Source organism: Staurois parvus, unplaced genomic scaffold (genome assembly GCF_062004578.1).
Source record: "Staurois parvus isolate SC_StPar_1 unplaced genomic scaffold, SC_StPar_1.0 ptg002113l, whole genome shotgun sequence".
Taxonomy (NCBI): Eukaryota; Metazoa; Chordata; class Amphibia; order Anura; family Ranidae; genus Staurois; species Staurois parvus.
The window spans coordinates 859,825-1,004,003 of record NW_028319909.1 but is presented as its reverse complement, the minus strand read 5'-3'; the positions used below and the strand labels follow the sequence as shown (position 1 = coordinate 1,004,003).

The following is a 144,179-nucleotide window of genomic DNA, read 5'->3' as shown; positions in this document are numbered from 1 at the left end:
TTATAATTCTACACCCACAGTTGATCCAGAGAAAGGCAAAAAACTCAGCAAAGCATAATACAATTTGCTCCTGCAGGGAAAAAAAATTCCTTCCTGATCCCCCCGAGAGGCAAGCGTATCAAAAAATGCGATTGAGACCACCTCCAGGTCCACAGTACTCAACTGATGACATAGGAAGACCTCATAGTATCCAAAACAGATGTCTAAAGAACTATGAGGTCTTCCCATGCCACTGTGGACCTGGAAGTGGTCGCATTTTCTGATACGCTTGTGCATGTCATGCGTTAATGAGCATTCACTTGTTTTACATATACTTAATAAAAGTTATAATCCTATACCCACAGGTGATCCAGAGAAAGGCAAAAACCCCAGCGAAGCATAATACAATTTGCTCCTGCATGGGGAAAAAAATTCCTTCCTGATCCCCCGAGAGGCAAGCGTATCAAAAAATGCGAATGAGACCACCTCCAGGTCCACAGTGCTCAACTGATGACATAGGGAGGCCTCATAGTATCCAAAAACAGGCGTCTAAAGAACTATGAGGTCTTCCCATGCCACTGTGGACCTGGAAGTGGTCGCATTTTTTGATACGCTTGTGCATGTCATGGATTTATGAGCCTTCACTTGTTTTACATATACTTAACAAAAGTTATAATCCTATACCCACAGTGGATCCAGAGGAAGGCAAAAAACCCAGCAAAGCATAATACAATTTGCTCCTGCATGGGGAAAAAAATTCCTTCCTGATCCCACGAGAGGCAAGCGTATCAAAAAATGTGAATAATACCACCTCCAGGTCCACAGTGCTCAACTGATGACATAGGGAGGCCTCATAGTATCCAAATCAGACATCTAAAGAACTATGAGGTCTTCCTTGTCACTGTGGACCTGGAAGTGGTCGCTTTTTTTGATATGCTTGTGCATGTCATGGATTTATGAGCATTTACTTGTTTTACATATACTTAACAAAAGTTATAATCCTATACCCACAGTTGATCCAGAGAAAGGCAAAAAACCCAGCGAAGCATAATACAATTTGCTCCTGCATGGGGAAAAAAATTCCTTCCTGATCCCCTAAGAGGCAAGCGTATCAAAAAATGCAAATGAGACCACCTCCAGGTCCACAGTGCTCAACTGATGGCATAGGAAGACGTCATAGTATCCAAAAACAGGTGTCTAAAGCACTAGGAGGTCTTCCCATGCCATCAGTTGAGCACTGTGGACCTGGAAATAGTCGCATTTTTTGATACAATTGTGCATGTAATGCATTTATGAGCATTCACTTGTTTTACATATACTTAATAAAAGTTATAATCCTACACCCACAGTTGATCCAGAGGAAGGCAAAAAAAACCCCAGCAAAGCATGATCCAATTTGCTCCTGCAGGGAAAAAAATTCCTTCCTGATCCCCCGAGAGGCAATCGGATATTCCCTGGATCAACTTTACCTATAAATGTTAGTAACCAGTTATATCCTGTGTATACAAGAAAGAATCCAGGCCTGAATGTGCATTTATTATTGCAGCCTTTAAAGATGTGATTAGGGGATCCCGGGGCTCCTGCACATTCTTCATCCAGCTCTTTCAATTAGGAGGAAGTGTCCATTGACTACGAGTGCGGTGATCATTGCATTTGTGTTCCATTGAGAACTACAAGTTGGGCTGCCAGTCTAGAGGACTCTATAAATGAAAGGTAGGGTTGTGCATGGGGCAAAATTCGAACGTGACCGCTGCTGTTGGGGGGGGAAGTTACACTGAGCATCATGTTACATGTTACACCCTAAACACACGTGTCCCATGTGACATGATGAAAAATATGGAGTTAGGTGGTTCTAAAGCCTAAACATTTTTTACCTTAAAGAGGAACTTCACCTAAAAAGGGAAGTTCCACTTTCCTAGCTCCTCCCCCCATCCTCTAACTCTTTTGCACACTATTGCTTTTAGGAGGGGGAGCAACTTAGTTTTGACAGATACCCACTCCCAGGCAATCTATGCAAAAGTTTGCAACCCCCCCCCAATTTCCTTTGCCCACAGCTTTCTGGGGCACTAATGTGATATCTGATATCACTAGAGTGAAACCAAAGGTAACATTTATTTTTTAAATACTAAACATGTCACACTTACCTGCTCTGTGTAATGAGCAGCCCTGATTCTCATCTTCTTGGGCTGCCAGAACTCTTGGCTCCTCCCCCTGCTGTGTGCCCTATAGTAAGCTGCTTGCTCTGGGGGCGCATATGCAGTCTTGATCCTGAGCCATAGACACACAGAGCATGGCTCAGCCCTGCTCCCTCCCCACTGGCTGTTATTGACAGCAACAGGAGCCAATGGTTCCCGCTGTTGCCTCTAAGCCAATGAGGAGGGAGGGAGCCGGGGGAGCAGGAGCTGGATCGAGATCAGGCTCAGATAATGATTGGTGGGGCCGGGGGGGTGAGCTGCACACAGAAGGTTTTATCTTCATGCAAAGAGTACATGAAGGTAAAATACCTTCAGCTTTCAGAACCATTTTAGTGTAATATTGAACCCTCATTTTTTCAGCACTTTCAGCAGCTGATTTAATCACTTACTGAGAATGCAGCTTATTCATCCTTAAATCCTTGCCTATGTCCCTGTTTAGGCTGATGCCATGACTGCTGTTCCAGGTTTCCTGGTTCTGAGTGGCTCCTTTCGCTTGCAGCATCCTAAGGAGCCACCCTTGCTGTGCCCCCCTTATATTGTGTGCATCAATGGAAACACACAGCTCCATAGTCTAGGATGGCAAGGTTCACCCCTACTCCTCCCTAATAAACTGACTCAAGACTGCTCTTTTCACTGTTAACTCTTTCCTGTGGAGACTAGAAGTTCAGGGAAGCGGCACTGGTAGTTGTAAACTGCATGCTTTCGGGTAAGACTTTTAACATTTAATTTACTGGGGTGTGTTTATTTTATTGTACTCAATGTTAATGCTAAAAAATGCTGGGGGCAGGGGCGGACTGACAACTCATGGGGCCCCCGGGCAATAGGGGATCATGGGGCCCCTGTGTCCTTGCCCAAACTCAAAAAATCCTATGAAAAAGGTACCAGGGGTATCTCATGGGGCCCCCTACTGACCTCGGGCCCTTGGGCAGTGCCCGAGTTTCCAAATGGTCAGTCCGCCCCTGGCTGGGGGTTTAATACTACATTAAACATTTTTCACATGCTTTGAAGACCAAGTTCAACAGTTTCTAAGCCAACATCTTCACCACTCCGGAGTTCGCACCTATCAGAAAAGACAGTCTCCATCCTAGCTGGGATGGACTTAAAAAAGTTGTCCTTAAAGTCTTGAGAAAACAACACATAAAGAACAGGGTTGATGCAACTGTTGAAGTAAGCCAGGCATATAGCAATTTCATTTATCAGGTTATCTAACTGGGAGTTCTCATGACCAATGTAGATGAACGGCCAAGTATAATACGGAAACCAACAGATGAAGAAACAGATCACTACAGTGATGACCATCCGATAAGACTGGCAAGATCTTCTTTTTATCAGTTTTTTCAGCTTATAAAAAATGAGGCCGTAAGAAATCATTATAACGGCGAAAGGTATCACAAACATTAAAGCCAATCTGATAAATCGTAAACTTTTTACGAGGTGATCAGCGGTGAAAGCCATTTGAGCATTCTTCGGAGCACAGTCTGAAAAATCAATTTCAAAATAATAAGTGCCAATAAGAGCGCTCAAGAGCAAAGAAACCACCCAAGTAATAATTGATACCGCACGGGCCATGTTGAGTGTTCGGTGTATTCTTGTCCACATCGGCCACATGGCAGACACACAACGATCAACACTGATGACTGTTAGGAAGTAGACACTGCTGCACATGCTAAAAACCAATACGATGGAGCTAACAAGACACAGCTCTTGGGGATAATGAAATAAGCTGAACAAAGCCCATTCTGCTATCCGAACAGGTAGGAAAGCAGAACATATCAAGTCAGCTATTGCCAGGTTCAAGAACCACAACGCATTGACAGTCCTCATCTTGAATCCAGCAATCCAGATGACTAAGCAATTTCCTACTATTCCGACAATACATGTGATACTGTAGCAAAGTATACAGAAGGCTTTAAGAAATGGAAAAAGATTTGGTGGAACATAGAATAAAGTGTGATGGTTCCATGCAGTGTCATTATCAGTGGGTTGACTGAAATAATTGTTCCATGTGGTATTGTTGTCCAAAGATCGATTAAATGTTGCCACTTCCATGTTTTTCTGTAAAAAAAAAAAACCTAAAATTAATAAGGAGAGACTAATATAAGGGGGCCAGTCAAGTCTCTAAAAAATGACAATGGAAGGTCTCTGCAGTAGAGGAGCGCTTACTGTATGCTCACCTCTCTGGTGACCAAAGTCTCCTACGTTCCCCCGATCCAATTCTGGAGCCTCTTTCAAAAGCTTTAAAAACAACACGTGTAAATGGCGTGACAATGAGCACCATCACATAAAAATGCAATATCAATCAGCATCAATTACAAGTCTATAGAGTCCATAGAACGAGCACTATATTGTGGAAGCTCCCCATAGAGTGAAGAGAAACTCTGTGGAAATGAGAAAAGGAACAGAAGGGGGCGCCAGCCTAAGTGCAGTATTAAAAAACATTTATTAAAAATTGCCAAATCACTACTCACAACTGTGGTAAGTATAGAGCATTTTCCAGAGGTCTGAAGAAAAAGCAGAAGCTTTGAAATGCGTCACCTGACTTATCCTCGCGTTCCCATTGGATGTTGCTTCTGGTCCGGTCTTCACGGTGGTTATGGCATCCTTGGCTGAAGGCCCACAATTTCACCTGATTCTCTGTGCCTGAGCTCCAATGGACTCACACTGGCTGCTCTATTACATCCTCCTGGGTATCACATACCTGGTGTTAGAGGCCAATGGAGAGAAGGCTTTACTTGCAGGCAAGTTCCAGACTTCCCTAGGTATGGGACAGAAGCAGTCAGACCCAAAGCAGCACGGGTCACCTGTAGGACTGCTTGTCAGAGGTACACCCAGGAACACAGCTGATGCACTGGAATGGTGTCTGCAGACAGGTGGTGTCCATGAGAGGTATGCAAGCCTTCAGGGTACCAGAGGTCCACAGAGTAGTTGGTTCAAAGCCAAGGTCAGATGCCAGGTCGACATTGGAGCAGACATAGTCAATAAGATAGCTGGGGTCATGCACAGGAGAACAAGTGAGAATATCTATTAGTCAAACCGAGGTCAGATCAGGAAAGCAGGTGAGAACACCTATTAGCCAAGGTCAGATCAGGAGAGCAGGTGAGAACATCTATTAGCCAAGGTCAGATCAGGAGAGCAGGTGAGAACATCTATTAGCCAAGGTCAGATCAGGAGAGCAGGTGAGAACATCTATTAGCCAAGCCAAGGTCAGATCAGGAGAGCAGATGAGAATATACGTTAGCCAAGCCAGGGTCAGATCAGGAGTCAGGCAGAGAAGACAGGTCCAGGAACAAGCCAAATCGGTAACAGGAGATCACAGTAGCAAGCAGGGGTGGACTGACCATTTGGAAACTCAGGCACTGCTCGAGGGCCTGGGGTCAGTAGGGGGCCCCATGAGATGCCCCTGGTACCTTTTTCAAAGGCTTTTTTGAGTTTGGGCAAGGACAAAGGGGCCCTATGATCTCCTATTGCCCGGGGGCCCCATGAATTGTCAGTCTGCCCCCTGGTAGCAAGGGAACATGGACAAAGGTACTGGGGAGCCAGAGATCAACCAGCAATTGGAGGGAGTGATGGGTTTCCTTATAAAGGCCATCTGACGCCAAACTGGGATAATGCGTGTGTAACTATGTGCTAGTACGCATGCATGTTCTGGCTTGTGTCCGTGTGCCAATGAGCATAGATTTTCACCAGGGTGCATTTCTGCTGCCATGCAAGGTACTGGCAGGAATGGCAGGTCTCTCAGTACCTCTGCTGTGGACAGAGCCCTGACACCAGGACGCCCATATACTTACAGCAGTTGTGAGTAGGGATTTGGCTATTTTTAATGCCCCCTTCTGTTCCTTTTCTCATTTCAAAATCTTTAGCAATCCGGTGTGTCAGCCTCTGGCTAAAACAAAATTTTATCTCTGGCAGCACTTTAATGCTTCCATCTTAGAGAAAACAAGTCAATTTCATAGTGAAGAACATGCTCAAGGGAATCCAAAAGAGGAAAATGATTACTCTGTCTCAAAAAGGAGGAAAAAAACATAACAGCATCCTGAAATGAATTATAGATAATATGTCAATGCAAGACATGGGAAAAAAATGCACATACCCCAATTATATCGAGGTATGTTATAAAAGTGTGAAAATATTTGTAATTGGGGTTGAGCAGTCTAAAAAGGAAAAAAAAATTTTTAATTATGTCATTAACACATCCCATGCATTTTGTAGTCATAAAACGACACTTTTTGATTAAAAAAAAATCACACCAATTAGAAACCAATACTATTAATTTTTTTTTTCTTGTATTAATTTATAAATGATTGATTCTCACTTTTTCTATAATTCTTTGAAACTGAACCAGGTACTAGTATCCTTTGCATCTACTATACTGTATATATATATATATATATATACAGTATATATATATATATATATATATACAGTATATATATATACTGTATATATATATATATTTATATATATATAAATTATATATATGCATTATATACGGTATATATATATATATATATATATATATATGTATGTATATATATACAGTATGTATGTATGTATAATGCATATATATAATTTTTTAATATATATAAATATAATATATATAAAATATATATTTATATATATATACATACATATATATATACAGTTGCAAGAAAAAGTATGTGAACCCCTTGGGATTACGTGGAGTTTTGCATGAATTGGGCATAAAATGTGCTCTGAACGTCATCTAAGTCACAACAATAGAAGAACACAGTCTGCTGAACATAATACTACACAAACATTAGATGTTGCCATGGTTTAATTGCACATAACATGTAAACATTCACAGTGCAGGGAGGAAAAAGTATGTGAGGCCCTAGCTTAATGACTTCTCCCTGAGCTAATTGGAGCCAGGAGTGAGCCAACCTTGACTCCAATCAGTGTGATGATATTGGATGTGTTGCTGACAGCTGTCCTGCTCTTAAAAAACACACACCTGTTTTGGGTTTACTGGTTTCAAGAAGCACTGTCTGATGTGAACCATGCCTGGCAGGAAAGAGCTCTCAGAAGACCTACGATCAAGAATTGTTGACTTGTATGAAGCTGGAAAGGGTTACAAAAGTATCTCCAAAAGCCTTGATGTTCATGTGTCCACGGTAAGACAGACTGTCTACAAATGGAGAAAGTTTAGCACTGTTGCTACTCTCCCTAGGCGTGGTCGTCCTGTAAAAATGACTGCAAGAGCACAGCGCAGAATGCTGCATGAGGTAAAGAAGAATCCCAGAGTGTCAGTTAAAGACCTACAGAAATCTCTGGTACATGCTAACATTTTTGTTGACACATCTACAATAAGGAAAACATTAAACAAGAATGGAGTACATGGGAGGACACCACGGAGGAAGCCATTGCTGTCCAAAAAGAATATTGCAGCACGTTTGAAGTTTGCAAACGAGCACCTGGATGTTCCACAGCACTACTGGCAAAATATACTGTGGACAGATGAAACCAAGATTGAGTTGTTTGGGAAGAAAATACAACACTATGTGTGGAGAAAAAAAGGCACAGCACACCAACATCAAAACCTCATCCCCACTGTGAAACATGGCGGAGGGAGCATCATGGTTTGGGGCTGCTTTGCTGCCTCAGGGCCTGGACGGATTGTTGTCATTGATGGCAAAATGAATTCCAGGAGTTTATCAAGACATTTTGCAGGAAAACATATGACCATCTGTCTGCCAACTGAAGCTCCACAGAGGATGGGTGATGCAACAGGACAATGACCCAAAGCATACAAGTAATTCAGCAAAACATTGGCTGCAACAGCACAGAATACGCCTTCTGGAGTGGCCCAGTCAGAGTCCTGACCTCAACCCGATTGAAATGCTGTGGCATGACCTTAAGAGAGCGATTCACACCAGACATCCCAAGAATATTGCTACACTGAAACAGTTTTGTGAAGAGGAGTGGTCCAAAATGACTCCAGATCGTTGTGCAGGTCTGATCTGCAACTACAGGAAACGTTTGGTTGAGGTTATTGCTGCCAAAGGAGGGTCAACCAGTTATTAAGTCCAAAGGTTCACATACTTTTTCCTCCCTGCACTGTGAATGTTTACATGTTATGTGCAATTAAACCATGGCAACATCTAATGTTTGTGTAGTATTATGTTCAGCAGACTGTGTTCTTCTATTGTTGGGACTTAGATGACGTTCAGAGCACATTTTATGCCCAATTCATGCAAAACTCCACGTAATCCCAAGGGGTTCACATACTTTTTCTTGCAACTGTATATATATATATATATATGTATATAATGCATATATATAATTTATATATATACATATATATATATATATATATATATATATATATATAAACTGCACAAGATTTTACACTCCAGTTTTAATAAATAGACCCGACAGAGTGTACTACCACAGCAGATAACCACATATATGTTAATTTATTAAATAATACTGTTATATTATTATTATTTCCCTCTCTCTAATATATATATATATATATATATATATATATATATATAAAACATATCTGAAAAAATGTATATATATATATATATATATATATATATATATTAGTGAGAGAGGGAAATAATAATAATATAAAAGTATTATTTAATAAATTAACATATATGTAGTTATCTGCTGTAGTAGTACACTCTGTGGGGTTTATTTATTAAAACTGGAGAGTGTAAAATCTGGTGCAGTTCTGCCTAGAAAACCAATCAGCTTCCAGGTTTTATTATAAAAACCTAATTGAACAAGATGAAGTTAGAAGCTGATTGGCTGCCATGCACAGCTGCACTAGACATAGAGTGCACTAGCTTTAGTAAATCTCCCCCCATATGTGTCTACAGCCCCTCAACAAAAACGTGAAAACATTATCATTTGCTCTCAGGTATTATAAGGGCAAAGCACTTTGCAAAGTTTAAATTGTGTTCCCCGCAGGGGCGGACTGACAACTCATGGGGCCTCCGGGCAATAGGGGATCATGGGGCCCCTGTGTCCTTGCCCAAACTGAAAAAAGCCTATAAAAAAGGTACCAGGGGCATTTCATGGGGCCCCCTACTGACCCCGGCCCTCGGGCAGTGCCCGAGTTTCCAAATGGTCAGTCTGCCCCTGGTTCCCCATATCACACATTGAAGTCCTGCAAAAAGTTTCCTTTAACTTTTCTCCACCACACTACTAAAATAGCAGTTACAACCAATATGATGTTATATCCAATTAAATCTTTTATAACCATATTCATTTTATGATTTTGCATCCCTTACCTGAAATCAGTTTATTTTGGGAAATGTTCTCTGCCTGTTAAGCTCCAGAACCGTTCAGCAGCTCTCCTGTAATAGTTATGTTGCTCCCCTTTTTGGGGCTGAGAGTTGACTGTGACTCTTTGAAAAATTATTTCTCATGAAGATAAACTGATAAGAATGAGACTTCTAAAACTGTTCATTTGAAAAATGAAATACGGTCAGAACTTTGTATGTTGAGATATGGATTAGATATGGCATCTGCTTTCCACAGAGCTTTTAGAGTTATTGGAAATGTTTTATTTTCAGTTCTGAAGGATGTGCTTATTGTTTTATAAACTTTTATTATCTGTGGATTTAAGAAAAAAAATTAAATTTTTTTTTTCATTTCTCTCAGCCCAAGTTTTTTTTAAGGGGAAATTACTGTGATTCTGTCATTAAAATAAATTTTTCAAATATTTAATGGCTACATAGAAAATAAATTGTGATATAGAATGTAGATTTAATATGTAGTATATAATATTGTATATTAAAGAATATGTTACCCCCAAAGCTTCATATTCCTGATATATGCCTGCAGAACTATGCACTTGTATGAAAAAGTATCCTGTTCTCTCTGTGTGAAATATCTGGTGATCCTGCAGCCCCCCCCCCCCCTTTCCTGGCAGCCCCCCCCTTCCTGGCCACCCCCCCCCCTCCTGCGGTCCTGTTTCAAACTGACCACACTAAGCATGAGAGCACATCCGTATAAGCATGGTCAGTTTCCTGGCTGTGCTGGGATCTCAGCCTGCCTGTCCTCCAGTGATCAGACTTGTGCTGACACGCCCCCTGCTCAGCCATTCATTGGGAAGATCAGTGTCCTGCTGTTTCTCCAAGCTGTTTCTCTTTTATGCCGCTGAGAACAGAGATTACGTGATCACTTATAAAAAAAAAAGAGAAAAAGCATTTATTGTTTTTTCTATTTGAAAAAAAAATGGGTTGTTTTACAAGGTGAGGGTTCACCTATGCCTTAAAGACTGTAACTGTAAAGTCTGTAAAGACTTATACTAAAAAATAAAGACCAATATACTAAAGACTATATTTCTATTCTTTAACAAATACGTTATACTTTCAGTATATCACAATTATTATTAATTTTTAAATGCTATATCTCAACTCCACTTATTTATTTATTTTTTCCTGGTTTGGTTTTTAACAGTACAGAAAAGGGTTAGAATCTCTTCCTTTTATTGCTGTCTGTGTCCCCATTAGGGGATTTTTCCTCATTTCCTGTTGCAATGAGGAGAGCAGGACAGGAAGTTAATCAAAATCTTTCCAATCAATCGAGAAACGACAACAAAAACATATTTCTAGCACAGCAAAATGTTAGAACTTCTGTAAGATTGCAGTTATGTCCCAGAGACCCCCAGATTCCCATTTGTGTCCTGAGGTGTCATTGATAAAAGAGTCTATATTCCCCTATTGAAGTTACAAAGAACAATACATTTCTGCCAAAAAGTTCTAACCTCTCCAATTCTCGTCCCACTGGATCCAAAACTTTTTTTTTTAAAATGTTGGAAATGAGCTTCAAATAATACCAAAATGCTATTTTATTGATAAAACAATTACATTTTTATTTCTGAAAAAAATTGTTACAAAGAACGCGTTTATTGTGTTCATTTCTCTGGATACACATGTCTAATAAATGCATTTATAAAACTTATAGGATGGCACCTTGGACAATGATGATGATTTATTTTTAGCAGTTTTTGTTACACTCAATGCACATATTGTAATTAGTTATATTTTATATCCAATATTTTATTAAAAAAAAAAAAGACAAAAAAACGCCAACATCTTTCAGCTAATACTAAAGTCTATATTTCTATTGTTTAACAAATATGTTATACTTTCAGTATATCACAATTATTAATCATTTTTAAATGATATTTCCCAACTCCATTTGTTTATTTATTTTTTTCATGTTTAGTTTTTGATAGAACAGAAAAGGGTTAGAATCTCTACCTTTTATTGCTGTCTGTGTGCCCATTGGGGGATTTTTCCTCATTTCCTGTTGCAATGACAGAGGAGAGCAGGACGGGAAGTTAATCAAAATCTTTCCAATCAATCCAGAAACGGCAACAAAAACATATTTCTAGCACAGCAAAATGTTAGAACTTCTGTAAGATTGCAGTTATGTCCCAGAGACCCCCAGATTCCCATTTGTGTCCTGAGGTGTCATTGATAAAAGAGTCTATATTCCCCTATTGAAGTTACAGAGAACAATACATTTCTGCCAAACGTTCTAACCTCTTCAATTCTCATCCCACTGGATTCAAAATGTTTTTTTTTAAATGTTGGAGTTGAGCTTCAAATAATACTAACATGCAAATTTATTAATAAAACAATTAAATTTTTATTTCTGAAAAAAATTGTTACGAAGAACGCGTTTATTGTGTTCATTTCTCTGGATACACATGTCTAATAAATGCATTTATGAAACTTATAGGATGGCACCTTTGACAATGATGATGATTTATTTTTAGCAGTTTTTGTTACACTCAATGAACATATTGTAATTATTTATATTTTATATCCAATATTTTAATAAAAAAAAAAAAAACAAGACAAAAAAAAGCCAACATCTTTCAGCTAATACTAAAGTCTATATTTCTATTGTTTAACAAATATGTTATACTTTCAGTATATCACAATTATTAATCATTTTTGAATGCTATTTCCCAACTCCATTTATTTAATTATTTTTTTCTTGTTTGGTTTTTAATAGAACAGAAAAGGGTTAGAATCTCTTCCTTTTATTGCTGTCTGTGTCCCCATTAGGGGATTGTTCCTCATTTCCTGTTGCAATGACAGAGGAGAGCAGGACAGGGAGTTAAGCAAAATCTTTCCAATCAATCCAGAAACGACAACAAAAACATATTTCTAGCACAGCAAAATGTTAGAACTTCTGTAAAATCGTAATTGTAATATTGTAATTAGTTATATTTTATATCCAATATTTTAGTAAAAAAAAAAAAACAAGGCAAAAAAACTCCAACTAATACTCCAGCTAATACTAAAGTCTATATTTCTATTGTTTAACAAATATGTTATACTTTTAGTATATTTTATTGATAAAACAATTAAATTTTTATTGATAAAACAATTACATTTTTATTTCTGAAAAAAATTGTTACAAAGAACACGTTCATTTCTCTGGATACACATGTCTAATAAATGCATTTATAAAACTTTTAGGATGGCACCTTGGACCAGGGACGGACTGACCATTTGGAAACTCGGGCACTGCCCGAGGGCCCGGGGTCAGTAGGGGGCCCCATGAGATGCCCCTGATACCTTTTTCATAGGCTTTTTTGAGTTTGGGCAAGGACACAGGGGTCCCATTATCCCCTATTGCCCGGGGGCCCCATGAGTTGTCAGTCCGCCCCTGCCTTGGACAATGATGATGATTTATTTTTAACAGTTTTTGTTACACTCAATGAACATATTATGTCATTATTAAAAATGACATTACATTTGTGTCACGCTACACTAATATATATTAATTATATTGTATAATGAAATAACAAGAATTATTTTCATGTACCAAATTCATGAAAAAACTTAAATCATTAATTAAAGTACAATATGTGCTCTGATGTAAAAAATATAAAAAAATCTCTCATTAATTAAATAAAATAAAATGGTGATCAAAATTCAATTAAATATATAAATTCAGAAAAGACCACTCTGTGATTATTTTCAAAATAGTATTCCTTCTCCTCTACGCGCTCACCTTATTTTTTGGCCAAACCGTTAAAAAAGGCTAAAACAGCTTTTGTCCTTTATATGGACTAGTGGGTAATTTCCAGGATCATGGGTAGATGAAAATAGTTTTATACTTTTTTTCACAGGGGGTCTCATCAGCTTATTTAATTGAATTTTGATCACCATTTTATTTTATTTAATTAATGAGAGATTTTTATATTTTATATATTTTTTACATCAGAGCACTTATTGCACTTTAATTAATGATTTAAGTTTTTTAATGAATTTGGTATATTAAAATTATTGTTGTTTCATTATACAATATAATTAATATATATTAGTGGAGCGCGACACAAATGTAATATAATTTTTAATAATTGTAATCACACATTTATATGGGTATGTGTATAAGTGTAAGCGAACCACAGGAATAATACACATTGGTTCACAAAATAAATCTATTTAAATACACCATAGTAGCTCACAAGCACTGCAATTTTATATAATTAAATTTTTCTGATACTCTAACCCTAATGGGCTGAGTAATGTATTTTTGGCCACAAGAACATGGCCGCGGAATATCCTGTAGAGCGGGCATAGACCCGCCTTTGGGGAGGTACACTTGATTAGGTAAGGTATTTATAGGAAGTCCTCCACTACGCATGTCAGCCCTGAGGAAGTCACATGGTACTGTGACGCAACGCGTAGGCCCGACGTAGTGACGTATTTCCGGTGTGGCGGCCATCTTGGTACACCTTTTCTTATCCTGTACACCCATGCAGATAACATCCAAAAGCATGTGGTAGGAGCCTTGTTTTTCACTCATGTAAGTGTGCATTCTATTGTACCACACTTTGGCAATAAACATATTACGCTATGGGAGCTTTTGTGTTTATGTTACATGTGAGTGGTTAGCGCAGTATGTGATCCTGCCTGGAGAAGGAGCTATTATTGGAGTCCTGATCCCTAGAGGGAGATCCGCATATATTGGGAGCAGTCATTTGGAGTGATATCAACCTGGAGGATCTGTGAGAGGGATCCTATATAAAAACGTTTTGACTCGCAAGGGTCGAGTCTGGAAGGTGAGAGGCTCATTCAGCCGGTGATCGGATGATTTTCTATACAGCCACTAATTCACGTTTTGTTCACACGGATATCAGCACGAGTTATTTTGTTCACTGAAGTGTGATTATTGAAAGTCGGACTTTAAAAACGCATGAAAATTTATTATTGTGTATATTTTTGCACTAATTTGAGTTCACTTTTGCACGTGTTTTTATTCACTTTATGAGATTCGTGGTGTGTGTATATATACATATGTATATATATTAAGTGCATCTTATATATCTATGTATGTTTGGTAAAACACGCACTATTATCAGTCATTAGGACCTTTTTTCACCATCACTATAGGAGTTTTTGTGTGTTTATAAACACAAGGTTATTGAATAGATATGTTTATTCACTTATAATTGAGGGGATATATATATTTTTTATATATTTTTTCATATTGTTGTATTATTATGTAATTAGTTTTTTTTTTATGTCCAATAATTTAGTAAAAAAAAAAAAAAACAAGACAAAAATACCCCAACGTCTTTCAGCTGTTAATAATAGCTCATACAGTATAAAAGCAAAGTACATTAGTAAATAGTTCATATTTGCATTTTTATATATAAATGACATGTTACATTATACAGCAACAGTACCATGAAAAAAGTTACACCTTTCATCAATAAATGCAATGCCACCACCAGTGATCAGACTTGGAACAATGTCAATTAATGCAATGCCACCACCAGTGATAGACTTGGAACAATGTCAATGACCGCATTGCCACCACCAGTGATCAGACTTGGAACAATGTCAATGACCGCAATTCCACCACCAGTGATCAGACTTGGAACAATGTCAATGACCGCAATGCCACCACCAGTGATCAGACTTGGAAAGATGTCAATGACCGCAATGCCACCACCAGTGATCAGACTTGGAACAATGTCAATGACCGCAATGCCACCACCAGTGATCAGACTTGGAACAATGTCAATGACCGCAATGCCACCACCAGTGATTAGACTTGGAACAATGTCAATGACCGCAATGCCACCACCAGTGATCAGACTTGGAACAATGTCAATGACCGCAATGCCACCACCAGTGATCAGACTTGGAACAATGTCAATGACCGCAATGCCACCACCAGTGATCAGACTTGGAACAATGTCAATGACCGCAATGCCACCACCAGTGATCAGACTTGGAACGATGTCAATGACCGCAATGCCACCACCAGTGATCAGACTTGGAACAATGCAACTTTATCAAACTTTGTTGAAAGTCACAAGCTGAGAATCTGCAACAGGGACTGATTTGTGTCAGATATTTGTGAACACAGTGGAGAACTGTACAGATACCAGGATTTACATCTGTGTATCTATGGAATGATATCTCAGTCCAGAAAATAGATTGAGTGGTGAAGAGTCAGATCCTCATTCCGTTATTATTCCTCACATTGACCTCATTGGGTAATTTTCCTTTCACTGGTAGATGGAGGTTGCCCAGCTTTTAACGATAGCATTCCAGGTTATCAGTGCAACTGAATTAAATTTTCCTGCTCTGATCCATCTCAGTACAAGTTAAAGTGATATTAAACACACACTGTTTAATTAACATGATCCCTTCTCTTTCTGTATGTGGATGATGACACTGTGGTTATTCCATTAATAAAAATAGTTTAAGTCATGTGACAGCTGTACCTTTAAGTACAGCTGTCACATGACCCAGATCTTTCCCAGCCTGTCTGCAGGGAAACAGTGGCAGGAGGAGCTTCTAGTCCTCTGCTGCTGGTCACATGTTAAAAAAACAGCCTTTGGGATACAGAGTAAAAATAAATAATTGATATCCATAAACTGTTATAAAACATCATACAAATACTGTATATATTTGAAATCAAATCTTTATTATCTTTTGGCAATAGCATGTTGTGGGTGGATTTCTGCCAATCACAGGCCATGTCATGCCCCGCCAGCCTGTGTCTTAGAATAACAGAGGTGAAGCCTCCCTCGATCAAGATGTAATATCTCACCACCCCATTGTGTTTAGCTGGTTAGAGGCATAAAGGAGGAGAGAGGGAGTGGGCTGCCATTTACCACTGTGTATACGCCCACTTGTGGGACTCTATAGTAACAAAAGCTAATATATTACAGGTTCTCACTTCAATTTGACTATTCTGATCTGTATACTTTCTGAAGTCTTAGAAAGCCTTGAAGCCAGATTGCCAGTCAACTAGAATTCTAATTAGACAGCCTGCATATCCTTTAAATTCAAGTATTTCAAAAAGTTTTTCAAGTATTTTCAAAAATTATAAGTATTTAAAAAAGAGTAAACTCAGATCAAATTGAATGTTGTACTTCTAATTGAATGTAGTAAATCTGTGAGCCCTTGTAGATACTCAACTTGGGGTTCCCCAGGGCGCGGAGTCTAAGCCCCAGCCTGCTTCTTCACCAGAGCCCCTGATGGTGGGGATGGACTTGCAGCAAACTGGGACCAGGTCGCGGCCCCCAGGTACGCCCAGCTGAGGATGAGGAGACTGCACGAGGTAGCAGAGTACAATTGGAGGAGACAAACGGAAATCCGATAGACTAGCCGAGGTCAGGACAGGCGGAAAACAAACACAGTCAGAGAACGAAGCCGGGGCCGGTACACAAGTAGTCAATGCAGGATACAGGCAATAGCAATACACAGGAGCTCCGACAACTAGGAAGTTGCTCAGGCAAAGCGGCCTGGGCAGCACAGTGGCTAAATGATTAGCCCTTCCACCTGGCAATACTAGGGTCATTGGTTCAAATCCCAACCATAGCACCACCTGCCTGGAGTTCGCATGTTCTCCCTATGCCCATGTGGGCTTCCTCTGGGTACTCCGGTTTCCTCCCACACTCCAAAGACGTGCTGGTAGTTTAATTGACACCTGTGTAAATTGGCCCTAGTATATGAATGGGGGTTAGGGACCTTAGATTGTACACCTCTTGAGGGTTAGGGACTGATACGAATGTATAATATATATGTAAAGCGCTGCATAAAATGACGGCGCTACAAAAGTATCTATAATAAGTAATAGTCTGAGCATGTCTTATATAGGCAGGCAAACAAGGAGGTGGGAAGCGAAACAAAAACGAGAAGCGAACCAAAATGTATTAAATACAAAATGATACTCACAAACAGCGAAGTAATTCAAGCATGTAAGTCCTCAAGGGGACTTGAAAGTTTGCCCGAGTCCCATCATAGGGGTAGACACTCAGAGTACAGCTGATGCTTTTCGAAGGGCATCCCTTCTTCATCAGAGCTACAAACAACTTCGCTGTTTGTGAGTAGAGATGAGCGAAGTATTGAAAAATTCGATTCGACTGATTCGGCGAATTCGTGGACAATATTCGATTCGAGTCGAATATATTCGCTGTGAATTTAACTTAAAAAAGGGTGTTTCTAGGCTTCAGAGAGACTTAATATTAGTGCAGAACACTGTACCTTTAATTTAAATGCCCTTGGAGTCTGCTGGGGAAGAGAAATAATACTGTCAGTCAGTATGACATGCAGATGAGTGCCGTCGATCTTAGAATCACTGCACACTTCACTCATTTGGCCAGTCACGGAGCCAAAACCAGTGTTTGGAGCCACAGTGTGGTGGTGGAGGCAGCAGCAATGGGAGGCCATACAGCAACCTATGTCAAAATGGAAAACCACAGGAGTGTGAGGAGACCTCAAAGTGGCACATGGCAGAGTGGAAGCAATGGGAGGCCGTACAGGGACCCAGGTCACACTGTGGGCTCAGCAGCAGCGTGACCAGGCGGTACGGGGGCCCATGGCCGATTTGGGGCCTGGCGGCACCTATGGAAGGCCTGTAATCTGCCAGCAACCTATGTCAAAATGGAAAACCACAGGAGTGTGAGGAGACCTCAAAGTGGCACATGGCAGAGTGGAAGCAATGGGAGGCCGTACAGGGACCCAGGTCACACTGTGGGCTCAGCAGCAGCGTGACCAGGCGGTACGGGGGCCCATGGCCGATTTGGGGCCTGGCGGCACCTATGGGAGGCCTGTAATCTGCCAGCAACCTATGTCAAAATGGAAAAGCACAGGAGTGTGAGGAGACCTCAAAGTGGCACATGGCAGAGTGGAAGCAATGGGAGGCCGTACAGGGACCCAGGTCACACTGTGGGCTCAGCAGCAGTGTGACCAGGCGGTACGGGGACCCATGGCCGATTTGGGGCCTGGCGGCACCTATGGGAGGCCTGTAATCTGCCAGCACCCTATGACAAAATGGAACCCTGGGCTGGGGCAGGCAGAACCGCCGTATCTTTATCACGGTTTTCCCAGGCCACCGAATGGCGATGCTGCATATGCTGACGCAACGCTGTAGTCCCAACATGGGCCCCCTGGCCACGCTTGACTTTCTGCCCACATAGTCGACATACGGCTATGTTTACTTGCTCGGGCGGCTTGACGAAAAATTGCCACACCGCCGAGTAGGAAACTTTGCCCCCGCTACTCCTCACTGGCTGACTGCTACTTCCTCCGTGCACACCGGCACCACTACTGGCCGTGGTGGTAGGCTGCAGTGGAGCTGGTGCTCTACTCCGTGGCCGTTTGCCGCCACTGACACTGCTGCGACCCTGCTGCCTCCTGGCAGCAGCAATGGGAGGCCGTACAGGGACCCATGAGAGACTCTGGACTTGGCAGCAGCATGAGGAGGCGGTATATAGGGGCCCATGGCAGATTAGGGGCCTGGCAGCAGCTATGGGAGGCCCGTAATCTGCCAGCACCCTATGTCAAAAAATTCAACACAACAGCAGTGTGTGAGGAGAACTGAAAGTGGCACATGGCAGAGTGTGGCGATGGAGACAGCAGCAATGGGAGGCTGTACAGGGACCCATGAGAGACTCTGGACTTGGCAGCAGCATGAGGAGGCGGTATATAGGGGCCCATGGCAGATTAGGGGCCTGGCAGCAGCTATGGGAGGCCCGTAATCTGCCAGCACCCTATGTCAAAAAATTCAACACACCAGCAGTGTGAGGAGACCGGAAAGTGGCACATGGCATGAGAGACTGTGGACCTGGCAGCAGCATGAGGAGGCGGTACAGGGGCCCATGGCAGATTAGGGGCCTGGCAGCAGCTATGGGAGGCCCGTAATCTGCCAGCACCCTATGTCAAAAAATTCAACACACCAGCAGTGTGAAGAGACCTGAATGTGGCACATGGCAGAGTGTGGCGATGGAGACAGCAGCAATGGGAGGCCGTACAGGGACCCATGACAGACTCTGGACTTGGCAGCAGCATGAGGAGGCGGAATAGGGGCCCATGGCAGATTAGGGGCCTGGCAGCAGCTATGGGAGGCCCCTAATCTGCCAGCACCCTATGTCAAAAAAATTCAACACACCAGCAGTGTGAAGAGACCTGAATGTGGCACATGGCAGAGTGTGGCGATGGAGACAGCAGCAATGGGAGGCCGTACAGGGACCCATGACAGACTCTGGACTTGGCAGCAGCATGAGGAGGCGGTATAGGGGCCCATGGCAGATTAGGGGCCTGGCAACAGCTATGGGAGGCCCGTAATCTGCCAGCACCCTATGTCAAAAAATTCAACACACCAGCAGTGTGAAGAGACCTGAATGTGGCACATGGCAGAGTGTGGCGATGGAGACAGCAGCAATGGGAGGCCGTACAGGGACCCATGACAGACTCTGGACTTGGCAGCAGCATGAGGAGGCGGTATAGGGGCCCATGGCAGATTAGGGGCCTGGCAGCAGCTATGGGAGGCCCCTAATCTGCCAGCACCCTATGTCAAAAAATTCAACACACCAGCAGTGTGAAGAGACCTGAATGTGGCACATGGCAGAGTGTGGCGATGGAGACAGCAGCAATGGGAGGCCGTACAGGGACCCATGACAGACTCTGGACTTGGCAGCAGCATGAGGAGGCGGTATAGGGGCCCATGGCAGATTAGGGGCCTGGCAGCAGCTATGGGAGGCCCGTAATCTGCCAGCACCCTATGTCAAAAAATTCAACACAACAGCAGTGTGAAGAGACCTGAATGTGGCACATGGCAGAGTGTGGCGATGGAGACAGCAGCAATGGGAGGCCCGTAATCTGCCAGCACCCTATGACAAAAAATGGAACACACCAGCAGTGTGTGAGGAGACCTGAAAGTGGCACATGGCAGGGGCATGATTCATGGCGGATTTAGTCAGTTGTGTCAGGAACTGGTGGTTTGAAATCCAGACTAATCCACGCCTGATTCATTTTCACAAACGTGAGTCTCTCCACACTTTGGGTGGACAGTCGTGTCCTCCGCGGAGTTACAATACCTCCTGCCGCACTAAACACGCGCTCCGATGCCACGCTACTGGCCGGGCATGACAGCCTTTCAAGGGCAAATTCAGCTAGTTGGGGCCAAAGGTCCAGTTTCGTTGCCCAGTAGTCAAGGGGATTGTCTACCTCGGTTGGCAGGGTGCTGTCAAAGTAGGCCCAAGCCTGTTGTTTGAGCTCCTGCTCCAGGTCCACCTGATGCTGCTGCTGCTGCTGCGGCTGGTTAGTAGTTTCCTCACTGCGCTGGTGAAGAAAGCTACTCATCATCGACTGCAGACTGAGGCAGCCGCTGCTGGTAGAGCTGCCACTGCTCCTACCACCCCACCCCTCCCCTGCTGCCATGGCAGCGGAACGTGAGCGCACAGGGCCCACAGTGTCTGAGGATGGACGTTGGCGCACAAAGGCAGAGACCAACTGACTACATAGGTGGTTTTCATAGTACGTAATTTTGGCCTCCCTCTCAGGAGGTGTGAAAAAGGCCACCATTTTGGAACGGTAGCGAGGGTCCAACAAGGTGGACAGCCAAAAGTCATCCCTCTGTCTGATGGTTATTATTCGGCTGTCGCTACGCAAGCAACCGAGCATGCTATGGGCCATTTGCGCCAAGGAATGCGAGGGACTCCCTGCCTCCATCTCCACAGCATACTGCCACGGTGCGTCTGGGTCCTCTGTCTCCTCCTCCTCCTCCTCTCCCAGATGCTCCTGCTCCTCCACTCCTGTCCGCTGAGTGGAAAAACCACCCATTTCACTCAATAATTCCTGAGCACAAATGTCCTCCTCTACCTCCTCCTCTTCTTCCTGTCCTGGCCCCACAGGGGTCATGTGGCGTTGAGATCTGTGCGCCACGTCTACCGCACCCTGACCAGCCATTGTTAACAGCATTTGTTCCAGGACGTGCAACAGAGGAATGACGTCGTTCATCCCATAGTCCTGCCGACTCACGAATAGCGTGGCCTCCTCAAAGGGCCTGAGCAAGCGGCAGGTGTCACGCATGAGCTGCCAATGGCTGACATCGAAGTTACACAGGGGAGTACCTTTATCCGCTTGTAACATCAGGAAATCGGTGATGGCCTTTCGCTGCTCGTAAAGGCGGTCTAACATGTGTAGGGTTGAATTCCACCTTGTTGCAACGTCGCAGATCAGGCGATGCTGTGGAATTCCGTTCTGCCGCTGCAGCTCAATGAGGGTGTTCTTTGCGGTGTAGGAATGGCTGAAATGCATGCACAGTTTACGTGACATTTTAAGGATGTCTTGCAGTGGGATGGTGGATTTTAGGAACCGCTTGACAACCAGATTGAACACGTGAGCCATGCATGGCACATGGCACAACCTTCCTTGACGCAGAGCAGACACCATGTTCTTTCCGTTGTCGGTCAACATGGTTCCGATTTTCAGTTTGCGCGGAGACAGCCATCTGTCGATTTCTCTGTTCATTACACTCAGAAGTTCCTCCCCTGTGTGACTACGTTCGCCAAGGCATACCAGGTGCAGCACAGCGTGACACCGTTGCGCCCTGCACATGTGATATGCCGGTCGGGTAATGGGACTTGGCACGGGGGTGGCGGCTGAGGACACGGCGGAAAAAGAGGTGGTAGAGGCGGACATGTTTGCTGGACCAAGGACGTGCAAACGTGGAGGCAAAAGCGTCGTGACCTGTCCAAGTTGCTGGTGCGGCTGTGCCGGCACCACGTTCACCCAGTGGGCCATAAATGACATGTACTGTCCCTGACCGTAGTTACAGCTCCACACGTCGGCGCTGCCGTGCACTTTAGCAGAGACCGACATGCTCAAAGACTGGCCCACCATCTCTTCTACATGTGAATGCAGGGCTGGCACTGCCTTTTTGGCGAAGAAATGACGGCTTGGCACTCTCCACCGTGGCGCGGCACAAGCCATCATTTCTCGGAAAGGTGCTGAGTCCACCAGTTGGAAAGGGAGGGACTGCAGCACCAGCAACTTGGACAGGAGGACGTTCAGCTTTTGCACCGTCGGGTGCGTGCTCGCAAACTGTTGTCTCTTGGAAACGGATTCCAAGAAAGACTGTTGACGGAATCCGAGAAGAGGAGTAGCAGGAGAAGGAGCATCTGAACGAGCGGAAGATGCCAACGAGCAACAACTCCCCTCAGCAGAGGTGTTGGAGCCTTGACTGGCTGATAGAGGGCGATTGACGACGTCGGGTGACGGAGCAAGTAACGGAGCGGGTGATGGAGTGGGGGCTGGGGCAGGCAGAACCGCCGTATCTTTATCACGGTTTTCCCAGGCCACCGAATGGTGATGCTGCATATGCTGATGCAACGCTGTAGTCCCAACATGGGCCCCCTGGCCACGCTTGCATTTCTGGCCACATAGTCGACATACGGCTACGTTTACTTCCTCGGGCGGCTTGACGAAAAATTGCCACACCACCGAGTAGGAAACTTTGCCCCCGCTACTCCTCACTGGCTGACTGCTATTTCCTCCGTGCGCACCGGCACCACTACTGGCCGTGGTGGTAGGCTGCAGTGGAGCTGGTGCTCTACTCCGTGGCCGTTTGGCTCCACTGACACTGATGCGACCCTGCTGCCTCCTGGGCAACCCACCGACTGTTTCGCTCGCTGCCAAGCTGGCACCCTCTTCTCCTGATGATGCGGAAGAAATTGCCTGATGACGACGAGGCAGCCAAGTGCGATCAACCTCCTCATCATCAAGTAGGGTCTCCGCCTCACTACTAGCCCCCTCGGCTGCGTCTGGGTCAGGAGACAGACCTGCCTCTAGACCGGCTACCGAGCCACTCTCCTCGCCAGTACTTCTTCGCCTGGCTGCTGAAAAGGCGGATGTCTCCCCCCGTTCCTGACCGCCCTCTGTTAGCTCTTCCTCACTGTACAGTGGGGCTGAGCCCACAGCATGCGATACTTCGCTTGGTGAGGGAACAGCAAAGGACAGGGGCAGGTAGAGGACATGTGATTTCAGTGGGCTTGCTCCCGGGCCATGCCAACTAACGGTTGTGTCTGACGTACCCACCGACCGTTGGCTGTAGGTGTCAGAGGTGACCTGGGAAGAGAAAGACGACCGAGCCAACCAATTGATGACGGCAGGGTTGTCGGTGGAGACACGACCGCTGGATGACAACGGGAGCACTGGCCTCTGGCTGCGAATAGTGCTGCCTCGACCCCTTCCTCTGCTGCCACGTCTGCTCGCTCCTGAAACATTGCCTCCTCTGCCACTCCTCTGCGTGTTGTCTGACATACTCTTTAATTCAACGATTCTGTGTCCCTGAGTAACAATTCTGTGTCCCTGAGTAACAATTCTGTGTCTGTCCGAGTAACAATTCTGTGGCCCTAAGTAACAGTTCTGTGGCCCTCAGTAACAATTCTGTGTCCCTGAGTAACAATTCTGTGGCCCTAAGTAACGGTTCTGTGGCCCTCAGTAACAATTCTGTGTCCCTGATTAACGTTTATGTGGCCCTAAGTAACGGTTCTGTGGCCCTCAGTAACAATTCTGTGTCCCTGAGTAACAATTCTGTGTCTGTGCGAGTAACAATTCTGTGGCCCTAAGTAACAGTTCTGTGGCCCTCAGTAACAATTCTGTGTCCCTGAGTAACAATTCTGTGGCCCTAAGTAACGGTTCTGTGGCCCTCAGTAACAATTCTGTGTCTGTCCCTGAGTAACAATTCTGTGGCCCTAAGTAACGGTTCTGTGGCCCTCAGTAACAATTCTGTGTCCCTCAGAAACAATTCTGTGTCTGTCCCTGAGTAACAATTCTGTGGCCCTAAGTAACGGTTATGTGGCCCTCAGTAACAATTCTGTGTCCCTGATTAACGTTTCTGTGGCCCTAAGTAACGGTTCTGTGGCCCTCAGTAACAATTCTGTGTCCCTGATTAACGTTTCTGTGGCCCTAAGTAACGGTTCTGTGGCCCTCAGTAACAATTCTGTGTCCCTCAAGAAACAATTCTGTGTCTGTCCCTGAGTAACAATTCTGTGGCCCTAAGTAACGGTTCTGTGGCCCTCAGTAACAATTCTGTGTCCCTGATTAACGTTTCTGTGGCCCTAAGTAACTGTTCTTTGGCCCTCAGTAACAATTCTGTGTCCCTGAGTAACAATTCTGTGTCTGTCCGAGTAACAATTCTGTGGCCCTAAGTAACAGTTCTGTTGACCTCAGTAACAATTCTGTGTCCCTGAGTAACAATTCTGTGGCCCTAAGTAATGGTTCTGTGGCCCTCAGTAACAATTCTGTGTCCCTGAGTAACAATTCTGTGGCCCTAAGTAACGGTTCTGTGGCCCTCAGTAACAATTCTGTGTCCCTCAGTAACAATTCTGTGTCTGTCCCTGAGTAACAATTCTGTGGCCCTAAGTAACGGTTCTGTGGCCCTCAGTAACAATTCTGTGTCCCTGATTAACGTTTCTGTGGCCCTAAGTAACGGTTCTGTGGCCCTCAGTAACAATTCTGTGTCCCTCAAGAAACAATTCTGTGTCTGTCCCTGAGTAACAATTCTGTGGCCCTAAGTAACGGTTCTGTGGCCCTCAGTAACAATTCTGTGTCCCTGATTAACGTTTATGTGGCCCTAAGTAACGGTTCTGTGGCCCTCAGTAACAATTCTGTGTCCCTGATTAACGTTTCTGTGGCCCTAAGTAACGGTTCTGTGGCCCTCAGTAACAATTCTGTGTCCCTCAAGAAACAATTCTGTGTCTGTCCCTGAGTAACAATTCTGTGGCCCTAAGTAACGGTTCTGTGGCCCTCAGTAACAATTCTGTGTCCCTGATTAACGTTTATGTGGCCCTAAGTAACGGTTCTGTGGCCCTCAGTAACAATTCTGTGTCCCTGATTAACGTTTATGTGGCCCTAAGTAACGGTTCTGTGGCTCTCAGTAACAATTCTGTGTCCCTGATTAACGTTTCTGTGGCCCTAAGTAACGGTTCTGTGGCCCTCAGTAACAATTCTGTGTCCCTCAAGAAACAATTCTGTGTCTGTCCCTGAGTAACAATTCTGTGGCCCTAAGTAACGGTTCTGTGGCCCTCAGTAACAATTCTGTGTCCCTGATTAACGTTTATGTGGCCCTAAGTAACGGTTCTGTGGCCCTCAGTAACAATTCTGTGTCCCTGAGTAACAATTCTGTGTCTGTCCAAGTAACAATTCTGTGGCCCTAAGTAACAGTTCTGTGGCCCTCAGTAACAATTCTGTGTCCCTGAGTAACAATTCTGTGGCCCTAAGTAACGGTTCTGTGGCCCTCAGTAACAATTCTGTGTCTGTCCCTGAGTAACAATTCTGTGGCCCTAAGTAACGGTTATGTGGCCCTCAGTAACAATTCTGTGTCACTGAGTAACGTTTCTGTGGCCCTAAGTAACGGTTATGTGGCCCTCAGTAACAATTCTGTGTCCCTGAGTAACGTTTCTGTGGCCCTAAGTAACGGTTCTGTGGCCCTCAGTAACAATTATGTGTCTGTCCCTGAGTAACAATTCTGTGGCCCTAAGTAACGGTTATGTGGCCCTCAGTAACAATTCTGTGTCCCTGAGTAACGTTTCTGTGGCCCTAAGTAACGGTTCTGTGGCCCTCAGTAACAATTCTGTGTCCCTGAGTAACGTTTCTGTGGCCCTAAGTAACGGTTCTGTGGCCCTCAGTAACAATTCTGTGTCCCTGAGTAAGAATTCTGTGTCTGTCCCTGAGTAACAATTCTGTGGCCCTAAGTAACGGTTCTGTGGCCCTCAGTAACAATTCTGTGTCCCTGAGTAACGTTTCTGTGGCCCTAAGTAACAATTCTGTGGCCCTCAGTAACAATTCTGTGTCTGTCCCTGAGTAACAATTCTGTGGCCCTAACTAACGTTTCTGTGGCCCTAAGTAACAGTTCTGTGTCCCTCAGTAACAATTCTGTGTCTGTCCCTGAGTAACAATTCTGTGGCCCTAACTAACGTTTCTGTGGCCCTAAGTAACAGTTCTGTGGCCCTCAGTAACAATTCTGTGTCTGTCCCTGATTAACAATTCTGTGGCCCTAACTAAAGTTTCTGTGGCCCTAAGTAACAATTCTCTGGCACTCAGTAACAATTCTGTCTGTCCCTGAGTAACAATTCTGTGGCCCTAATAACGTTTCTGTGGCCCTAAGTAACAGTTCTGTGGCCCTCAGTAACAATTCTGTGTCTGTCCCTGAGTAACAATTCTGTGGCCCTAACTAACGTTTCTGTGGCCCTAAGTAACAGTTCTGTGGCCCTCAGTAACAATTCTGTGTCTGTCCCTGAGTAACAATTCTGTGGCCCTAACTAAAGTTTCTGTGGCCCTAAGTAACAATTCTCTGGCACTCAGTAACAATTCTGTCTGTCCCTGAGTAACAATTCTGTGGCCCTAATAACGTTTCTGTGGCCCTAAGTAACAGTTCTGTGGCCCTCAGTAACAATTCTGTGTCTGTCCCTGAGTAACAATTCTGTGGCCCTAACTAACGTTTCTGTGGCCCTAAGTAAGAGTTCTGTGGCTCTCAGTAACAATTCTGTGTCTGTCCCTGAGTAACAATTCTGTGGCCCTAACTAAAGTTTCTGTGGCCCTAAGTAACAATTCTCTGGCACTCAGTAACAATTCTGTCTGTCCCTGAGTAACAATTCTGTTGCCCTAATAACGTTTCTGTGGCCCTAAGTAACAATTCTCTGGCACTCAGTAACAATTCTGTCTGTCCCTGAGTAACAATTCTGTGGCCCTAACTAGCGTTTCTTTGGCCCTAAGTAACGATTCTGTGGCCCTCATTAACAATTCTGTGTCCCTGAGTAATGGTTCTCTGTCCCTAAGTAACGTTTCTCTGTCCCCAAGTAACATTTCTGTGGCCCTAACTCTGTCCCTAATGCAGAGCGGTCTGCCTCTGTTCAGTGACTGGAGGCAAATGAAGAATTCTAAAATGGCCGCTATTTATAGCTCGACCATTACACAGTGCTGGCTGGCTGGCTGCTGATTGGCTAATGCGATCACATGTCATTAAGGAATGCATTATGGGTCAGCGCGCCTTGTCTGCGCGCCTTCCCAGACATCCCCGCTCCGTCGCCGCACATGTCCGCCGCCATTTTAGGAAAAATTTCCAATATTTGACTCGAATTCCACTTCGCCTACTTCGATTCGCTCATCTCTATTTGTGAGTATCATTTTATATTTAATACATTTTGGTTACTGAGGTAATGCGCAAGGTTGGTGCGCTTCTCATTTTTGTTTAGCTTTGCAGTACTGGTCGGGCTTCCCCAGCCTTGTTTGGAGCTGCACAACCCCATATGCACTGGTGGTCGTATCTTCCAGTTTTGGTTCCATCTATTCGCCACCCACCTGGGTCTCAGAGCGCAGGAGAGTTCGTTTCTGGTTTATAAACAAGGAGGTGGGACAGGAAGTGATGGAAGGGAAGGAAATAAAATCCAGAGAACAGCAGATGACGCCCATAGGTGAGCACAGACAAACACACATGTGAAAGGGATCAGGAACAGCACTGCAGCAAGGAGGTAAGAACACAAACAAGAAACTGCTGGCTAACTTGTGACAACATCGTTTTCATAACTGGCTTACTGCACAAGTAGCTGAAGATGTGTAGTCATCTGTATTTCTATTTGTCTTGGCTCGGGTGGCCTCCTCACTGAATGCTCTCTCAAGTGTAGCCGGGATGGACCTCCAGAACGTCTTCTTGAAGTCTCGGCCCATGAAGACATAGACAACTGGATTGACACAACTGTTTGCATAAGCCAAGCAGGTAGATATCACTGTGCCAACATGGAGCTTCGTATGGAGTTCAAGATTGCTCGGAGCTACGAGCATCCATATGGAAAAGAGGTGATAAGGAAACCAACAAATAAAGAAGGAAGTAATGACAGCTGCAATCACTTTGAAGGGCTTAGTAGACGTGGTCGTACGATTTCTGTGGATGCGCCAAAAGATCACAGCGTAACACAAAAGAATGATCACAAAAGGTATAACAAAAAAGCCAATAAATCTCACAATGACTTGACCTTTGTATATAAAACTTGCACCACTTTTAGGTACGTAGCAAATGAAAAATGAAGTTAGGCCTGCTGAGTTGGTGTCTATGCTGTAAGGTATGCTAAATATAAGAGACAGAATCCAAACGGCAACAACGATTTTCACCGCCAGCTTCACCGTGCGACGGTTCTGGCACCAAACGGGGAAAACCGTGATGATGCAGCGATCAATGCTGATGACGGTGAGTTGTAGGACACTGGCAGACAGATTGAGGAATAAAACGAGATGGTTTAGGTGACACATGAAGGTTCCAAATGGCCACTGATAGTAAAGGGCCAAATATGTGATGGTTAAGGGTAGGAATAAGCTGAAGGTAAAATCGGCTACAGCTAAACTCAAAAGCCAGATTGAGTTGACCGTCTTCTTCATCTTGAAGGCAGCAAACCAGATGACCAGACCATTTCCAACAGTTCCCAAAAGAGATATCAAAGAAAGAGCCACCATGTGAAAAATATAACTGACGTAAATGGAATCATTCCAAGACATGTTATCGGGGATGAGATAACTTCAGACGCCCTGAAAAAAAAAAAAAAAAAAGCTTATACATGTAATGTGCAAAAAAAATTGTTTTGTAAAATAAATGTGATAATGTGATCAACATCTATTATATCGCGCTATTTGCAACTCAAATGTATAAAAGCTGCTATTATTTATAAAACAAAAAACTTTTTGAAATGAAAAACACCAATAAATACAGTGTTAAAAGTGGTGCTGAGTAAATATACTGTACAAAACCATATAATACACATGAAATTCAATCATAATAACACAAATGTGTGAAAAGTCCGTGTTTACTGTAAAAAATAATTACAAACTAAAAAGTAATGGAAAGTCCATGAAAAAAGTGTGATAAAGTAATTAGAGATGAGCGAATCGAAGTAGGCGAAGTGGAATTCGTTTCGAATATTGGAAAATTTTCGATTCGCGCCGAATCCGAAAAATAGCCTACTTCGGACGCGCGAATCGAAATTTTTCCTAAAATGGCGGCGACATGTGCGGCGACGGAGCGGGGATGTCTGGGAAGGCGCGCAGACAAGGCGCGCTGACCCATAATGCATTCATTAATGACATGTGATCGCATTAGCCAATCAGCAGCCAGCCAGCCAGCATTGTGTAATGGTCGAGTTATAAATGGCGGCCATTTTAGAATTCTTCATTTGCCTCCAGTCATTCAAGAGAGGCAGACCGCTCTGTATTAGGGACAGAGTTAGGGCCACAGAAACGTTACTAGGGGACAGAGAAACGTTACTTAGGGACAGAGAAACGTTACTCAGGGACACAGAATTGTTACTGAGGGCCACAGAATCGTTACTTAGGGCCAAACAAACGCTAGTTAGGGCCACAGAATTGTTACTCAGGGACAGACACAGAATTGTTACTGAGGGCCAGAGAATTGTTACTTAGGGCCACAGAAACGTTAGTTAGGGCCACAGAATTGTTACTCAGGGACAGACACAGAATTGTTACTGAGGGCCACAGAACTGTTACTTAGGGCCACAGAAACGTTAGTTAGGGCCACAGAATTGTTACTCAGGGACAGACACAGAATTGTTACTGAGGGCCACAGAATTGTTACTTAGGGCCACAGAAACGTTACTCAGGGACACAGAATTGTTACTGAGGGCCACAGAACTGTTACTTAGGGCCACAGAAACGTTAGTTAGGGCCACAGAATTGTTACTCAGGGACAGACACAAAATTGTTACTGAGGGCCACAGAACTGTTACTCAGGGCCACAGAACCGTTACTTAGGGCCACAGAATTGTTACTCAGGAACACAGAATTGTTACTGAGGGCCACAGAACCGTTACTTAGGGCCACAGAATTGTTACTCAGGGACAGACACAGAATTGTTACTCAGGGACACAGAATTGTTACTGAGGGCCACAGAACCGTTACTTAGCGCCACAGAATTGTTACTCAGGGACACAGAATTGATACTGAGGGCCACAGAACCGTTACTTAGGGCCACAGAATTGTTACTCAGGGACAGACACAGAATTGTTACTGAGGGCCACAGAATTGTTACTTAGGGCCACAGAAACGTTACTCAGGGACACAGAATTGTCACTGAGGGCCACAGAACTGTTACTTAGGGCCACAGAAACGTTAGTTAGGGCCACAGAATTGTTACTCAGGGACAGACACAGAATTGTTACTGAGGGCCACAGAATTGTTACTTAGGGCCACAGAAACGTTACACAGGGACACAGAATTGTTACTGAGGGCCACAGAACCGTTACTTAGGGCCACAGAATTGTCACTCAGGGACAGACACAGAATTGTTACTGAGGGACACAGAATTGTTACTGAGGGCCACAGAACCGTTACTTAGGGCCACAGAATTGTTACTCAGGGACACAGAATTGTTACTGAGGGCCATAGAACCGTTACTTAGGGCCACAGAATTGTTACTCAGGGACAGACACAGAATTGTTACTGAGGGACACAGAATTGTTACTGAGGGCCACAGAACCGTTACTTAGGGCCACAGAATTGTTACTCAGGGACACATAATTGTTACTGAGGGCCACAGAACCGTTACTTAGGGCCACAGAATTGTTACTCAGGGACACAGAATTGTTACTGAGGGCCACAGAACTGTTACTTAGGGCCACAGAATTGTTACTCGGACAGACACAGAATTGTTACTCAGGGACACAGAATTGTTACTGAGGGCCACAGAACCGTTACTTAGGGCCACAGAATTGTTACTCAGGGACACAGAATTGTTACTGAGGGCCACAGAACCGTTACTTAGGGCCACAGAATTGTTACTCAGGGACACAGAATTGTTACTGAGGGCCACAGAACTGTTACTTAGGGCCACAGAATTGTTACTCGGACAGACACAGAATTGTTACTCAGGGACACAGAATTGTTACTGAGGGCCACAGAACCGTTACTTAGGGCCACAGAAACGTTACTCAGGGACACAGAATTGTTACTGAGGGCCACATAACCGTTACTTAGGGCCACAGAATTGTTACTCAGGGACAGACACAGAATTGTTACTGAGGGACACAGAATTGTTACTGAGGGCCACAGAACCGTTACTTAGGGCCACAGAATTGTTACTCAGGGACACAGAATTGTTACTGAAGGCCACAGAACCGTTACTTAATGCCACAGAATTGTTACTCAGGGACAGACACAGAATTGTTACTCAGGGACACAGAATTGTTACTGAGGGCCACAGAACCGTTACTTAGGGCCACAGAAACGTTACTCAGGGACACAGAATTGTTACTGAGGGCCACAGAACCGTTACTTAGGGCCACAGAATTGTTACTCAGGGACACAGAATTGTTACTGAGGGCCACAGAACTGTTACTTAGGGCCACAGAATTGTTACTCGGACAGACACAGAATTGTTACTCAGGGACACAGAATTGTTACTGAGGGCCACAGAACCGTTACTTAGGGCCACAGAAACGTTACTCAGGGACACAGAATTGTTACTGAGGGCCACAGAACCGTTACTTAGGGCCACAGAATTGTTACTCAGGGACACAGAATTGTTACTGAGGGCCACAGAACTGTTACTTAGGGCCACAGAATTGTTACTCGGACAGACACAGAATTGTTACTCAGGGACACAGAATTGTTACTGAGGGCCACAGAACCGTTACTTAGGGCCACAGAAACATTACTCAGGGACACAGAATTGTTACTGAGGGCCACAGAACCGTTACTTAGGGCCACAGAATTGATACTCAGGGACAGACACAGAATTGTTACTGAGGGACACAGAATTGTTACTGAGGGCCACAGAACCTTTACTTAGGGCCACAGAAACGTTACTCAGGGACACAGAATTGTTACTGAGGGCCACAGAACCGTTACTTAGGGCCACAGAATTGTTACTCAGGGACACAGAATTGTTACTGAGGACCACAGAACCGTTACTTAGGGCCACAGAATTGTTACTCAGGGACAGACACAGAATTGTTACTTAGGGACACAGAATTGTTACTGAGGGCCACAGAACCGTTACTTAGGGCCACAGAAACGTTACTCAGGGACACAGAATTGTTACTGAGGGCCACATAACCGTTACTTAGGGCCACAGAATTGTTACTCAGGGACAGACATAGAATTGTTACTGAGGGACACAGAATTGTTACTGAGGGCCACAGAACCGTTACTTAGGGCCACAGAATTGTTACTCAGGGACACAGAATTGTTACTGAGGGCCACAGAACCGTTACTTAGGGCCACAGAATTGTTACTCAGGGACAGACACAGAATTGTTACTCAGGGACACATAATTGTTACTGAGGGCCACAGAACCGTTACTTAGGGCCACAGAAACGTTACTCAGGGACACAGAATTGTTACTGAGGGCCACAGAACCGTTACTTAGGGCCACAGAATTGTTACTCAGGGACAGACACAGAATTGTTACTCAGGGACACAGAATTGTTACTCAGGGACACAGAATCGTTGAATTAAAGAGTATGTCAGACAACATGCAGAGGAGTGGCAGAGGAGGCAATGTTTTAGGAGCGAGCAGACGTGGCAGCAGAGGAAGGGGTCGAGGCAGCACTATTCGCAGCCAGAGGCCAGTGCTCCCGGTGTCACCCAGCGGTCGTGTCTCCACCGACAACCCTGCCGTCATCGATTGGTTGGCTCGGTCATCTTCCTCTTCCCAGGTCACCTCTGACACCTACAGCCAACGGTCGGTGGGTACGTCAGACACAACCGTTAGTTGGCATGGCCCGGGAGCAAGCCCACTGAAATCACATGTCCTCTACCTGCCCCTGTCCTTTGCTGTTCCCTCACCAAGCGAAGTATCGCATGCTGTGGGCTCAGCCCCACTGTACAGTGAGGAAGAGCTAACAGAGGGCGGTCAGGAACGGGGGGAGACATCCGCCTTTTCAGCAGCCAGGCGAAGAAGTACTGGCGAGGAGAGTGGCTTGGTAGCCGGTCTAGAGACAGGTCTGTCTCCTGACCCAGACGCAGCCGAGGGGGCTAGTAGTGAGGCGGAGACCCTACTTGATGATGAGGAGGTTGATCGCACTTGGCAGCCTCGTCGTCATCAGGTAATTTCTTCCGCATCATCAGGAGAAGAGGGTGGCAGCTTGGCAGCGAGCGAAACAGTCGGTGGGTTGCCCAGGAGGCAGCAGGGTCGCAGCAGTGTCAGTGGAGCCAAACGGCCACAGAGCACCAGCTCCACTGCAGCCTACCACCACGGCCAGTAGTGGTGCCGGTGCGCATGGAGGAAGTAGCAGTCAGCCAGTGAGGAGTAGCGGGGACAAAGTTTCCTACTCGGTGGTGTGGCAATTTTTCGTCAAGCCGTCCGAGGAAGTAAACGTAGCCGTATGTCGACTATGTGGCCAGAAAGTCAAGCGTGGCCAGGGGGCCCATGTTGGGACTACAGCGTTGCGTCAGCATATGCAGCGTCGCCATTCGGTGGCCTGGGAAAACCGTGATAAAGATACGGCGGTTCTGCCTGCCCCAGCCCCTGCTCCATCACCCGCTCCGTTACTTGCTCCGTCACCCGACGTCGTCAATCGCCCTCTATCAGCCAGTCAAGGCTCCAACACCTCTGCTGAGGGGAGTTGTCGCTCGTTGGCATCTTCCGCTCGTTCAGATGCTCCTTCTCCTGCTACTCCTCTTCTCGGATTCCGTCAGCAGTCTTTCTTGGAATCCGTTTCCAAGAGACAACAGTTTGCGAGCAGGCACCCGACGGTGCAAAAGCTGAACGTCCTCCTGTCCAAGTTGCTGGTGCTGCAGTCCCTCCCTTTCCAACTGGTGGACTCAGCACCTTTCCGAGAAATGATGGCTTGTGCCGCGCCGCGGTGGAGAGTGCCAAGCCGTCATTTCTTCGCCAAAAAGGCAGTGCCAGCCCTGCATTCACATGTAGAAGAGATGGTGGGCCAGTCTTTGAGCATGTCGGTCTCTGCCAAAGTGCACGGCAGCGCCGACGTGTGGAGCTGTAACTACGGTCAGGGACAGTACATGTAATTTACGGCCCACTGGGTGAACGTGGTGCCGTCACAGCCGCACCAGCAACTTGGACAGGTCACGCCGCTTTTGCCTCCACGTTTGCACGTCCTTGGTCCAGCAAACATGTCCGCCTGTACCACCTCTTCTTCCGCCGTGTCCTCAGCCGCCACCCCCGTGCCAAGTCCCATTACCCGACCGGCATATCACATGTGCAGGGCGCAACGGTGTCACGCTGTGCTGCACCTGGTATGCCTTGGCGAACGTAGTCACACAGGGGAGGAACTTCTGAGTGTAATGAACAGAGAAATCGACAGATGGCTGTCTCCGCGCAAACTGAAAATCGGAACCATGTTGACCGACAACGGAAAGAACATGGTGTCTGCTCTGCGTCAAGGAAGGTTGTGCCATGCGCCATGCATGGCTCACGTGTTCAATCTGGTTGTCAAGCGGTTCCTAAAATCCACCATCCCACTGCAAGACATCCTTAAAATGTCACGTAAACTTTGCATGCATTTCAGCCATTCCTACACCGCAAAGCACACCCTCATTGAGCTGCAGCGGCAGAACGGAATTCCACAGCATCGCCTGATCTGCGACGTTGCAACAAGGTGGAATTCAACCCTACACATGTTAGACCGCCTTTACGAGCAGCGAAAGGCCATCACCGATTTCCTGATGTTACAAGCGGATAAAGGTACTCCCCTGTGTAACTTCGATGTCAGCCATTGGCAGCTCATGCGTGACACCTGCCGCTTGCTCAGGCCCTTTGAGGAGGCCACGCTATTCGTGAGTCGGCAGGACTATGGGATGAACGACGTCATTCCTCTGTTGCACGTCCTGGAACAAATGCTTTTAACAATGGCTGGTCAGGGTGCGGTAGACGTGGCGCACAGATCTCAACGCCACATGACCCCTGTGGGGGCAGGACAGGAAGAAGAGGAGGAGGTAGAGGAGGACATTTGTGCTCAGGAATTATTGAGTGAAATGGGTGGTTTTTCCACTCAGCGGACAGGAGTGGAGGAGCAGGAGCATCTGGTAGAGGAGGAGGAGACAGAGGACCCAGACGCACCGTGGCAGTATGCTGTGGAGATGGAGGCAGGGAGTCCCTCGCATTCCTTGGCGCAAATGGCCCATAGCATGCTCGGTTGCTTGCGTAGCGACAGCCGAATAATAACCATCAGACAGAGGGATGACTTTTGGCTGTCCACCTTGTTGGACCCTCGCTACCGTTCCAAAATGGTGGCCTTTTTCACACCTGCTGAGAGGGAGGCCAAAATTACGTACTATAAAAACCACCTATGTAGTCAGTTGGTCTCTGCCTTTCTGCGCCAACGTCCATCCTCAGACACTGTGGGCCCTGTGCGCTCGCGTTCCGCTGCCATGGCAGCAGGGGAGGGGTGGGGTGGTAGGAGCAGTGGCAGCTCCACCAGCAGCGGCTGCCTCAGTCTGCAGTCGATGATGAGTAGCTTTCTTCACCAGCGCAGTGAGGAAACTACTAACCAGCCGCAGCAGCAGCAGCAGCAGCAGCATCAGGTGGACCTGGAGCAGGAGCTCAAACAACAGGCTTGGGCCTACTTGGACAGCACCCTGCCAACCGAGGTAGACAATCCCCTTGACTACTGGGCAACGAAACTTGACCTTTGGCCCCAACTAGCTGAATTTGCCCTTGAAAGGCTGTCATGCCCGGCCAGTAGCGTGGCATCGGAGCGCGTGTTTACTGCGGCAGGAGGTATTGTAACTCCGCGGAGGACACGACTGTCCACCCAAAGTGTGGAGAGACTCACGTTTGTGAAAATGAATCAGGCGTGGATTAGTCTGGATTTCAAACCACCAGTTCCTGACACAACTGACTAAATCCGCCATGAATCATGCCCCTGCCATGTGCCACTTTCAGGTCTCCTCACACACTGCTGGTGTGTTCCATTTTTTGTCATAGGGTGCTGGCAGATTACGGGCCTCCCATAGCTGCTGCCAGGCCCCTAATCTGCCATGGGCCCCTATACCGCCTCCTCATGCTGCTGCCAGGTCCACAGTCTCTCATGGGTCCCTGTACGGCCTCCCATTGCTGCTGTCTCCATCGCCACACTCTGCCATGTGCCACTTTCAGGTCTCCTCACACTGCTGGTGTGTTACATTTTTTGTGATAGGGTGCTGGCAGATTACGGGCCTCACATAGCTGCTGCCAGGCCCCTAATCTGCCATGGGCCCCTATACCGCCTCCTCATGCTGCTGCCAGGTCCAGAGTCTCTTATGCCATGTGCCACTTTCAGGTCTCCTCACACTGCTGGTGTGTTCAATTTTTTGACATAGGGTGCTGGCAGATTACGGGCCTCCCATAGCTGCTGCCAGGCCCCTAATCTGCCATGGGCCCCTGTACCGCCTCCTCATGCTGCTGCCAGGTCCAGAGTCTCTCATGGGTCCCTGTACGGCCTCCCATTGCTGCTGTCTCCATCGCCACACTCTGCCATGTGCCACTTTCAGGTCTCCTCAGACACTGCTGGTGTGTTCAATTTTTTGACATAGGGTGCTGGCAGATTACGGGCCTCCCATAGCTGCTGCCAGGCCCCTAATCTGCCATGGGCCCCTATACCGCCTCCTCATGCTGCTGCCAGGTCCACAGTCTCTCATGGGTCCCTGTACGGCCTCCCATTGCTGCTGTCTCCATCGCCACACTCTGCCATGTGCCACTTTCAGGTCTCCTCACACTGCTGGTGTGTTACATTTTTTGTCATAGGGTGCTGGCAGATTACGGGCCTCACATAGCTGCTGCCAGGCCCCTAATCTGCCATGGGCCCCTATACCGCCTCCTCATGCTGCTGCCAGGTCCAGAGTCTCTCATGCCATGTGCCACTTTCAGGTCTCCTCACACTGCTGGTGTGTTCAATTTTTTGACATAGGGTGCTGGCAGATTACGGGCCTCCCATAGCTGCTGCCAGGCCCCTAATCTGCCATGGGCCCCTATACCGCCTCCTCATGCTGCTGCCAGGTCCAGAGTCTCTCATGGGTCCCTGTACGGCCTCCCATTGCTGCTGTCTCCATCGCCACACTCTGCCATGTGCCACTTTCAGGTCTCCTCACACACTGCTGGTGTGTTCAATTTTTTGACATAGGGTGCTGGCAGATTACGGGCCTCCCATAGCTGCTGCCAGGCCCCTAATCTGCCATGGGCCCCTATACCGCCTCCTCATGCTGCTGCCAGGTCCAGAGTCTCTCATGCCATGTGCCACTTTCAGGTCTCCTCACACTGCTGGTGTGTTCAATTTTTTGACATAGGGTGCTGGCAGATTACGGGCCTCCCATTGCTGCTGCCAGGCACGTAATCTGCCATGGGCCCCCGTACCGACTCCTCATGCTGTGACGTTGCAACAAGGTGGAATTCAACCCTACATATGTTAGACCGCCTTTACGAACAGCGAAAGGCCATCACAGATTTCCTGATGTTAAAAGCGGATAAAGGTACTCCCTGTGTAACTTAGATATCAGCCATTGGCAGCTCATGCGTGACACCTGCACTTGCTCAGACCCTTTGAGGAGGCCACGCTATTCGTGAGTCGGCAGGACTATGGGATGAACGACGTCATTCCTCTGTTGCACGTCCTGGAACAAATGCTGTTAACAATGGCTGGTCAGGGTGCGGTAGACGTGGCACACAGATCTCAACGCCACATGACCCCTGTGGGGGCAGGACAGGAAGAAGAGGAGGAGGTAGAGGAGGACATTGGTGCTCAGGAATTATTGAGTGAAATGGGTGGTTTTTCCACTCAGCGGACAGGAGTGGAGGAGCAGGAGCATCTGGTAGAGGAGGAGGAGACAGAGGACCCAGACGCACCGTGGCAGTATGCTGTGGAGATGGAGGCAGGGAGTCCCTCGCATTCCTTGGCACAAATGGCCCATAGCATGCTCGCTTGCTTGCGTAGCGACAGCCGAATAATAACCATCAGACAGAGGGATGACTTTTGGCTGTCCACCTTGTTGGACCCTCGCTACCGTTCCAAAATGGTGGCCTTTTTCACACCTCCTGAGAGGGAGGCCAAAATAACGTACTATAAAAACCACCTATGTAGTCAGCTGGTCTCTGCCTTTCTGCGCCAACGTCCATCCTCAGACACTGTGGGCCCTGTGCGCTCGCGTTCCGCTGCCATGGCAGCAGGGGAGGGGTGGGGTGGTAGAAGCAGTGGCAGCTCCACCAGCAGCGGCTGCCTCAGTCTGCAGTCGATGATGAGTAGCTTTCTTCACCAGCGCAGTGAGGAAACTACTAACCAGCCGCAGCAGCAGCAGCAGCATCAGGTGGACCTGGAGCAGGAGCTCAAACAACAGGCTTGGGCCTACTTGGACAGCACCCTGCCAACCGAGGTAGACAATCCCCTTGACTACTGGGCAACGAAACTTGACCTTTGGCCCCAACTAGCTGAATTTGCCCTTGAAAGGCTGTCATGCCCGGCCAGTAGCGTGGCATCGGAGTGCGTGTTTAGTGCGGCAGGAGGTATTGTAACTCCGCGGAGGACACGACTGTCCACCCAAAGTGTGGAGAGACTCACGTTTGTGAAAATGAATCAGGCGTGGATTAGTCTGGATTTCAAACCACCAGTTCCTGACACAACTGACTAAATCCGCCATGAATCATGCCCCAAACATGTGCCACTTTCAGGTCTCCGCACACTGCTGCTGGTGTGTTAAATTTTTTGTCATAGGGTGCTGGCAGATTACGGGCCTCCCATAGCTGCTGCCAGGCCCCTAATCTGCCATGGGCCCCTGTACCGCCTCCTCACGCTGCTGCAAGGTCCACAGTGTGTCATGCCATGTGCCACTTTCAGGTCTCCTCACACTGCTGGTGTGTTTCATTTTGTCATAGGGTGCTGGCAGATTACGGGCCTCACATTGCTGCGGCCAGGCCCCTAATCTGCCATGGGCCCCTGTACCGCCTCCTCACGCTGCTGCAAGGTCCACAGTGTGTCATGCCATGTGCCACTTTCAGGTCTCCTCACACTGCTGGTGTGTTTCATTTTGTCATAGGGTGCTGGCAGATTACGGGCCTCACATTGCTGCGGCCAGGCCCCTAATCTGCCATGGGCCCCCGTACCGCCTCCTCACGCTGCTGCAAGGTCCACAGTGTGTCATGCCATGTGCCACTTTCAGGTCTCCTCACACTGCTGGTGTGTTTCATTTTGTCATAGGGTGCTGGCAGATTACGGGCCTCACATTGCTGCGGCCAGGCCCCTAATCTGCCATGGGCCCCTGTACCGCCTCCTCACGCTGCTGCCAGGTCCACAGTGTGTAATGGGTCCCTGTACCGCCTCCCATTGCTGCTATCTCCAACACCACACTCTGCCATGTGCCACTATCAGGTCTCCTCACACTGCTGCTGGGTTCCATTTTGTCATAGGATGCTGGCAGATTACGGGCCTCACATTGCTGCTGCCAGGCCCCAAATCGGCCATGGGCCCCCGTACCGCCTGGTCACGCTGCTGCTGGTCCCACAGTGTGACCTGGGTTCCTGTACCGCCTCCCATTGCTCCCACTCTGCCATGTGCCACTTTGAGGTCTCCTCACACTCCTGCGGTTTTCCATTTGGTCATAGGTTGCTGGCAGATTACAGGCCTCCCATAGGTGCCGCCAGGCCCCAAATCGGCCATGGGCCCCCGTACCGCCTGGTCACGCTGCTGCTGGTCCCACAGTGTGACCTGGGTCCCTGTACCGCCTCCCATTGCTCCCACTCTGCCATGTGCCACTTTGAGGTCTCCTCACACTCCTGCGGTTTTCCATTTTGTCATAGGTTGCTGGCAGATTACAGGCCTCCCATAGGTGCCGCCAGGCCCCAAATCGGCCATGGGCCCCCGTACCGCCTGGTCACGCTGCTGCTGGTCCCACAGTGTGACCTGGGTCCCTGTACCGCCTCCCATTGCTCCCACTCTGCCATGTGCCACTTTGAGGTCTCCTCACACTCCTGCGGTTTTCCATTTGGTCATAGGTTGCTGGCAGATTACAGGCCTCCCATAGGTGCCTCCAGGCCCCAAATCGGCCATGGGCCCCCGTACCGCCTGGTCACGCTGCTGCTGGTCCCACAGTGTGACCTGGGTCCCTGTACCGCCTCCCATTGCTCCCACTCTGCCATGTGCCACTTTGAGGTCTCCTCACACTCCTGCGGTTTTCCATTTGGTCATAGGTTGCTGGCAGATTACAGGCCTCCCATAGGTGCCGCCAGGCCCCAAATCGGCCATGGGCCACCGTACCGCCTGGTCACGCTGCTGCTGGTCCCACAGTGTGACCTGGGTCCCTGTACCGCCTCCCATTGCTCCCACTCTGCCATGTGCCACTTTGAGGTCTCCTCACACTCCTGCGGTTTTCCATTTGGTCATAGGTTGCTGGCCGATTACAGGCCTCCCATAGGTGCCGCCAGGCCCCAAATCGGCCATGGGCCCCCGTACCGCCTGGTCACGCTGCTGCTGGTCCCACAGTGTGACCTGGGTCCCTGTACCGCCTCCCATTGCTCCCACTCTGCCATGTGCCACTTTGAGGTCTCCTCACACTCCTGCGGTTTTCCATTTTGTCATAGGTTGCTGGCAGATTACAGGTCTCCCATAGGTGCCGCCAGGCCCCAAATCGGCCATGGGCCCCCGTACCGCCTGGTCACGCTGCTGCTGAGCCCACAGTGTGACCTGGGTCCCTGTACCGCCTCCCATTGCTCCCACTCTGCCATGTGCCACTTTGAGGTCTCCTCACACTCCTGCGGTTTTCCATTTTGTCATAGGTTGCTGGCAGATTACAGGTCTCCCATAGTTGCCGCCAGGCCCCAAATCGGCCATGGGCCCCCGTACCGCCTGGTCACGCTGCTGCTGGTCCCACAGTGTGACCTGGGTCCCTGTACCGCCTCCCATTGCTCCCAAACTGCCATGTGCCACTTTGAGGTCTCCTCACACTCCTGCGGTTTTCCATTTTGTCATAGGTTGCTGGCAGATTACAGGCCTCCCATAGGTGCCGCCAGGCCCCAAATCGGCCATGGGCCCCCGTACCGCCTGGTCACGCTGCTGCTGAGCCCACAGTGTGACCTGGGTCCCTGTACCGCCTCCCATTGCTCCCACTCTGCCATGTGCCACTTTGAGGTCTCCTCACACTCCTGCGGTTTTCCATTTTGTCATAGGTTGCTGGCCGATTACAGGCCTCCCATAGGTGCTGCAAGGGCCCCAAATCGGCCATGGGCCCCCGTACCGCCTGGTCACGCTGCTGCTGAGCCCACAGTGTGACCTGGGTCCCTGTACCGCCTCCCATTGCTCCCACTCTGCCATGTGCCACTTTGAGGTATCCTCACACTCCTGCGGTTTTCCATTTTGTCATAGGTTGCTGGCAGATTACAGGCCTCCCATAGGTGCCGCCAGGCCCCAAATCGGCCATGGGCCCCCGTACCGCCTGGTCACGCTGCTGCTGGTCCCACAGTGTGACCTGGGTCCCTGTACCGCCTCCCATTGCTCCCACTCTGCCATGTGCCACTTTGAGGTCTCCTCACACTCCTGCGGTTTTCCATTTTGTCATAGGTTGCTGGCAGATTACAGGCCTCCCATAGGTGCTGCAAGGGCCCCAAATCTGCCATGGGCCCCCGTACCGCCTGGTCACGCTGCTGCTGAGCCCACAGTGTGACCTGGGTCCCTGTACCGCCTCCCATTGCTCCCACTCTGCCATGTGCCACTTTGAGGTCTCCTCACACTCCTGCGGTTTTCCATTTTGTCATAGGTTGCTGGCCGATTACAGGCCTCCCATAGGTGCCGCCAGGCCCCAAATCGGCCATGGGCCCCCGTACCGCCTGGTCACGCTGCTGCTGAGCCCACAGTGTGACCTGGGTCCCTGTACCGCCTCCCATTGCTCCCACTCTGCCATGTGCCACTTTGAGGTATCCTCACACTCCTGCGGTTTTCCATTTTGTCATAGGTTGCTGGCAGATTACAGGCCTCCCATAGGTGCCGCCAGGCCCCAAATCGGCCATGGGCCCCCGTACCGCCTGGTCACGCTGCTGCTGGTCCCACAGTGTGACCTGGGTCCCTGTACCGCCTCCCATTGCTCCCACTCTGCCATGTGCCACTTTGAGGTCTCCTCACACTCCTGCGGTTTTCCATTTTGTCATAGGTTGCTGGCAGATTACAGGCCTCCCATAGGTGCTGCAAGGGCCCCAAATCTGCCATGGGCCCCCGTACCGCCTGGTCACGCTGCTGCTGAGCCCACAGTGTGACCTGGGTCCCTGTACCGCCTCCCATTGCTCCCACTCTGCCATGTGCCACTTTCAGGTCTCCTCACACTCCTGCTGGTTTCCATTTTGTCATAGGTTGCTGTATGGCCTCCCATTGCTGCTGCCTCCACCGCCACACTGTGGCTCCAAACACTGGTTTTGGCCCCGTGACTGGCCAAATGAGTGAAGTGTGCGGTGATTCTAAGATCGACGGCACTCATCTGCATGTCATACTGACTGACAGTATTATTTCTCTTCCCCAGCAGACTCCAAGGGCATTTAAATTAAAGGTACAGTGTTCTGCACTAATATTAAGTCTCTCTGAAGCCTAGAAACACCCTTTTTTAAGTTAAATTCACAGCGAATATATTCGACTCGAATCGAATATTTTCCACAAATTTGCCGAATCAGTCGAATCGAATTTTTGAATACTTCGCTCATCTCTAAAAGTAATCCAAAAAGTCCATGAAAATGAATCTTCTAATTACAGTGAAGGAAATAAGTATTTGACCTCTGCTGATCCTCACGTGTAGTTCTGGGATGATTCCTCATTGTTCTCATGACCACTGACACTCCCCGAGGTGAGATCTTGCATGGTGCACCAGACCTAGGGAGACTGACAGTTGTTTTGTGTTTCTTCCATTTGCGAATGATTGCGCCAACTCTTGTCACCTTCTCACCAAGCTGCTTGGCGATAGTGTGGTAGCCCAGTCCAGCCTTGTGTAGGTCTACAATCTTGTCCCTGACATCCTTGGATGTTTTGGAGATGTCCCAGAAGAAATGTAGACACCTCCCTTATTCCTCACCAGGGCCTTTACAAGGGGGGGGGCAGGAGGAGCAGCAGCCCTGGGTGCAGCCATTGGGGAAGTCCAGCCTTGTGTCGGTCTACAATCTTGTCCCTGACATCCTTGGATGTTTTGAAGATGTCCCAGAAGAAATGTAGAGACCTCCCTTATTCCTCACCAGGGCCTTTACAAGGGGTGGGCAGGAGGAGCAGCAGCCCTGGGTGCAGCCATTGGGAAAGTCCAGCCATGTGTAGGTCTACAATCTTGTCCCTGACATCCTTGGACAGCTCTTTGGCCTTTGCCATGGTGGAGAGTTTGGAATCTGATTGTTTGATTGCTCCTGTGGACAGGTGTCTTATACAGGTAACACAATGAGATTAGCAGCACTCCCTTTAAAAGACTGCTTCTAATCTCCGCTTGTTACCTGTATGAAAACACCTGGTAGCCAGAAATCCTGCTGATTGATAGGGGATCAAATACTTATTTCGCTCATGAACATGCAGATCAGTCATCATTTGTTAGACGCATTTCTGCTGAATTTTTTGTTGCTATTCTGTCTCTCAGTGTTACAATACACCGAACATTCGATTTGTGGGCAAACATTCAAAATCAGCAGGGGATCAAATACGCATTTCCTTCACTGTAAATATAGTGGTAAAAGTGGCGCTAAGTAAATATAAGTACAAAACCTTATAATCAGGGGCGGACTGACAACTCATGGGGCCCCTGGGCAATAGGGAATCATGGGGCCCCTGTGTCCTTGCCCAAACTCAAAAAAGCCTATGAAAAAGGTACCAGGGGCATCTCATGGGGCCGAGTTTCCAAATGGTCAGCTCGCCCCTGCTCCAGGATAACTCCAGGACATCTATCTTCTTCCTAAAGATTCTGTATGTTCGAGTTGAACGTTAGTACGCATGCGCGACGAACACACAAAGGGCAAGGGCGTTCGGCGGGCTGCCTGCCCACCGTGCCCCACAATGCACTGACAGTACACTGTGATTGGCCAAAGCAATGCACCTGCTTCGGCAAACCATAGCGCATGATGACATCACAAGGGGGCAGGTGTAACTCCGCCCCCTTGCAACATCATCACAGTATTTAAGAACTGTCTTCCCAGTGCAGCCGTCAGACGGCCAGGAGCCAGTGTCGAGAGCGGAGTGGTTTTTTTTTTTTGGGGGGGGGGGGGTCGGCAGTGGCAGCAGGCATCGTGATTGACCTTGGATCTACTTCGGGGGACATTTTTTAAATTTTTGTTTTTAATAAAGGACCTGTCAAAGATTGTCTCTTGGGTAGTGATACCATGTACCTCATTCACGTAGGGGGAGTGTCTATGATCTGTGGGCCCCCTTGTTAAAGGGGCTTACAGATTCAGATGAGCCCACCGTCCACAGGCCCCCACATCCACTGGCCACGGTTGAGGGGAAGAGGCTCTTGTCCTCATCAACATGAGGACAAGGTACTTTGGGGGGGAGCCCCCTGCTCCAAAGCACCCCCCCATGTTGAGAGCTTGTGGCCTGGTATGGTTCAGGAGGTGGGCCCGCTTGTCCCTTCTCCTTTCCTGATCTGCCGGGCTGCATGCTCATATAAGGGTCCGGTATGGATTTCGATGAGGACCCCCACAACATTTAAAAAAAAATTGGCATGGGGGCTCCCCTCAAAATCCATACCAGACCCAAAGGGGGGGGGCATGAGGTTTTTTTTTAATTTTAAATGTATATTGCAATGCTGGCAATTCCTTTCACATTCAGCTGTCAGTGGGGACAGCTGAAACAATAAATGTTTTTAGTAGCTGTGCGGTATCTTACCATATACTCAGATGGGGTAAAATACCACTTAGTGAATTGTCCCCTCTGTTCGACGTTACTGGTCGAACTTTCATTATGTTTAAATGTTTGACCGCAAACCGAACATTGGGGTGTTCGACCCATCACTACTGGTTTGTACTCACTAATGGCCTTGGATAATTGGACGCCTCTTTTTAATATCTTCCAGACACCTCTCCTGTGATTTCTCCAAACCAGATCCCACCTCAAAAAGTCCATCTGACAGCTCTAGTAGAGTTCAGTAGAATCGCCCCTCCCCCCCAGCTAGCAAAGTTAGGACCTCAGTGAACAGTTGAAAACACAGCTGGACTGCCCAGAAGGGCAAAAGCCCTTCAGGCTGGGATCTCCTCCTCCTGGACAAGAACACCTCTGTTCCAGGCCCCAAACTATTTATGCTCCCTCCCAGCCACTATCTGGGCACTCTTCCCCAGGGATTGGCTGGGATTGCATAAATATTCAGCTGCTGATTTGACTCTTCCAGCCCAATACCATCCAGAACCGTCCAAAAGGAAGGGGGAAGCAGTCAATCCTGCAACCAGTGAGACACAGAACAGCCCAAAGTATTCAAAAGCAGCTCAACTGATTACAGCGAAGCTAATAATTAAATGTACCTGACCGAGCACCTATCAGGGAAGGGGCTACTTTTCTTTTTATGGTGGTGAAAGAAGTGCTAACCAATGCTTGGTGGTCCTCCGCCTCTTTATTAACACAAGTGAAGAATAACATGGCAGGGTACCCTTGAATAAAAAGTTATCTCTGACACTTAAGGGCAAGTTACATTCATTTATGTAGGTTTGGAACCCATTATTTACCCAGGAACTTTGACCTTGCTCTTGATCATGTGACTGCTTTTTTAAGCTAGTTTGGTGACTTTGCCTGGTTAAAGAGCAATCTACAGTATGTCCACCCTAGTGGATTTATCATTTAGAATTGTCTATCTTTTACCTAGAATTGTCTATTTTTTACCTAGAATTGTCTATCTTTTACCTAGAATTGTCTATTTTTTACCTAGAATTGTCTATCTTGTACCGAGAATTGTCTATCTTTTACCTAGAATTGTCTATCTTTTACCTAGAATGTTCTATCTTTTACCTAGAATTGTCTATCTTGTACCTAGAATTGTCTATCTTTTACCTAGAAATGTCTATCTTTTACCTAGAATTGTCTATCTTGTACCTAGAATTGTCTATCTTTTACCTAGAATTGTCTATCTTTTACCTAGAATTGTCTATCTTGTACCTAGAATTTTCAATCCTTTACCTAGACTTGTCTATCTTGTACCTAGAATTTTCTCTTTGACCTAGAATTGTCTATCTTTCACCTAGAATTTTGTATCTTTTACCTTGCATTTTCTATCTTTACCTAGAATTTTCTCTTTTACCTAGAATTGTCTATCTTTTACCTAGAATTGTCTATGTTTTACCTAGAATTGTCTATGTTTTACCTAGAATTGTCTATCTTTTACCTAGAATTTTCTATCTTTTTCCTAGAATTGTCTATCTTGTACCTAGAATTGTCTATCTTTTACCTAGAATGTTCTATCTTGTACCTAGAATTGTCTATCTTGTACCTAGAATTTTCTATCTTTTACCTTGAATGTTCTATCTTTTACCTAGAATTGGCTATCTTTTACCTAGAATGTTCTATCTTGTTCCTAGAATTGTCTATCTTTTACCTAGAATTTTCTGTATTTTCTATCCCAGAAAAAAAAACTTATGAAAACAGTAAAGAAAAAAAAACAAGGGTTAAAGTATATCTGAATCCCAAACTTTTTTTTTTTTTACATTGGATAAAGCATGTAATGGTTTACACCCCTGTCCATTTTTTTGGGTTATCTGTGCCCCATTGGGAAGATTTTCCTTAACTTCAAGTCCTTGGATTTATCATTTAGAATTGTCTATCTTTTACCTAGAATTGTCTATTTTTTACCTAGAATTGTCTATCTTTTACCTAGAATTGTCTATTTTTTACCTAGAATTGTCTATCTTGTACCGAGAATTGTCTATCTTTTACCTAGAATTGTCTATCTTTTACCTAGAATGTTCTATCTTTTACCTAGAATTGTCTATCTTGTACCTAGAATTGTCTATCTTTTACCTAGAAATGTCTATCTTTTACCTAGAATTGTCTATATTGTACCTAGAATTGTCTATCTTTTACCTAGAATTGTCTATCTTTTACCTAGAATTGTCTATCTTGTACCTAGAATTTTCAATCCTTTACCTAGACTTGTCTATCTTGTACCTAGAATTTTCTCTTTTACCTAGAATTGTCTATCTTTCACCTAGAATTTTGTATCTTTTACCTTGCATTTTCTATCTTTACCTAGAATTTTCTCTTTTACCTAGAATTGTCTATCTTTTACCTAGAATTGTCTATCTTTTACCTAGAATTGTCTATGTTTTACCTAGATTTGTCTATCTTTTTCCTAGAATTGTCTATCTTGTACCTAGAATTGTCTATCTTGTACCTAGAATTTTCTATCTTTTACCTTGAATGTTCTATCTTTTACCTAGAATGTTCTATCTTGTTCCTAGAATTGTCTATCTTTTACCTAGAATTTTCTGTATTTTCTATCCCAAAAAAAAAAACTTATGAAAACAGTAAAGAAAAAAAAACAAGGGTTAAAGTATATCTGAATCCCAAACTTTTTTTTTTTTTACATTGGATAAAGCATGTAATGGTTTACACCCCTGTCCATTTTTTTGGGTTATCTGTGCCCCATTGGGAAGATTTTCCTTAACTTCAAGTCCTCTAGCCTCCCTGGAGGTATTCCCGAGTGTAGCTTGGGATAAAGTTTCAGCACCACAAGCGGTAACCCCGAGCTACACTTGGGCTTACCATGCGGCGTTGCTCAGGGATTCCCTGCAGCGCTTACCTTGTCCTGCGCTCCCGCGATGTCCCCCCTGCAGCGTCCCCGGCCATCTCCTCCGGCTGATGCCGGCATCCGGCTTCCGTGTTCCGGTCCCTGCGAGCGTCGGGACGTACAGGGGACTGGAACGGCGGCAAATGTAAAGATTTTTTGAAACTGTCATTTTCTTAGAAATGAATTTGACATAGTATAACATTCCTGTATCAAACCATTTCACATACATTTTGTCCCTACTGCTTTGTCCGGCGCCCTGCCTGCATTTTTACTGTTCCTTCTGCCTGGAAACTGAGAAACGTCCATGGCATCCAAAAAGCGTCCCTTTAGGTCAAAAGCGGTTTTAGACCGGCTAGAGAACAGCGATAGTAAATCAGAACCACTTGCAGAATTGAGTGATAATGATTCGTGGGGGAAATTCCTCATCAGACACTGAAAACGATTCTGCGACTTTGCTCAGCGATGTGCGAACTTGGCGCTATATTTCACATTTCAGTGTTTTTGGTTTGATTATATTATTCAATTAAATTTATTATTATATTATTATTTTTATGATTATTTATTAAATTATAATTTATGATTTTGTGTTTCAAGTTTTATCATACCCGGGATGTTTACTAGACTCTTGTACGGACAGATTTCAGTGAGTTATTCCTAAAAATTACAGGCCTGCAATAAAAAAACAACATATTTCCATGCAAAAAAATGTACCGCTTTCAGCACAGAAATACTGACATAATCAGACCGCTAGGGAGGTTAAATACAACGAGAAAAGGGAACCAGTTCTATCCTTGTTTTTTTAAGACAACTCAAAATGTTGTTTTTTTCTTTCATGCTTTCCCATATGGAAGAAAAATATATTTGAAATATATTTTAAAAATATTCTTCCCATATATATTGACATATATTTGAAATGCTACAATTTTGGCCATATGCAATATATTTCAAAATATATTTTTTTAAAATATATCCTTCAGATTTGTTTTAACATATAAACAAGTAATTTTAACATATATTTGTAAATGCATTCCAAAAATATAGATTTGTACTTTTAAAGACATACAGTATATTTGAAATGTATTATTTAAAATATTCTTCATATATTTTGTAATAAAAACTCATTTCAACATGCAGTATATATATATATATATATATATATATATATATATATATATATATATATTTATTGAAATCTATTTTGAAATATATTGTATACGGCCAAAATTGTAGTATTTTAAAATATATGTCAATATATTTGAGAAGAATATTTTTTAAATATATTTAAAATATATTTTTCTTCTATGTGGGCTGTCCTGTTAATAATGGTCACCAGGACAAATACAGAGGGTGAATCTGCCCATTGGTGGCACAGACAGCAATAGAAACTCTAACATGGGATTCAAACCCCTCCTCACTCTATTAAAAACTAAATAGAAGTAATAGTTTGATAAGTGTCAGACTTTGGACATGCCATGCATACCCAAATATACTTAATCTAAACACTTAAATACTTTTGGGTGTCTATGCAGGGGCGGACTGACCATTCGAGCACTCGGGCACTGCCCGAGGGCCCGGGGTCAGTAGGGGGCCACATGAAATTCCCTTGGTACCTTTTTATAGGCTTTTTTGGGTGTTTTTTGAGTGTGGGCAAGGACACAGGGGCCCCATAATCCCCTATTGCCCGTGGACCCCATGAGTTGTCAGTCCACCCCTGTGTCTATGGTATGTCCAGCCCCTTCTCTTCTTCTGAAGATTTATAGTCACATTTACTGGCAAATCCCAGCTTTCATTTTGACAGCCAAGACTTGTTTACTATCACAAAAGCAGAATTTTTGTTAATTGACATCTGCAATGTAGAAAGATTTACAATGGAGTAATGTTATTTTGCAATATATATTTATATATATATATATATATATATATATATATATCCATATATATTATTTTTTTCATATATATATATATATATATTTATGTATACACACACACACACATATATATATATATATATATATATATATATGTGTGTGTGTATATATATATATATATATATATGAAAAAATAATATATATATGTATATATATATATATATATATATATATATATATATATATTCATTCACAATATATAGTACATGCATTTGTACATGTCAATCACTTACTTGTTTACTTTGTTGTCCTTATTCCTTCTTCACTTCAGTGCTACTGTGCAGTCAGTTGGCAAGATTTCTAGTTTACAAGTCACAAGTTTTGCTGATATTGCTGATATTGCAAGGCATGATGGGTTTCCTGTAAGACGCCAATCTTGATATATCTTGTTTGACAACATTAGATAAAAGATAAAATGAATTCTTGCGTCTCCAAAGATATTTCCATTTTTCAGCCAACCTATATTGAAAGGCACTACATTTTTTTTTTCTTTTTTAGTTTTCCTTTGTACATGATTGAGTATTCAAAATGAACACCGCCTTACCTTATTTACTAACATCAGCATTTTTTTTTCGTTTTGTTTATCTAACGCTTCCCCCAAAGAGGCCACTGGTTCTTTAAAAATAGCGTGGAGGTTGCCCATCACCACAAGCACCAGTCCATACACTCCGGCTCCAATAACTCTAGGGGATAACGTTTTGATATTTATTGTTTGAAAAACTTTAACCACTTGCCATCCACCCTATAGTGAATTTACTGCTACAGAGTGGACGTTCTGTGCAAAATCACCTACAGTTGCAAGAAAAAGTATGTGAACCCCTTGGGATTACGTGGAGTTTTGCATGAATTGGGCATAAAATGTGCTCTGAACATCATCTAAGTCACAACAATAGAAGAACACTGTCTGCTGAACATAATACTACACAAACATTAGATGTTGCCATGGTTTAATTGCACATAACATGTAAACATTCACAGTGCAGGGAGGAAAAAGTATGTGAACCTTTGGACTTAATAACTGGTTGACCCTCCTTTGGCAGCAATAACCTCAACCAAACGTTTCCTGTAGTTGCAGATCAGACCTGCACAACGATCTGGAGTCATTTTGGACCACTCCTCTTCACAAAACTGTTTCAGTGTAGCAATACTCTTGGGATGTCTGGTGTGAATCGCTCTCTTAAGGTCATGCCACAGCATTTCAATCGGGTTGAGGTCAGGACTCTGACTGGGCCACTCCAGAAGGCGTATTCTGTGCTGTTGCAGCCATTGGTTTGTTGAATTACTTGTATGCTTTGGGTCATTGTCCTGTTGCCTCACCCATCCTCTGCAGAGCTTCAGTTGGCGGACAGATGGTCGTACGTTTTCCTGCAAAATGTCTTGATAAACTCTGGAAATCATTTTCCCATCAATGACAACAATCCATCCAGGCCCTGAGGCAGCAAAGCAGCCCCAAACCATGATGCTCCCTCCGCCATGTTTTACAGTGGGGATGAGGTTTTGATGTTGGTGTGCTGTGCCTTTTTTTCTCCACACATAGTGTTGTGTGTTCTTCCCAAACAACTCAATCTTGGTTTCATCTGTCCACAGTATATTTTGCCAGTAGTGCTGTGGAACATCCAGGTGCTCTTTTGCAAACTTCAAACGTACTGCAATATTCTTTTTGGACAGCAATGGCTTCCTCCGTGGTGTCCTCCCATGTACTCCATTCTTGTTTAATGTTTTCCTTATTGTAGATGTGTCAACAAAAATGTTAGTATGTGCCAGAGATTTCTGTAGGTCTTTAGCTGACACTCTGGGATTCTTCTTTACCTCATGCAGCATTCTGCGCTGTGCTCTTGCAGTAATTTTTACAGGACGACCAAGCCTAGGGAGAGTAGCAACAGTGCTAAACTTTCTCCATTTGTAGACAGTCTGTCTTACCGTGGACACATGAACATCAAGGCTTTTGGAGATACTTTTGTAACCCTTTCCAGCTTCATGCAAGTCAGCAATTCTTGATCGTAGGTCTTCTGATAGCTCTTTTCTGCGAGGCATGGTTCACATCAGACAGTGCTTCTTGAAACCAGTAAACCCAAAACAGGTGTGTGTTTTTTAAGGGCAGGACAGCTGTCAGCAACACATCCAATATCATCACACTGATTGGAGTCAAAGTTGGCTCACTCCTGGCTCCAATTATCTCTGGGAGAAGTCATTAAGCTAGGGCTTCACATACTTTTTCCTCCCTGCACTGTGAATGTTTACATGTTATGTGCAATTAAACCATGGCAACATCTAATGTTTGTGTAGTATTATGTTCAGCAGACTGTGTTCTTCTATTGTTGTGACTTAGATGCCGTTCAGAGCACATTTTATGCCCAATTCATGCAAAACTCCACGTAATCCCAAGGGGTTCACATACTTTTTCTTGCAACTGTATATAAGCACTTGCCACCTGAATGCCGCTTCTGCTGTGATTGGGCACAGCAGAAGCCAATGGATGAGTGCCGGCCAGGGGCGGACTGACCATTTGGAAACTCGGGCACTGCCTGAGGGCCCGGGGTCAGTAGTTGGCCCCATGAGATGCCCCTGGTACCTTTTTCATAGGCTTTTTTGAGTTTGGGCAAGGACACAGGGGCCCCATGATCCCCTACTGCCCAGGGGCCCCATCAGTTGTCAGTCCGCCCCTGGTGCCGACACCTATTGATCGCCGAGGAGACTGACAGAACATAGCTCTGCGTATGTAAACAAGGCGGCGCTGTAGTATGTCAATGGCGATCTGCTAGATTTTATTCAGGGAATAAAATCTAGCAGTTTGCCTAGCACAAACAGCATGTAGTAAACACATGAAGCTGATCAATAGGTGCCAGCCAATGGATGAGTGCCGGCACCTATTGATCGCCGAGGAGACTGACAGAACACAGCTCTGCCTATGTAAACAAGGCGGCGCTGTAGTATGTCAATGGCGATCTGCTAGATTTTATTCAGGGAATAAAATCTAGCAGTTTGCCTAGCACAAACAGCATGTAGTAAACACATGAAGCTGATCAATAGGTGCCAGCCAATGGATGAGTGCCGGCACTTGTTGATCGCCGAGGAGACTGACAGAACATAGCTCTGCCTATGTAAACAAGGCGGCGCTGTAGTATGTCAATGGCGATCTGCTAGATTTTATTCAGGGAATAAAATCTAGCAGTTTGCCTACCACAAACAGCATGTAGTAAACACATGAAGCTGATCAATAGGTGCCAGCCAATGGATGAGTGCCGGGACCTATTGATCGCCAAGGAGACTGACAGAACACAGCTCTGCCTATGTAAACAAGGCGGCGCTGTAGTATGTCAATGGCGATCTGCTAGATTTTATTCAGGGAATAAAATCTAGCAGTTTACCTAGCACAAACAGCATGTAGTAAACACATGAAGCTGATCAATAGGTGCCGGCCAATGGATGAGTGCCGGCACTTGTTGATCGCTGAGAAGACTGACAGAACACAGCTCTGCCTATGTAAACAAGGCGGAGCTGTGGTATGTCAACGGCGATCTGCTAGATTTTATTCAGGGGAAAAAAAATCTATCAGTTTGCCTAGCACAAACAGCATGTAGTAAACACATGAACACTGGATAAGCACACAATTAACCCTTTGATTGCTCTAGATGTTTAACCCCTTCCTAGGCAGTGTCATTAATACAGTGATGGTGTATATTTTTAACACTGATCTCTGTATTAGTGTCACTGGTTCCCACAAAATGTCGGTTAGTGTCAGTTAGTGTCAGACTGACCGCCACAATATCGCAGACCCGCTATAAATTGCTGACCACCAGCATTAGTAGCAAAAAAAAAATATTTCAGTATATATACCTCCATTTGTAGACACTATAACTTTTGTATAAACCAATCAATATACGTGTATTAGAATTTTTTTACCAAAACTATGTAGCAGAATACATTTTGGCCTAAATTCATGAAAAAAATAGATTTTTTTAGATTTTTTTCATTGGATATGTTTTATAGCAGAAAACTCCATTTCTAGATGCTGTCCAGAGCCTTTTTTCATCATGAAAAATGCATGCAGAGCATTTTCCCAGTACTCAAATGGACCCGATACACCATACTTTGAGGTTTTGCATGAAAGAAAATATGTTCAACACTGCTGCAATAATTTCTGCACAGAAATGAGCTGGAACACATCCAAACACCACAAAAAAAAAAAAAGACAGGTAATCTCAACAAATACTGCTCTCTCTGCTTCTGCTCTCTCTATTTCTCTCAAAATGTCTGAAATAGTTACATTTTTACTGTTTTTCAGTGCATTTCGGAAGATCTCTTGAGGTTATCTTTAAAAAACGCTTCTAAACGCAAACGCGCATAAATGTGGTATGCAAAAGCGGCTAAAAAGAGGTTTTTTAATCTACGTTTTCCAGCAGTTTCCATTGTTCAGAAGTGTCCCGTGTGCATGAGCCTAAGTAAAGTCTCTGCATGTTTCATTGAGAATTTACTGTAGATACAATTGCTCCCCCCAGTGGATTTGCCTAAAATTGAACCCTACACCAGATCCTAAGTACTTGAAGAGCAGACACTTCGCAACAGCATGGCAGCCAGGGGCGGACTGACCATTTGGAAACTCGGGCACTGCCCGAGGGCCCGGGGCCAGTAGGGGGCCCCATGAGATGCCCCTGGTACCTTTTTTATAGGCTTTTTTGAGTTTGGGCAAGGACACAGGGGCCCCATGATCCCCTATTGCCCGGGGGCCCCATGAGTTGTCAGTCCGCCCCTGGTGGTAGCACATTATTTCACTCATAGACATCATCATCTTAGATATAGGATATTTATTTTAAATGACAGAAATACAGAAAGGGGTGCCAGACCGAAACCAGAAGAAAGAGTCCAAGATCATTTTAATTGTTGGTAAAAATAAATAAATACATAAATAAATAAAACATCAATGTATTTTGGGGGCTACACCATTCTCACTATATCTGGGATCAAAACGGAAGATTTAAGGAGAAAGACGGTCTCGTGGAGTTATTGGAATGTTATCCTAGAGTTGGGACTCCTGCGCCGTGGGGCAGGCAGGGACGAAGTCCCTGTACTTCTTTGGAAAACGCAGCCAGCGCGGGAACCTCGGTTTCCCAGTACGGTTGCGATTTCCAGTGCGGGCGGTGTGCCATTAGAATTAATGGCACCCACCTGGGGGTCCGCAGTCCTCTGTATGGGTGGTGTATTTTTTTTGTGCGGATCCGCAGCAGCACCACCCACGCAGATTTGAACCAAGCCTAATGCAGGCCATAGACAGGTCGAAAACCGGCCGTTTAAAAAAAAAAAACGGTCTTTCAGTTGCCGACGTTACCACCAACGGTAAAAAAAATCAGCCGATTTTCGTCCCGTCTACGGCCGACTAATAGTGGAATATTACTTCTGTCCCTGCAGAGAGCTCCGCTATTATATTTGACATTAAAAAGTATTGCGGTTACAACATTGTATCTATTTGTATCCATTTCGGATACAGATTTTTTTATCCAGATACAAATAGATACATTGTTGCAACTGCTATACTTTTTAATGTCAAATATAATAGCGGAGCTCTCTGCAGGGACAGAAGTAATACTCCGCTATTAACTTTAAAAAATAAAAAATAAAAAAATAAAAATCGGTTGTTCAATAGGCCGACGTTACCACCAATGGTAAAAAAAATCAGCCGATTTTCGTCCCGTCTATGGACGGCAAATTTAATAGCGGAGTATTACTTCTGTCCCTGCAGAGAGCTCCGCTATTATATTTGACATTAAAAAGTATAGCGGTTGCAACAATGTATCTATTTGTATCCGGATAAAAAAAAAAATCTGTATCCGAAATGGATACAAATAGATACAATGTTGCAACCACTATACTTTTTAATGTCAAATATAATAGTGGAGCTCCCTGCAGCGACAGAAGTAATACTCTGCTATTAGCTGGCCGTAGACGGGACAAAAATCGGCTGATTTTTTTTACCGTTGGTGGTAACGCCAGCCTATTGAGCATTTTTTTTTTTTAAATGGCCGGTTTTTGACCCGTCTATGGCCTGCATAAATGTCTTCCTAAGAAGAAACTTCATCAAGTACAAACTGATTCAAAAAGCCAAGATACAGTATTGCCATTATGACAACACTTGATAGGCCGCTTTATTCTTTTTCTAAGAAAAATTCTATAAACGTTGGTATTTTTCTACAATATAAAAAGGACTTAAAATAGTTTCAGGCACAATATTAAAAATGAGAAAAATACTAAGTTGCACTTTTACTTACATTTAATCAGTTCTAAACATTGTGTAAAATTAAACTTTGGAAGAAATGGACGGGGATTATTTTTTCACAAACACATTACAGCCTTAAAAGTTTGTAAAAGTGTTTTGTTGCTCCTGTCTTAAACTGTTTAAGAATTAATAAAAACATTGAAATACAAAAGTATGTTAATAACCCCAAACCATAGATCTTTGTAAGGACATGACCAGGGGCGGACTGACAACTCATGGGGCCTCTGGGCAATAGGGGATCATCCAGTATGAATGTAGCCTATCCCCCCGGTCACATAAAGCCCGATTTTGAAATTGTGCGCAGGGGTGGACTGATAACTCATGGGGCCCCGGGCAATAGGGGATCATGGGGCCCCTGTGTCCTTGCCCAAACTCAAAAAAGTCTATGAAAAAGGTACCAGGGGCATCTCATGGGGCCCCCCTCTGACCTTGGGCCCTCGGGCAGTGCCCAATTTTCCAAATGGTCAGTCCGCCCCTGGACATGACTTGTAAAATTAAAAGTGCTGTTAAAGTGGTTCTGTGCACAAAGGTAAAAAAAAAAAATTGTGTGCTGCTCCCCCCACCAGCCCCCCAATACTCATCTGAGCTCCCTTTTGATACAGCAATGTGCACGGGAGCCTCGGCTGTCCTCTTTCCTCATTGGCTGAGACACAGCAGCGGGAGACATTGGCTCCCACTGCTGCCAGTGAACCAATGAGGAGAGAACGTGGGGTGGGGGTGGTAACCAGCTGCTCTATGTGCCTTATGGACACATGGGCAGCACAGTGGCTAAGTGGTAAGTGCTTCCTCCTGGCAGCACAGTGGCTAAGTGGTTAGTGCTTCCTCCTAGCAGCACAGTGGCTTAGTGGTTAGCACTTCCCTCTGGCAGTACTAGGGTTGTTGGTTTGAATCCCAACCACAGCACCACCTGACTGGAGTTTGCATGTTCTCCCTGTGCCTGTGTGGGTTTCCTCCCAGACACCAAAGACATGCAGGTAGGTTAATTGGCTCCTGTCTAAATTGTCCCTAGTATGTGTATGTATAAATGTGAGTTAGGAACCTTAGATTGTACACCCCTTGAGGGTTAGGGACTGATGTGAATGTACAATATATATATATGTAAAGTGCTGTGTAAATTGACAGTGCTATATAAGTATCTGAAATAAATAAATAATAAAATACTAGAGTTGTTGGTTTGAACCCCAACCACAGCACCACCAGCCTGGTGCTTGCATGTTCTCCCTGTGCCTGCGTGGGTTTCCTCCCGCACTCCAACAACAAGCTGGTAGGCTAATTGGATCCTGTCTAACCTCCGGTTCACGTCTGTGTTGGTGGTGCTGCTGCGGATCCGCATATAAATCTGTGCACCCGCACGCACAAATGCAGACCCGCGGGCGGGTGCCATCAATTCTAATGGCACGTGCCCGCACTGGAAAACGCAACGTACTGAGAACAGAGGTTCTCGTGTGGGCTGCATTTTACAAAGTAGTTCTTCCCTGCGTGTCAAGGGCATGGGAGTCCATTCAAATGAACGGGCTCTCGTGCCCCTGCAAAACGCGGCCGCATAGATGTGAACCGGGGGTAAAAATTGTCCCTAGTATGTGTATGTATGAATGTGAGTTAAGGACCTTAGATTGTACACCCCTTGAGGGTTAGGGACCTTAGATTGTACACCCCTTGAGGGTTAGGGACCTTAGATTGTACACCCCTTGAGGGTTAGGGACCTTAGATTGTACGCCCCTTGAGGGTTAGGGACCTTAGATTGTACGCCCCTTGAGGGTTAGGGACCTTAGATTGTACACCCCTTGAGGGTTAGGGACCTTAGATTGTACACCCCTTGAGGGTTAGGGACCTTAGATTGTACGCCCCTTGAGGGTTAGGGACCTTAGATTGTACACCCCTTGAGGGTTAGGGACTGATGTGAATGTACAATATATATGTAAAGTGCTGTGTAAATTGATGGCGCTATATAAGTACCTGAAATAAATAAATAGAGTGGCCCTTGGGAGCAAGCACTCACCAGTGCCCCCATAGCAAGCAGGGAGGAGCCAGGAGCACCAGCAGGGGACCTGAGAAGAAGAGGATCAAAGAATAAACAAACCTTTCATATCAGTTTAATCTTGTATATCCCATGATATTTGTACTTTTTTTTTTAATTCTTTATTTAAGAATGGCTACATGTTTGGATAACATAACCTTAGAAATCTGAGTAAACACAGCAGGAGGTGTATAATCAAAGTACATATGTGTTCAGAAAACAAGGAATGTACAAAAGATATCAAACACTCCTCAGCCGCGTGGAGCCAAAGAAGCCCAAATCAATGAGAAGAGAAAAGATAAATATAGCTCCATGCAACCCGTTAACTGTTGCAGTATTTTTTACTATTTAGTCCTCATGCACACGGGGCATTTTAATAACGTGGCAGCGTTAGCTGTGTACAGTCACAACGCAAGTTTTACAGCATTTTTGCATTAGCATTTAGCCGCATTTTGCTGCGTTTTTCCACTTTTGCATTTTTTAGCGGTTTTTACACACAAAAACATGTTTACTCAAAAAAGTCCCAAAATTCCAGGGACCCATGTGAAAGAGCTCTAACAAGGTTGCACAGCTATCACATCAAGGACAGGTCTGGCACAATCTATCACATCAAGGACAGGTCTGGCACAACCTATCAGATCAAGGACAGGTCCGGCACAATCTATCAGATAAAGGACAGGTCCGGCACAATCTATCAGATAAAGGACAGGTCTGGCACAATCTATCAGATCAAGGACATGTTTACTCAAAAAAGTCCCAAAATTCCAGGGACCCATGTGAAAGAGCTCTAACAAGGTTGCACAGCTATCACATCACGGACAGGTCTGGGACAATCTATCAGATCAAGGACAGGTCTGACAGAATCTATCGGATCAAGGACAGGTCTGGGACAATCTGTCAGATCAAGGACAGGTCTGGCACAATCTATCAGATCAAGGACAGGTCTGGCACAATCTATCAGATAATGGACAGGTCTGGCACATCCTATCAGATCATGGACAGGTCTGGCACAATCTATCAGATCAAGGACAGGTCTGGCACATCCTATCAGATCATGGACAGGTCTGGCACAATCTGTCAGATCAAGGACAGGTCTGGGACAACCTGTCAGATCAAGGACTGGTCTGGCACAATCTATCAGATCAAGGACAGGTCTGGGATAATCTATCAGATCAAGGACTGGTCTGGGACAATCTATTAGGTCAAGGACAGGTCTGGCACAATCTATCAAATCAAGGACAGGTCTGGCACAATCTATCAGGTCAAGGACAGGTCTGGCACAAACTATCGAATCAAGGACAGGTCTGGCACAATCTATCGGATCAAGCACAGGTCTGGGACAATCTATCGGATCAAGGACAGGTCTGGCACAATCTATCGGATCAAGGACAGGTCTGGGACAATCTGTCAGATCAAGGACAGGTCTGGCACAATCTATCAGATCAAGGACAGGTCTGGCACAATCTATCAGATAATGGACAGGTCTGGCACATCCTATCAGATCATGGACAGGTCTGGCACAATCTATTAGATCAAGGACAGGTCTGTCACATCCTATCAGATCATGGACAGGTCTGGCACAATCTGTCAGATCAAGGACAGGTCTGGCACAATCTATCAGATCAAGGACTGGTCTGGCACAATCTATCAGATCAAGGACAGGTCTGGCACAATCTATCAGATCAAGGACGGGTCTGGCACAATCTATCAGATCAAGGACAGGTCTGGCACAATCTATCAGATCAAGGACAGGCCTGGCACAATTTATCAGATCAAGGACAGGTCTGGCACAATCTATCAGATCAAGGACAGGTCTGGCACAATCTATCAGATCAAGGACAGGTCTGGCATAATCTATCAGATCAAGGACAGGTCTGGCACAATCTATCAGATCAAGGACAGGCCTGGCACAATTTTTCAGATCAAGGACAGGCCTGGCACAATCTATTAGATCAAGTACAGGTCTGGCACAATCTATCAGGTCAAGGACAGGTCTGGCACATCCTATCAGATCAAGGACATAAGTACTGGCACAAAGAGCATTAGATTAAAATAAATAGTTGTAAGTCCACTAAAGTACATTTAACTGAAAAGGCTTTTGCTTGTCTATTTTAAAATCTGGAGATGTGAGAAGATAAAGAATAGGATTGACACAGCAGCTCAGAGAAGCCACGCTTATTGTAATTGGCTGAACCATTTCTACAACCCCTTCCAGGTTTGTTTCTCCAGAAATGGGCAAGGACAGTTTTATTAAGGAGAACACGTGGTATGGCAACCAGAAAACCCCAAACAGGGTCTGGAAGGTGAAAATCAGTTTTGAAGCTGCGGAATATTCTGATGTCTTTTTCCGGTGATAAACGATACCCGTAATAATGAAACACAAAAACATGATTAGGAGTGGAATGCCGTACCCTATCAGGAATGTTGTCATCCCTATGGCCTTTTGTCTGTGTTTCCAGATGTCAGTCATTTCAGTATCATCGAATCTATCAAGGCATCTGACCATACTGTGGCAGTCATAAGTGGATTTGAAGACAAAGTGAGGTACGCTGAAAGAGAAAGCAATAATGAAGGAAACTAGGGATTCTACTGAGGACAATTTGGGTCTTCTGTAATAATTGTACTTAAATGGCCACATCACTATAAAGAAATAGTCAATGCTATACAAGGTAAGAACAAACGCATTAATGAACATGTAGAGATGGAACGCAAAGTTGTTCAGTTGGCACATAAAAGATCCAAAAGGCCAACTGTCTCCACGGGCAAAATAGACAATGTTTAGAAGCAAAAATATCGACCAAGTAAATCCAGAGATGTACATATTAAGAGACAATACTGCACGGAATGTCTTCTCCAGTTTGAAGACTTTCATCCAGATAACATATCCACTGGTGGTTGTTCCAAATAGGAATATCAAAGAGCAGATGGTGGCTGAGGAAATGTTAATGTTTTGGACAATGCGGTCATCTTTGGTGATGTTGACGCAATGTCCTTGGGAGCCGTCATTAGAACCGTTGTGGGAAGTCACGTTCAAAATCGAGATGTTGTCCATTATCTTTGCATGAACATTCATCTTTCACTACAAAAGCAAGAAATATATTATTCATTAATTAAAATGGAAAGGACCACAGATATTTTTTTTTCTTATTCAAATATTTATTAAATTTTTCAGATAAATACATATCACATTTATAATCTCATAAAACCAACCCATATTTTTTATTAAATTCTATTCTCCTTTTTCCACTCACTTCACACTCCCCCCCCCCCCCATCACCAACTCTACCATACTTTCACCACTTCTAGTCAGAAATAAGGGAGATATACTTGCTATACACTCAACCCACTTCTATTCAACTTTAACTTTTACAAAAGCAAGAAAATATTATTCATTAATTAAAATGGAAAGGACCACAGATATTTTTTTTTTTCTTATTTAAATATTTATTAAATTTTTCAGATAAATACATATCACATTTATAATCTCATAAAACCAACCCATAACTTTTATTCAGTTCTATTCTCCTTTTCCCACTCACTTCCCTCCCCTCCCCCCCCCCCCCCCCGTCACCAACTCTACCATACGTTCACCACTTCTAGTTAGAAATAAGGGAGATATACTTGCTATACACTCTACCCACTTCTATTCAACTTTAACTTAAACTCCTCCCACTTGCCCCATCTCAGGTAATATGGTCCCATCTTATCTTCTTGCATATGGATCATTTTTTCCATCCTACTGATTTGTTCAACTCTCTCCATCCAGTCCTCCTCCCTCGGCACCTCTACTTTCCGCCAGAACGTGGGTATGAACCCTTTTGCTGCATTTAGATAATACCAAATACCCGTCTCCTTATATCTGTTCACAGAGTACTCTGTACAATGAAAGAGACAAGTCTCTGGATCCAAACCAACCTCAATTTCAGTTATCCTCCTAATTAACCTCCCTAGCGGTATGATTATTTCAGATTTTTGGTGCTGAAAGCGGTACCATTATTTTGGATGGAAATATGTAGTTTTTTTATTGTAGGCTGTAATATTTAGGAATAACTCACTGAAATCTGTCCAAACAAGAGTCTAGTAAACATCCCGAGTATGAAATTTGAAATATAGCGCCAAGTTCGCACATCGCTGAGCAAAGTCGCAAAATCGTTTTCAGTGTCTGATGGCGAATTTCCCCCACAAATCATTATCACTCAATTGTGCAAGTGGTTCTGATTTACTATCGCTGTTCTCTAGCTGATCTAAACCGCTTTTGACCTAAAGGGACACTTTTTGGACGCCATGGACGTTTCTCAGTTTCCAGGCAGAAAGAACAATCAAAATGCAGACAGGGGACAGGACAAAGCACTCGGGACAAAATGTATGTGAAATGGGTTGAAACAGCAATGTTTTACTATGTAAAATCGTTTTGAAAAAAATTACTTTTTTTTTAAATTTTCAAATTTCCCGCCGCCGCCGCCGCCCGTACGTCCCGACGTCACAGGGACCGGAACACAGGAGCCGGATGCCGGCATCAGCCGGAGGAGATGGCCGGGGATGCTGCAAGGGACACATCGCGGGAGCGAAGGACAAGGTAAGCTCTGCAGGGACTCCCTATGCAGCCCCGCATGGTAAGCCCGAGTGTAGCTCGGGGGGGTTACCGCTTTTGGTACTGACATTTTACCCCGAGCTACACTCGGGAATACCGCTAGGGAGGTTAAATTCACTATCTCCATCCAGAACAATTGAATTTTTGGACACCCCCACCATACATGATACACTGTGCCACTCTCTCCACATCCTCTCCAACACCACCGTGACTTCTCACCACTCATCTTATTTTCCACTTCCGGTGTAATATGCCACCTTGTCAAACACTTATAATTCATTTCCACCTCTCTCATGGATATATTTTCGTGAATTAATCTAAATATTTTCCTCTGTTTTTCCTCATCAATTTCCACTCCCAAATCTCTTTCCCTATTAACTATATACATTGGCTTTGAATTTGTGTCTAAATCAGTGAGAATTTTATATATCTTTGCTATTCCGTGTCTCCCATCTCCTCTTGATTCAAGCAATCTCTCAAACAGGTTTTTTCTAGATCTTAGGGGTTTTGGGAGATTCCTAACAAAGTGCTTCAATTGGTGATATCTCCATTCATTTATCTTCGTGAAAACTTCTCCACCCTCCTTCTCCAAATCCTTAACCTCCCTGGCGGTATTCCCGAGTGTAGCTCGGGGTAAAATTTCTATACCAAAAGCGGTAACCCCGAGCTACACTTGGGTTTACCATGCGGCGCTGCTCTGGGGGTCCCTGCAGCACTTACCTTGTCCTTCGCTCCCGCGATGTGTCCCCCTGCAGCGTCCCCGGCCATCTCCTCCGGCCGATGCCGGCATCCGGCTTCTGTGTTCCGGTCCCTGTGACGTCGGGACGTACAGGCACCGGCTGGAAATTAGAAATTTTTTAAAAATGTCATTTTTGCTGTCATTGCTGTTTCAATGCATTTCACATATATTTTGTCCAGAGTGCTTTGTCCGGCGCCCTGCCTGCATTTTGCCTGTTCTTTCTGCCTGGAAACTTAGAAAAGTCCATGGCGTCCAAAAAGCGTCCCTTTACGTCAAAAGCGGTTTTAGAACAGCGATAGTAAATAAGAACCACTTGCAGAATTGAGTGATAATGATTCGTGGGGGAAATTCGTCATCAGACACTGAAAACGATTCTGCGACTTTGCTCAGTGATGTGCGAATTTGCCTCTGTATTTCAAATTTCAGTGTTTTTGGTTTGATTATATTATTGAATTAAATGTATTATTATTACAGTATATTATTATTTTTTATGATTATTTATTAAATTATAATTTATGATTTCGTGTTTCAAGTTTTATCATACCCGGGATGTTTACTAGACTCTTGTTCGGACAGATTTCAGTGAGTTATTCCTAAAAATTACAGCCTACAATAAAAAAACTACATATTTCCATGCAAAAAAATGGTACCGCTTTCAGCACAAAAAATCGGAAAGAATCAGACTGCCGAGGAGGTTAAGTGATTTCAATTCCCCCTCCACCATTATGTCTCTCAACTGGGCATTTTCCTTCTTAATCCATTTTCCCACAATCTTCTCGCGCCCAGGACCACAGATATAATATCATTCCATCCATATGTAAAAGAAACTTTTTAGGCAACTTGATAAACTTTTTAACCCACCTCTAAAGACAGATATTGGAAATTGGTGTCAGGGAAGTAAATTGCAACTCCTGTCCTACTTTTGTTTGCTTCTCAAGAAGTATCAGTGCCAGCTACGTTTTATTGGTCTCATTGATTTTTTTTTTTTTTGCCAAAGTGAGATTTACAGGAGTAACCAACTTACTTTGGGACCCGCCGATCCTCCTTCATCAGGGCTTTAGGGTGCAACAACAGCAAACAATAAAAGCTGAAATTCATATAATAAAAAAACTAAATTCTAAAGCCAGCCATAGGTATATTGAATATTTGGCTGGTTCAGTAGGAACCGTCCAAGATTCGATCCATCTATGGGCAGGCTGGTTGTGCTGAAGTTGATCCATCAATTGACTTGAGTACAATCAGCCTGTTGGATTTTTTTGCATGCAATCACTGTCTGCAGCTAAAGCCACCAGCAGTCATCACTGTGTTCTGATGGCAGGGAAGGCTCCCCCGGCAGAACACAATAGAGTTGTGAGAGGAGTTCCCCAACCAACATTGCCTATGTTAATAGAGAAAATGAGAAATTTTATTTCCTTCCAGCTGTGGTGGAAGGAAGTCCATCTAGTTCAACCATAAAAGGGAAGAAAAAAATAATATAGTATAGTTGATCCAGAGGAAGGCAAATAAAACCCCAGTAAAACATGATCCAATTTGCTCCTGCAGGGGGGAAAATTCCCTCCTGAATCCCCCGCTTCCCCCCCGAGGCAATCAGATAACCCCTGATCAAACAGCAGCAGGCAACTATAGTGCCACAAGTATTGGGATGCCTGCCTTTACACACACATGAACTTTAATGGCATCCCACTCAATATTGAGTTGGCCCCGCTCTTTGCAGCTATAACAGCTTCAACTCTTCTGGGAAGGCCATTCACAAGGTTTAGGAGGGTGTCTATGGGAAGGTTGGACCATTCTTCCAGAAGCACATTTGTGAGGTCAGGCACTGATGTCGGGGGAGGAGGCCTGGCTCACAGTCTCCACTCTAATTCATCTGAAAGGTGTTCTATGGGGTTGAGGTCAGTCAAGTTCCTCCACCCCAAACTTGCTCATCCATGTCTTTATGGACCTTGCTTTGTGCACGGGTGCGCAGTCATGTTGGAACAGGAAGGGGCCATCCCCAAACTCTTCGCACAAAGTTGGGAGTATGAAATTGTCCAAAATGTTTTGGTATGCTGACACCTTAAGTGTTCCCTTCACTGGAACTAGGGGACCAAGCCCAACCCCGGAAAGAAAACCCCACACCATAATCCTCCTCCTCCACCAAACTTTACACTTGGCACAATGCAGTCAGGCAAGTACCGTTCTCCTGGCAACCGCCAAACCCAGACAAGTCCATCGGATTGCCAGACAGAGAAGTGCGATTGGTCACTCCAGAGAACCTGTCTCCTCTGCTCTAGAGTCCAGTGGCGGCGTGCTTTACACCACGGCATCCTACGCTTTGCATTGCACTTGATGATTTAAGGCTTGGATGCAGCTGCTCGCCCATGAAAACCCATTCCATGGAGCTCTCTACGCACTGTTGTGCTAATCTGAAGGTCACACCAAGTTTGGAGGTCTTTAGCTATTGACTCTGCAGACAGTTCGGTTGGCGACTTCTGCGCACTGTGCGCTTCAGCATGCGCTGACCCCGCTCTGTCATGTGACGTGACCTACCACTTGGTGGCTGAGTTGCTGTTGTTCCCAGTTGCTTCCACTTTGTTATAATCCCACTAACAGTTGAGCGTGGAATATTTAGTAGCCAGAAAATGTCACGGATGGACTTATTGCACAGGTGGCCACCTATCACGGGACCACGCTTGGAGTCACTGAGCTCCTGAGAGCGACCCATTCTTTCACCAATGTTTGTAAAAGCACTCTGCATGCCTAGGAGATTGATTGTATACACCTGTGGCCATGGAGGGGATTGGAACACCTGAATCACATGATTTGGAGTGCTTGCCCAATACTTTTGTCAATATGTGTGTATGTATATATATATATATATATATATATATATAAACACACACACAAAATAAATAAATAAATAAAATAATAATAATAATAAAAAGTGAGTATATATATATATATATATATTTTTTATTATTATTATTATTTATTTTTATTTTTTTTGCTATTTGTTTCCCCACGCAAGTGGTGTTACCCTTTAAGTCTAAACAAAGAGAAAAGATGAATGACCGTTTTGAATGCAGGGGAATCTTTTTGCATTTAGACACATGCATGCAAGTATTTTACTGATCATTCTGCATATTGTTGGTGCTATATATATATATATATACCTGGAATGAATAAAATAAACATTGTGGCTGAAGATACAAACAATCCCGATATATTTTTTCATTTCTATTGCTCAGAGTTGAGAATTTAAAGTGAGCCATGATTTATCATAGTAAAGGAACAGCCTCTACCCCTTTAGTAGATCAGCCCCGGTCAATGTATTGTACAATAGAGTTCTTTGACCCAGCGGCGAACTGACAACTCATGGGGCCCCCGGGCAATAGGGGATCATGGGGCCCCTGTGTCCTTGCCCAAACTCAAAAAAGACTATGAAAAAGGTACCATGGGCATCTCATGGGGCCCCCTACTGACCTCGGGCCCTCGGGCAGTGCCCGAGTATCCAAATGGTCAGTCCGCCCCTGCTTTGACCATTACAGATTTCTCATCTAGTTATACATATCATCTACACAAAGCAATGCTGATTTAATGTGACAATCCCCCAGTGTCCCGGGGACTCACCGGCTTTTGATGACCTCACATACGATACACAGATTAAACTGAGCTCCAAGCGAACCCCCCCAGAACCTCGACTCTGCTGCACAGGAAGTGTTTGTATTCCTTCCAGTTTCCTCTGGCAGTATTTCAAGTAATACGAATCTAAAAGTTAAAATGATTAGCCAGAAAAGAGAAGACGCTTCCTCCTTCCCTTCGGAGACCTCCTATCAGCACTTCTCTGATGACATACATGGTTGGCTTAACCAGTGCCGCTCCAGAGCTGGATTTCCCTTTCAGCTATACGCCTGAAGACTCAACAATCATTTTGTTAAAAAGACAAGGAACTGTTGATCTGGGGAACATCCGATTGCCTCTTGGGGAATCTGCAAGAAATATTTTTGCTGGAGAAAATTGGATCATGCGTTATAGTTTTTTTTTCCTTCCTCTGGATTATTTTTATTATTACAGATACTTGCACTCACTGGCCACTTTATTAGGTACACCTTGCTAGTACCGGGTTGGACCCCCTTTTCCTTTGTGGCATAGATTCAACAAGGTGTTGGAAGCATTCCTCAGAGAGTTTGGTCCATATTGACATGAGATATTGTTGCCTTTCTATCATCTCGAATTGTAGCCTCCCTGGCGGTATTCCTGAGTGTAGCTCAGGGTAAAGTTTCAGTACCACAAGAGGTAAACCGGAGCTACACTCGGGCTTACCATGCGGCTCTGCTCCGCGATCTCTCGATCACTTACCTTGTCCTGCGCTCCCGCGATGTCCGTCCTGCAGTGTCCCCGGCAATGTAATCCGGCCGATGCCAGCATCCGTCTTCTGAGTTCCGTCCCCTGCGAGCTTCGGGACGTACGGGGGACGGAACGGCGGGAAATTTGAAAATGACAAAAAGTGACATTCACTAAAATCACTAAAATCACATACAGGGGCTGATTGGCAAATCAGTGATCACATGCAAAGTAGTAAGCAAGATGTCACTTTTGACATCATTGCTTACTGCTAGTGAAATCTGTGAATGATCACAGAGGCAGGGGCGGACTGACCATTTGGAAACTCGGGCACTGCCCGAGAGCCCGGGGTCAGTAGGGGGCCCCATGAGATGCCCCTGGTACTTTTTTCATTTTTGAGTTTGGGCAAGGACACAGGGGCCCCATGATCCCCTATTTGCCCGGGGGCCCCATGAGTTGTCAGTCCGCCCCTGCACCTAGGTCACATGGTACAGGGCTATTCACAACAGCCTTGTACCATGTGACACTCTGTGACCAATCACAGCTCACACAGTATTTCTCAATGGCTGCAAAAATGCAGCTAGAGAGAAGGAGAAATGATTGCTTTTATAGCCTTTATTATTATTATTATTATTATTTATATACAGTATTTATAAAGTGCCAATAGTTCGCTCAGCGCTGTACATTACAATGGGTGTAAAAGCAATCAGTGTGAAAAAAAAAAAAAAATCTTCATCATCCCCCATAAGTAGTACAGTGTCACCATGGTGACACTGTACTGCTAGGGTGACAGTATGGAAAAAAAAACATAAATAATAAAAAAAATAAATAAAATAAAAATGTAAAAAATGTTTTAAAAAATTATAATTTGTGGTTATAAACTAATTTGGATTATTTTTTTTTTTTACTAAAAAGATACATGAATACATTTTGGGCAAGATTTATGAAGAAATATTATTTATTTGCTAAATTTTAGACTAAACACTTTTTTTTCAAAATTTTTGGACTTTTTCATTCATATAGCAAAAAAAATAAAAATAAAAATCCCAGTGGTGAATAAATACCACCAAAATAAAGTTTTTTCTGTCTCAAAAAATGCTAAAAAATTCATAGGGGTACAGTGTTGCATGACTGCGCAAATGTCATTCAAAGCGTGTTAGCGCTGAAAGCTGAAAATTGGACTGGACAGGAAGGGGGTGAAAGTGTCCGGACTGGAAGGGGGTGAAAGTGACCGGACTGGAAGGGGGTGAAAGTGTCCGGACTGGAAGGGGGTGAAAGTGTCCGGACAGGAAGGGATTGAAAGTGTCATTCAAAGCGTGTTAGCGCTGAAAGCTGAAAATTGGACTGGACAGGAAGGGGGTGAAAGTGTCCGGACTGGAAGGGGGTGAAAGTGACCGGACTGGAAGGGGGTGAAAGTGTCCGGACTGGAAGGGGGTGAAAGTGTCCGGACAGGAAGGGATTGAAAGTGTCCGGACTGGAAGGGGGTGAAAGTGTCCGGACTGGAAGGGGGGGAAAGTGTCCGGACTGGAAGGGGGGGAAAGTGTCCGGACTGGAAGGGGGTAAAAGTGTCCGGACTGGAAGGGGGTGAAAGTGTCCGGACTGGAAGGGGGTAAAAGTGTCCGGACTGGAAGGGGGTGAAAGTGATCGGACTTGAAGGGGGTGAAAGTGTCCGGACTGGAAGGGGGTAAAAGTGTCCGGACTGGAAGGGGGTGAAAGTGATCGGACTGGAAGGGGGTGAAAGTGATCGGACTGGAAGGGGGTGAAAGTGTCCGGACTGGAAGGGGGTAAAAGTGTCCGGACTGGAAGGGGGTAAAAGTGTCCGGACTGGAAGGGGGTGAAAGTGTCCGGACTGGAAGGGGGTAAAAGTGTCCGGACTGGAAGGGGGTGAAAGTGATCGGACTTGAAGGGGGTGAAAGTGTCCGGACTGGAAGGGGGTAAAAGTGTCCGGACTGGAAGGGGGTGAAAGTGATCGGACTGGAAGGGGGTGAAAGTGATCGGACTGGAAGGGGGTGAAAGTGTCCGGACTGGAAGGGGGTAAAAGTGTCCGGACTGGAAGGGGGTGAAAGTGTCCGGACTGGAAGGGGGTGAAAGTGATCGGACTGGAAGGGGGTGAAAGTGTCCGGACTGGAAGTGGGTGAAAGTGTCCGGACTGGAAGGGGGTAAAAGTGTCCGGACTGGAAGGGGGTGAAAGTGTCTGGACTGGAAGGGGGTGAAAGTGTCCGGACAGGAAGGTGGTGAAAGTGTCCGGACTGGAAGGGGGTGAAAGTGTCCGGACAGGAAGGGGTTGAAAGTGTCCGGACAGGAAGTGGGTGAAAGTGTCCGGACAGGAAGGGGGTGAAAGTGTCCGGACTGGAAGGGGGTGAAAGTGCTTGGGACTTGACATGGTTAATAGAAAAAGAACATTAATTTTCAAATGTTAGCAAACCATCCCTCAATATGTGTAGGAACAACTCAACTCTATCACACTTGGCTTATTGCATGATCAGGGAAAATCCTGTGTCTGATTGGACCTGTTGGGTTGGTGTCCTCGTTGAAAGCTCTCTCAAAGGCAGATTTGATGGCGGTCCAGAATTTTTGCTTGAAGTCTTGGCCAATGAAGACATAGAGAAGAGGGTTAACACAGCTGTTTGAGTAAGCCAACAAGGTTGATATACGTTCACCTATACCATATACAATCCAGGAAGTAGGCCATGTGTAGCTTCCGAAGGAATCCATTAATGAAAATACATGGTAAGGAAACCAGCAAATAAAGAAGGAAATGATGACAGCGGCAATAACTTTGAAAGGTTTGGTGAATGTTACTCTGCGATTTCTTTGAAGACGCAAAAAGATGACAGTGTAACAGAAGATAATGATGGTAAAAGCTATGACAAACAGAACAGTAAATCTTATTATGATTTGTACCTCGTGCATTCTCCAATCTTCAAAGCAAGTCACAGATTTATCATCGTCATCATATAGGTGTGTATTTGTAAAGTAAGATACGTTGAGTAGAAGGCATACAATCCAAAGTGCGAGAACGACTTTCACAGCCAGTCTCAGGGTGCGATGGTTCTGACACCAAACAGGGAAGACTACGGAGATGCAGCGATCGATGCTGATGATGGTGAGTTGTAGGACACTGGCAGACAGATTGAGATATAATGCAAAAAGGCTAAGTTTGCACATGAAGGATCCAAATGGCCATTGAAAGTGAAGTGCAATTTTAGTGACAGTTAAGGGTAGGAAAAGGCAGAAGGTAATATCGGCAAATGCTAAACTTAAGAACCAAACGGAGTTGACCGTCTTCTTCATCCTGAAGGCAACAAACCAGATGACCAGACCATTTCCAATTATTCCCAGCAAACATATCCCAGATAGAACCACCATGTATGCAAAATGGAGTGTTTGAAATATAATGATAATGGGATTTTCATTTGTAGTTTCCTTGGTGGTGTTGGCTTCCATACTTCCAGACATGTCAAGGGTCAGATATCACGTATGATGCTCTGAAAAATCAAAACATGTAAATATGAATTAGGCAATATGTAGGAAAGGAAAGCTATGACTTCTGAAGAAACACCCTGACCAAAGCAAACTGGGATGTAAATTTATTTTTATATTTTTTTTATAATAATGTCACCATAACACCATAAAAATCCCCAACACACAAGTGCCAACAACTATATTAACCGATTCCAGCTAAGCGTACGCAAATATGCAGGCCCCGCTGGACTGGGCTTTTTCGTGGGGCCACCTATTTGTGTATCTGTCTTTGTGCTGGACAGCATCTCATGGTGCTCTCCCAGCACAGAAACCAGAGTCTCACCGAGAGCCCCAGGTCCCGTACTAACGATCAGGACCTGGAACTCCAAATGCAGGGTCACCTGATCTCTGTGATAGCCTCTGACTGGCTATCACAGTGATCAGTCACTGTGAAGCCTGCCCCTGTGTTTTCTCTCTCGGAATGTAGGAGAGGAATACATTATCTCTCTCCTTTCAGAAAAGCAACAGTGTGTAAGGAAAAAAAAAATATATATATATATATGTTCAATGTTTGATCTAGGTTAGTGCCAGGGTTAGTGTTTAGGTCAAGGTCAGGGTCAAAGATCAGATCCAATTTTTTTGGGCAGGATTTAAAAAAACAAAAAAGCAAAACTTTTTTTATAATTAGTATCAGTGTCAGTTAGTGTCAGTGTGTTTTAGGTAGGATCAAAATAATCAAAATGCGCACTATTGTTTTTGGGCTTTACTATGGGTACAAAAAACAACTGACATACACATATACTATATTGCCAAAAGTATTGGCCTCGCCCTCCCAATCATGTGATTCAGGTGTTCCAATCCCCTCCATGGACACAGGTGTATACAATCAAGTCACTGTCAGATATGCCCATTTGTGCATAAGTCTAATCAGTTCTTTAATAATGATAATTCTAAGATATTCCAAATACGCAGCTTCATTAATTGCTCAAGTAGCAAAATAGTGTATATGATAGAATGCCCATGTAAGAAGATGTATATAGGTAAAACCAAAAGGAACCTTAGGACTAGGATTGGTGAACATCTGAGAGACATCAGAAATGAAAATAGGAATGTAAGAAAGGGAGAAAAAGAAAACCCATTGGCCCAACATTTTAAAGAAGTCCATGGGGGCAAAACAGATGGTCTAAAAGTAAAAGGGATTTTCATGCTGAATATTTCAGCCCGTCGGGGTGACTTTGATAAAGTCCTCCTACAAAAGGAAAAATTCTGGATTTATACCCTGGGAGCACTTGCCCCATATGGACTTAATACAGAACTTAACTTTGGGTTTTTTTTTAAATGAGTCTCTTGGAGCCTTCTACATATCCTAAGCCATAATCCATATTATGATATCCTTTATGTGAACTAAATATGGATATATTTGGACAAAATATGAATCTTAATTTTGTATCTGATTCTATTTTCTCTAGATAATTAAAATAAATTCAAATAACTGGATTAATATTGAAAGCCTGGGTAGCGGAATCTGGTCTTGATGTCTTCCCCACTGGAACAAGTATTGTGCTAATTTAGATTTCCTCTTTATCTTTAATTTAATTTTTCTTTGAAGAGGATCTGATTTATAATAATATTTAGGCTCCTTTCTTCTATATCCAGCAATCATTTTAAATTCAATATATGTGTTTTAATTCACTTTGGATTATTCCAATGTAGTGATACTCTTTCAACACAAGATGGCGAGGTGGATACTCTTTGGTATGCAATTAGAGCACCATATAAGGCGAAGTATTGAAGTCCCCTCCCAGTTCTGACGAAGTCTGCGGTGATTGGCGGACGAAACGCGTCAACGTATTGACGTCACTACGCTCGGCGTCTTCACTGGGTGCGGCGCCCACGAGGCGGGAAGGAACGGCGGTGTCACAGCTCCCTGCTAGGAAGGCCCTTGACCCTCTGAAAACTACCATAAGGCTATTGTTGCAGCGGCTCGCAAACGGCTATCTTTCAGGGAAATTTATCTTCCACCGGTGGCAAGTTAATTTAGCTTACGGCTGTTGAGATTGATAGAGCTTTTATGGTGTCAACAAGGGCATGTTATTTGGGCCTAAATTACCCTGTATATTCGGGGAATCTTTGCAAATCCTCTTTGGAGGACGATCTACATATATATATATATATACGCTATCCTATCTAGGGGTTGTGCTGTGACATAGCCATATCCTCATGAAACCGCAATAACCTTCTCATTTTGAGCAATTTTTGGAAACCCTTTATTGGGTATAAAAATTCAAGTTTGCAAAGCCTGCTTTATGCTATATACACAGTATATGGAATAACAATCTTCTCATTTTGAGCAATTTTTGGAAACCCTTTATTGGGTATCAGAATTCAGGCCCGTATAGCCTGTTATATGCTATATACACAGTATATGTGTTTGGAATCTATGTATTGTGACTACCTGGCTCCTCACCCCCATATGCATCTTGGAAAAGCATCAAGGACCTGATCCTATTTCAAGTCGACAGATGTCTTCTTGATCTTCATTGATGGTAATATACCCACTCTGTGTGTGTTTTATTTTCAGGGTGACCTGATGCCCATGATTTTTACATTTTTCACTATTTTTCTATATATATCCTCAGAATCATTTGGTACTGTGGACTTTATTTTATTTGGGGTGGCTATCCAGGAAGTCCCTACACTTGAGAAGCTGGCCTGTCAACCTCACCTTTGAGAAGGTAATAGTAGTATCCACTGACCATTGTAGAGGGAGGCCTGGTGAATATTGGATGTGATATGGTTTTTTGGTTTTCATATTTCCATATATATACTATATATTTTTGTATTCCAGCTTTTTTCACATCAGGAGATACCTGACATACATTGGGAACACATTTGCTGCATACATGGTTTACTCGAATACAAGCCGAAAACCCATGGAAACCCAGGATAACTATATCACCACTTATATAACTCTGCCTTGTGGTACTCTATTTGTTAAGATGACCCTAAACTAAAGACGCCTAGTGCTTTTTAACATGATTTTATTTTTTTCATATGTACACCATGCTCATGTTTAACCTCCTTATGATCTATGTGATCAAATAAAGAATTGTTTGGAATATTTTTGAATTCATATTACTCCGCGTGGATCACCTAATAACCTTCTTTTTCCAGGTAGGGGTGTTCTTGTCACACTACCATTTTGCTTAGTATACAATCAAGCCCCTAGGCATGCAGACTGCTTCTACAAACATTAGTGAAAGAATGGGTCGCTCTCAGGAGCTCAGTGACTCCAAGCGTGGTCCCGTGATAGGTTGTCACCTGTGCAATAAGTCCATCCGTGACATTTCCTGGCTACTAAATATTCCACGCTCAACTGTTAGTGGGATTATAACAAAGTGGAAGCAACTGGGAACAACAGCAACTCAGCCACCAAGTGGTAGGCCACGTCACATGACAGGGCGGGGTCAGTGCATGCTGAAGCGCATAGTGCACAGAAGTCGCCAACTGTCTGCAGAGTCAATAGCTAAAGACCTCCAAACTTGGTGTGGACTTCAGATGAGCACAACAACAGTGTGTAGAGAGCTTCATGGAATGGGTTTCCATGGCCGAGCTGCTGCATCCAAGCCTTACATCACCAAGTGCAATGCAAAGTGTCGAATGCCGGGGCGTAAAGCATGCCGCCACTAGACTCTAGAGCAGTGGAGACGTGTTCTCCAGAGTGACCAGTCCTGCTTCTCTATCTGGCAATTATTTTTCAGGGGTTGGGCTTGGCCCCCTAGTTCTAGTGAAGGGAGCTCTTAAGGCTACAGCATAGCAAGACATTTTAGACAATTTCATGCTCCCAACTTTGTGGGAAGAGTTTGGGGATGGCCCCTTCCTGTTCCAACATGACTGCGCACCAGTGCACAAAGCAAGGTCTTAAAGACATGGATGAGCAAAGGAGAATAAAACTTGACTGGCATCCCAATGCTTTTGGCAAAACAGTGTATTTGGTATCACTGTGATCGTCAGGAGCAGGAGAACTTATTTTGGGTTGTTCTCTGGGGGTAGGTTATGGTAGTAACAAGAAATATAAAGCTAAATTTAAAAAAAAATTTTTTTACTATTTTGGGCCAGTTTTCCTTTGATAATAAAAATATTAGGAGATTAAAATAAAGGATGCACAAAGTAGTTGTGATATGTACGGTTTTACTAACACGTGTCAAAGTTGCAAAATTGTGCTTAGGCATTAACATTTGTTTAACCTTAGGCACGAAGGGGTTAATAGAAAATATATTATACCCCACAGAAAACTAATGCGTGGTCAAATATGTTTGTAAATACACACGATATGCAAATATTAGGCAATGGTAATATAAGATGGTAAGTGATTGCAGAGCTGATCCACATAAAATAATTATCAATGTCCATAATATATACCACTCTTATAGAAAGCATTTACTATCCATACATCTTAAACTCTTAAATAAGACGATACATACACCAACTGATAGTTGAAATGTTCAACTCATTATTGCAAATTTATATTATGAACCAATGGGAGAATAGACATAATATTGGTAATAAAGGCACAAAATATCAGATTTTAGGTGTGCAGAACTCAACCACATCATTATCCTATGTAAAGTTTATATCATTCTGATCCATCCAATGGACTACAATGTAAAGAGCATGTTTGTCTCCATAGGAATCTTTCTACAGCTGTAGACCTATAACCTAGATAACCTGTAGACCTGTAGTACCTTATGGCTGCATAGAATGTTAGTATAGATGGCACACTCTGTCTACAGACTCCCACAGAAGAAGAAACTTTTAATATATTTCCCAATGGATGTAATAAAAGGTCCAAGACACATGCTATCCCCCCCACACCAAATTAATTATGGGACAACTGGTGAAGTCATGCTTCACTGATCACTACATACTCGGTATCAGTTACCCATCTAATGGAATGCTATAGTTACATAGTTAGTCTGGCTGAAAAAAGAAAAAAGTCCATCCAGTTGAACCATAAAAAAAAAAAGTTATAATCCTACACCCACAGTTGATCCAGAGGAAGGCAAAAAAAACCCAGCAAAGCATAATCCAATTTGTCCCTGCTGGGAAAAAAAACCTTCCTGAACCCCCTGAGAGGCAATTGAATATTCCCTGCATCAACTTTACTTATAAATGTTAGTATCCAGTTATATTCTGTGTATCCAAGAAATAATCCAGGACTTTTTTGAAGCAATCCACTGAGCTGGAGAGAACCAACTCTTGAGGGAGTCTATTCCACATTTTCACAGCTCTCACTGTGAAGAAACCTTTCCGTGTTTGGAGATTAAAATTATGTTCCTCCAGACATAAAGAGCGCCCCCTTGTCCTCTGTGATGACCTCAGGGTAAATAGCTCTACACTGAGTTCACTATATGAACCACTGATGTATTATACATGGAGATCATATCCCCACTTATGTATTATACATGGAGATCATATTCCCCTTATGTATTATACATGGAGATCATATCCCCCCTTATGTATTATACATGGAGATCATACCCCCCCTTATGTATTATACATGGAGATCATATCCCCCCTTATGTATTATACATGGAGATCATATCCCCCCTTATGTATTATACATGGAGATCATATCCCCCCTTATGTATTATACATGGTGATCATATCCCCCCTTATGTATTATACATGGAGATCATATCCCCCCTTATGTATTATACATGGAGATCATATCCCCCCCTTATGTATTATACATGGAGATTATATCCCCCCTTATGTATTATACATGGTGATCATATCCCCCCTTATGTATTATACATGGTGATCATATCCCCCCTTATGTATTATACATGGAGATCATATCCCCCCCTTATGTATTATACATGGAGATCATGTCCCCCCCTTATGTATTATACATGGAGATCAAATCCCCCTTATGTATTATACATGGAGATCATATCCCCCCTTATGTATTATACATGGAGATCATATCCCCCTTATGTATTATACATGGAGATCATATCCCCCCTTATGTATTATACATGGAGATCATATCCCCCTTATGTATTATACATGGTGATCATATCCCCCTTATGTATTATACATGGTGATCATATCCCCCTTATGTATTATACATGGAGATCATATCTCCCCTTATGTATTATACATGGTGATCATATCCCCCCTTATGTATTATACATGGAGATCATATCCCCCCTTATGTATTATACGTGGAGATCATAGCCCCCCTTATGTATTATACATGGAGATCATATCCCCCTTATGTATTATACGTGGAGATCATATCCCCCCTTATGTATTATACATGGAGATCATATCCCCTCCTTATGTATTATACATGGTGATCATATCCCCCCTTATGTATTATACATGGAGATCATATCCCCCTTATGTATTATACATGGAGATCATATCCCCCCCTTCTGTATTATACATGGAGATCATATCCCCCTTATGTAATATACATGGAGATCATATCTCCCCCTTATGTATTATACATGGAGATCATATCCCCCTTATGTATTATACATGGTGATCATATCCCCCCTTATGTATTATACATGGAGATCATATCCCCCCTTATGTATTATACATGGAGATCATATCCCCCTTATGTATTATACATGGTGATCAGATCCCCCCTTATGTATTATACATGGAGATCATATCCCCTATACATGGAGATCATATCCCCCTTTATGTATTATACATGGAGATCATATCCCCCCTTATGTAATATAAATGGAGATCATATCCCCCTTATGTATTATACATGGTGATCATATCCCCCCTTATGTATTGTACATGGAGATCATATCCCCCTTATGTATTATACATGGAGATTATATCCCCCTTATGTATTATACATGGAGATCATATCCCCCCTTATGTATTATACATGGAGATCATATCCCCCCTTATGTATTATACATGGTGATCATATCCCCCTTATGTATTATACATGGTGATCATATCCCCCCTTATGTATTGTACATGGAGATCATATCCCCCTTATGTATTATACATGGAGATTATATCCCCCTTATGTATTATACATGGAGATCATATCCCCCCTTATGTATTATACATGGAGATCATATCCCCTATACATTGGTGATCATATCCCCCCTTATGTATTATACATGGAGATCATATCCCCCCTTATGTATTATACATGGAGATCATATCCCCCTTATGTATTATACATGGTGATCATATCCCCCCTTATGTATTGTACATGGAGATCATATCCCCCTTATGTATTATACATGGAGATTATATCCCCCTTATGTATTATACATGGAGATCATATCCCCCCTTATGTATTATACATGGAGATCATATCCCCCCTTATGTATTATACATGGTGATCATATCCCCCCTTATGTATTATACATGGAGATCATATCCCCCTTATGTATTATACATGGAGATCATATCCCCCCTTATGTATTATACATGGAGATCATATCCCCCCTTAGTATTATACATGGAGATCATATCCCCCCCTTATGTATTATACATGGAGATCATATCCCCCCTTATATATTATACATGGTGATCATATCCCCCCTTATGTATTATACATGGAGATCATATCCCCCTTATGTATTATACATGGAGATCATATCCCCCCTTATGTATTATACATGGAGATCATATCCCCCCTTAGTATTATACATGGAGATCATATCCCCCCCTTATGTATTATACATGGAGATCATATCCCCCCTTATGTATTATACATGGAGATCATATCCCCCCTTATGTATTATACATGGAGATCATATCCCCCCTTATGTATTATACATGGAGATCATATCCCCCCTTATGTATTATACATGGTGATCATATCCCCCCCTTATGTATTATACATGGAGATCATATCCCCCCTTATGTATTATACATGGTGATCATATCCCCCCCTTATGTATTATACATGGAGATCATATCCCCCCTTATGTATTATACATGGTGATCATATCCCCCCTTATGTATTATACATGGAGATCATATCCCCCTTATGTATTATACATGGAGATCATATCCCCCCTTAGTATTATACATGGAGATCATATCCCCCCCTTATGTATTATACATGGAGATCATATCCCCCCTTATGTATTATACATGGAGATCATATCCCCCCTTATGTATTATACATGGAGATCATATCCCCCCTTATGTATTATACATGGTGATCATATCCCCCCCTTATGTATTATACATGGAGATCATATCCCCCCTTATGTATTATACATGGTGATCATATCCCCCCTTATGTATTATACATGGAGATCATATCCCCCCTTATGTATTATACATGGAGATCATATCCCCCCCTTATGTATTATACATGGAGATCATATCCCCCCTTATGTATTATACATGGAGATCATATCCCCCCTTATGTATTATACATGGAGATCATATCCCCCCTTATGTATTATACATGGAGATCATATCCCCCCTTATGTATTATACATGGAGATCATATCCCCCCTTATGTATTATACATGGTGATCATATCCCCCCTTATGTATTATACATGGAGATCATATCCCCCTTATGTATTATACATGGTGATCATATCCCCCCCTTATGTATTATACATGGAGATCATATCCCCCCCTTATGTATTATACATGGAGATCATATCCCCCTTATGTATTATACATGGAGATCATATCCCCCCTTATGTATTATACATGGTGATCATATCCCCCTTATGTATTATACATGGAGATCATATCCCCCCTTATGTATTATACATGGAGATCATATCCCCCCTTATGTATTATACATGGTGATCATATCCCCCCTTATGTATTATACATGGAGATCATATCCCCCCTTATGTATTATACATGGAGATCATATCCCCCCTTAATCTCCTCAAATCTCTCAAGAAAACTTTCCTGTTGCTCAATAGATTTCCACAATATATTTTTCAAAAATCATTACGATCCCTTCTGTATTCTTCTTATGATATTATTGTCCTTACCTGAAGTTGGGTTGTTTCTGGTAGACGTTTTCTATGTGTTTAGCTCCAGCTCAGCAATGTGTCTGCACTTTATATATTGTGACTCTTTTTGGGTCTAAGGCTTGACATTATGACGTTGTCTGATAATAACAAAGTGATTAGGATGAGAGATCTAAGCTGAGTATCTGAAATTAAACTGAACTTTTGTATCATAAGATAAGGTTTAGATAAGTCCTCTGTATAATAAAGAACATTTCCAGTTATTATTATGGCTTTATTTTCAGTGTTAAAGAGCCCCGTACTGTGTAAAGAAACAATATGATGGGAAAAGGGTATTAAAGTGATACTAAACAGAGAAGTGTTAATTGTCAGAATTCATTCGCATAAATCATACACTCACCTGCCACTTTATTAGGTCCACCTGTTCAATTGCTTGGTAACACAAATTGCTAATCAGCCAATCACATGGCATAAATTCAATGCATGTAGGCATCTAGACGTGGTGAAGATGACTTTCTGAAGTTCTGAAGTTCAAACCGAGCATCAGAATGGGGAAGAAAGAGGATGAAAGTGACTTTGAAGATGGCATGGATGTTGGTGCCAGACGGGCTGGTCTGAGCATTTCAAAAACTGCTGATCTGCTGGGATTTTGACACACAACCATATCTAGGGTTTACAGGGAATGGTCCTAAAAAGAGAAAATATCCAGTGAGCAGCAGTTGTGTGGATGAAAATGCCTCGTTGATATCAGAGGAGAATGGGCAGATCGGTTGCAGCGACATTCAGATGGTGGGGTCAGAATTTGGTGTATGAAAGCATGGATCCATCCTGCCTTGTATCAACGGTTCAGGCTGGCGGTGGTGGTGTTATGGTGTGGGGGATCCATCCTGCCTTGTATCAACGGTTCAGGCTGGTGGCGTCATGGTGTGGTGGATCCATCCTGCCTTGTATCAACGGTTCAGGCTGGTGGTGGTGATGTCATGGTGTGGTGGATCCATCCTGCCTCGTATCAACAGTTCAGGCTGGTGGTGGTGATGTCATAGTGTGGTGGATCCATCCTGCCTTGTATCAATGGTTCAGGCTGGTGATGTCATGTTATGGTGGATCCATCCTGCCTCGTATCAACAGTTCAGGCTGGTGGTGGTGATGTCATAGTGTGGTGGATCCATCCTGCCTTGTATCAATGGTTCAGGCTTGTGGTGTCATGGTGTGGTGGATCCATGCTGCCTCGTATCAACGGTTCAGGCTGGTGGTATCATGGTGTGGTGGATCCATCCTGCCTTGTATCAACGGTTCAGGCTGGTGGTGGTGATGTCATGGTGTGGTGGATCCATCCTGCCTTGTATCAATGGTTCAGGCTGGTGGTGTCATGTTATGGTGGATCCATCCTGCCTTGTATCAACGGATCAGGCTGGTGATGGTGGTGTCATGGTGTGGGGGAGATTTTCTTGGCACTAGCAAGGTGTACCCAATAAAATGGCCTGTGAGTGTATATATCATGCCACTGTATTTTCTTTTTTCAATCCTCTAAGTAGTTTATTCCCGCAGTGCTGTTGTGTGGTCACATGGTCTTTCCATGCTCTTTGGCATCTTTAGGGTACGATCTTTGGGAGGGGCTTCTATTACTGTGCTGATGTATGATCTCTAAAGTTTGAGTCTGATTGGTGCTGTGCCAGTCACATGACAGTTTCAGAAGAGCAATTCAGACTAGATATAAATATCAAACAACTGTTTTACAGCTGCCAGTAAATCTTTATTGAACATCAAATGGGCATTAATACGGTATAGGCGGAGTGAAAGATGAGTGACACTAGCTTTCATTTTGTTCAGATGACATTTTCATTCCAGGCTTTTTTTAATTTTACAGGTATTAGCAATTACATTTGATATATTTAATACTGATTTATATTAAAACTAAGCTTTTTTATGAGATTCTTAGAGAATGTTAGTATACTATATACCACCCCCATAGTGTTTACCAATAGGAGGACATGAAGGAGGAGGGAGGGAGGGGTGTGTCATTCAGTCATTCACCACTGTGTATACGCACACATGTGTGATTCTATAGTCACATGGCCTGCACAGATAAGAGAAAGGAGGAAATGAAGAGCTTAGAAGGGAACTAAAATTGAGCATGCTCATTAGAGGACACCAGCTAGTCTGCACAATCTCAGGCTGCAGTGAGGACACAGAGAAGAATGGAAGGACAGCTGAAGGCAGGTTTAACCAGGTATATTTTACTCTGCACAAACTGAATGCTTTAGTTGCATTGTGAGCATGAACACTCTGTTATATAGCGTGCAATAAGAGGTTTTCATAGTCTGGGTTTACTGACACTTTAAGGGAAGTTTAGTACTACTAATTGCCCCTCTGTAAATATAGATTTTGTCCTGCCCAGACATATTAGGTAAGCTTTGCCTCAGTCATCAAAAAGGATACAGTCTGAAAAAGTCGGTTGTTACCAGGGGCGGACTGACCATTCGAGCACTTGGGCACTGCCCGAGGGCCTGGGGTCAGTAGGGCCCCATGAAATGCCCCTGGTACCTTTTATAGGCTTTTTTTGGGTGTACTTTGAGTGTGGGCAAGGACACAGGGGCCCCATGATCCCCTATTGCCCGGGGGCCCCATGAGTTGTCAGTACGCCCCTGGTTGTTACTTACAATGGGGTTCTAAATGACAGTTGAGCTTCTGATACATAGTCTTTCCTCCACCTGGCCTAGCTATACTGCTGTTGTAGCAGACCACAGTTTAGTGACACAAAGGATTGAGTCATTCCTAAAGATCTTTGGTAAGCATCTAAACCAAAAATTGGAATTGATATATGGTAATAATTTTAGCTGCCAAAGGATTTTTAAGTCTGTTCAGATAGTTTTGTGAACAAGCTATCAATACCAAACAGTATAGCTAGGACCTGCTCTCCTAGTATCCTAGTGACCCACCCAAGAGTTTATCAACTAGGATTCCATGGAACCCTAGAGTTCTTTCAGATATTGCTAGGTGTGCCTTGAGCAATGAGCAATTTCTGCTTTTTAGATAATTTTCCACTAAAATTATTGATTGTTTTAGCTATCTGTAAGGGGGTAATTCTGTCTAATGACCACACATATTAGGAGCATTCTTCCCACTGACCATCAAACTAATGCATCATGAGTTGTAGAAATAGTAATATTTAGCAGGGGTTCCCTGAGACCAGATAATTATTTCAAGGGTTCCTCTGTATTGAAAAGGTTGAGAAATCTGGATTTGTTAGGAAAATACTTGTAGAGAGTGGAGATCAATGGCCGAGATTGTCAGGCTAAGCACCATTCACAGTTCTTAAGAGGTTGAATTGCCTGAATCACTAGACAAATGACCGGCGTCAGAGTCATTAGCCAAGGTTTGATGCAGGAGAAGAGTTTCGTAGTTGGGGTCACAAGCCAAGATTTGATGCAGGAGAAGAGTTTCGTAGTTGGGGTCACAAGCCAAGGTTTGATGCAGGAGAAGAGTTTCGTAGTTGGGGGTCACAAGCCAAGGTTTGATGCAGGAGAAGAGTTTCATAGTTGGGGGTCACTAAAGGGTTTGATGCAGGAGAAGAGTTTCGTAGTTGGGGGTCACAAGCCAAGGTTTGATGCAGGAGAAGAGTTTCATAGTTGGGGGTCACTAAAGGGTTTGATGCAGGAGAAGAGTTTCGTAGTTGGGGTCACAAGACAAGGTTTGATGCAGGAGAAGAGTTTCGTAGTTGGGGTCACAAGCCAAGGTTTGATGCAAGAGAAGAGTTTCGTAGTTGGGGTCACAAGCCAAGGTTTGATGCAAGAGAAGAGTTTCGTAGTTGGGGTCACAAGCCAAGGTTTGATGCAGGAGAAGAGTTTCGTAGTTGGGGTCACAAGCCAAGGTTTGATGCAGGAGAAGAGTTTCGTAGTTGGGGTCACAAGCCAAGGTTTGATGCAGGAGAAGAGTTTCGTAGTTGGGGTCACAAGCCAAGGTTTGATGCAGGAGAAGAGTTTCGTAGTTGGGGTCACAAGCCAAGGTTTGATGCAGAAGACGAGTTTCATAGTTGGGGGTCACTAAAGGGTTTGATGCAGGAGAAGAGTTTCGTAGTTGGGGTCACAAGCCAAGGTTTGATGCAGGAGAAGAGTTTCGTAGTTGGGGTCACAAGCCAAGGTCGATTCCAAGTAGTAATAGTGGTAGTTCAAGGCTGTGGTTTGAAATACTGAAAGGAGCACAATAATCTGGCAACAAGAAGTGCAGAGGCTTGGCTTAAATTAGGTAGTGAATAGGAGAAGCAGAGTTTAAGGTTCAAGACAAAACATGGTTCAAGACAGGATCATCCAAGGATTTGTTCAAGGAGCTGTCTAGCATGCCAAATGGCTCAACAAGATGAAACCTTGCCTCACACAGCTGACATCCTGGGTTCCAACCCAGTCACTTGTAGGATTAGACAATTATACTAATGAGCTTCGCTCTGTGACAAAGCCTCCTGTAAGCAAAGCTTGTAGTGTTAAGCCTAGGACACACTGCTGTTTTTTTTCCGTTCAACCCAGCGGGCTGAATGAAAAAAAACAGACAGCTCAGGAGGAGCCACTGTACTGTTTGATGGTAGTACAGCGATCTCATTTGCTGTGCTATTGTGAACAGAACACTCTGGTCAGCGCTATCAGCCTCTCAGCGCTGATCGGGAGCCGATTGGCAGACCTTTTTCATTCGTGCCCCTTCAACAGAAGCTGGACCAGCTGCTGTATACACGAGCCGAATGTCAGCCGGTTTCTACTGAACCACCTGATGGCGCCCAACATTTGGCCTGCGTACTAGGCGTTAGACTGACAGACCTGTGCAATTATTCATCAAAATATGCAGCGGAGGGACAGACAAAACATGGCATCACATCCCAAATTTGTTTAAGAACGTTTCCAATCAAGAAGGATGGGTCTTTAAAGGTGCCATTAAACACATATAAACTGTTACAATCAAATCTGTTTTTATTACAAAAAAATAATCCAAAAATGATATATTCAAATTTAAAACAGTGATAACTGAACTGTAATACACTTATTCATAAGCAGAATTCAGGTGCCATAAGAAAGCATCACTTATCCATTGTAACCAGATAATGAGTTTTACTTGTGATTTGTTCTATCAACATGCTTTTCTCTTTTGTTTCATCAAGAAACCTCAATATTTAATAGTAACACTGCACAAAAGGAACATCTTAAAAATCATGCCATACTTTTTTTCCACCTCCATATTACCACCAATACTTTATGTGTACAATAACAAGAGGGGAGAAAGACTTACCCTGTCCACTTATACTCATGTATTCCTTTAAATATTATATATTTATAGCAAGTGTTCAAATGGTATTAGTATACCCTGGAATTCAGCTGTGATTTTATTTTTATGAAATTGATGGGTAGGATGTATAAATATAAACTTTACGATTTTAACCTCATTTTCAAAACATTTTTTCCCAGTGGCCAAGATGAACCTAGTCAGCCTAGCTCCACTTGATGCTAAATCAGGTACATGTACATTATTTGGTGTTAAGTGATTGTACCTGCAGCTTCAGGTATCATCCCTGTACAGTTTTTTTTAGAGCCAATGGTCGGCTCTATTGGAAAAGCACTTGATTGCTATTACAAGCAGCAGGAAGGGAGCCCCCCCTTTCCGCCACCTTCCGCAGCTTTAATGGTCTGTCCGGTCCTACCGGGACACCTGATCGGCCAGCTGGCACTTTCGCCGGTTGGTCATAGAGCTGAACACGGAGCCAAAATGCTCAGTTTGTGTCACGTACCTGATGGGAGACTGAATTGATGAGGTCGGCCTCACTTGTGTCACTAGCCCTGACCCTGCTGATGTTGGAACAGAGGGAGTCTAGGGACCAGGGGGACAAGAGTTGTTTGCAGCTCTTGCAGATGATGACCTTGGAAGGCAGATGATCCTCAGATTTGGAAACCATAGTAATAGGCAGAGCAGGTTTTGTGGATTGCCAGGCGTGCAACAGAACAAGGTAGGTAGTGAGGACTAGAGACTGGAGCAGAGTCATGGGATAGCCAGGGTTATCAACAGTCAGGCAGCGCGGTACAGAATCAGAAGGAAAAGCCAAAGTCAGGAGCAGAGCCAAAGTCAGGAACCAGTATCAGGAGAGTAATCGAAGTCGGGTCAGGAACAAGCTGGGTTGGTAACAGAGGAATCGTACAGGAACAAGCAGGACACGGGGGGGGGGCTGAAGACCAGTCAGTACTGAACATGAGCAGAAGCACTCCTTAAATGGGCCGGCTGGCACCAATCTTCGCCGTGCGTGTGCAGGTGCGTGTGCGCAATCGCGCATTCCTGCGTGCATGCGCACAACCGGCAATTCTTCTGCAGGAATTCCTATGCGCATGCGCATTCCCGATCACGATTCTTCTTGCCAGAAATCCCTTACAGTTTGGTTCTATGATATAGGGAACCCGAAGTGAAGACCTTGCTTCACTTCCAGGTTACCTTGATGTAAATAGGGCCATTTAAAAAAAAAAAACTCTGTTTAGGTTTTTATTGCTGCCTGTATCTTTCAAGGGAGGCTCAACTTCTCTGGTTTCCTGGTGACCGTTGTCTCTTGCACAGAAAGTGAGGAGAAGCTCAAACTGTTATAGTTGTTATTGGAATAGAAGGTGAGAAGAAATCTGATTGGGACACTTGTTCTGGTGACAACTGACATAGAGGGGATTTCCCATCACTTTGGGTATATTTCTTTTCAGCTCCTGTTATTAAGTGGAAATCTTGCAAACTGAGGAGCAGAAAAATTGAAAAAAAATGAAAGAAAAATTCTAACCATTGTCTACTGTATACAAGGTGATTAAAAACATTATTACAGGGTGTTCAAGCACAATAATTTTTATAGATAAAGCATATAAATTTGCAAACATTAGCAAATCATCCGTAAATATGTCTTTAAATAACTCCATCACATTTGGCTTATTGCATGATCAGGTAAAACCTGTCTATTTGGATCTGTCGGGTTGGTGTCCTCGATAAAAGCTCTTTCAAAACCAGATTTAATGGCGTGCCACAATTTTTGTTTGAAGTCTTTGCCAATGAAGACATAGAGAAGAGGGTTCATACAGCTGTTTGAAAATGCAATCAAGTTTGATATATGTTTGCCTGTAAAAACCACAAGCCTGAGATGATGATGATACCACGAGTCTGAATACATTATGGAAAATACATGGTAAGGAAACCAACAGATAAAGAAGGAAATGATGACAGCTGCAATGACTTTGAAAGGTTTGGTAGATTTTGCTCTGGGATTTCTCCGAATACGCGAAATGATCACAGAGTAACAGAAGATAATGATGGTAAAAGGTACAACAAACAAAACTATACAGCTTATTATAACTTGTGTATTGTGATATGACCAAGTTTCATAACACATCACATAGTTAGAATCAAAAGTAGATACATCTGTATAGATTAAATAAAATACATTAAGTAAAACAGATACAATCCAAATCACAAGAACAACTTTCACAGCCAGTCTCACGGTGCGATGGTTCTGACACCAAACAGGGAAGACTACGGAGATGCAGCGATCGATGCTGATGATGGTGAGTTGTAGGACACTGGCAGACAGATTGAGATAAAATACAAAAACAGTAAGCTTGCACATGAAGGATCCAAATGGCCAGTGAAAGTCAAGTGCAATTTTAGTGACAGTTAAAGGTAGGAAAAGGCAGAAGGTAATATCGGCAAACGCTAAACTTAAGAACCAAACGGAGTTGACCGTCTTCTTCATCCTGAAGACAACAAACCAGATGACCAGACCATTTCCAGTGATTCCCAGCAAACATATCCCAGATAAACCCACCATGTATGCAAAACTGAGTATTTGGAGTATAGTGGTAAAGGAATCTTCATTTGTGTAAGTTTCCTCGGTGGTGTTGGCTTCCATACTTCCAGACCTGTCAAGGGTCAGATATCACGTATGATGCTCTGCAAAACCAAAACATGTAAATATGAATTAGGAAATATGTAGGAAAGGAACGCTGTGACTTCTGAAGAAACATCCTGACTAGAGATGAGCGAAGAAATGAAAAATTCGATTCGACTGATTCGGCGAATTCGTGGACAATATTCGATTCGAGTCGAATAAATTCGCTGTGAATTTAACTTAAAAAAGGGTGTTTCTAGGCTTCAGAGAGACTTAATATTAGTGCAGAACACTGTACCTTTAATTTAAATGCCCTTGGAGTCTGCTGGGGAAGAGAAATAATACTGTCAGTCAGTATGACATGCAGATGAGTGCCGTCGATCTTAGAATCAACGCACACTTCACTCATTTGGCCAGTCACGGGGCCAAAACCAGTGTTTGGAGCCACAGTGTGGCGGTGGAGCCAGCAGCAATGGGAGGCCATACAGCAACCTATGACAAAATGGAAACCAGCAGGAGTGTGAGGAGACCTGAAAGTGGCACATGGCAGAGTGGGAGCAATGGGAGGCGGTACAGGGACCCAGGTCACACTGTGGGCCCAGCAGCAGCGTGACCAGGCGGTACGGGGGCCCATGGCCGATTTGGGGCCTGGCGGCACCTATGGGAGGCCTGTAATCTGCCAGCAACCTATGACAAAATGGACAACCGCAGGAGTGTGAGGAGATTTCAAAGTGGCACATGGCAGAGTGGAAGCAATGGGAGGCCGTACAGGGACCCAGGTCACACTGTGGGCTCAGCAGCAGCGTGACCAGGAGGTACGGGGGCCCATGGCCGATATGGGGCCTGGCGGCACCTATGGAAGGCCGCTAATCTGCCAGCAACCTATGACAAAATGGAAAACCGCAGGAGTGTAAGGAGACCTCAAAGTGGCACATGGCAGAGTGGAAGCAATGGGAGGCCGTACAGGGACCCAGGTCACACTGTGGGACCAGCAGCAGCGTGACCAGGAGGTACGGGGGCCCATGGCCGATATGGGGCCTGGCGGCACCTATGGAAGGCCGCTAATCTGCCAGCAACCTATGACAAAATGGAAAACCACAGGAGTGTAAGGAGACCTCAAAGTGGCACATGGCAGAGTGGAAGCAATGGGAGGCCGTACAGGGACCCAGGTCACACTGTGGGACCAGCAGCAGCGTGACCAGGTGGTACGGGGGCCCATGGCCGATATGGGGACTGGCGGCACCTATGGAAGGCCGCTAATCTGCCAGCAACCTATGACAAAATGGAAAACCGCAGGAGTGTAAGGAGACCTCAAAGTGGCACATGGCAGAGTGGAAGCAATGGGAGGCCGTATAGGGACCCAGGTCACACTGTGGGCTCAGCAGCAGCGTGACCAGGAGGTACGGGGGCCCATGGCCGATATGGGGCCTGGCGGCACCTATGGAAGGCCGCTAATCTGCCAGCAACCTATGACAAAATGGAAAACCGCAGGAGTGTAAGGAGACCTCAAAGTGGCACATGGCAGAGTGGAAGCAATGGGAGGCCGTACAGGGACCCAGGTCACACTGTGGGACCAGCAGCAGCGTGACCAGGCGGTACGGGGGCCCATGGCCGATATGGGGACTGGCGGCACCTATGGAAGGCCGCTAATCTGCCAGCACCCTATGACAAAATGGAAAACCGCAGGAGTGTAAGGAGACCTCAAAGTGGCACATGGCGGAGTGGAAGCAATGGGAGGCCGTACAGGGACCCAGGTCACACTGTGGGACCAGCAGCAGCATGACCAGGCGGTACGGGGGCCCATGGCCGATATGGGGACTGGCGGCACCTATGGAAGGCCGCTAATCTGCCAGCACCCTATGACAAAATGGAACCCTGGGCTGGGGCAGGCAGAACCGCCGTATCTTTATCACGTTTTTCCCAGGCCACCGAATGGCGACGCTGCATATGCTGACGCAACGCTGTAGTCCCAACATGGGCCCCCTGGCCACGCTTGACTTTCTGGCCACATAGTCGACATTAGGCTACGTTTACTTCCTCGGGCGGCTTGACGAAAACTTGCCACACCGCCGAGTAGGAAACTTTGCACCCGCTACTCCTCACTGGCTGACTGCTACTTCCTCCGTGCACATCGGCACCACTACTGGCTGTGGTGGTAGGCTGCAGTGGAGCTGCTGCTCTACTCCGTGGCCGTTTGCCTCCACTGACACAGCTGCGACCCTGCTGCCTCCTGGCAGCAGCAATGGGAGGCCGTACAGGGACCCAGGTCACACTGTGGGACCAGCAGCAGCGTGACCAGGCGGTACGGGGGCCCATGGCCGATATGGGGCCTGGCGGCACCAATGGAAGGCCTGTAATCTGCCAGCAACCTATGACAAAATGGACAACCGCAGGAGTGTGAGGAGATTTCAAAGTGGCACATGGCAGAGTGGAAGCAATGGGAGGCTGTACAGGGACCCAGGTCACACTGTGGGACCAGCAGCAGCGTGACCAGGTGGTACGGGGGCCCATGGCCGATATGGGGCCTGGCGGCACCAATAGAAGGCCTGTAATCTGCCAGCAACCTATGACAAAATGGACAACCGCAGGAGTGTGAGGAGATTTCAAAGTGGCACATGGCAGAGTGGAAGCAATGGGAGGCCGTACAGGGACCCAGGTCACACTGTGGGACCAGCAGCAGCGTGACCAGGCGGTACGGGGGCCCATGGCCGATATGGGGCCTGGCGGCACCAATGGAAGGCCTGTAATCTGCCAGCAACCTATGACAAAATGGACAACCGCAGGAGTGTGAGGAGATTTCAAAGTGGCACATGGCAGAGTGGAAGCAATGGGAGGCCGTACAGGGACCCATGAGACACTCTGGACCTGGCAGCAGCATGAAGAGGCGGTACAGGGGCCCATGGCAGATTACGGGCCTGGCAGCAGCAATGGGAGGCCCGTAATCTGCCAGCACCCTATGTCAAAAAATTAAACACACCAGCAGTGTGAGGAGACCTGAAAGTGGCACATGATAGAGTGTGGCGATGGAGACAGCAGCAATGGGAGGCCGTACAGGGACCCATGAGAGACTCTGGACCTAGCAGCAGCATGAGGAGGCGGTATATAGGGGCCCATGGCAGATTAGGGGCCTGGCAGCAGCTATAGGAGGCCCGTTATCTGGCAGCACCCTATGTCCAAAAATTCAACACACCAGCAGTGTGAAGAGACCTGAATGTGGCACATGGCAGAGTGTGGCGATGGAGACAGCAGCAATGGGAGGCCGTACAGGGACCCATGAGAGACTCTGGACCTAGCAGCAGCATGAGGAGGCGGTATATAGGGGCCCATGGCAGATTAGGGGCCTGGCAGCAGCTATAGGAGGCCCGTTATCTGGCAGCACCCTATGTCAAAAAATTCAACACACCAGCAGTGTGAGGAGACCTGAAAGTGGCACATGGCAGAGTGTGGCGATGGAGACAGCAGCAATGGGAGGTCGTACAGGGACCCATGAGAGACTCTGGACCTAGCAGCAGCATGAGGAGGCGGTATATAGGGGCCCATGGCAGATTAGGGGCCTGGCAGCAGCTATAGGAGGCCCGTTATCTGGCAGCACCCTATGTCAAAAAATTCAACACACCAGCAGTGTGAGGAGACCTGAAAGTGGCACATGGCAGAGTGTGGCGATGGAGACAGCAGCAATGGGAGGCCGTACAGGGACCCATGAGAGACTCTGGACCTAGCAGCAGCATGAGGAGGCGGTATATAGGGGCCCATGGCAGATTAGGGGCCTGGCAGCAGCTATAGGAGGCCCGTTATCTGGCAGCACCCTATGTCCAAAAATTCAACACACCAGCAGTGTGAAGAGACCTGAAAGTGGCACATGGCAGAGTGTGGCGATGGAGACAGCAGCAATGGGAGGCCGTACAGGGACCCATGAGAGACTCTGGACCTAGCAGCAGCATGAGGAGGCGGTATATAGGGGCCCATGGCAGATTAGGGGCCTGGCAGCAGCTATAGGAGGCCCGTTATCTGGCAGCACCCTATGTCAAAAAATTCAACACACCAGCAGTGTGAGGAGACCTGAAAGTGGCACATGGCAGAGTGTGGCGATGGAGACAGCAGCAATGGGAGGCCGTACAGGGACCCATGAGAGACTCTGGACCTAGCAGCAGCATGAGGAGGCGGTATATAGGGGCCCATGGCAGATTAGGGGCCTGGCAGCAGCTATAGGAGGCCCGTTATCTGGCAGCACCCTATGTCAAAAAATTCAACACACCAGCAGTGTGAGGAGACCTGAAAGTGGCACATGGCAGAGTGTGGCGATGGAGACAGCAGCAATGGGAGGCCGTACAGGGACCCATGAGAGACTCTGGACCTAGCAGCAGCATGAGGAGGCGGTATATAGGGGCCCATGGCAGATTAGGGGCCTGGCAGCAGCTATAGGAGGCCCGTTATCTGGCAGCACCCTATGTCCAAAAATTCAACACACCAGCAGTGTGAAGAGACCTGAATGTGGCACATGGCAGAGTGTGGCGATGGAGACAGCAGCAATGGGAGGCCGTACAGGGACCCATGAGAGACTCTGGACCTAGCAGCAGCATGAGGAGGCGGTATATAGGGGCCCATGGCAGATTAGGGGCCTGGCAGCAGCTATAGGAGGCCCGTTATCTGGCAGCACCCTATGTCAAAAAATTCAACACACCAGCAGTGTGAGGAGACCTGAAAGTGGCACATGTTTGAGGCATGATTCATGGCGGATTTAGTCAGTTGTGTCAGGAACTGGTGGTTTGAAATCCAGACTAATCCACGCCTGATTCATTTTCACAAACGTGAGTCTCTCCACGCTTTGGGTGGACAGTCGTGTCCTCCGCGGAGTTACAATACCTCCTGCCGCACTAAACACGCGCTCCGATGCCACGCTACTGGCCGGGCATGACAGCCTTTCAAGGGCAAATTCAGCTAGTTGGGGCCAAAGGTCAAGTTTCGTTGCCCAGTAGTCAAGGGGATTGTCTACCTCGGTTGGCAGGGTGCTGTCCAAGTAGGCCCAAGCCTGTTGTTTGAGCTCCTGCTCCAGGTCCACCTGATGCTGCTGCTGCTGCTGCGGCTGGTTAGTAGTTTCCTCACTGCGCTGGTGAAGAAAGCTACTCATCATCGACTGCAGACTGAGGCAGCCGCTGCTGGTGGAGCTGCCACTGCTCCTATCACCCCACCCCTCCCCTGCTGCCATGCCAGCGGAACGTGAGCGCACAGGGCCCACTGTGTCTGAGGATGGACGTTGGCGCACAAAGGCAGAGACCAACTGACTACATAGGTGGTTTTTATAGTACGTAATTTTGGCCTCCCTCTCAGCAGGTGTGAAAAAGGCCACCATTTTGGACCGGTAGCGAGGGTCCAACAAGGTGGACAGCCAAAAGTCATCCCTCTGTCTGATGGTTATTATTCGGCTGTCGCTACGCAAGCAACCGAGCATGCTATGGGCCATTTGTGCCAAGGAATGCGAGGGACTCCCTGCCTCCATCTCCACAGCATACTGCCACGGTGCGTCTTGGTCCTCTGTCTCCTCCTCCTCCTCCTCTACCAGATGCTCCTGCTCCTCCACTCCTGTCCGCTGAGTGGAAAAACCACCCATTTCACTCAATAATTCCTGAGCACAAATGTCCTCCTCTACCTCCTCCTCTTCTTCCTGTCCGGCCCCCACAGGGGTCATGTGGCGTTGAGATCTGTGCGCCACGTCTACCGCACCCTGACCAGCCATTGTTAACAGCATTTGTTCCAGGACGTGCAACAGAGGAATGACGTCGTTCATCCCATAGTCCTGCCGACTCACGAATAGCGTGGCCTCCTCAAAGGGCCTGAGCAAGCGGCAGGTGTCACGCATGAGCTGCCAATGGCTGACATCTAAGTTACACAGGGGAGTACCTTTATCCGCTTGTAACATCAGGAAATCGGTGATGGCCTTTCGCTGCTCGTAAAGGCGGTCTAACATGTGTAGGGTTGAATTCCACCTTGTTGCAACGTCGCAGATCAGGCGATGCTGTGGAATTCCGTTCTGCCGCTGCAGCTCAATGAGGGTGTTCTTTGCGGTGTAGGAATGGCTGAAATGCATGCACAGTTTACGTGACATTTTAAGGATGTCTTGCAGTGGGATGGTGGATTTTAGGAACCGCTTGACAACCAGATTGAACACGTGAGCCATGCATGGCGCATGGCACAACCTTCCTTGACGCAGAGCAGACACCATGTTCTTTCCGTTGTCGGTCAACATGGTTCCGATTTTCAGTTTGCGCGGAGACAGCCATCTGTCGATTTCTCTGTTCATTACACTCAGCAGTTCCTCCCCTGTGTGACTACGTTCGCCAAGGCATACCAGGTGCAGCACAGCGTGACACCGTTGCGCCCTGCACATGTGATATGCCGGTCGGGTAATGGGACTTGGCACGGGGGTGGCGGCTGAGGACACGGCGGAAAAAGAGGTGGTAGAGGCGGACATGTTTGCTGGACCAAGGACGTGCAAACGTGGAGGCAAAAGCGTCGTGACCTGTCCAAGTTGCTGGTGCGGCTGTGCCGGCACCACGTTCACCCAGTGGGCCGTAAATGACATGTACTGTCCCTGACCGTAGTTACAGCTCCACACGTCGGCGCTGCCGTGCACTTTGGCAGAGACCGACATGCTCAAAGACTGGCCCACCATCTCTTCTACATGTGAATGCAGGGCTGGCACTGCCTTTTGGGCAAAGAAATGACGGCTTGGCACTCTCCACCGCGGCGCGGCACAAGCCATCATTTCTCGGAAAGGTGCTGAGTCCACCAGTTGGAAAGGGAGGGACTGCAGCACCAGCAACTTGGACAGGAGGACGTTCAGCTTTTGCACCGTCGGGTGCGTGCTCGCAAACTGTTGTCTCTTGGAAACGGATTCCAAGAAAGACTGTTGACGGAATCCGAGAAGAGGAGTAGCAGGAGAAGGAGCATCTGAACGAGCGGAAGATGCCAACGAGCGACAACTCCCCTCAGCAGAGGTGTTGGAGCCTTGACTGGCTGATAGAGGGTGATTGACGACGTCGGGTGACGGAGCAAGTAACGGAGCGGGTGATGGAGCGGGGGCTGGGGCAGGCAGAACCGCCGTATCTTTATCACGGTTTTCCCAGGCCAACGAATGGTGACGCTGCATATGCTGACGCAACGCTGTAGTCCCAACATGGGCCCCCTGGCCACGCTTGCATTTCTGGCCACATAGTCGACATACGGCTACGTTTACTTCCTCGGGCGGCTTGACGAAAAATTGCCACACCACCGAGTAGGAAACTTTGCCCCCGCTACTCCTCACTGGCTGACTGCTACTTCCTCCGTGCGCACCGGCACCACTACTGGCCGTGGTGGTAGGCTGCAGTGGAGCTGGTGCTCTACTCCGTGGACGTTTGGCTCCACTGACACTGATGCGACCCTGCTGCTGTCTCCTGGGCAACCCACCGACTGTTTCGCTCGCTGCCAAGCTGGCACCCTCTTCTCCTGATGATGCGGAAGAAATTGCCTGATGATGACGAGGCAGCCAAGTGCGATCAACCTCCTCATCATCAAGTACGGTCTCCGCCTCACTACTAGCCCCCTCGGCTGCGTCTGGGTCAGGAGACAGACCTGTCTCTAGACCGGCTACAGAGCCACTCTCCTCGCCAGTACTTCTTCGCCTGGCTGCTGAAAAGGCCGATGTCTCCCCCCGTTCCTGACCGCCCTCTGTTAGCTCTTCCTCACTGTACAGTGGGGCTGAGCCCACAGCATGCGATACTTCGCTTGGTGAGGGAACAGCAAAGGACAGGGGCAGGTAGAGGACATGTGATTTCAGTGGGCTTGCTCCCGGGCCATGCCAACTAACGGTTGTGTCTGACGTACCCACCGACCGTTGGCTGTAGGTGTCAGAGGTGACCTGGGAAGAGGAAGACGACCGAGCCAACCAATCAATGACGGCAGGGTTGTCGGTGGAGACACGACCGCTGGATGACACCAGGAGCACTGGCCTCTGGCTGCGAATAGTGCTGCCTCGACCCCTTCCTCTGCTGCCACGTCTGCTCGCTCCTAAAAAATTGCCTCCTCTGCCACTCCTCTGCATGTTGTCTGACATACTCTTTAATTCAACGATTATGTGTCCCTGAGTAACAATTCTGTGTCCCTGAGTAACAATTCTGTGTCTGTGCGAGTAACAATTCTGTGGCCCTAAGTAACAGTTCTGTGGCCCTGAGTAACAATTCTGTGTCTGTGCGAGTAACAATTCTGTGTCTGTGCGAGTAACAATTCTGTGGCCCTCAGTAACAGTTCTGTGGCCCTGAGTAAAAATTTATGTGTTTGTGCAAGTAACGGTTCTGTGGCCCTAAGTAACAGTTCTGTGGCCCTCAGTAACAGTTCTGTGTCTGTGCGAGTAACAATTCTGTGTCTGTGTGAGTAACAATTCTGTGGCCCTAAGTAACAGTTCTGTGGCCTTCAGTAACAATTCTGTGTCTGTGCGAGTAACAATTCTGTGTCTGTGCGAGTAACAATTCTGTGGCCCTAAGTAAAGTTTCTGTGGCCCTAAGTAACAATTCTCTGGCACTCAGTAACAATTCTGTCTGTCCCTGAGTAACAATTCTCTGGCACTCAGTAACAATTCTGTCTGTCCCTGAGTAACAATTCTCTGGCACTCAGTAACAATTCTGTCTGTCCCTGAGTAACAATTCTCTGGCACTCAGTAACAATTCTGTCTGTCCCTGAGTAACAATTCTGTCTGTCCCTGAGTATGAATTCTGTGGCCCTAACTAGCGTTTCTTTGTCCCTAAGTAACAGTTCTGTGGCCCTGAGTAACAATTCTGTGTCTGTGCGAGTCACAATTCTGTGGCCCTAAGTAACAGTTCTGTGGCCCTCAGTAACAGTTCTGTGTCTGTGCGAGTAACAATTCTGTGTCTGTGCGAGTAACAATTCTGTGGCCCTAAGTAACAGTTCTGTGGCCTTCAGTAACAATTCTGTGTCTGTGCGAGTAACAATTCTGTGTCTGTGCGAGTAACAATTCTGTGGCCCTAAGTAAAGTTTCTGTGGCCCTAAGTAACAATTCTCTGGCACTCAGTAACAATTCTGTCTGTCCCTGAGTAACAATTCTCTGGCACTCAGTAACAATTCTGTCTGTCCCTGAGTAAAAATTCTGTGGCCCTAAGTAAAGTTTCTGTGGCCCTGAGTAACAATTCTCTGGCACTCAGTAACAATTCTGTCTGTCCCTGAGTAACAATTCTGTCTGTCCCTGAGTATGAATTCTGTGGCCCTAACTAGCGTTTCTTTGTCCCTAAGTAACAGTTCTGTGGCGCTGAGTAACAATTCTGTGTCTGTGCGAGTAACAATTCTGTGGCCCTAAGTAACAGTTCTGTGGCCCTCAGTAACAGTTCTGTGTCTGTGCGAGTAACAATTCTGTGTCTGTGCGAGTAACAATTCTGTGGCCCTAAGTAAAAGTTCTGTGGCCTTCAGTAACAATTCTGTGTCTGTGCGAGTAACAATTCTGTGTCTGTGCGAGTAACAATTCTGTGGCCCTAAGTAAAGTTTCTGTGGCCCTAAGTAACAATTCTCTGGCACTCAGTAACAATTCTGTCTGTCCCTGAGTAACAATTCTCTGGCACTCAGTAACAATTCTGTCTGTCCCTGAGTAACAATTCTGTCTGTCCCTGAGTATGAATTCTGTGGCCCTAACTAGCGTTTCTTTGTCCCTAAGTAACAGTTCTGTGGCCCTGAGTAACAATTCTGTGTCTGTGCGAGTAACAATTCTGTGGCCCTAAGTAACAGTTCTGTGGCCCTCAGTAACAGTTCTGTGTCTGTGCGAGTAACAATTCTGTGTCTGTGCGAGTAACAATTCTGTGGCCCTCAGTAACAGTTCTGTGGCCCTGAGTAAAAATTTATGTGTTTGTGCAAGTAACGGTTCTGTGGCCCTAAGTAACAGTTTTGTGGCCCTCAGTAACAGTTCTGTGTCTGTGCGAGTAACAATTCTGTGTCTGTGCGAGTAACAATTCTGTGGCCCTAAGTAACAGTTCTGTGGCCTTCAGTAACAATTCTGTGTCTGTGCGAGTAACAATTCTGTGGCCCTAAGTAAAGTTTCTGTGGCCCTAAGTAACAGTTCTGTGTCTGTGCGAGTAACAATTCTGTGTCTGTGCGAGTAACAATTCTGTGGCCCTAAGTAAAGTTTCTGTGGCCCTAAGTAACAATTCTCTGGCACTCAGTAACAATTCTGTGGCCCTAAGTAACAGTTCTGTGGCCCTCAGTAACAGTTCTGTGTCTGTGCGAGTAACAATTCTGTGTCTGTGCGAGTAACAATTCTGTGGCCCTAAGTAACAGTTCTGTGTCTGTGCGAGTAACAATTCTGTGTCTGTGCGAGTAACAATTCTGTGGCCCTAAGTAAAGTTTCTGTGGCCCTAAGTAACAATTCTCTGGCACTCAGTAACAATTCTGTCTGTCCCTGAGTAACAATTCTCTGGCACTCAGTAACAATTCTGTCTGTCCCTGAGTAAAAATTCTGTGGCCCTAAGTAAAGTTTCTGTGGCCCTGAGTAACAATTCTCTGGCACTCAGTAACAATTCTGTCTGTCCCTGAGTAACAATTCTCTGGCACTCAGTAACAATTCTGTCTGTCCCTGAGTAAAAATTCTGTGGCCCTAAGTAAAGTTTCTGTGGCCCTAAGTAACAATTCTCTGGCACTCAGTAACAATTCTGTCTGTCCCTGAGTAAAAATTCTGTGGCCCTAATAACGTTTCTGTGGCCCTAAGTAACAATTCTCTGGCACTGAGTAACAATTCTGTCTGTCCCTGAGTATGAATTCTGTGGCCCTAACTAGCGTTTCTTTGTCCCTAAATAACGATTCTGTGGCCCTCATTAACAAGTCTGTGTCCCTGAGTAATGGTTCTCTGTCCCTAAGTAACTTTTCTCTGTCCCCAAGTATCGTTTCTGTGGCCCTAACTCTGTCCCTGTCCCTAGTACAGAGCGGTCTGCCTCTGTTCAATGACTGCAGGCAAATGAAGAATTCCAAAATGGCCGCTATTTATAGCTCGACCATTACACAGTGCTGGCTGGCTGGCTGCTGATTGGCTGATGCGATCACATGTCGTTGAGGAATGCATTATGGGTCAGCGCGCCTTGTCTGCGCGCCTTCCCAGGCATCCCCGCTCCGTCGCCGCACATGTCAGCCGCCATTTTCTGAAAAATTTCGATTCGCGCGTCCGAATTAGGCTATTTTTCGGATTCGGGACGAATCAAAATTTTTCCGATATTCGACTCGAATTCCACTTCGGATACTTCGATTCGCTCATCTCTAATCCTGACCAAAGCAAACTGGGATGTAAATTTATTTTTATAATTTTTTTTATAATAATGTCACCATAACACCATAAAAATCCCCAACACACAAGTGCCAACAGCTATATTAACCGCTTCCAGACAAGCGTACGTAAATATGCAGGCCCCGCTGGACTGGGCTTTTTCTGTGGGGCTATTTGTGTATCTGTCTTTGTGCTGGCAGCACATATCATGGCACGCTTCCAGCACAGAAACCGGAGTCTCACCGAGAGCCCCAGGTCCCGTAATAACGATCGGGACCCAGGGGCGGACTGATCATTTGGAAACTCGGGCACTGCCCGAGGGCCCGGGGTCAGTAGGGGGCCCCATGAGATGCCCCTGGTACCTTTTTCATAGGCTTTTTTGAGTTTGGACAAGGACACAGGGGACCCATGAGTTGTCAGTCCGCCCCTGTCGGGACCTGGAACTCCAGATGCAGGGTCACCTGATCTCTATTGGCTATCACAGTGATCAGTCACTGTGAAGCCTGCCCCTGTGTTTTCTCTCTTGGAATGTAGGAGAGGAATACATTATCTCTCTCCTTTCAGAAAAACAACAGTGTGTAAGAAAAAAAAAATATATATATATATACATATACTGTATATACTTAGATCAATGTTTGATCTAGGTTAGTGCCAGGGTTAGTGTTTAGGTCAAGGTCAGGGTCAAAGATCAGATCCAATATTTTTGGGCAGGATTTAAAAAAACAAAAAAGCAAAACTTTTTTTATAATTAGTATCAGTGTCAGTGTGTTTTAGGTAGGATCAAAATAATCAAAATGCGCACTATTGTTTTTGGGCTTTACTATGGGTACAAAAAACAACTGACATACACATACACTATATTGCCAAAAGTCTTGGGCCAGCCCTCCCAATCATGTGATTCAGGTGTTCCGATCACCTCCATGGACACAGGTGTATACAATCAAGCCCCTAGGCATGCAGACTGCTTCTACAAACATTGGTGAAAGAATGGGTCGCTCTCAGGAGCTCAGTGACTCCAAGCGTGGTCCCGTGATAGGTGGCCACCTGTGCAATAAGTCCATCCGTGACATTTCCTGGCTACTAAATATTCCACGCTCAACTGTTAGTGGGATTATAACAAAGTGGAAGCAACTGGGAACAACAGCAACTCAGCCACCAAGTGGTAGGCCACGTCACATGACAGGGCGGGGTCAGCGCATGCTGAAGCGCACAGTGTGCAGAAGTCACCAACTGTCTGCAGAGTCAATAGCTAAAGACCTCCAAACTTGGTGTGGCCTTCAGATTAGCACAACAACAGTGTGTAGACAGCTTTATGAAAACGCTTCCATGACTGAGTAGCTGCATCCAAGCCTTACATCACTAAGTGCAATGCAAAGCATCGGATGCAGTAGTGTAAAGTATGCCACCACTGGACTCTAGAGTAGTGGAGACATGTTCTCTGGAGTGACCAATCATGTTTCTCTGGCAATCTGATGGAAGTGTCTGGGTTTGGCGGTTGCCAGGAGAACGGTACTTGCCTGACTGCATTGTGCCAAATGTAAAGTTTGGTGTAGGGGTGATTATGGTGTGGGGTTGTTTTTCAGGGGTTGGGCTTGGCCCCCTAGTTCCAGGGAAGGGAACTCTTAAGCCGTCAGCATACCAAGATATTTTGGATAATTTCATGCTCCCAACTTTGTGGGAGGAGTTTGGGGTTGGCCCCTTCCTGTTCCAACATGACTGCACACCAGTGCACAAAGCAAGGTCCATAAAGACATGGATGAGCAAGCTTGGGGTAAAGGAACTTGACTGGCATCCCAATACTTTTGGCAAAATAGTGTATGTGATATCACTGCGATCATCAGGAGCAGGAGAATTTCTTTTGGGTTGTTCTTTGGGGGTAGGTTATAGTAGAAACAAGAAATATAAAGCTGAATTTAAAAATCTTAAACTCTTAAATAAGTAGTAAATGTTAGTAAATGATAGTGTAAATGTTCCTCATGATCGTAGATTGCACAGTTTAAATTATGAACCAATGGGAGAATAGACATAATATTGTTAATAAAGATACAAAATATCAAATTTTAGGTGTGTAGAACTCAACCTCATCATTATCCTATGTAAACCTTTTTATATCATTTGAATCCATCCAATGGACCCCAATGTAAAGAGTGTGTTTGTCTCCATAGGAATCTTTCTAAAGCCAGGGCTTTTTGTCAGCGGGAACGCGGGGGAACACAGTTTCGGCACCTCCAGCTCTGAATGTACAGTATGAAATAGTAAAAGGTGCTTGGATGTGCTGGAAGGTCTATTGATACTGGCTGCTGGGGGATCTATTTTTTCTGGGGTAGGTCCAGGGGTGGACTGATCATTTAGAAACTCGAGCACTGTAGGGGGCCCCATGAGATGCCCCTGGTACCTTTTTCATAGGCTTTTTTGAGTTTTGGCAAGGACGCAGGGGCCCCATGATCCCCTATTGCGGGGGGGGCCCCATGAGTTGTCAGTCCGCCCCTGGGTAGGTCTTATATTGCTGAGAGGGTAAATTGTTACTGGAAGGGATCTACTGTTAAGGGCAGGGTCTACTGTTGCTGGATGCTGGATGGTCTACTGATGCTGGCTGTGGCTGTTGTTGCTGCCGGGGGTCTATTGTTGCTGGGTGGGCATATTGATATATTTGATCAATTGTTGCTGGGGGATCTATCGTCGCTGGGGGTGGGGGGTCTATTGTTGCTGGCTGCAGGAGATCTATTTTACTGCTTTTTTGTCCCCATTAACCAATTCCATAAAAATTAGCACCACAAAAGTATACTTGGTTCTATATCTTCTAAAAGGGTGGTACTGGGAGGTGGGTAGGGGATGGAATGAAGGAATGGTGCTCAGACGTGAATAGGGAGCATGGAAAGGGCAAGTTCCAGCACCTATTGTCTGAGAAAAAAAGCCCTGTCTCAGGGGTGGACTGACACCTCATGGGGCCCCTGGGCAATAGGGGATCATGGAGCCCCTGTGTCCTTGCCCAAACTCAAAAAAGCCTATGAAAAATGTACCAGGGGCATCTCATGGGGCCCCCTACTGACCCCGGGCCCTCGGGCAGTGCCCGAGTTTCCAAATGTTCAGTCCACCCCTGCCCTGTACTATACCCTCCTGATCCCAATACAATCAATTATTGAACATATGTGAACTTAAGTTTCAAGCCAATGCATTTTGGAAGAATTGTCTGCCCCTTCCTCGGGGATGTTGGTGCGTGTTGACGGAGGTGGATGGACGGCATCTCATGGGACCCCCTACTGACCCCGGGCCCTCGGGCAGTGCCTGAGTTTTCAAATGGTCAGTCCGCCCCTGCCCTTTCTACAGCTGTAGACCTGTAGTACCTTATGCAGGGGTGTATTTACCACAAGGCAAGCAAGGCACTTGCCTAGGGCCGCAGTTTTCAGGGTGGCAGCAGCTCCCCCCCAGAAGAAGGGATGAAAGAAGGGACATGCACGCCATGGGAACCAAGTGGGATCCAAGAGAGTCTGCGGGCTGCTTGATTGTGTATGTAGGTCCTGAATTTCGTTCCTGAGGATGTCCGGAGCTGTGAAGTTGAGTGTCTTTTCCTCTATGGCCGGGGGGGTTGGGGGGTAGTGAAAGGCTCTCCCGGGTGGGGGGCAAAGGTGTTATTGGTCAATGTCAGCAATGTCAGGGTCTCTCCATGGGAGGGGGAAAGGGGGTGGTGTTGGTCGGTATCCGTGGGGGCAGACGATTTTTGTGTTGCCTAGGGCAGCACAAAACCTAATACACTACTTACCTTATGGCTGCATAGAATGTTAGTATAGATGGCACACTCTGTCTACAGACTCCCACAGAAAAAGAAACTTCAAATATATTTCCCAATGGATGTATTAAAAGGTCCAAGACACATGCTATCCCACCACACCAAATTAATTATGGGACAACTGGTGAAGTCATGCTTCACTGATCACTACGTACTCGGTATCAGCTACCCACCGAATGGAATGCTATAGAAAGCTTTCCCGTTGCTCAACAGATTTCCACAATATATTTGTCAAAAATCATTACGATCCCTTTTGTATTCTTCCTATGATATTATTGTCCTTACCTGAAGTTGGGTTGTTTCTGGTAGACGTTTTCTATGTGTTTAGCTCCAGCTCAGCAATGTGTCTGCACTTTATATATTGTGACTCTTTTTGGGTCTAAGGCTTGACGTTATGACATTATCTGATAATAACATTGTGGTTAGGATAAGAGATCTAAGCTGAGTATCTGAAATTAAACGGAATTTATGTGTCATAAGATAAGGTTTTGTTATGTCCTCTTTTTAACCATTTCAATACCGTGCAATTTTACACCTTCCTGCCCAGGCCATTTTTCACATTTCAGCGCTCTCACACTTTGAATGACAATTGCGCGGTCATACAACACTGTACCCAAACTAAAATTTTATCATTTTCTTCACACAACTAGAGCTTTCTTTTGGTGGTATTTAATCACCGCTGGGGTTTTTATTTTTTGCTAAATTAACAAAAAAAGGCCAAAAATGTTGAAAAAAATACACGTTTTTCTTTGTTTCCGTTATAAAAATTTACAAATAAATAATTGTTCTTCATAAATTTAGGCCGAGATGTATTCTGCTACATGTCTTTGGTGAAAATAACACAAATTAGGATGTATTATTTAGTTTGTAGGAAAGTTATAGAGTTCCCCATCTATGGAATAGATCTGATTATTGATCAATCCTGAAGTACTGACGGCCAATCTAATTTCTTGAGGTCTAAGAATGTCAGAACAGTACAGATATCCCCCAAATTACCCCTTTTTGCAGAGTAGACAGCCCGACGTACTTCATAAGAGGCATGGCGAGTTTTTTGAAGTTGTATTTTTTTTGTCATAATTTTTCGGAAAATGAAAAAATTTAAAAAATTATTTTCACTATTTTTTTTTTACATACTGTCACCAGTGCAGTACAGCGTCATCATATAACTGGCATGGCGGTGAACAGGGACACTGACTGGTGACAGTATGAAAAAAAAAAAATATATATATATATATATATTTTTTTTTTTAATTTTTTATTACTTTTTTTTTTTTTTTTTAACATTTTTTTTCATATTTTACTATGACCAAAGTAGTACAATGTTACCATAGTAACATTGTACTACTTTGGGGAAGTGATCAGTATTTTTTTTTTTTTTTTTTACACAATTTGCTTATAGCAAAGAAATACTTTGCTATAAGCAAGCATTTACCTGAATGAAATGGATTCATTCAGCTTTTTTTTTTTTTTTTGTGCTTAGCTGTGATTTGGTCACAGCTAATCACATGACATGTGCATGTGATTAGCTGTGACCATTCACAGCTAGGCACTAGTATACAATGGATGGCATCATGAATGAAGCCATCCATTGTATACAACTGTCATGTGACCTGCTGTGATTGGTCACAGCAGGTCACATGGTACCTGCAACGGAGCCGGTATTCGGATCTGTCATCGGCCGTGTCCGAGGTACACGCCCGGTGATAGATCGAGCTGCTGCGCCGCTCTGCATTAGCGCAAACGGTGCATGTGCGGGAGCACGCCAAATGGCGTGCACCCGGAGTGGAGAAGCAACTTTCAAGCCGCCAAACGGCCATTGGCCGGGCGGCTAATGGTTAAGAAAGAACATTTCCAGTTATTCATATGACTTTATTTTCAGTGTTAACCCCTTCACGCCTAAGGGTAAAACAAATCGAAATGCCTAAGCACAATTTTGCAAAGTTGACATGTGTTAGTAAAACCGTACATATCATCATCACAACTACTTTGTATATCCAGGTGGATTATATTGCGGTTTTTTTCAGGATAAATTGGGCTTTCATTTGGTGGTAAATGGTAATGGACATCGCCTAATTTTTTTATTATCAAAGGAAAACTGGCCCAAAATAGTAAAAAAAAATCATTTTTTATTTCACTGTGTGTTTCATGTTACTACCATAACCTACCTCCAACAAACAACCCAAAATAAATTCTCCTGCTCTTGACGATCGCAGCGATACCATATATGTGTATGTTATTTGTTGTTTGTACCCGTAGTACAGCCCAGAAACAATAGTGCACATTTTGTTTTTGTCTTTTTTTACCTAAAACACACTGACACTAATACCAATTTTTTTTTCAAATCCTGACCTTTGACCCTGACCTTTTGATCTTGAACTTTGACTCTGCCCTTGACCCCAACACTAGCCCTGGCACTGAACTAGATCAAACCTTGATCTAGGTATTTTTTCTTTATTTTTTCTTTTATTTTTTAATATTTATTTATTTATCTTTTTTTTTTTAATTAATAAAAAATAATTTTCCCCTCAGGAGTTAGAGAGATACAATTTATCTCTCTCCTCTGTTCACAGAGAGAGAAAAAAAACAGGGGGGGGCGGGCTGTACAGTGACTGATCACTGTGATAGCCAATCAGAGACTATCACAGCAATCATGTGACCTGGAATCGGGAGTCTCAGGTCCCGATCGTTAGAACGGGACCCGATGCTCTCAGTGACACTGCGGTCTTTGTGCTGGGAGCATGCCATGCGGTGCGCTCCCAGCACAAAGACAGGTACGCAAACAGGGGCGGACTGACAACTCATGAGGCCCCTGGGCAATAGGGGATCATGGGGCCCCTGTGTCCTTGCCCAAACTCAAAAAAACCTATGTAAAAGGTACCAGGGGCATCTCATGGGGCCCAATACTGACCCCGTGCCCTCGAGCAGTGCCCGAGTTTCCAAATGGTCAGTCCGCCCCTGTACGCAAATATGAGGCCCCATGGAAAAAAGCCCAGTTCCGTGAGGCCGCATATTTGTGTTACGTCAGCGTCAAGGGGTTAAAGAGCCCCGTACTGTGTAAAGAAACAATGCCATTTATGGATGTAAGTTAGGGACCGTAGATTGTACGCCCCTTGAGGTTTAGGGACTGATGTGGATGTACAATATATATGTAAAGTGCTACGTAAATTGATGGTGCTATATAAATACCTGAAATAAATAAATAATGTCCATATTCTGTGTATTGTGGGAGATTAGATATAGTGAATGCCGGGTCCTGGGTTTAGTATGATTTTAGAAACTGATGACGCCATTAGTTAGTGGGATGTGGGATGTGGGTGGGCGGCCTGCACAGATTTCTGCTTTGCCAGCAACAGTACACTTACAGTATCTCCCAGAAGTGAATACCCCCCTCCCCCGGACTGTATACAATGTATATATACATACAGTATCTCCCAGAAGTGAGCCCCCCCCCTCACATTTTTGTAAATATTTGATTCTCTATTTTCATGTAACAACACTGAAGAAATGACACTTTGCTACAATGTGACGTAGTCAGTGTACAGCTTGTGTAACATGTAAATTTGCTGTCCCTTCAAAATAAATCAACACACCGCTATTGATGTCTAAACCGCTGGCAACAAACGTGACTCCACCCCTAAGTGACAAGGTCCAAATTGGGCCCAATTAGCCATTTTCCCTCCCTGGTGTCATGTGACTCGTTAGTGTTACAAGGTCTCAGGTGTGAATGGGGAGCAGGTGTGTTACATTTCGTGTTATCGCTGTCACTCTCTCATACTGGTCACTGGAAGTTCAACATGGCACCTCATGGCAAAGGACTCTCTGAGGATCTGAAAAAAAGAATTGTTGCTCTACATAAAGATGGCCCAGGCTATAAGAAGATTGCCAAGACCCTGAAACTGAGCTGCAGCACGGTGGCCAAGACCACACAGCGGTTTAACAGGACAGGTTCCACTCAGAACAGGCCTCGCCATGGTTAACACAGTAACGCTCAAACCAGGATGTGGTCGCGGCACCCCTGAGGACTCTTTCCGGCATCCCGTTTGAAAAACCATGTCTTAGAGTACTCAACCACATTTATTGTTGTAGATAAAGTACATTAATGTGCAAATGTTTACAAATCATACAGTAATATAAAAAAAAAAAAATAATGACTGGGATTTTAACCATCCCTTACTCCTTGGCAATTTAACAAAAAATATTTTGCTTTCAATACACTTTATTAAGGGCCCTTAGAATATCCAACCACATTTATTTATACAGATAATGCACATTAAGTGCAAAGGTAGGCAAATCATTCCGTTTTATGTCTCAAAACAACTCTATCACATGATCAGGTAAAGATCTGCGATCTCTTTGGATCTGTCAGGTTGGCGTCTTCGGTGAAAGTTCTCTCAAATGCAGATTTAACCCCCCTGGCGGTATTCCCGAGTGTAGCTCGGGGTAAAGTTTCAGTACCACAAGCGGTAACCCCGAGCTACACTTGGGAATACTATGCGGCGCTGCTCCGCGATCCCTCGGTCACTTACCTTGTCCTGCTCTCCCGCGATGTCCCTCCTGCAGTGTCCCCGGCAATGTAATCCGGCGGATGCCAGCATCTGTCATCTGGGTTCCGTCCCCTGCGAGTGTCGGGACGTACAGGGGACGGAACGGCGGGAAATTCAAAAATGACAAAAAGTGACATTCACTAAATTCACTAAAATCACATAGTATAACATTCCTGTATCAACCCATTTCACATACATTTTGTCCCGAGTGCTTTGTCCGGCGCCCTGCCTGCATTTTTACTGTTCTTTCTGCCTGGAAACTGAGAAACGTCCATGGCGTCCAAAAAGCGTCCCTTTAGGTCAAAAGCGGTTTTAGACCGGCTAGAGAACAGCGATAGTAAATCAGAACCACTTGCAGAATTGAGTGATAATGATTTGTGGGGGAAATTCCTCATCAGACACTGAAAACGATTTTTCGACTTCGCTCAGTGATGTGCTAACTTGGCGCTATATTTAAAATTTCAGTGTTTTTGGTTTGATTATATTATTGAATTAAATTTATTATTATTATATTATTATTTTTATGATTATTAATTATATTATAATTTATGATTTCGTGTTTCAAGTTTTATCATACCCGGGATGTTTACTAGACTCTTGTTCGGACAGATTTCAGTGAGTTATTCCTAAGAATTACAGGCCTACAATAAAAAAAATACATATTTCCATGCAAAAAAATGGTACCGCTTTGAGCACAGAAATATGGACATAATCAGACCGCTAGGGAGGTTTTTGTGTCTTGAGACAACATTATCACACTTGGCTTATCACATGATCAGGTAAAACTGTGCGTCTCTTTGGATCGGTCAGCTTGGCGTCCTCAGTGAAAGCTCTCTCAAACTCAGATTTAATGGCGCTCCAAAATGTTCCCTTGAAGTCTTGGCCAACGAAGACATAGAGAAGGGGGTTAACACAGCTGTTGGAATAAGCCATCAAAGCTGATATATTTGCACCTATAAAAGTCACGAGCCTAAAATGATGACCCCATGTGTTATTTTCATATAAATACAAGATGGAAAATACATGGATAGGAAGCCAACAAATAAAGAAGGAAATGATGACAGAAGCAATAACTTTGAAGGGTTTGGTAGATGTTGCTCCGAGATTTCTTTGAACACGCAAAAAGATCACAGTGTAGCAGAAGATAATGATGGTAAAAGGTATAACAAACAGAACAATACATCTTATTATAATCTGTGCACTTTGCATCGACCATTCTTTCGAACAAACCAAAAAGTTATCATCGTCTTCCTCTACATGTGTATTTATGAAGTAAGGTACATTGAGTAGAAGAGATACAATCCAAACAGTAAGAACGACTTTCGCAGCCAGTCTCACGGTGCGATGGCTCTGACACCAAACAGGGAAGACTACGGAGATGCAGCGATCAATGCTGATGATGGTGAGTTGTAGGACACTGGCAGACAGATTGAGATATAATATGAGAAAGTTAAGCTTGCACATGAAGGTTCCAAATGGCCAGTGATTGCCAAGAGCAATGTAAGTGACACTTAAAGGTAGGAAAAGGCAGAAGGTAAAATTGGCTAAAGCTAAACTCAAGAAGCAAAGGGAGTTGACCGTCTTCTTCATTCTGAAGGCAACAAACCAGATGACCAGACCATTTCCAGTTATTCCCAGCACACATATCCCAGATAGAACCACCATGTATGAAATATTGAGCATTTCAAACATAGTGGTATCGAAGTCTTCATCTGTGTACGTTTCCTCAGTGGTGATGGTCTCCATACTTCCAAACACATCAGATGTCAGAGATGAAGTTTTGATCCTCTCTAGAACCAAAATAAAAAAATTTCATCAATACCGAACAAATGAACATTGTGACTTCTGAAGACCTCTGAAGAAACATCCCGAGAAAACCAACTGGGGGAAAATTTCCCTTGAATGGGTTTTCCTTAAAGGATAAGTTCAACTTTTAGAAAAAAATAATAAATGCACATTTGTTTGCAGGTAACAACATGTGCATTTATTATTTTTGTCTGCAGGAACCTGTAAACCATTGCACCAGGAATCGGCAGATCGCTGGTGGCATGCAGGTCTCCTGCAGATCTGTCAGTATATCTGCTTGCTTGTATGGGATGTACGACCAAGCAGATATACTGGGAGGAAGAATGAATGAACTACCATGGCGCTTCACAGCCCATCGGTAGTTCATTGAGGACTGCAAGCTGACAGCCGCTAAGGGTGTGAGGACTTGTAGTCTTTCATTTACAGATGACTGTGAATGAGTGACGCACCCATGTGGGCGGAGCCTCACACAGCCACATTTTTTTTTTATTTGACATCTAGCGAGGGCGGAGAAGATCCCCTGCTAGCTGACAAAACGGGGATCATGGGGGAGCAGGGGCCGGTCTGATCATAACATGTTATGCCCTGAATATGGGTGTAACATGTAACATGTTACAAAAGATGAACTTATCCTTTAGCAATTTCCATTGTTTCACTACAGTATTAAAAAGAGGTTTGTGTCAGAAGGAAAAGGAGGCAGAAGGTAAAATTGGCAAAAGCCAAACTCAAGAACCAAAGGGAGTTGACCGTCTTCTTCATTCTGCGGTCAACAAACCAGATGACCAGACCATTTCCAGTTATTCCCAGCAAACATATCCCAGATAGAACCACCATGTATGAAATATTGAGAATTTCAAACATAGTGGTATCAAAGTCTTCATCTGTGTACGTTTCCTCAGTGGTGATGGTCTCCATACTTCCAGCTGCTGGGGTGAAGTATTGCTGCTGGGGGGCTCTATTGTTGCTAAAGTGGATATATTTTTGCTGAGGGATCTACTGTTTCTGGGGACTGTATTCTTGCTGGTTGCAAGGGATCTATTTTGCTGATTTCCTTGTTATCATTAACAAATTCAATGCAAGTTATTTAGCACCACAAAATGATTATTGGTTCTATATTTTCTGAACGGGTTGGAACTGGGAGGTGGATAGGGGTTCCAACCAAGTGATAGTGCTTGGAGGTTGGGGGGTGGGGGGGCAGAGACAAGAAGGGTGTCTCTGAGTAAACAAGCCCTGCATGTCCTTATAGTAAAATTCACTGTTCCAATTATGAAGTAATGGAGAAAGAGACATTAGAATGTTAATACAAATACACCAAAAATGGAAACATGGAAATCAACATCTTAAACATCTAATAATTCTAATCCATCCAATGTCCTACAATATACTGAGCATGCGAATTGTGTGTCTCCAAAGGAATTTCTATACAGCTGTAGACCTATAGTGACCTACCTCTGCATACAAAAGTTAGCAAAGATGCCACATTCTGTCTACAGATTCCCACAGAAACAAGAAATGTAAAAAATGTTTTCCAATGCATGTGCGCAAAAGTTCAAGATGCTTACTGACCACTATATATGATTAACCCCTTCGCTCCGAGCATACGCATATATCTGGCCTCACAGAACTGGGCTTGCTTTCCATGGGGCCACACAGCACGCTTCCAGCAAAAAAGACTGGACTGTCACCGGGAGCCCCGGGACCCGTACCAACAATCTGGACCGAGGAGTCCCGGTTTTGGGTCACCTGATCACTGTGGTAGCCCTCTGATTGGCTATCACAGTGATCAGTCACTGTTTTTTTTGGGGGTTTTTTTTCTCTGAATGGGTGAAAGATACATTGCACCTTTCTCTCATTGCAGAAAAAAAGTAAACAAATTTATGTAAAAAAAAAAGAAAATAATAATACTAATAGTAATAATAATAGGAATAAGAATAAAATAAAATAAAGAAAAAATACCTAGATCAAGGTTAGATAATAATAATAATAATACTAATATTAACCACTTCCCGACTGGCCGTTGCATATAAACGGTCGGACGGTGGCAGTGCAGGGTCGGTTGGCCGTTTATAAACGGCCTCCTCGCACCCTGCTTGTGCGCGCTACCTGGAAGCGCGCAGGACCGCGATCCGGTGCCCGCTGTGTCCTCCGGACACAGTGAAACACCGATTGTCGGAAGGGACCTCTGTACGAGGTCCCGATCATGTGATCACTGAAATGAAATGAAATGAAATGAAAAAATGTTTAAAAAATTATAATTTTTGGTTATAAACTAATTTGGATTTTTTTTTTACTAAAAAGATAATGGAATAAATTTTGGCAAAGATTTATGATGAAATATTATTTATTTGCAAAATTTTATAAAAAAAACACTTTTTTCAAAATTTTTGGACATTTTCATTTACATAGCAAAAAAAATAAAAATCCCAGCGGTGAATAAATACCACCAAAATAAAGCTTTATCTGTCTAAAAAAAATGTTAAAAAATTCATTTGGGTACAGTGTTGCATGACCGCGCAATTGTCATTCAAAGTGTGATAGCTCTGAAAGCTGAAAATTGCCCTGGACAGGAAGGGGGTAAAAGTGTCCGGACTGGAAGTGGTTAATAATAATAATAATCATAATAATAATAATAATAAAATATAATAAAGAAAAAAAATACCTAGATCAAGGTTAGATTTAGGTCAGTGCCAGGGTTAGCACTAGGGTCAAGTAAGAGTTAAAGGTCAAGATCAGTAAATTTTGGGAAGAATTTTCTGGGTAGGATAGAAAAAAGCAAAATGCGCAATATCATGTCCAGGCCTTACTACAGGTACAAACAACAATATACACACATGTGGTATAGCTGTGATCATCATGAGCAGGAGAATGTATTTTGAGTTGTTCCTTGGTGGTATGTTATGGTAGTAGCAAGTAACACATCCAAACAAAGAAAAAAGACAGCTAATCTGAACACATACTGCTCTCTCTGCTTCTGCTCTCTCTATTTCTCTCAAAGTGTCTGAGATAGTTAATTTTTTTACAGTTTTTCAGCGCATTCTGGGCATTTTGGAAGGTCTCCTGAGGTTATCTTAAAGAAAATTCTTCTAAACGCAAACGCTCATAAACACGCATAAACGCGGTATGCAAACGCGGCTAAACTGACGTTTTTTAATCTACGTTTTCCAGAAGTCAGTTTCCATCATGGGCCTTAGTCACTAAGGGGTTAATAATAGTGCAACAGGCAAAGTTATGTCTATCTGACCACTATTTATTATGTATCAGTTACTCAACGAATAGAATGCTATAGAAAACATTTCCTTCACTCAACAGATTTCCTAAATATATTTTTTTTAAATGTAAAGATAATTACAATCCCGTCTGAATTCTTTTTATCATATTATTCTCCTTACCTGAAGTCGGGTTTCTTCTGGTAGACGTTTTCTGCGTGTTTAGCTCCAGCACAGCTCAGCAATATATATGCACTCAGTATAGTGCTGGTTTTTTTTTTGTTTTTTGAGGGTTTTTTTGAGTCTAAGACTGGCTATGACGTTATCTGGCAATACCAAAGGGATCGGGTTAAGAATTCTAAGTTCCTCGTGTCTAAAAGAAAAGTGAACTTATGTACGATAAGATAAGGTTTAGCTATGGCTTCTGTATGATAAAGAATATTTCCATTGGTCATGTGACTTTATTCTCAGTGTTAAAGAGCCCCGTACCGTGTCATGAAATCATATGCTGGAAAAAGGAGACAATGGAGGTTTAGCATGGCTCATCACCCCCCTCTATGGATTATGTCCTCCCCATATATATTAGCTAAGCCGCGCCTCAGCCATCAAAGAGGATAGGTTGTAAAAAGGTTTGTATAAATACATCAGTGGTTCATATAGTGAACTCGGTGTAGATGATCTCCATGTATAATACATTAGGGAGGGATATGATCTCCATGTATAGTATATAAGGGGGGATATGATCACCATGTATAATCTATAAGGGGGGATATGGTCTCCATGTATAATACATAAGGGGGGATATGATCTCCATGTATAATACATAAGGGGGGATATGATCTCCATGTATAATACATAAGGGGGATATGATCTCCATGTATAATACATAAGGGGGGGATATGATCTCCATGTATAATACATAAGGGGGGATATGATCTCCATGTATAATACATAAGGGGGGGATATGATCTCCATGTATAATACATAAGGGGGGATATGATCTCCATGTAAAATACATAAGGGGGGATATGATCTCCATGTGTAATACATAAGGGGGATATGATCTCCATGTATAATACATAAGGGGGGATATGATCTCCATATATAATACATAAGGGGGATATGATCTCCATGTATAATACATAAGGGGGGGGATATGATCTCCATGTATAATACATAAGGGGGGATATGATCTCCATGTATAATACATAAGGGGGGATATGATCATCATGTATAATACATAAGGGGGGATATGATCTCCATGTATAATACATAAGGGGGGATATGATCTCCATGTATAATACATAAGGGGGGATATGATCTCCATGTATAATACATAAGGGGGGATATGATCTCCATGTATAATACATAAGGGGGGATATGATCTCCATGTATAATACATAAGGGGGGATATGATCTCCATGTATAATACATAAGGGGGGATATGATCTCCATGTATAATACATAAGGGGGGATATGATCTCCATGTATAATACATAAGGGAGGAAATGATCTCCATGTATAATACATAAGGGGGGATATGATCTCCATGTATAATACATAAGGGGGATATGATCTCCATGTATAATACATAAGGGGGGATATGATCTCCATGTATAATACATAAGGGGGGATATGATCACCATGTATAATACATAAGGGGGATATGATCTCCATGTATAATACATAAGGGGGATATGATCTCCATGTATAATACATAAGGGGGGTATGATCTCCATGTATAATACATAAGGGGGGATATGATCTCCATGTATAATACATAAGGGGGGATATGATCTCCATGTATAATACATAAGGGGGGATATGATCTCCATGTATAATACATAAGGGGGGATATGATCTCCATGTATAATACATAAGGGGGATATGATCACCATGTATAATACATAAGGGGGATATGATCTCCATATATAATACATAAGGGGGGATAAGATCTCCATGTATAATACATAAGGGGGGGATATGATCTCCATGTATAATACATAAGGGGGGATATGATCTCCATGTATAATACATAAGGGGGGATATGATCTCCATGTATAATACATAAGGGGGATATGATCTCCATGTATAATACTAAAGGGGGGATATGATCTCCATGTATAATACATAAGGGGGGTTATGATCTCCATGTATAATCTATAAGGGGGGATATGATCTCCATATATAATACATAGGGGGGGATAAGATCTCCATGTATAATACATAAGGGGGGGATAGGATCTCCATGTATAATACATAAGGGGGGATATGAGCTCCATGTATAATACATAAGGGGGATATGATCTCCATGTATAATACTTAAGGGGGGATATGATCTTCATGTATAATACATAAGGGGGGGGGGTATGATCTCCATATATAATTCATAAGGGGGGATATGATCTCCATGTATAATACATAAGGGGGGATACGATCTCCATGTATAATACATAAGGGGGGATATGATCTCCATGTATAATGCATAAGGGGGGATATGATCTCCATGTATAATACATAAGGGGGATATGATCTCCATGTATAATACATAAGGGGGGATATGATCACCATGTATAATACATAAGGGGGGGATATGAACTCCATGTATAATACATAAGGGGGGATATGAACTCCATGTATAATACATGGGAGGGGGGGATATGATCTCCATGTATAATACATAAGGGGGGGATATGATCTTCATGTATAATACTTAAGGGGGGAAATTATCTCCATGTATAATGCATAAGGGGGATATGATCTTTCCTAAAATGGCGGCGGACATGTGCGGCGACGGAGCGGGGATGTCTGGGAAGGCGCACAGACAAGGCGCGCTGACCCATAATGCATTCCTTAATGACATGTGATCGCATTAGCCAATCAGCAGCCAGGCAGCCAGCACTGTGTAATGGTCGAGCTATAAATAGCGGCCATTTTAGAATTCTTCATTTGCCTCCAGTCATTCAAGAGAGGCAGACCGCTCTGTATTAGGGACAGAGTTAGGGCCACAGAAACGTTACTTGGGGACAGAGAAACGTTACTTAGGGACAGAGAAGCATTACTCAGGGACACAGAATTGTTAATGAGGGCCACAGAATCGTTACTTAGGGCCAAAGAAACGCTAGTTAGGGCCACAGAATTGTTACTCAGGGACAGACAGAATTGTTACTGAGTGCCAGAGAATTGTTACTTAGGGCCACAGAAACGTTAGTTAGGGCCACAGAATTGTTACTCAGGGACAGACACAGAATTGTTACTGAGGGCCACAGAACTGTTACTTAGGGCCACAGAAACGTTATTAGGGCCACAGAATTGTTACTCAGGGACAGACACAGAATTGTTACTGAGGGCCACAGAACTGTTACTTAGGGCCACAGAAACGTTAGTTAGGGCCACAGAATTGTTACTCAGGGACAGACACAGAATTGTTACTGAGGGCCACAGAATTGTTACTTAGGGCCACAGAATTGTTACTCAGGGACAGACAGAATTGTTACTGAGTGCCAGAGAATTGTTACTTAGGTCCACAGAAACGTTACTCAGGGACACAGAATTGTTACTGAGGGCCACAGAACTGTTACTTAGGGCCACAGAAACGTTAGTTAGGGCCACAGAATTGTTACTCAGGGACAGACACAGAATTGTTACTGAGGGCCACAGAATTGTTACTTAGGGCCACAGAAACGTTACTCAGGGACACAGAATTGTTACTGAGGGCCACAGAACCGTTACTTAGGGCCACAGAATTGTTACTCAGGGACAGACACAGAATTGTTACTCAGGGACACAGAATTGTTACTGAGGGCCACAGAACCGTTACTTAGGGCCACAGAATTGTTACTCAGGGACAGACACAGAATTGTTACTGAGGGACACAGAATTGTTACTGAGGGCCACAGAAACGTTAATCAGGGACACAGAATTGTTACTGAGGGCCACAGAACCGTTACTTAGGGCCACAGAATTGTTACTCAGGGACACAGAATTGTTACTGAGGGCCACAGAACCGTTACTTAAGGCCACAGAATTGTTACTCAGGGACAGACACAGAATTGTTACTGAGGGACACAGAATTGTTACTGAGGGCCACAGAAACGTTAATCAGGGAAACAGAATTGTTAAGGAGGGCCACAGAACCGTTACTTAGGGCCACATAAAAGTTAATCAGGGACACAGAATTGTTACTGAGGGCCACAGAACCATTACTTAGGGCCACAGAATTGTTACTCAGGGACAGACACAGAATTGTTACTGAGGGACACAGAATTGTTACTGAGGGCCACAGAACCGTTACTTAGGGCCACAGAAACGTTAATCAAGGACACAGAATTGTTACTGAGGGCCACAGAACCGTTACTTAGGGCCACAGAATTGTTACTCAGGGACAGACACAGAATTGTTACTCAGGGACACAGAATTGTTACTGAGGGCCACAGAACCGTTACTTAGGGCCACAGAATTGTTACTCAGGGACAGACACAGAATTGTTACTGAGGGCCACAGAATTGTTACTTAGGGCCACAGAATTGTTACTCAGGGACAGACAGAATTGTTACTGAGTGCCAGAGAATTGTTACTTAGGTCCACAGAAACGTTACTCAGGGACACAGAATTGTTACTGAGGGCCACAGAACTGTTACTTAGGGCCACAGAAACGTTAGTTAGGGCCACAGAATTGTTACTCAGGGACAGACACAGAATTGTTACTGAGAACCACAGAATTGTTACTTAGGGCCACAGAAACGTTACTCAGGGACACAGAATTGTTACTGAGGGCCACAGAACCGTTACTTAGGGCCACAGAATTGTTACTCAGGGACAGACACAGAATTGTTACTCAGGGACACAGAATTGTTACTGAGGGCCACAGAACCGTTACTTAGGGCCACAGAAACGTTACTCAGGGACACAGAATTGTTACTGAGGGCCACATAACCGTTACTTAGGGCCACATAATTGTTACTCAGGGACAGACACAGAATTGTTACTGAGGGACACAGAATTGTTACTGAGGGCCACAACCGTTATTTAGGGCCACAGAATTGTTACTCAGGGACACAGAATTGTTACTGAGGGCCACAGAACCGTTACTTAGGGCCACAGAATTGTTACTCAGGGACACAGAATTGTTACTGAGGGCCACAGAACCGTTACTTAGGGCCACAGAATTGTTACTCAGGGACAGACACAGAATTGTTACTGAGGGACACAGAATTGTTACTGAGGGCCACAGAAACGTTAATCAGGGACACAGAATTGTTACTGAGGGCCACAGAACCGTTACTTAGGGCCACAGAATTGTTACTCAGGGACACAGAATTGTTACTGAGGGCCACAGAACCGTTACTTAGGGCCACAGAATTGTTACTCAGGGACAGACACAGAATTGTTACTGAGGGACACAGAATTGTTACTGAGGGCCACAGAAACGTTAATCAGGGACACCGAATTGTTACTGAGGGCCACAGAACCGTTACTTAGGGCCACATAAAAGTTAATCAGGGACACAGAATTGTTACTGAGGGCCACAGAACCATTACTTAGGGCCACAGAATTGTTACTCAGGGACAGACACAGAATTGTTACTGAGGGACACAGAATTGTTACTGAGGGCCACAGAACCGTTACTTAGGGCCACAGAAACGTTAATCAAGGACACAGAATTGTTACTGAGGGCCACAGAACCGTTACTTAGGGCCACAGAATTGTTACTCAGGGACAGACACAGAATTGTTACTCAGGGACACAGAATTGTTACTGAGGGCCACAGAACCGTTACTTAGGGCCACAGAATTGTTACTCAGGGACACAGAATTGTTACTCAGGGACACAGAATTGTTACTGAGGGACACAGAATTGTTACTCAGGGACAGACACAGAATTGTTACTGAGGGCCACAGAACTGTTACTTAGGGCCACAGAACTGTTACTTAGGGCCACAGAAACGTTACTCAGGGACACAGAATTGTTACTCAGGGTCACAGAATCGTTTAATTAAAGAGTATGTCAGACAACATGCAGAGGAGTGGCAGAGGAGGCAATGTTTTAGGAGCGAGCAGACGTGGCAGCAGAGGAAGGGGTCGAGGCAGCACTATTCGCAGCCAGAGGCTAGTGCTCCCGGTGTCATCCAGTACAATGAGGAAGAGCTAACAGAGGGCGGTCAGGAACGGGGGGAGACATCCGCCTCTTCAGCAGCCAGGCGAAGAAGTAGTGGCGAGGAGAGTGGCACGGTAGCCGGTGTAGAGACAGGTCTGTCTCCTGACCCACACGCAGCCGAGGGGGCTAGTAGTGAGGCGGAGACCCTAATTGATGATGATGAGGCTGATCGCACTTGGCAGCCTCGTCGTCATCAGGCTATTGCTTCCGCATCATCAGGAGAAGAGGGTGGCAGCTTGGCAGCGAGCAAAACAGTCGGTGGGTTGTCTCCATCGCCACACTCTGCCATGTGCCACTTTCAGGTCTCCTCACACACTGCTGGTGTGTTGAATTTTTTGACATAGGGTGCTGACAGATTACGGGCCTCCTATAGCTGCTGCCAGGCCCCTAATCTGCCATGGGCCCCTATACCGCCTCCTCATGCTGCTGCCAGGTCCACAGTGTCTCATGCCATGTGCCACTTTCAGGTCTCCTCACACTGCTGGTGTGTTGAATTTTTTGACATAGGGTGCTGGCAGATTACGGGCCTCCCATAGCTGCTGCTAGGCCCCTAATCTGCCATGGGCCCCTATATACCGCCTCCTCATGCTGCTGCCAGGTCCAGAGTCTGTCATGGGTCCCTGTACGGCCTCCCATTGCTGCTGTCTCCATCGCCACACTCTGCCATGTGCCACTTTCAGGTCTCCTCACACACTGCTGGTGTGTTGAATTTTTTGACATAGGGTGCTGGCAGATTACGGGCCTCCCATAGCTGCTGCCAGGCCCCTAATCTGCCATGGGCCCCTATACCGCCTCCTCATGCTGCTGCCAGGTCCACAGTCTCTCATGCCATGTGCCACTTTCAGGTCTCCTCACACTGCTGGTGTGTTCAATTTTTTGACATAGGGTGCTGGCAGATTACGGGCCTCCCATAGCTGCTGCCAGGCCCCTAATCTGCCATGGGCCCCTATATACCGCCTCCTCATGCTGCTGCCAGGTCCAGAGTCTGTCATGGGTCCCTGTACGGCCTCCCATTGCTGCTGTCTCCATCGCCACACTCTGCCATGTGCCACTTTCAGGTCTCCTCACACACTGCTGCTGTGTTGAATTTTTTGACATAGGGTGCTGGCAGATTACGGGCCTCCCATAGCTGCTGCCAGGCCCCTAATCTGCCATGGGCCCCTATATACCGCCTCCTCATGCTGCTGCCAGGTCCAGAGTCTCTCATGGGTCCCTGTACGGCCTCCCATTGCTGCTGTCTCCATCGCCACACTCTGCCATGTGCCACTTTCAGGTCTCCTCACACACTGCTGGTGTGTTGAATTTTTTGACATAGGGTGCTGGCAGATTACAGGCCTCCCATAGCTGCTGCCAGGCCCCTAATCTGCCATGGGCCCCTATATACCGCCTCCTCATGCTGCTGCCAAGTCCAGAGTCTGTCATGGGTCCCTGTATGGCCTCCCATTGCTGCTGTCTCCATCGCCACACTCTGCCATGTGCCACTTTCAGGTCTCCTCACACACTGCTGGTGTGTTGAATTTTTTGACATAGGGTGCTGGCAGATTACGGGCCTCCCATAGCTGCTGCCAGGCCCCTAATCTGCCATGGGCCCCTATACCGCCTCCTCATGCTGCTGCCAGGTCCACAGTCTCTCATGTCATGTGCCACTTTCAGGTCTCCTCACACTGCTGGTGTGTTGAATTTTTTGACATAGGGTGCTGGCAGATTACGGGCCTCCCATAGCTGCTGCCAGGCCCCTAATCTGCCATGGGCCCCTATATACCGCCTCCTCATGCTGCTGCCAGGTCCAGAGTCTGTCATGGGTCCCTGTACGGCCTCCCATTGCTGCTGTCTCCATCGCCACACTCTGCCATGTGCCACTTTCAGGTCTCCTCACACTGCTGGTGTGTTGAATTTTTTGACATAGGGTGCTGGCAGATTACGGGCCTCCTATAGCTGCTGCCAGGCCCCTAATCTGCCATGGGCCCCTATACCGCCTCCTCATGCTGCTGCCAGGTCCACAGTGTCTCATGCCATGTGCCACTTTCAGGTCTCCTCACACTGCTGGTGTGTTGAATTTTTTGACATAGGGTGCTGGCAGATTACGGGCCTCCCATAGCTGCTGCCAGGCCCCTAATCTGCCATGGGCCCCTATATACCGCCTCCTCATGCTGCTGCCAAGTCCAGAGTCTGTCATGGGTCCCTGTACGGCCTCCCATTGCTGCTGTCTCCATCGCCACACTCTGCCATGTGCCACTTTCAGGTCTCCTCACACACTGCTGGTGTGTTGAATTTTTTGACATAGGGTGCTGGCAGATTACGGGCCTCCCATAGCTGCTGCCAGGCCCCTAATCTGCCATGGGCCCCTATATACCGCCTCCTCATGCTGCTGCCAGGTCCAGAGTCTGTCATGGGTCCCTGTACGGCCTCCCATTGCTGCTGTCTCCAGCGCCACACTCTGCCATGTGCCACTTTCAGGTCTCCTCACACACTGCTGGTGTGTTGAATTTTTTGACATAGGGTGCTGGCAGATTACGGGCCTCCTATAGCTGCTGCCAGGCCCCTAATCTGCCATGGGCCCCTATACCGCCTCCTCATGCTGCTGCCAGGTCCACAGTCTCTCATGCCATGTGCCACTTTCAGGTCTCCTCACACTGCTGGTGTGTTGAATTTTTTGACATAGGGTGCTGGCAGATTACGGGCCTCCCATAGCTGCTGCCAGGCCCCTAATCTGCCATGGGCCCCTATATACCGCCTCCTCATGCTGCTGCCAGGTCCAGAGTCTCTCATGGGTCCCTGTACGGCCTCCCATTGCTGCTGTCTCCATCGCCACACTCTGCCATGTGCCACTTTCAGGTCTCCTCACACTGCTGGTGTGTTGAATTTTTTGACATAGGGTGCTGGCAGATTACGGGCCTCCCATAGCTGCTGCCAGGCACCTAATCTGCCATGGGCCCCTATACCGCCTCCTCATGCTGCTGCCAGGTCCACAGTCTCTCATGCCATGTGCCACTTTCAGGTCTCCTCACACTGCTGGTGTGTTGAATTTTTTGACATAGGGTGCTGGCAGATTACGGGCCTCCCATAGCTGCTGCCAGGCCCCTAATCTGCCATGGGCCCCTATATACCGCCTCCTCATGCTGCTGCCAGGTCCAGAGTCTGTCATGGGTCCCTGTACGGCCTCCCATTGCTGCTGTCTCCATCGCCACACTCTGCCATGTGCCACTTTCAGGTCTCCTCACACACTGCTGGTGTGTTGAATTTTTTGACATAGGGTGCTGGCAGATTACGGGCCTCCTATTGCTGCTGCCAGGCCCCTAATCTGCCATGGGCCCCTATACCGCCTCCTCATGCTGCTGCCAGGTCCACAGTGTCTCATGCCATGTGCCACTTTCAGGTCTCCTCACACTGCTGGTGTGTTGAATTTTTTGACATAGGGTGCTGGCAGATTACGGGCCTCCCATAGCTGCTGCCAGGCCCCTAATCTGCCATAGGCCCCTATATACCGCCTCCTCATGCTGCTGCCAGGTCCAGAGTCTGTCATGGGTCCCTGTACGGCCTCCCATTGCTGCTGTCTCCATCGCCACACTCTGCCATGTGCCACTTTCAGGTCTCCTCACACTGCTGGTGTGTTGAATTTTTTGACATAGGGTGCTGGCAGATTACGGGCCTCCTATAGCTGCTGCCAGGCCCCTAATCTGCCATGGGCCCCTATACCGCCTCCTCATGCTGCTGCCAGGTCCACAGTGTCTCATGCCATGTGCCACTTTCAGGTCTCCTCACACTGCTGGTGTGTTGAATTTTTTGACATATGGTGCTGGCAGATTACGGGCCTCCCATAGCTGCTGCCGGGCCCCTAATCTGCCATGGGCCCCTATATACCGCCTCCTCATGCTGCTGCCAGGTCCAGAGTCTCTCATGGGTCCCTGTACGGCCTCCCATTGCTGCTGTCTCCATCGCCACACTCTGCCATGTGCCACTTTCAGGTCTCCTCACACTGCTGGTGTGTTGAATTTTTTGACATAGGGTGCTGGCAGATTACGGGCCTCCTATAGCTGCTGCCAGGCCCCTAATCTGCCATGGGCCCCTATACCGCCTCCTCATGCTGCTGCCAGGTCCAGAGTCTCTCATGGGTCCCTGTACGGCCTCCCATTGCTGCTGTCTCCATAGCCACACTCTGCCATGTGCCACTTTCAGGTCTCCTCACACACTGCTGGTGTGTTGAATTTTTTGACATAGGGTGCTGGCAGATTACGGGCCTCCTATAGCTGCTGCCAGGCCCCTAATCTGCCATGGGCCCCTATACCGCCTCCTCATGCTGCTGCCAGGTCCACAGTGTCTCATGCCATGTGCCACTTTCAGGTCTCCTCACACTGCTGGTGTGTTGAATTTTTTGACATAGGGTGCTGGCAGATTACGGGCCTCCCATAGCTGCTGCCAGGCCCCTAATCTGCATGGGCCCCTATATACCGCCTCCTCATGCTGCTGCCAGGTCCGGAGTCTCTAATGGGTCCCTGTACGGCCTCCCATTGCTGCTGTCTCCATCGCCACACTCTGCCATGTGCCACTTTCAGGTCTCCTCACACACTGCTGGTGTGTTGAATTTTTTGACATAGGGTGCTGGCAGATTACGGGCCTCCCATTGCTGCTGCCAGGCCCGTAATCTGCCATGGGCCCCCGTACCGACTCCTCATGCTGTGACGTTGCAACAAGGTGGAATTCAACCCTACATATGTTAGACCGCCTTTACGAACAGCAAAAGGCCATCACAGATTTCCTGATGTTAAAAGCGGATAAAGGTACTCCCTGTGTAACTTAGATGTCAGCCATTGGCAGCTCATGCGTGACACCTGCGCTTGCTCAGGCCCTTTGAGGAGGCCACGCTATTCGTGAGTCGGCAGGACTATGGGATGAACAACGTCATTCCTCTGTTGCACGTCCTGGAACAAATGCTGTTAATAATGGCTGGTCAGGGTGCGGTAGACGTGGCGCACAGATCTCAACGCCACATGACCCCTGTGGGGGCAGGACAGGAAGAAGAGGAGGAGGTAGAGGAGGACATTGGTGCTCAGGAATTATTGAGTGAAATGGGTGGTTTTTCCACTCAGCGGACAGGAGTGGAGGAGCAGGAGCATCTGGTAGAGGAGGAGGAAGAGGAGACAGAGGACCCAGACGCACCGTGGCAGTATGCTGTGGAGATGGAGGCAGGGAGTCCCTCGCATTCCTTGGCACAAATGGCCCATAGCATGCTCGCTTGCTTGCGTAGCGACAGCCGAATAATAACCATCAGGCAGAGGGATGACTTTTGGCTGTCCACCTTGTTGGACCCTCGCTACCGTTCAAAAATGGTGGCCTTTTTCACACCTGCTGAGAGGGAGGCCAAAATAACGTACTATAAAAACCACCTATGTAGTCAGCTGGTCTCTGCCTGTCTGCGCCAACGTCCATCCTCAGACACTGTGGGCCCTGTGCGCTCGCGTTCCGCTGCCATGGCAGCAGGGGAGGGGTGGGGTGGTAGGAGCAGTGGCAGCTCCACCAGCAGCGGCTGCCTCAGTCTGCAGTCGATGATGAGTAGCTTTCTTCACCAGCGCAGTGAGGAAACTACTAACCAGCCGCAGCAGCAGCAGCATCAGGTGGACCTGGAGCAGGACCTCAAACAACAGGCTTAGGCCTACTTGGACAGCACACTGCCAACCGAGGTAGACAATCCCCTTGACTACTGGGCAACGAAACTTGACCTTTGGCCCCAACTAGCTGAATTTGCCCTTGAAAGGCTGTCATGCCCGGCCAGTAGCGTGGCATCGGAGCGCGTGTTTAGTGCGGCAGGAGGTATTGCAACTCCGCGGAGGACACGACTGTCCACCCAAAGTGTGGAGAGACTCACGTTTGTGAAAATGAATCAGGCGTGGATTAGTCTGGATTTCAAACCACCAGTTCCTGACACAACTGACTAAATCCGCCATGAATCATGCCCCAAACATGTGCCACTTTCAGGTCTCCTCACACTGCTGGTGTGTTCCATTTTTTGTCATAGGGTGCTGGCAGATTACGGGCCTCCCATAGCTGCTGCCAGGCCCCTAATCTGCCATGGGCCCCTATACCGCCTCCTCATGCTGCTGCCAAGTCCAGAGTCTCTCATGGGTCCCTGTACGGCCTCCCATTGCTGCTGTCTCCATCGCCACACTCTGCCATGTGCCACTTTCAGGTCTCCTCACACTGCTGGTGTGTTCCATTTTTTGTCATAGGGTGCTGGCAGATTACGGGCCTCCCATAGCTGCTGCCAGGCCCCTAATCTGCCATGGGCCCCTATACCGCCTCCTCATGCTGCTGCCAAGTCCAGAGTCTCTCATGGGTCCCTGTACGGCCTCCCATTGCTGCTGTCTCCATCGCCACACTCTGCCATGTGCCACTTTCAGGTCTCCTCACACTGCTGGTGTGTTCCATTTTTTGTCATGGGGTGCTGGCAGATTACGGGCCTCCCATAGCTGCTGCCAGGCCCCTAATCTGCCATGGGCCCCTATACCACCTCCTCATGCTGCTGCCAGGTCCAGAGTCTCTCATGGGTCCCTGTACGGCCTCCCATTGCTGCTGTCTCCATCGCCACACTCTGCCATGTGCCACTTTCAGGTCTCCTCACACTGCTGGTGTGTTCCATTTTTTGTCATAGGGTGCTGGCAGATTACGGGCCTCCCATAGCTGCTGCCAGGCCCCTAATCTGCCATGGGCCCCTATACCGCCTCCTCATGCTGCTGCCAGGTCCAGAGTCTCTCATGGGTCCCTGTACGGCCTCCCATTGCTGCTGTCTCCATCGCCACACTCTGCCATGTGCCACTTTCAGGTCTCCTCACACTGCTGGTGTGTTCCATTTTTTGTCATAGGGTGCTGGCAGATTACGGGCCTCCCATAGCTGCTGCCAGGCCCCTAATCTGCCATGGGCCCCCGTACCGACTCCTCATGCTGCTGCCAGGCCCGTAATCTGTCATGGGCCCCTGTTGTCGCTTGTTGGCATATTCCGCTCGTTCAGATGCTCCTTCTCCTGCTACTCCTCTTCACGGATTCCGTCAGCAGTCTTTCTTGGAATCCGTTTCCAAGAGACAACAGTTTGCGAGCACGCACCAGACGGTGCAGAAGCTGAACGTCCTCCTGTCCAAGTTGCTGCTGCCAGGCTCGTAATCTGTCATGCGCCCCTGTACCGCCTCCTCATGCTGCTGCCAGGTCCAGAGTGTGTCATGGGCCCCCGTACCGACTCCTCATGCTGCTGCCAGGCCCGTAATCTGTCATGGGCCCCTGTACCGCCTCCCCATGCTGCTGCCAGGTCCAGAGTGTGTCATGGGTCCCTGTACGGCCTCCCATTGCTGCTGCAAGGCCCGTAATCTGCCATGGGCCCCCGTACCGACTCCTCATGCTGCTGCCAGGCCCGTAATCTGTCATGGGCCCCTGTACCGCCTCCTCATGCTGCTGCCAGGTCCAGAGTGTGTCATGGGTCCCTGTACGGCCTCCCATTGCTGCTGTCTCTATCGCCACACTCTGCCATGTGCCACTTTCAGGTCTCCTCACACTGCTGGTGGTTTCCATTTTTGTCATAGGGTGCTGTATGGCCTCCCATTGCTGCTGCCTCCACCGCCACACTGTGGCTCCACACTCTGGTTTTGGCCCCGTGACTGCCCAAATGAGTGAAGTGTGCGGTGATTCTAAGATCGACGGCACTCATCTGCATGTCATACTGACTGACAGTATTATTTCTCTTCCCCAGCAGACTCCAAGGGCATTTAAATTAAAGGTACAGTGTTCTGCACTAATATTAAGTCTCTCTGAAGCCTAGAAACACCCTTTTTTAAGTTAAATTCACAGCGAATATATTCGACTCGAATCGAAATTTTTCCACGAATTCGCCGAATCAGTCGAATCGAATTTTTGAATACTTCGCTCATCTCTAGATATGATCTCCATGTATAATACATCAGTGGTTCATATAGTGAATTTGGTGTAGAATTATTCACCCTGAGGTCATCACAGAGGACAAGGGGGCGCTCTTTACGTCTCGAGAAAACAAAATTTAATCTCCAAACATGGAAAGGTTTCTTCACAGTGAGAGCTGTGAAAATGTGGAATAGACTCCCTCTAGAGTTGGTTGTGGCCAGCTTAGTGGATTGCTGTAGGAAAGTCCTGGATTCTTTCTTGAATACACAGAATATAACTGGATATAACATTTATAGGTAAAGTTGATCCAGGGAATATCTGATTGCCTCTCGGGGGATCAGGAAGGGATTTTTTCCCTGTAGGAGCAAATTGGATCGTGCTTTGCTGGGGGTTTTTTTGCCTTTGTCTGGATCAACTGTGGGTGTAGGATTATAACTTTTTTTTTTTCAATGGTTGAACTGGATGGACTTTTGTCTTTTTTCAGCCAGACTAACTATGTAAAGAAAACTAACAAAAAAAAACATTGAATAAATGATAACATACAAATATATAGCATTATTTTCAATGGTCAGCATTCGGAACATATGTTCTACCCAACCATCTAGAATAGAATCTGAAATATATTTGGAGACAGTCTAGGAAAAAGAATTCAGTAAAATGGATTTACCTTATGTAAATCCATTTTTGACCCTTACCTACCTTACTCACATAGACCGGTCTTTCAAAGATGTGACAAGTTGCCCAGTTTATAAATTGCGTGTGGCTGAAACTGCTTCTGATGTTAGCTTTGGGGCTTGACTGTCTTCTTCTATGATCTTGAAGATGATCAACAGCCTTAGCAACGTCTTCCCTTAGCATTGTTTATACTGTATCATGTTGTCACATCTTGTAAAGATATGTAAGTATATCAGTGTATTGCTATCTGTTATGAGGGAAGACTTCACATGAAGAACACGCGATCCACATCATGCTATGATCATACAATAAGATTGCATAGCAAATGGAAAATATTTCTGGTCACTTTACGTTTTAATTGTTTATACTTACAGTGGTTGTAAAGGCTGAAGGTGCATTTTATGCATGAAGGTAAAAAACCTTCTGTGTGTAACTGTGCCCCCCAGCCCCCTCAATACTTACCTGAGACTCATCACGATCCAGCTATGTGAATGACAGCCTTGGCTGTCCCAAGTCTCTGCCTCCTCATTGGCTGAGACAGCAAGGGGGGGGGGGGGCTTGGCTCAGACAGCAAGGGAGGGGGGGAATTGGCTCAGACAGCAAGGGAAGGGGGCATTGGCTCAGACAGCAAAGGAGGGGGGCATTGGCTCAGACAGCAAGGGAGGGGGCATTGGCTCAGACAGCAAGGGAGGGGGGGCATTGGCTCAGACAGCAAGGGAGGGGGGCATTGGCTCAGACAGCAAGGGAGGGGGGCATTGACTCAGACAGCAAGGGAGGGAGGGGGCACTGGCTCAGACAGCAAGAGGGGGGGCATTGTCAATCGCAGCCAGTTAGCCAATGAGGAGCCAATGAGGAGAGAGGGGACGGGGCCAAGCCACGGCTCTGTGTGTGAATGGACACATGCAGCGGCGGGTGCCCCCATAGCAAGCTGCTTGACGCCCAACAGGCAGGAGGAGCCAGGAGAGCCTGCAGGAGGATCCAGGCTGCTCTGTACAAAACCACTGCAAACAGTAGGTATGTATAGACATGTTTGTTATTTTCCAAAAAAAAAGCTTTAAAGCTGAATACCAGGACTATATAAAATCCAACCATGCAATCCTATATGGAAGAAAAATATATTTGAAAAATATTTTAAAAATATTCTTCCCAAATATATTGACATATATTTGAAATGCTACAATTTTGGCCATATTCAATATAATTTAAAAATATATTTAAAAAAAAAAAAAAAATATATATATATATATATATATATATATACAGTGTATATATATATATATATTTATATATATGTGTATATATATATATATATATAGTAAGTTGAAATGCGTTTTTATTACAAAATATATGAAAAAGTCATTTTAACATCTATTTTTACATATATTTGTAAATGCATTCCAAAAATGTAGATTTGCATTTTTAAAGACATATAGTATATTTGAAATGTATTTTTAAAAAATTTTTCATACATTGTGTAATAAAATGCATTTCAACATGAAGTATATATGAATATAAATATATATATATATAGATATATATTTGAAATGCTACAATTATATATATTATAATATATATTTGGGAAGAATATTTTAAAAAAATATTTCAAATATATTTTTCTTCCATGTGGGCTGGTCTTCAGCTTACCTGTGTCCTGAGCAGGGTGGACTGACCATTTGGAAACTCGGGCACTGCCCGAGGGCCCGGGGTCAGTAGGAGGCCCCATGAGATGCCCCTGGTACCTTTTTCATAGGCTTTTTTGAGTTTGGGCAAGGACACAGGGGCCCCATGATCCCCTATTGCCCGGGGGCCCCATGAGTTGTCAGTCCGCCCCTGGTCCTGAGTGTATTCTGTATATGATGTCCTTTGATGACCTGATCCTGAATTATGTAAGATGCTTTTCTATAGTCTGATTAGATTTTTTTTTTTTTCAATTGCAGCAACAGGGTATCTTTAACCCCTTCACACCGACGTCACACAAATATGTGGCCTCACAGAACTCGGCTTTTTATGTGGGGCCACATATTTGCATACCTGTCTTGGTGCTGGGATCACGGCGAACAGCGCGCTCCCAGCACAAAGACCGGGGTGTCACTGTGAGCCCTGGGTCCTGTTTTAATGATCAGGACCCGGGAGTCCTGATTTTGGGTCACATACTTGCTGTGATAGCCTCTGATTGGCTATCACAATGATCAGTCACTGTGAAGCCCGCCCCCCTTGTTTTTTTTATTTTCTCTGTGAATGGAGGAGGGAGATACGTTGTATCTCTCTATCTCCTTGCAGAGAGAGGGGAAGAAAGCTGTTTGTAAAATAAATAAAAAAAAAAAAAAAAATTAAATAAATAAATATTAAAAAATTAACTGAAAAATAAAGAAAAAATACCTAGATCGAGGTTTGATCTACTTCAGTGCCAGGGTTAGTGTTTGGGTCAAGGTCAAAGGTCAGGGTCAAAGTTCAGGATTATTATTATTTTTTTTAATTGGAATCAGTGTCAGTCTCATTGTGTTTTAAGTAAAAAAAAACAAACTGCGCACGATTGTTTCTGGGCTGTAGTACAGGTACAAACAACAAATAACACACACATATATGGTATCGCTGCGATTGTCAAGAGATGGAAAATTTATTTTGGGTTGTCTGGTGTTGCTCTGCACAAGAAACCAAGCAGCTTCCAGGGTTTACTGTCAAAGTTTAATTGAAAAAGTTGAAGTTAGAAGCTGATTGGCTGCCATGCACAACTGCGCCTGATTCTGAGCGCTCCAATTTTAGTAAATCTCCCCAAAAATATTTATACTTTCCATTGTACCCACATGGAAGAAAAATATATTTTAAAAATATTCTTCCCAGATATATTGACATATATTTGAAATACTACAAAATATATATACTGCATGTTGAAATGCGTTTTTATTAAGAAATCTATGAAAAATATTTTTAAAAATACATTTTCAAATATACATTTAATCTACATTTTTGGAATGCATTTACAAATATATGTAAAAATATATGTTAACCGCTTCCATACCGGGCACTTTTACCCCCTCCTGCCCAGGCTAGTTTTCAGCTTTCAGCGCTCTCACACTTTGAATGACAATTGCGCGGTCATACAACACTGTACCCAAACTAAACTTTTATCATTTTCTTCACACAACTAGAGCTTTCTTTTGGTGGTATTTAATCACCAGGGATCTCCCAAAGTTCGATCAATCTATGGCTGATCCTGCTTGCTGGAGATCAATCTAATGATCAATTCTGTCAAACAGGACTGTTGTTGGAGGGTTTCAGATCTGCATCTACCATTTCTGGGGTACCTGGAACCAGGAGGGGGACCCCTGCCTGCCTATCATTTGGAGCGAAAGGGCTCTCTGTACCTGGAGGTATATCACTGCACCCAAGGCCGATGTCAGTATTTGAGAGGGATGGTCTATGTGTCTTTAGGATCTGCATGCCTGGCTGGTCATCCGCATAAGAGTGTACACATGCGCATTTAAAATGTGCGGTCGGTGAGTGCGCATTTTTTCTGTTTGATACCAGTCACCTAATAAGGAGGAGACCTTCACATATCTATGGTCACTGTATTGTGGAAGGACTTTATGAACCATTTTATCTGTACTCATTTAATTATGTTCATTTTTAATTGATATACCAGCGCTGCACTATATATTATTATTGGTATGTAATCACCGCTGGGGTTTTTATTTTTTGCTAAATTAACAAAAAAAGACCAAAAATGTTGAAGAAAAAACACATTTTTCTTTGTTTCTGTTATAAAAGTTTGCAAATAAATAATTGTTCTTCATAAATTTAGGCCGAGATGTATTCTGCTACATGTCTTTGGTGAAATGACCCAATTTAGGATGTATTATTTAGTCTGTAGGAAAGTTATAGAGTTCACCAACTATGGTATAGATCTGAATATTGATCAATCCTGATGTACGGTCCCGATGTATGATGGCCAATCTAATTTCTTGAGGTCCAAGAATGTCAGGACAGTACAGATATCCCCCAAATGTCAGGACAGTACAGATATCCCCCAAATGTCAGGACAGTACAGATATCCCCCAAATGTCAGGACAGTACAGATATCCCCAAATGTCAGGACAGTACAGATATCCCCAAATGTCAGGACGGTACAGATATCCCCCAAATGTCAGGACAGTACAGATATCCCCCAAATGTCAGAACAGTACAGATATCCCCCAAATGTCAGAACAGTACAGATATCCCCCAAATGTCAGAACAGTACAGGTACCCCCCAAATGTCAGAACAGTACAGATATCCCCCAAATGTCAGGACAGTACAGATATCCCCCAAATGTCAGAACAGTACAGCTATCCCCCAAATGACCCCTTTTTGCAAAGTAGGCAGTCCGACGTATTTCATAAGAGGCATGGCGAGTTTTTTGAAGTTGTAATTTTTTTGTCAATTTTTCAGAAAATGAAAAAATTAAATAAATTATTTTCACTATTTTTTTTTTCACATACTGTGACCAGTGCAGTACAGAGTCATCATATAACTGGGATGGCGGTGATCAGGGACACTGACTGGTGACAGTACGAAAAAAAAACTGTTTTTTTTTAAATCTTTTTTTTATTATTTTTTTATTCGTTTTAATTTTTTATTAAATTTTGTTCTCTTTTTTTAAAATTTTCTTTTCATATTTCACTATGACCAAAGTAGTATAGTGTTACCATAGTAACATTGTACTACTTTGGGGAAGTGATCAGTATTTTTTTTTTTACAAGCAAGCATTTACTTGAAGGACATTCATTCAGGGTTTTTTTTTTTTGTGCTTAGTTGTGATTTGGTCACGGCTAATCACATGACACAGCTAGGCTGTGATTAGCCCAGCTTGTGCATGTGATCGTTGTGACCATTCACAGCTAGACACACTAGTATACAATGGATGGCATGAAAGGAAGCCATCCATTGTATACAACTGTCATGTGACCTGCTGTGATTGGTCACAGCAGGTCACCTGGTACTGGAAACGGGGCGGTACACAGATCTCACAACTAAAATCTCTGTATATCCCCAAAGAAAAGAAAATCTTTCACCCTTGAAAGTGCAAATATCAAAAACCTTTTCTTCAAACCGTCACCCAAACCTAATACCCTTTCTTTACTTCAAAATGTCCCAAATACAGTTCAAAAATTGTACAAAAATTGTTTGCCAAATGTCCCAAATAAAGTTCAAAAATGATCCACCAAATGTCCACACTATTGAATCTTCCAAACGTGATAAAATGTCCCAAACGTGATAAAGTGATGAATTGGACATTTTATCACGTTTGGAAGATTGAATAGTGTGGACATTTGGTGGATCATTTTTGAACTTTATTTGGGACATTTGGCAAACAATTTTTGTACAATTTTTGAACTGTATTTGGGACATTTTGAAGTAAAGAAAGAGTATTAGGTTTGGGTGAAGGTTTGAAGAAAAGGTTTTTGGTACACAGATCTGTCATCGGCCGTGTCCGAGGTACACGGCCGGTGAAAGATCGCGCCGCAGAGCGGCCCTGCGGGCAGGCGCACTTCACATGACTGAAAGGACGCCATATGGCGTCTACCCAGAGGGACGAGCTGCTCGCCTGGCCACCTTTGTGCTATTGGCCGGGCGGGAACTGGTTAAAATGACTTTTTTCTATGTTCCACAGTGAGTATAACACGCATGCTTTACCGCATATACAGACTGATTGTACTGTTGGGGGTTTAGTAAGACTTTAAGCTTCAGGAACCAGTGTTTTCATATTTGCCTATTTGTCTCTCACTGCATTCGGTTGTGCCTCTCACTGACTCCCATGTGACCACAAGACACAGTAGTGTAGTAGGAGCTGGTGCATGGAACCACAATGCCTACAAAGTTACACCAGCATGCACATGGATGCACTGGCACATCCACCACAGATACTGGTGCCAAGTAAACCTGGACCCTGAATGAGATAATTGCTGGATGATCTTTTTGCTCGTATCTCTAGTATCCTTGATCCTGAATCTGCTTGACCCTGTTATTGACCCGGTTTTCATCTGACCTGTCTCTGGACAACCCCTGCCTGTTTTATGCCTGATGCCTACCTGTGTTGCTGACCTCAGCATGGACTCTTAAACAAGATGTTGTCCCATCAATTATGTACCTCTTTGCCCACACATGGCCAACCTCTGCTCCTCTCGGACATTGATGCTGTTCGTGATTTGGTGTCTTCTTGCTTGACGGTAACTAAACTTAGCTTGTGACCCGGCTCTGCTCTTTACTGGTCTGGGTGAAGTTGGGGTGCCATCATCACTGTGCTTCTACTTTCCTGGCACCAGTTCTTCCAAGCTCAATTCTGTGGTTCCTGTCTGCTGGCACCTGTACCCTTCCATTGCCCTAGCAGTTCCTGTCTCAACCTTCAGGGATGCTTGGATGGGACTTGTGCAAGAGGCCACCCTCATCATCTCAGGTATATAATAGGAGTTCTCTCCAGCTGGAGTACAGAAGATCTCCTCTTCATGTTAGTGAAATGAGAAGAAGGGGAGGCCTTCTGAGGTTCAATAGGGTCACCTGGACAGGGCTAACATTAGGAGTCAGTGCAGAAGAGGTGGCAGAGTTATCGGCTAAAACAGGCAATTAGGAGTTCATAGGACTTTTTTTTTTCAGGATCAATGTTTTAAAGGACCAGGGGCGGACTGACCATTCAGGCACTAGTGCACTGCCCGAGGGCCCAGGGTCAGTAGGGGGCCCCATGAGATGCCCCTAGTACCTTTCATAGGCTTTTTTGGGTGTGGTTTTGAGTGTGGGTGAGGACACAGGGGCCCCATGATTCCCTATTGCCCGAGGGTACCATGAGTTGTCAGCCCGCCCCTGTAAAGGACACCAAATATAGGTATATGGACACTTATTGCAAAAAGGCACGGAATTTGTTTTGTTTTCATTTCAATTTTGCTAAGTCATAAACTTTAATGTGCTATCATATGGAGCAAACCTTCGTGATAACATTTTTGAAACATGATATTCAGTTGTGACAAGTAATTTAAAGTGTTACTAAAGGTTAATTTTTAAAAAAATAACAAACATGTTATACTTATCTGCTCTGTGCGGTGGTCTTGCACAGAGCAGCCCCGATCCTCCTCTTCTCAGGTCCCCTGCTTGACCAGTGCCCCCTAAGAGAAAGCCACTTGCTATGAGGGCACTGGTGCATGCTCACTCCTGAGCCCTGCTCTATGCATCCTTAAGACACATTATTATTATATAGGATTTATATAGCACCAACAGTTTGCTCAGTGCTTTACAATATAAAGGGAGACAATACAGCAACAATACAGTTCAATATAAGAGGGTTGGGAGGGCCCTGATCCTTGGAGCTTACAATCTAAGAGAAAGGGGCTGGTGGTACAAAAGGTAATAACTGTGGGGGATGGACTGGTAGGAGGAATAGAAGATTCCGTTATTAGCTGAAGGCAGGATAGGCTTCCCTGAAGAGATAGGTTTTCAGAGATCACCTAAAAGTGAGCAGAGTAGGCGATAGTCTGATAAATTGGGGTAGAGAGTTCCATAGGATAGGGGAAGCCCTGGAGAAGTCCTGGAGATGAGCATTGGAGGAGGAGACAAGGGAGCTAGAGAGTAGGAGGTCTTGCGAGGAGCGGAGAGTACGGTTTGGGTGATATTTGGAGACAAGATTGCTGATGTAATTTGGGGCAGAGTTATAAATGGCTTTATATGTGATTGTTAATGTTTTGGATTTTATTCGTTGGGCAATGGGAAGCCAGTGGAGGGCTTAGCAGAGAGGGATGGAGGACACTGAGTGGAGGACAGTGGAGAGATTGGCAGAGAGGGGTGGAGGGCACTGAGTGGAGGACAGTGGAGAGATTGGCAGAGAGGCACGGAGGACACTGAGTGTAGAGCAGTGGAGGGATTGGCAGAGAGGGATGGAGGACACTAAGTGGAGGACAGTGGAGAGATTGGCAGAGAGGCATGGAGGACACTGAGTGTAGAGCAGTGGAGGGATTGGCAGAGAGGGATGGAGGACACTGAGTGGAGATCAGTGGAGAGATTGGCAGAGAGGGATGGAGGACACTGAGTGGAGGCCAGTGGAGGGATTGACAGAGAGGGCAGGAGGACACTGAGTGAAGATTAGTGGAGGGATTGGCAGAAAGGGGTGGAAGACACTGAGTGGAGGACAGTGGAGAGATTGGCAGAGAGGCATGGAGGACACTGAGTGGAGACCAGTGGAGGGATTGGCAGAGAGGGATGGAGGACACTGAGTGGAGGCCAGTGGAGGGATTGGCAGAGGGGGGTGGAGGACACTGAGTGGAGACCAGTGGAGGGATTGGCAGAGAGGGATGGGGGACACTGAGTGGAGTTCAGTGGAAGGATTGGCAGACAGGGGTGGCAGATATGGAATGGTTAGTAAGGTGGATGAGTCTAGCAGCAGCATTCATGATAGACTGAAGAGGGGATAGCCTGCGATGAGGTCGGCTAATGAGGAGGGAGTTACAATAGTCAAGGCGAGAGATAACATAAAGCTGTGTCTCAAGCCCCTCCCCCCTTGATCTTTCCTCATTGGCTCACTGGCTGTAATTGACAGCAGTAGTAGCCTATGGCCCTCGCTGCTGTGTCTCAACCAATGAGGAGAGGGAGTCCTGGGACACCCAAGGCTCTTGTGCACATCACTGGATCGAAAGGGGTAAGTAATAAGGGGGGCTGTTGGGGGAGCAACACACAGAAAGTTTTTTTTACCTTCATGCATAGAATGACAAACCTTCAGCCTTTAGAACCACTTTAACACAACAAGGTTATCATAGTTTTATTTATAGCAATGAAGACTGCACATTGGGATTGTTATGTGTGGTGACACCATCTTTGCAGCTCAAGTCAGAATCTTCACTGAAAGCTTTGTTGAGCGTGGCTGGTAAGGACTTAATGAAATTTTTCTTAAAATCATGGCAGAAGAAGACATAGATAATGGGGTTGATGCAGCTGCTGAAGTAAGCCAGGCAGACCGAAATTTCAGTAATAAGTCTATCGAGGTTCCAATACTGTCCACTGATGGTTATGAAAGGCCAGATATTATAGGGAAACCAGCAGATGAAAAAGCACACCACGACAGCTATGATGAGCCTGAAAGAACGTCGGGATCTCTTTGGTTTTCTAAATTTTCGCATTTTAAAAAAGATCAGGGTACAGGATATCAAAATAACTGTGAACGGTACGGCAAACATGCTTATGCTTCTCATGATGAACATTGCCTTTCTTATCTTTATTTTTTCCTTTTCTTCTTCCTCATCATAGTACCAACCTTTAGGGAAACACTCTGTGATTTCTTCATAGAAATGGTTGAACAGGATATAGGGGATGCTGGTAAGGAGGCTCAACATCCAAGTCAATATGGAAATGATGCGTATTTTCCGGGGGGTTCTGTGTAGTTTGCTCCAGATTGGCCACATAATGGAAACACATCGGTCAATGCAAATGATGGACATGAAGTAGACGCTAGCTGACATATTCATGTATAGAAGAGTTATACCGATTGTACAGAGATAATCATCGTAAGGGATATAGAAAAACAAAGCCCACTCCGAGATCCGCAGAGGAAGAGAAATACACTTAATAAAATCAGCAATGGCCAAGTGGAGGAACCATACGGAGCTTACTGTCTTCATCCTGAATCCAGCAATCCAAATGGCTAAACCATTTCCTACTAAACCCAAGATTAAGGTCACGCTGTACCATGTGATAGACATATTTATGATGCTATGCATACTAATGTAAGAATTATCTTCATAATTTGGGTAAGAAGAGTCATTCAGATTCTCAGCACTCCTAAAAAAAAAAACAACAAAAAAGATTATCATCTTATATTATATCAATACTATTAATACCTAAAAACTGCACTCCTACAGCCAAAAAAGCCAAGTTAACCCCTTGGCACAGGTGCCTCCCGGCCCTTTAAGGGTTTCAGAAGCAGGGAGGCAGGGCGGGGTTTTAGGGTCATGTCCTCCTGCTCCTCGACCTCTCCGCGGCCTTCGACACAGTCGACCACCCCCTCCTCCTTACAAAACTGCACTCCCTTGGTATCAGGGACGCTGCTCTCTCTTGGTTCTCCTCCTACCTATCCCAACGCTCCTTCAGCGTCACCTATAACACTGCTATCTCCCCCTTTCTCCCCCTCTCTGTTGGAGTCCCCCAAGGCTCTGTCCTCGGACCCCTCCTCTTCTCCATCTACACCTCCTCCCTTGGCAAACTGATACACTCCCACGGCTTCAACTATCACCTATATGCCGACGACACACAAGTTTACCTCTCCACCCCCCACCTCACCCCCTCACTCTCCGCCCACATCGCCCACCTGCTGAACGAAATATCAGACTGGATGTCGTTCCATTTCCTCAAGTTAAACCTGTCCAAAACCGAGCTCCTGGTTTTCCCCCCAGCCCACGCCCCCCCCAACCTCTCCATCACTACTAGCAACGCGACCATTAATCCCACCCCACACGCCAAAGTCCTGGGTGTCACCCTGGACTCAATCCTTTCCTTCCAACCTCATGTCCAATCACTATCAAAGTCATGCAGGCTCCACCTCCTCAACATCTCCAAGATACGTACATTCCTCACCCAAGACACTACTAAACAACTCGTACACTCCCTCATCATCTCACGCCTGGACTACTGTCACTCCCTTCTCACTGGCCTACCCAAACAAACGCTATCCCCACTCCAGTCAATCCTGAACTCAGCGGCTAGACTCATCCACCTCACCAACCTCTCCACATCTGCCACCCCCCTCTGCCAATCCCTTCACTGGCTCCCGATTGCCCAACGCATCAAATTCAAATTACTAACTCTGACCTACAAAGCCATTCATAACGCCGCCGCAAACTACCTAACTGACCTGATACCCAAATACCACCATACCCGTGCCCTTCGCTCCTCACAGGACCTCCTACTCTCTAGCTCCCTGGTCTCCTCCTCCCATGCCCGACTGCAGGACTTCTCCAGGACTTTCCCCATCCTCTGAAACTCCCTAGACTGTCACCTACCCTCCTCACCTTCAGGCGCACCCTGAAAACCCATCTCTTCAGGGAAGCCTACCCCACCCTCACGTAACAACCGATCTCCTCCACTTTTCCCACCACTCCATCTCCCACAGCCACTTTCTCCTGTACCACTTCCCCTCCCTCCTAGATTGTAAGCTCGAAAGAGCAGGGCCCTCGAACCCCTCGTGTATTGTACTTTTACTGTTTTGTCTCATGTTCTGTCCCCCTTGCTATTGTACAGCGCTGAGCAAATCCTTTGGCGCTATATAAATACTGTATAATAATAATAATGTGACTGCCATGATTCACTGTTACAGCGGCCACATGATTGGGAAAGGTCCCAATCGAAAGAGGAGATCGGGACCTTTCCGTGAGTACCAGACACGCGTGCTGGGAGTGCTCTCAGCACATATGTTTTTCTTAATGGCACGCCAATACGCGGCCACTCGGCATCAAGGCCATGCGGCGTGCGGCCGGTGCAAAGAAGTTGAAGTCCAAATAAACTTTCTATTTAATCAGATAAATATATTCCAGGTATGAAATAAAAAAAAAGTGTTCAAACACTTATAGTTTGTTTAGTTTGGAAAACAGCCACAGTCTGATTAGAAAAGCCTGTCCCCTGGCAGCATTCTGCAGAGAAAGACCCTTGTTCTCCCAGTGCAAGCAAACGTCTCCCTGCAGAGGTCCAATACACCTCCTGATGAGCCAGACCTACAGCTCTGTGATCAGCACAGCTCGAGCTCACTGTTGATGCTGGACCACAGCAGACAGATGACTGCTTCCACACAGAAAGCAAGGGTCTGTCAGGGGCAGTGGCGTCATGAGGCAGGTGCGGGGGGTGCGGCCCACACCAGGTGACACCAACCGCACAGGGTTGACACCGGACCCACTCCACAAAAAGGTAAGTTGTAAAGCAAGCCAACGATCCCCGCCGGATGGATCCAATCCAACTCTTTACAACTTACTTTTTCTTGGAGCGGGTCCGGTGTCACCCCATATAGGTTGCATGCCGACGATCCCCGCAGGATGGATGGGATCTGCGGATTGGGGAGCATAATGGATCGGACTCTGATCCATTATGCTCAATCCTCAGATCCAAACCATCCTGCGGGGATCGTCGGCATGCAACCTATACGGGGTGACACTGGACCCGCTCCAAGAAAAAGTAAGTTGTAAAGAAAGCCGACGATCCCCGCAGGATGGATCGGATCTGCGGATTGAGCATAATGGATTGGAGTCCTATCTATTATGCTCAAGAGAGGCACAGAGAGAACATGCAAACTCCAGACAGGTGGTGCTGTGGTTGGGATTTGAACCAACAACCTTAGTACTGCCAAGCGGAAATGCTAATCATTTAGCCGCTGTGCTGCCCATGTAAAACACATTTGTAGCCTCTGTAGAATCCCGGAGAAACACACAAAACGGTTATATGGCTCTTGATTGCGACAGCTGAACAATGCTTAGTATTAGCACTGTCGTGATCGGACTGACGCACTGGTGTTGGAAGTCCTATTCCTGACCCAGTGATCCAAACCCTTTCTTGCCCATTCGAGACTGGGCACTTCAGAACAGAGAAGGTCCTTATATACCTTCCTCTCTATGTACTAAGACTAGCAGCATACGGATTAAAAATAATTAATGCTGATTGAGAGAGTAAAGTCCCACTTTAAACAAAATTCTCATTTGGATTCTAACAGATATACAATTATACAAATACAAAAGCAAATTTACAAAAAGGGCAGGGGCATCCAAACTGAGAACCGTCTTAGTTGTACTGCTGATGCAGATACTGCTGGTCAGGAATCCAACTCCAGCAATCAGCCCCACTGCACAGGTTCAAACAGGAAAGCATTTCTTTGAGCCCATTCAAGGTTCTCGTTTTTACTAGAAGCCCTGATGAAGGGGGAGTTCCTTTGACCCCCAAAACACGTTGGAAGTCTTCTAATATGACATCAATAAATTAATTTGGACTCTTATCTTTTGGTCTGGTGCTCCTTCCATATGTGCATATTTATTTCATTTTAAAGGAATCAACATTGGTCTCTATCAGAGAGAACTTAAAAGCCAAACCTTTCATACAATTGGGGGGAGATTTACTAAAAGCTGGAGAGTGCAAAATCTGGCGCAGCTCTGCATAGCAACCAATCAGCTTCCAGGTTTTATTGTCAAAGCTTAACTCAACAAGCTGAAAATAGAAGCTGATTGGCTACTATTCACAGCAGCACCATATTATGCACTCTCCAGTTTTAGTAAATCTCCCCCTAAGTGTCTAATTATTATTATTATTATTTGCTGAATCCTGAAGCATGACTAAAGAGTATGAGATTCCAAGGGCTGCATAGGGGAGTCACAGCCCCCACGTGCTTGTATGTATGCCTGACAACATCGGGGCATGCTCCTAATGAGACGACGGATGGTGTCCTGGGGGATTTCCTCCCAGATCTGGGCCAGGGTATCACTGAGCTCCTGGGCAGTCTGAGGGGTAACCTAGTGGCGTTCTCTGATATCCCAGAGGTGTTCTATTGGATTTAGGTCAAGAGAGGGTGGGGCCATTCAATGGTATCACTTCCTTCATCCCCCAGGAACTGCCTGCATACTCTCGCCATATGAGGCCGGGCATTTTCGTGCACCAGGAGGAACCCAGGACCCACTGCACCAGCATAGGGTCTGACAATGGGTCCAAGGATTTCATCCCGATAACTAATGGAAGTCAGGGTGCCGTTGTCTAGCCTGTAGAGGTCTGTGCGTCGTTCCATGGATATGCCTCCCCAGACCATCACTGACCCACCACCAAAATAGTCATGCTGAACAATGTTACAGGCAGCAGAACGTTCTCCACGGCTTCTCCAGACCCTCTCACGTCTGTCACATGTGCTCAGGGTGAACCTGCTCTCAGCTGTGAAAAGCACATGGCGCCAGTGGTGGACCTGCCAATTCTGGTGTTCAATGGCAAATGCCAATCGAGCTCTATGGTGCCGGGCAGTGAGCATAGGGCCCACTAGAGGACGTCAAGCCCTCAGGCCACCCTCATGAAGTCTGTTTCTGATTGTTTGGTCAGAGACATTCACACCAGTGGCCTGCTGGAGATCATTTTGTAGGGCTCTGGCAGTACTCATCCTGTTCCTCCTTGCACAAAGGAGCAGATACCGGTCCTGCTGATGGGTTAAGGACCTTCTACGGCCCTGTCCAGCTCGTAAACTACTTTTGTTCCCAGGTAGAATTTTCGGTTACAAGGATGGTAATGAAAACCTGATTCACACTCTAGTGATGTCTAAATGACACTGGCTTAACCATTTCACAACACCCCCCTTCATCCCATTCAGTTGTTCTTGGTCTAAAACATGGTCACCCTAGGGCTGGTGGATGGCCACTGTCATTTCTACACCTTGCATCGGTTCAATCATAGTCATCATGTGGGTATGCAAGCACTAGCCATCAGCTTGGAGGGAGGGGAGGGATAGTATCATTTCTAATAATTAGGCAGTGTAGAATTTACTAAATAAGTCACCAACTAATAGTATCACTATAAAGCATGTATACTATAAAATGCCAACAGTTTGCACAGCTCTTTACCATATGCACTGCTGCACTTGTATGCAATAAAATGGTGCAAAATGTAAAGATTTTCAATCGCCTTTGAAATATCTGTACCAAATCCACTCAGTAATGCACTGATACCCTATCTGTGCATGTGTCTGAAATTAAAAAAAAAAGACATTGGGATGGATTTACTAAAGGTAACTAGCCTGTGCACTATGCGAAGAGCAGTTGCGCCAAAGCTTAGTAAATAAGAGCAAGCTCTATTGACTTCCATCATCCAATCATGTGCAATCAAAAAATGCATTTTTTTTATTTTCCTTGCAGGTGATTGGCTATGCTTTGCAAAGTGAAGCTTCGCCTCATTTACTAAGCTCTGGAACACTTTGCAAATTTCACAGTCTATTTGCCTTTCGTAAATCAACCCCATCAAGCCTTGAGGTGTACGACGGCTAAAACAAAAACTGGTAGATTTCTGAATTTTCATCAAATTTGATCTAAGGTCTGTTCATATGTGGTAACCTATAAATCCTAAAAATGGATCTTGGTCACACCTCCTCTGTGCATGTGAAATTTGCATTTAAAAAAAAAAATTAAAACAAATTAATTTTGAGCAAAAAGAAATACCTGTCTTGATAGTCCGAAGTCTCATAGTCTGAGGTCTTATTTTCCAAAGAAACGTTCATGTTGAAGTTCTGAAAGGAATGCCAACACCACAAGAACGAATAATATTATCATCTGAGTTTGTTCTGTTAAAGATCGCTCGTAATCTTATCACTAATGTTTTATCTTCACATCCTTTGATGGAAATTACATGATACAAAATGTTGGTGGAGATCACACAAAGTAAAATGAGAACATACAGGACACGCAAAGGATATTTCTTGCTGACCTTTCTAAAACCCAAGTTCATTTGATCCATTCTCTTCTTTAAATATTCTTTTAATATCCGGATGGTGTATGGCAAGCATGACAGTTACTGGTTGTTCAGGACACCGGCGGCTGCCCACTCCTTAGCAACCAGCACATTCCGCATGCTTCGACCACTACTTAATTGCCGCATGCATTTAATTTTCTATTTCCATCTGTGAATTAACTTTAAAGCAGAGCTCCACCCAAAAGGGCAAGTTACGCTTTAAAGACTGGTCCCCCGCTCCCCATTAAGGATTGGCACCTTTGGTGAGCATGTACCCAAAATTGACAGGTACCCGCTCCCACTTCCGCTGCGATCGGAAGTGGAAGTTGTCCTCCTACCCTCCCTCCACATAGCCTTCTGGGAGATGTGACCAGGGGAGTATTTACCACAAGGCAAACAAGGCATTTGCCTAGGGCGGCATTTTTCAGGCGGACACAAGGGACACCATGGGAACCAGGTGGGATCCGAGAGAGGCTGTAGGCTGCTTGATGGTATATGTAGAGCCTAGCTCTCGTTCCCGGGGATGTCCGGAGCTGTGAAGATGAGTGTCTCTCTGTCGCTGGAGGGGGGGTAGTGGAAGGCTCTGGGGTCCTGTGTTTGGTGCCTGCTCTCTCTCCCTCTATTCCCTGTCTACCATTCTTGCCAGAAATATATGAAGAATCCTTGGCTGTGTTCATAGAAAATAAGTTTTTAATTTCTTGGCGGATCCTAGATTGTAAGCTCGAAAGAGCAGGGCCCTCGATCCCCTCATGTTTTGCATTGTATTGGTATTGTTCTGTCACATGTTCTGTCCCCCTTTGTAATGTACAGCGCTGAGCGAACTATTGGCGCTTTATAAATACTGTATAATAATAATAATCTCTCGTCTCACCCCATACTGGGCTATGCATCATGCTTTTTCAGAACTTCTGAGGTTGTTAAGGACCTTATACAGCCCTGTCCAGCTCTCCTAGAGTAACTGCCTGTCTCCTGGAATCTCCTCCATGCTCTTGAGACTGTGCTGGGA

At 45.3% G+C, this 144,179-nt stretch overlaps 7 protein-coding genes across 8 annotated transcripts in view; all 7 read right to left on the bottom strand.

The window, feature by feature from the left end:
- Positions 1-2,779: 2,779 nt before the first annotated feature.
- Positions 2,780-4,223, bottom strand: LOC149432690 (C3a anaphylatoxin chemotactic receptor-like). The gene has a single exon (XM_089665018.1). The coding sequence runs from the start codon at positions 4,221-4,223 to the stop codon at positions 3,168-3,170; it is 1,056 nt and encodes a 351-aa protein (XP_089521144.1). The 3' UTR covers positions 2,780-3,167.
- Positions 4,224-27,881: 23,658 nt separating this feature from the next.
- Positions 27,882-28,975, bottom strand: LOC149432689 (N-formyl peptide receptor 3-like). The gene has a single exon (XM_089665073.1). The coding sequence runs from the start codon at positions 28,973-28,975 to the stop codon at positions 28,007-28,009; it is 969 nt and encodes a 322-aa protein (XP_089521199.1). The 3' UTR covers positions 27,882-28,006.
- A 29,446-nt stretch (positions 28,976-58,421) lies between these two features.
- LOC149432688 (chemerin-like receptor 1) lies at positions 58,422-61,419 on the bottom strand. Its single transcript, XM_089665052.1, has one exon. It carries the CDS (start codon positions 61,417-61,419, stop codon positions 60,418-60,420), a length of 1,002 nt encoding a protein of 333 aa, XP_089521178.1. The 3' UTR covers positions 58,422-60,417.
- LOC149432687 (chemerin-like receptor 1) lies at positions 61,302-80,582 on the bottom strand. 2 transcript variants are annotated; one of them, XM_089665054.1, is made up of 3 exons: positions 80,490-80,582; positions 70,904-71,487; positions 61,302-61,425 (listed from the first exon to the last, which is right to left on the bottom strand). In XM_089665054.1, exons 2-3 carry the CDS (start codon positions 71,456-71,458, stop codon positions 61,423-61,425), a joined length of 558 nt encoding a protein of 185 aa, XP_089521180.1. In that variant the 5' UTR covers positions 71,459-71,487; positions 80,490-80,582; the 3' UTR covers positions 61,302-61,422. The 2 variants fall into 2 exon arrangements, with proteins under 2 accessions (XP_089521180.1, XP_089521179.1); XM_089665053.1 differs by lacking the exon at positions 61,302-61,425 and having other exon boundaries at positions 69,335-71,487.
- A 4,823-nt stretch (positions 80,583-85,405) lies between these two features.
- Positions 85,406-103,873, bottom strand: LOC149432686 (chemerin-like receptor 1). Its single transcript, XM_089665044.1, has 2 exons — positions 103,713-103,873; positions 85,406-88,412 (listed from the first exon to the last, which is right to left on the bottom strand). The coding sequence occupies exon 2, from the start codon at positions 88,369-88,371 to the stop codon at positions 87,388-87,390; it is 984 nt and encodes a 327-aa protein (XP_089521170.1). The 5' UTR covers positions 88,372-88,412; positions 103,713-103,873; the 3' UTR covers positions 85,406-87,387.
- Positions 103,874-107,482: 3,609 nt separating this feature from the next.
- Positions 107,483-113,336, bottom strand: LOC149432685 (chemerin-like receptor 1). Its single transcript, XM_089664968.1, has 2 exons — positions 113,167-113,336; positions 107,483-109,761 (listed from the first exon to the last, which is right to left on the bottom strand). The coding sequence occupies exon 2, from the start codon at positions 109,715-109,717 to the stop codon at positions 108,725-108,727; it is 993 nt and encodes a 330-aa protein (XP_089521094.1). The 5' UTR covers positions 109,718-109,761; positions 113,167-113,336; the 3' UTR covers positions 107,483-108,724.
- A 23,128-nt stretch (positions 113,337-136,464) lies between these two features.
- Positions 136,465-144,179, bottom strand: part of LOC149432684 (formyl peptide receptor 2-like) — a 15,039-nt gene continuing 7,324 nt past the window's right edge. The window contains exons 2-3 of the mRNA XM_089664969.1: positions 142,885-142,952; positions 136,465-137,506 (exon numbers count right to left, since the gene is read on the bottom strand). Coding sequence (XP_089521095.1) covers positions 136,495-137,506; positions 142,885-142,943 — 1,071 coding nt within the window. The 5' untranslated portion in view covers positions 142,944-142,952 and the 3' untranslated portion in view covers positions 136,465-136,494. The remainder of the gene's footprint in view (positions 137,507-142,884; positions 142,953-144,179) is intronic.

Excerpts from the sequence above, each read along its gene's own strand:
- LOC149432685 (XM_089664968.1), bottom strand. The coding sequence starts at position 109,717 with ATGGAGACCATCACCACTGAGGAAACGTACACAGATGAAGACTTCGAT.
- LOC149432687 (XM_089665053.1), bottom strand. The coding sequence starts at position 71,458 with ATGTCTGGAAGTATGGAAGCCAACACCACCAAGGAAACTACAAATGAA.
- LOC149432690 (XM_089665018.1), bottom strand. The coding sequence starts at position 4,223 with ATGGAAGTGGCAACATTTAATCGATCTTTGGACAACAATACCACATGG.
- LOC149432689 (XM_089665073.1), bottom strand. The coding sequence starts at position 28,975 with ATGTCTTGGAATGATTCCATTTACGTCAGTTATATTTTTCACATGGTG.
- LOC149432688 (XM_089665052.1), bottom strand. The coding sequence starts at position 61,419 with ATGAATGTTCATGCAAAGATAATGGACAACATCTCGATTTTGAACGTG.
- LOC149432686 (XM_089665044.1), bottom strand. The coding sequence starts at position 88,371 with ATGGAAGCCAACACCACCGAGGAAACTTACACAAATGAAGATTCCTTT.